General features: G+C 47.0%; 4 protein-coding genes across 4 annotated transcripts in view; all 4 read left to right on the forward strand.

The window, feature by feature from the left end:
• The first annotated feature begins 11,476 nt into the window (after positions 1-11,476).
• LOC142254232 (bestrophin-4-like) lies at positions 11,477-81,153 on the forward strand. Its single transcript, XM_075325233.1, has 10 exons — positions 11,477-11,609; positions 18,051-18,222; positions 29,478-29,572; positions 43,490-43,723; positions 46,826-46,980; positions 66,513-66,590; positions 69,851-70,003; positions 70,113-70,193; positions 71,008-71,159; positions 76,746-81,153. The coding sequence occupies exons 2-10, from the start codon at positions 18,071-18,073 to the stop codon at positions 77,644-77,646; spliced, it is 2,001 nt and encodes a 666-aa protein (XP_075181348.1). The 5' UTR covers positions 11,477-11,609; positions 18,051-18,070; the 3' UTR covers positions 77,647-81,153.
• Positions 23,513-27,615, forward strand: LOC142254233 (uncharacterized). The gene is made up of 2 exons (XM_075325235.1): positions 23,513-24,119; positions 26,348-27,615. Exons 1-2 carry the CDS (start codon positions 23,522-23,524, stop codon positions 26,908-26,910), a joined length of 1,161 nt encoding a protein of 386 aa, XP_075181350.1. The 5' UTR covers positions 23,513-23,521; the 3' UTR covers positions 26,911-27,615.
• A 4,526-nt stretch (positions 81,154-85,679) lies between the features above and the next one.
• On the forward strand, positions 85,680-106,839 carry LOC142254358 (uncharacterized). Its single transcript, XM_075325403.1, has 6 exons — positions 85,680-85,902; positions 87,542-87,591; positions 102,064-102,216; positions 102,326-102,406; positions 103,221-103,372; positions 105,727-106,839. The coding sequence occupies exons 1-6, from the start codon at positions 85,680-85,682 to the stop codon at positions 106,625-106,627; spliced, it is 1,560 nt and encodes a 519-aa protein (XP_075181518.1). The 3' UTR covers positions 106,628-106,839.
• A 21,475-nt stretch (positions 106,840-128,314) lies between these two features.
• The window catches only part of LOC142255002 (protein spinster homolog 1-like), a 22,583-nt gene continuing 6,718 nt past the window's right edge, over positions 128,315-144,179 (forward strand). Inside the window, exons 1-8 of the mRNA XM_075326420.1 lie at positions 128,315-128,411; positions 129,239-129,390; positions 130,513-130,582; positions 131,536-131,678; positions 132,490-132,642; positions 132,765-132,954; positions 133,166-133,231; positions 134,748-134,846. Of these exons, the coding sequence (XP_075182535.1) occupies positions 128,349-128,411; positions 129,239-129,390; positions 130,513-130,582; positions 131,536-131,678; positions 132,490-132,642; positions 132,765-132,954; positions 133,166-133,231; positions 134,748-134,846 (936 nt within the window). The 5' untranslated portion in view covers positions 128,315-128,348. The remainder of the gene's footprint in view (positions 128,412-129,238; positions 129,391-130,512; positions 130,583-131,535; positions 131,679-132,489; positions 132,643-132,764; positions 132,955-133,165; positions 133,232-134,747; positions 134,847-144,179) is intronic.

The following is a 144,179-nucleotide window of genomic DNA, read 5'->3' on the forward strand; positions in this document are numbered from 1 at the left end:
GAAAAAGAGCGCGAAGGGAGCGCGCCATCAGAGCAGAGCGCTGTTAACCCCGCGCGACCCAGAAGGAAATTTGAAAAGTGAACGGAGCCTGGTAAGGTTCACTAAGGGGGAGGAAGATGTCCGACTCAGAGGGAGAGCAGGTGGCTGCCATTGCCCAAGGCGCCGCAGCACCGGCCGAAGCAGTCCCAGTCGCCGTCGCCCCGGCCGCCACTGTAGCGCCGGTAATGCCGATCACCATGCCGTACATACCGGGAGCAGAATGGCTGCCGCAGTACTCCGGGGAGTCCCATACCTTGAGTGACTTCAGAGAAAGCTTGCACAGCTTATTCCGGGTGTATCCGCTGACTGAGAGCCAGAAGGTGGGCATAGTAATGGGACAGCTAGCCGGCGCAGCCCAGCGTGAAGCGAAGTCCTGGCCTGATACAGATAAAGGGACAGCAGCCCAGATACTGGCCAAGCTAAAGAGTACGTTTGACACCCGCACCGCAGCAGAGATAAAGATGAGATTCTTTGGGTGCAAGCAGCGGGCCACAGACAGCATAAGGGACTATGCCTTAAACTTGCAGGAGGCCCTGAAAGCAGTTAAACAGGTGGATCCAGAGAGTGTACGTGAAGAAGACAAACTCCTAACTGAGCAGTTCATAGAGGGGCTCCTGTCAGATGCCCACAGGACCCAGCTGCGTATCCTGGTCCTGCAGAACCCTGCTCTGGACTTTGCCAAGTTTAAGGACCAGGCCATCAGGGTACTGAGAGAATCTACACCGAATGACCCAGTACCCCTCCGGCCTCTTGCTATCACGTACCCCGGGGTGGTGCCTGCAACACGAGCCACTGCAGGGGCTGAGGCGCAGTCCCTGGATAAGGATCCCACTGCAGAGCTCAGACAGCAGTTCCAGGAGCTGACCAAGACTGTGGCTGCCCTTGCCAAGACCGTGCAGTCTCTACAAATGACCCCCTCGCCTGCAAAAATCGAGTTGGCCTCCAGCCCAGAGGACGTCCCATGGATGCGACAGAGGAGGATTCCGCCGACCCGAGGCAGAGACACAGACCGGTATGATTCAACAGGACAACCGATCTGCCGCCACTGCAACCAGGTGGGCCACATTGCACGACGCTGTCCTTTAAATGGGCTGAGCCTGGGGCCAGGAGCCAACCCCCAGGTGTAAGGAAGCCCGGCTCAAACCCCAGCCGCAGCAAGTATGTGGGAGGACGACCGGTCCTTCCCATTGTGCTGGATGGGATCCCTTTGAATGCCCTCCTGGATACGGGGTCCCAGGTAACAACCATCCCCCACAAACTGTACAAAAGATATTGGGCGGATTCAGACATTGACCATGGCCCAGATGATGATTTAACAATTGTGGCCAGTAATGGTCAGCCCTTACCTCAAATTGGGTACAAAGAAGTAACCATTAAAGTGGGGCGGGTGGAATTGCCATGTCAGGGGATGATAATTGTAGATATTGATCGCAAAGAATCTGACCCACTGCTAACCATTGGTACAAATGTGATAGAAAATTGTATTGCCGAAGTGATAATTTTGTTGCAACAGGCATCTGAAACTGCCAGCTCCGGGCAGCAGCGTGTCCTACAGAGGGAGATCAGAGCCCTGATGAGGAGGCAGCAGGTAGAGCTGGCCGGAGGAGAAATTGGCAGTGTGAGGGTAAGTGACCCCCTCCCCATTGTAATACCCCCAAGAAGTGAAATGTTGATATGGTGTCGGGCAGCAATAGGCCTCAAGGGTCAGGATTACCATGCCTTGGTAGAACCGGTGTATTCAGACAGTAGGCCTGGAGTCCTGATAGCCAGAGGGGTAGCGGACGTCCGCAAGGGGAGAGTGCCCGTCCGTGTCTTGAATTGTGGGGAGGAGGAGGCCAAATTGCCCCGGTACGCCACTGTAGCAAAATTGTACACTGTCAGCAACAATACCATTAAAGCAGTGGAACCCTTGATCCCGTCCGACCAGGCGGAAGACAATGGCTCCAAGGGGCAGCCGGAAGACTGGTGCCAAAAATTACATGTAGGCACCGACTCCACCCCCTCGCACCAAAAGCATGGGGTTTACCGGGTGGTACAGGAGTACGAGCGGGTCTTCAGCAAACACCCCCTAGATTTTGGGCAGGTGAAAGGGGTTAAACATCAAATCCCCACGGGTGATCATCATCCCATTAAAGAGAGATACCGCCCTGTACCCCCCGCACAGTATCAGTGTGCCAAGGAAATGTTACGGGAAATGAAGGAGGCTGGGGTTATCAGAGATAGTTGTAGCCCCTGGGCAGCTCCACTAGTGCTCGTAAAGAAAAAAGATGGTACGATGAGAATGTGTGTAGATTACAGGCAAATTAACCGCATTACACATAAAGATGCTTATCCACTGCCCAGAATAGAGGAGTCACTAACAGCCTTAAAGTCAGCTAACTATTTCTCCACCTTGGATCTCACCAGTGGGTATTGGCAGGTTCCCGTGGCAGAGGCGGACAAGGAGAAGACTGCATTCACGACACCAATGGGCCTCTGTGAGTTCAATTGTATGCCATTCGGGCTCTGCAACGCCCCAGGGACATTCCAAAGGTTGATGGAGTGCTGCTTGGGCCACCACAACTTTGAAACCGTGCTGTTGTACCTGGATGACGTCATAGTCTACTCCAAGACTTATGAGGACCACCTGAAGCACTTAGCAGAAGTGTTTGAGTCCTTGTCGAAATATGGCCTGAAGATCAAGCCGTCCAAATGTCACCTCTTGAAGCCAAAGGTACAGTACCTGGGTCATGTGGTCAGCGCAGAAGGTGTGGCACCTGATCCGGAGAAAGTCACTGTAATCAAGGACTGGCCAAGACCCACCACAGTGAAGGAGGTGCGGCAGTTCCTTGGACTGGTGGGCTACTACCGAAGGTTCATTGATGGTTTCACCAAGATAGCAGCGCCCCTTCAAGATCTCCTGGTGGGCCAGCCAAAGCAGGCTAAGAAGCAGAGCCCTCCATTTGAATGGAGCAGCCAACTGGAAACATTCTTTGTCCGGCTGAAAGGGGCTCTCACGGGAGAAGAAATTCTGGCCTACCCTGACTACAGCCAACCGTTTGTACTGTATACAGACGCCAGCAACGTGGGACTGGGAGCAGTTCTGTCCCAGGTACAGGGAGGCAGAGAGAGGGTGATAGCGTACGCCAGTAGGAAGCTTCGGCCCACAGAAAGGAATCCAGAAAACTACAGTTCCTTCAAGCTGGAGTTCCTCGCTATTGTTTGGGCAGTGACTGAACGCTTCAAGCACTATCTGGCATCGGCCAAGTTCACCATCTTCACGGACAACAATCCGTTGACACACCTGGCAACAGCCAAGTTAGGTGCGATGGAACAGCGATGGATGGCCCGGCTGTCTAACTTTGACTTTACCATCAAGTATCGGGCTGGCAAGAAGAATAACAATGCTGATGCGCTGTCCAGAATGCCTCACTTACCCGAGTCTGGAGAAGACCTGGATGAACTCGAAGAGATAGAGTTACCGGCTTTCCATCACCAAGGTGTTTCCCAGTGTGAGCATGCTGTGGGAGTGAAGCGCTCAAGCCAGCACGAGGTCTCGGTCAACCCATTACTCCACCATAATTGGGAAGAAACACAGAATGGTGACCCGGCCGTGCGATTGGTCAAAGAGAAGCTAGCGCAAGCTGAGACCCATCTTGGCCCAGACGCTCCAGAGGAAGCCCAGCAGCTGTGGAAGGAGAGGGGACGACTGTTCACCTACCAAGGCAAGCTCTGCAAGAGATATGTCAACTGGCGAACAAATGAACTTGTCTGGCAGATAGTGGTTCCGCAGAGGGATGCTCCAATGGTCCTAGCAGCGTATCATGATAACGCAGGACACTTCGGGTGGAAGAAGTTGGAGGCCCTACTCCGTGATCGGTTCTATTGGGTGCACATGAGAAAGATGATCGAGAAGTGGTGCCGAGACTGTGGCCCGTGTAACCTGAGGCGGAAGGATGATGCCAGCCAAAGGTCTCCCCTACAGCCAATTGTCACGAAGCAGCCCCTGGAGTTGGTGGCCCTGGACCACGTGAAGCTAACACCAAGCCGGTCAGGCTATGTGTACGCCCTCACCATTGTGGACCATTACTCTCGTTTCCTGGTAGTAGTGCCTGTGAAGGACCAGACAGCCAGGACAGCAGCTAGAGCGTTCCAGGCATCCTTTTGTCGACCTCACGGCTATCCGGAAAGGGTACTGACTGATCAGGGTCCTGCATTCGAGGCTGAAGTGTTCCAAGAGTTCTGTAACATGTACGGTTGTAAGAAAATCCGAACCACACCGTACCACCCACAAACCAATGGACTGTGCGAGAAAATGAACCATGTGGTTATTGATATGCTGAAGACCCTACCGCTGGAGGAAAGGAACCAATGGCCAGAAAAGTTGCCAGATCTGGTAGACCTGTACAACCATATCCCAGTGAATTCGACCAACTGCAGCCCGCTTACCTGATGCGAGCCAGGCCTGGCAAGTTGCCTGTAGACTTTGAGATGGGGACTGTGTCGCCTGAGGCGGTTCAAGAAATAGAGGATTGGGATACAGAACGGCAGCAGCGGTACCGTAAGGTCCAGGAGTGCGTAGAGAGGAGCCTGTCTCAAGCAAGAACGAGACAAGAGCAGCATTACAATCAAACAGCCCCAGCAACTCCCTTAGCACCTGGAGAACAAGTCCTCAAGAAGAAGCGGAGGACGCATAAATTGGATGATCAGTGGGAAAACGAGCCCTACACCATTATCCCCTCCAACTTTGACAATAGTAAGGTATGCCTCATAAGCAAGGATGAAGGCAAGACCTATCAAGCAATTTCCCGAGACCGCCTGAAAGCGTGCCCTGAACGGTGCAGAATCCAAAGAGAAATGGAAGGAGTACAAGGAAGTCCCCAAAGTCAAGAGAAAGAAGGGGAGATGATTCAAACCATCCTTGGAAAGTTCCCCAAAACTTGGACCCGAATAAACAATGCTATAGTGGTACCAGTTTTGACGTTTCCGCAGTTGGTCGAGCCAGAAACAGAAAAGGTTCCGGATCCACCTAAAGAACCGTCCGCGCCAGCACGAGATGACACGCCAGCAGTGGAACAGGAGGATCAACCCCCTGTCAGTGGTGAACCTGTCATACCCTTGGCGACTCTTAGCCCACAAAGGCAACCATCACGCTTACCTATTGGGGTTAGGCCCACCTGTAGTGCTGAGATAGAAGACGCACCACGTAGTCAGGGGCAAACACCAGAGCTACGTAGGTCCCAGCGCAGCACTCGGGGACAACCCCCTCCAAGGTAAATAGAGTCAACTGTATAAGGAAAAAAGAAGGAGTATTTATTAGAATGTACATAGTTATGCAAAATGTCTGTAAGGTTGTGTACAAAATGTTTTTCTTTTCTTTGATTGCGAAAATGGACAATTGGGCCACTGGACTATGGGTGGCCAACACCTAAATTGTTCATAGTTAGCACCAGTGTGCTCGACACCCCTGAAGAAAAACCCGTCCGGCGTGCATAGAGTGGGGTCATCAATGCTCTGACGCACGCCCAGAGCCTACGTTGGGGGTTTGATCGCGGCGGGTCCCCCATGGAGCAGTGTAATGGACACCCGGCAGGGAGCCACACTGGACTCTTATAGTAATGTTTAAGTTTGTAACGTTAAAGTATTTGCGCCTCCCATAATGGGATGAAATGTTCTAACATGTCATGTTTGTTTCTACAGTCCGGGAGTACTGAATTTAACTAAGGGGGAGTGTGGCGCCCCAGGACCTGGTCGCCACAACAGCATTGCCCTCCCAAAGGGTTAATGCTGAGCCTGGAGGTAATTGGGAGATCTATTGGCCAGTAAGTTAACACTCAACACAATTCTCCCTCCGGCCAGCAGAGGGAGCTCTGAACCTGGAACTTCAGGGAGGATTCCTTAAGTCTGGCTGAAGGGAGGAAGTAGTGGTTAGTCTGGAGACAGGAGTGAAAGAGTGCAGACGCAGGGTAGTGCTGCCTTGTGAAACTGGGGCCTAGAGCTTGGATAGCTTGGCCCAGTGAAGCAAGGGGAGCAGAGAGGCACAGCAGAGACTCGGACATCGGAGTCTGTAGTTGCCAGGGCATAAAATCCATCCCTGGTAGCTGAATCCGGAGGGCAGGAGAGCTGCAAGCCCCCTGTCCCAGAAGCAATCTGAAGGTACAACTGCATCCCAAGGGCCTGGTGTGGGCTCCAGCAGAGAAGCACCAGAGAGGGCCTGCGCAGTCTACCACACAGAAAAGGGGACGAACAACAAGTCCCAGCAGCAAGAGGGCAATTGCAAACCTAAAGTGCAGTGTCCTAAAACAGCAGAGAAAGATTAAGGAGTAGGCCTCATACTCAACTGGCCAAAGATCACCCCAGGCAGTTCCAGGCCGGCCGGATCATCTTTACCATCTGTGACGGTCTCCCTGGACTAAGTTTCTGCCGAGTAAAAGAGGAGAAGGTAAAGAGACTACTGTTTGTGCCTGTTTCTTTCATTGCTTGTCGGCCCTGCACCGTGTTAGTCACACAGCACCATAGACTTCCACAAGCACCAACTGTGCCCCGGGCATTGCTCCACCTGTGGGGAGCAGTACCACCATTGCTGCTATAACATCATCCCGGTGGCCTCACACAGCAGCGGCGGCTTAATAGCCGCAGACCACAGGTGGCGTCACGAATACAAACTTAAAGTCATCCGCCACATATTCAACTGACACCCACCAGGGCCACGGAGCCGGGCCCAGCCACCACTGACTACCACCGGACTAGTCCGGCCCGGCACCGGGTGTCCCATAGCCCTGGGGTGGGCAAGTCACCACCGCAGAGTTGTTGAATGGTCTAATAAAGCAGTCAGATATGTGGCTCTTGCCGGTGAACCTTGCATGGTCGTGTGTGATAATGGTAGTTACCTGAAGGCAGCTCTGAGACTTGGCAAGCTGACACACTTTGCATGCCTGGCCCACAGGCTCAACTTAGTGGTTCAGTGCTTTCTGAAAACCTACCTAGATTTGACTGAGCTACTTGTCCAGGTACGCCGCATGTGCGCCTATTTCTGCCGGTATGGCAGTGCTGCAGCACAGCTTGCAAGTGCCAGCTCACAAACTGATTTGTGACCTAATTGCATGCTGGAACTCAACATTACATATATTGACAAGGCTTTGTGAGCAGCAGAGGGTAGTAGTTGAATACAGCTACAACATGCCCGTCAGTATTCCGGTCAGCCTCCGCACACAAGAACCGACGAGTGGCCATGGATGTTTGACATCTGTACTGTTCTCCAAAACTTTGTAGAATCAACCAAGCTTGACACAAGAGGGTGCCTTTGCTTCAAACAATAGGACACATAGCCTTATACAAGAGGGGGTGTAGCCTAATACAGGAGGGCACGTAGCCTGATACAAGATGGCGCACAACCTGACACAAGAGGGTAAGTAACTTGACAAAAGAGGGGGCATAGCCTAATACAAGAGAGCAAATGGCATGATACAAAAGAGGGCATAGCCTGATTCAAGAGGATGTGTAGCCTGATACAAGAGGGGGCATAGCCTGATACAAGAGAGGGCGTAGCTTGATACAAGAGGGAGTATAGTCTGATAAAAGACGGTAAATATCCTGATACAAGAGAGGGTGTAACCTGATACAAGAGGGGGCGTAGTCTGATACAAGAGGGGGTGTAGCTTGATACATTAGGGGGAGTAGCCTGATACAATAGGGGGCTTCTCACTGCAGTGCAGGAGAAGTAAGCTCATGGCCAGGACAATGGGGCAGAGTCTCAACATTGGGACTGTCTCGCTGTATCCAGGACCATTAGAAGCTATGGCTGTACAGCCATCATCTACCTCTAACAGCACCGAGAGGAGCCAATCTCTGCTGTTGCTGTTAACACCTTAAATGCTTCTGTCAATCTCTATTTGCAGTATTTACAGCGCTTGATCGTGGGATGCATATGGGTTGCCATGTCAGCCAAGGGTCTACTGAAGGACTCCTTGTCTGTCATGACAGTAAACCTATGAAGACTAGCCAGTGGCTGATGTTCATAGAAGCCTGAATGTGATTTTTTTACTATATACTAAAGTACTGTGTTATAACGATCACAAGTTCAAGTCCCATTAGGTGACTAACAAAGTAAGATAAAGTAACAAATAATAATGTTAAATCTATATATATATATATATATATATATATATATATATATATATATATATATATATATATATATATATATATGAAAAATCTAAGAAAAAATTAGAAATAAATGGAAAATTACATGTTATCACTGCTTCGGTAAACATCACACCTATCAAAAAATATAATTTTTTAACCCCATTACTAAATGTCATATATATATAAATATATATATATATATATATATATATATATATATATATATATATATATATATATATATATATACATATATATATATATATATATATATAAAAAAAAAAAACATTACAGGTCTCGGAAATTGGTGACAAAAGCCATATTTTTTGTTTAAGAATTTCCTAATCTTTCTTTAACCTTTTCAATAAAAAAAAACCCCCAAACTATGCATGTTTGATATTGCCGTAATCACACTGACTTTGAGGATCATATTGCCAGGTCATTGTTACAACATAATGAACACCGTGAAGAAACCCCACCCTTGAAATGTTTTTAAAAATATATATATATTTATTTTTTTGCGCTTTTTTTTGCAATTTTGCTGCTCTTACATTTTTTTCCAGTTTTCTAGTATATCACATAATAAAATGGGTGGCATCATTCAAAAGTGCAGCTCATCCCACAAAAAAACAAATCCTCATAACAATATATTCAAGAAATATAAATTGGGGTTTTGGATGGAAAGAAATGTACAGAAAAGAAAAATTGCATTGTGTGGAAAGAATTAAAGGGAATTTCCATGTTATCAATCAGGAATGTTCTGCTTTTTTTGATCACTCAGCTTCCTGTTTGCCAGGGAAGTTGTGCGTTCCTGATTGACAGTTCTGACCAATGGCATAGTTGCACCACTGGCTCAAATTGTGCACTTTACGATGCTGCAAGCTGAGGCTTTGCTTCTGCCACATGAGGATCAATATGGCACTGAAGTTGGCTGATCTAGGAATCCAGCAAGCATCAGAGCAGCACTTGCAAGCACTATTGGAAAGAGTTTGTAAATGCTGTGCTCCTTGCCTAGAAGACAGGCCACCTTTGATGCACTGCAAATATGACTGCTACACGAGGTGTAGAAGTGATATGCCAAGGGGTCTGCAAGTGCTCCGGGTGATGCAGAGCACTTCCCACTGTTTTGGCTTTCAGCTCCATTCTAAAGCTTATTCTGCATTAGGTGACTGTCAGTTGGCTAACAATGCTGCATCAGGTTAATGACAGTGGAGGGTGAAATTAGGATGTTAGTTGTGGGGCAAAACTGTGGAAGTGCTCCATCCCACTCAGAGCATTTCCAGACTCATTTGCATATGACATTTATAGAGGGTGTTTCTGCAGCAGAGCAGCTGGAAAAGTAAGTGGTATTAATGAAAATCTGCTGGAGAGTTCATTTTCAAGTAAGTCACATGACTGTGTACAAAAAGAGCATGTAAGAAAGGCAGAGTCTTTGCAAAGATGGTCAGAGGTTCATCAATCTATCAACAACGGTGGCTAAAAATTTTGAAACTATTTCAGAAAAATGTTTCTAAACATAAGATTCAAATATATAACCATCTACAGTAGATAATATCCTCAAACAATTCTGAGATTCTGGAGAAATCCTTGTGCACTAGGGACAAGGCCAATGGTCAATTTAGGATGCTTGTGATTTATGAGTCCTCAGGCAGTGCTGAATTAAATAGGTATGATTGGGTCTTACAAAACACTGCACACAGTTCGCCGTGTTATCCACAAATGCAAGTGAAAGCTCTATCATACAAAGAAGAGGCCATATATCAACACAATCCAGAAACGCTGCTGACTTCTGTGGGTCAAAGCTCATTTAATATGGACTGAGTCAAAATGGAAAACTGTTCTGTGGTTAGACTAATCAAATGTGAAAATCTTTATGGAAATCACAGAATCCGTATCCTGCGGACTCAAGAGGAAAGGGATCATCCAGCTTGTTATCAGTGCACAGTTCCTGCATCTCTGATCGTATGGGGCTGCACTATCACTGCTTAGCATTATATAGAGGTTTAGAACAACATGTGCTCCATCCAGATAACGTCTATGGCAGTAAAGGCCTTGTATATTTCAGCAAGATGATGCTAAACCACATACTGCCGCCATCAAAACAGCATGACTTCACAGAAGAAGAGTTTGGGTGATGAATCGGCCACCTGCAATCCAGACCTTTCACCAATAGAAAACATTGGCGCATTATGAAATGAAAAATCCGGAAAAGAAGACCAAGGACCAGCGTCGGACTGGCTGCCGGAGGAATCTCCAGTAATGCCAGGCCTGGATTCAGGTACCTGCATTGCACTCCGGAGCTCTCACCTGAGCTTCAGCGTGCAGCCTAGACTGTACCGCGAGCACCGAGTGATTGATTCCCCGGCGCTTGCGGTTCAGTTCATGTCAGCTGCAGACAAGCCAAGCTGATCTCCGGTGCTCTCACCTGAACTCTGGAGATCAGCCCGGCCTGTCTGCAGCTGTCATGAACTGAACCGCAAGCGCCGAGGAATCAATCACTCGGCGCTCGCAGTACAGTCTAGGTTGCACGCCGGAGCTCAGGTGAGAGCTCCGGAGTGCAATGCAGGTACCTGATTCCAGGCCTGGCATTACTGGAGATGCCTCTGGTACCCAGTCCGACGCTGCCTAGGACTATTGGGCAGCGGGATTCCTATATCAGACAAGAATGGAACAACATCTCTCTCCCAAAACTCCAGCAATTGGTCGCCTCACTTCCTAGATGTTTAGAGACTGTTGCAAAAAGGGAGGCTACACAATGGCAGAGCCGGCACGAGCCCAACTTTTCTGATTTGTATTGCTGCCATCAATTTCCAGTTAAGTTTAGTTATTCAAATAAAATGGAAAAAATGTCCAATATTCAACTTATGATCTGTGTCCCATGTTCTGTTGTGAATAAAATATGGCTATAAGAGAATTCAAAATCATTATATTCTGGTTTCTTTACATTTTTCACAGCACCACACCTTTTTGTGAAATGGAGTAATACTATACAGGCTGATTGATCCAGCAGAGGTCATGGACTGCCCTGGACATTCTCGTGCCAACCTCTATCCTTTGAATTGAACTTGATCAGTAAAAATGCTTTTATATTTTCAACACCCTGTTATAGCAGTAGGACATCTTAGATCTTAGGCGTACCTTACATATTATGAAGTTTTTAACTCTGTCACCATTAATCTCCAAGAAAATCCAAACAGGAAAAGATTTAAAAAGCAAACTGTTTATATTCGAGCAGAGAATGCAGTGCCAGGAGCTGCGTACAATAAGCCCACAACTGTGCGCGGTAACTGTGGGATGGGGGTGGTTAGTTATAGGGACAACAAAGTGAATACTGTACGAGCGGATTATGGGATCACAGGACCATAAAACAGATTTGGTTATTTTTGCAACAGATCTCAATAAGTGAAGATAGGAACAAGTAGAACATGAAGTCTGAGTGGTGACTGGTAAGTGACATGGACATTACTATTTGATATGAGTATGTACCATACAATCTGAGATGTGCAGAAATCAACAAACATCTTCAGTGTCCTAGCTCTTAAACCATATAAATGATGTAAGGTCACAACAGTGCGATATTGTAGTAGGTTTTCCTGTAGATGGTACATATAGAGTATATGTTGCCAATGGTGGACCCATGATTTTCAATATTCTCTTTTCTTATTTCTATGGATTGGACTGATAATGGTAATTGTCAATAGGAAGATGATTTTGACTGATGAAAAATCTTCTATCTTATATATTTCACATCAGAATCTTTTTCTTTGAATGTATTTATTTATTGACTTATTTATGAGTTCATTAGGTAAAACAATGGCCAGGAGAAAGGATAGGCAAAGTAGTTGGTCGCCTAAGGTGAAGAGGAGGAAGGTTGAACTAGATGGACCTAGGTCTTTTTTCAACCTATGTAGCTATGTAACTAGGTAAGAGGTACAATTTAGGGATGAAAAACTGACTTTGGCATGTAAATATTTTTGTACCACTATCTGGATACTGTGACCACACAAATATAATTTGCAGGATTGGGTGCTGTTATTTTGGCCCAATTTTAGAACCCCTATAAGTTACAGGTTTCTCCAATGTTTGGCTTTTTATAACCATTGCTTCTTTGATATGCCATTATAAATGTGACTGTACTGCATATTTATTATTAAGATTATAAACACAGTCATGGCCGAAAGTCTTGGCACCCTTGAAATTGTTCCAGAAAATTAAGTATTTCTCTCAGAAAAGTTATTATTATGTCTCTGTGTCAGCACTGGGGTCCTCCTTGGTCTCCTGCAATAGCGTTTCATTTCATTTAAATGCGGATGGATAGTTTGTGCTAACACTGATGCTCCCTGAACCTGCAGGACTGCCGAATTTGTTTGGAAATTGATTGGGGCTATTATACACCTTCCAGATTATCTTGTGTTGCAAGCTTTCATCAATTTTTCTCTGCCATCCACGTCCAGGGAGATTGGCTACAGTCCTATGAATTGCACGTCTCTTCATTATGTTGCACGTAGTGGACAAAGGAACATCAAGATCTCTGGACATGGACTTGTAACCTTGAGATTGTAGATATTTTTTAACAATTTGGGGTCTCAAGTCTTCAGACAGTTCACTTCTCCTCTTTCTGTTCTCCATACTTAGTGCGACAGACACACAATGCAAAGATTGAGTAAACTTCACCCCTTTTCATCTGGATGTAGGTGTGATTTTAATATTGACCACACCTAGTACTTGCCACAAGCATCACATGCTTGAAACATAGTTGTTTACACACAATTTTGGAACGGTATCAACAGTGGCGTAACTAGAGTGCGATGGGCCCCGGTGCGAAATTTAGACCTGGGCCCCCCTCCGGACGTTGGTCAGTAGAGTTCTAAGTCATATATATATATATATATATATATATATATATATATATATATACATATACATATATATATATACATCCAGTGCATACACACACACTAGGCTGGGATAAATATATATATATATATATATATATATATATATACTTATCCCAGCCTAGTGTGTGTGTATGCACTGGATGTATATATGTATGTATGCGTGTACATATATATATATATATATATATATATATATTTGTCTGCCAGACTGGGCCTTATTGTGACATATATTTGTCCCCCAGGGTGTTGGCCTATCCTAAAATATATATATATATATATATATATGTATGTATCTCTATACACAGTATATATATTTATCCCAGCCTAGTGTGTATGTGTATGCACTGTATATATGTATATATATATATATATATATATATACATACATACATGCATGCATGCATGCATGCATGCATACATGCATGCATGCATACATATATATGATACTTACATACATACATATATATGATACATACATACATACACACACACTAGGCTGGGATTTTATATATATATATATATATATATATATATATATGTCCCCCAGGCTGGCCCCTACGCTGCTATATATATATATCTATATATGCCCCCCCATACTGCATTGAACAAGTAAAGCCTTCAAACTCACCTGGTTCAGGATTGTCCTGGTGGCCCCAGCGCTGACGGATCAGAGCAGTCTCATCGCGCGTGCAAGATATCAAAGTCCCGGCGCTTTGCGGTGACGTCACCACGCTTGGACTCTGATGTCCTGCGCGTGCGCTCATGCAGCAGTGCAGGGAAATCATATTTCCCAGCACTACCACAGAGGTTAACTACATCGGCGCACTGTATGCACCGATATAGTTAACAGTAGCGCAGCTCCGGTTGGGCGTCCTCTGAGCACGGGCCCCCCCCCCTCCCCCGGAAGCTGTGCTACTGTTTGAAAGTAAAGTAACAGCTGAGAGGAGATGGCTGTTTCTCTGAACGGCGGGCGCCGGCCTCGGGCCCCAAACCTGCCCGGGCCCGGTCGCAGTGGCAACAGCTGCGACCGCGGTCGTTACGCCCCTGGGTATCAACAATTTTGCCCTACTCATTTTGTTCGGTTTTGTGTGAAATTATGTTGCCTCTTTTCTTTGGTTTTTTTTTGTGTTGTTTAAATACACACAAATGATATAAACATGGATATAACAAAACATGTCATTTCAATAATTTGCGGAGAGACATACTTTATTTCTGCAACAATTTCAAGGGTGAGATTAAGTTCAATATCTAAAATTTTCAAGCAAGAAAACCCCAAACATTTTGGGGGGATTTTTATGGTTTTGATCACTTACATAACACTCTGGAATAGTTAGGTGTAGTACAAAAGTAGAAAGTTCCCATGCAACACTCCCTCAAATCCATTCTATCTTAGGAAACTCACCACCACATTGCCAATAGACCCAAGAAGCAATATGTAAAGCACAAGATACATTTTTCAATTAGCTTCCATATTATTAAAAAAAAATATTTATAGTGCAAAAAGTGATGTTTCAGCCACAAACAGAATTTGTGAAGACATATATTGAAAAAGACTGTCATCTTTAGAATAGTTACAATTGATGGCACTGATGGGCTGACAGAGGGAGCCCTTTTTATTGTCAAACACCTTACTTGCTGCTTTCAATTTTGCCCCTTCATCTATGGGGTTAATAGCTGGGATAAAAGTTAATATTGTTCTTTTTTTAACGTTGTAGCTATATACAGATGAAACACCAGAAGTTTACATACACTTTCTAAAAAGACACATCTGCATGTTTTCTCACTATCTGACATGAAATCAGAATAAGGCTATGTGCGCACGTGTGCGCTCTGCACCGCACCTAAAAGGTGCGCTTCAGAGCGCAGCTGAAAAGCTGCGTTCTGAAGCGCATGGTGCCAGCAGAGAGCGTGCGCTCTGCATGCTGCCTCTCCCTATAGACAGCATGCAAACCGCACAAAAGAAGTGACATGTCAATTGTGCAGGGGACGCAGGACGCATGCAGTTACGCTGCGGTGCACAACGCAGCGTAACTGCATGCAATACGCACACGTGCGCACATCCCCTTAACCTTTCCCGTTTTAGGTCAATTAGGAACCAAAATTATTTATATTTGCCAAATGCCACAATAATGAGAAAGAGAATGTTTTAAGGCATTTTTATTACTTTCTGCAAAGTCAAAAGATTACATACACTAAGGAGTACTTTGCCCGTTGCGACATCGCTACTGCGGTATCGTCGGGGTCAAATCGAAAGTGACGCACATCCGGTGCCGGTAACGACGTCGCAACATGTAAAGCCTAGATGCGCCGATAAACGATCGCAAAAGCGTCGTAAATCGGTGATCTGTGTAGCGTCGGTCATTTTCATAATGTCGCACCAATAGGAGATACGATGTTGTTTCTCGTTCCTGCGGCAGCACACATCGCTGTGTATGAAGCTGCAGGAGCAAGGAACATCTCCTACCTGCCTCCACCAGCTATTCGGAAGAAAGGAGGTGGGCGGGATGTTTACGTCCCGCTCATCTCCGCCCCTCCGCTTCTATTAGCCGCCTGACGTGTGACGTCGCTGTGACACCGCACCACCCGCCCCCTTAGGAAGGAGGTGGGTCGCCGGCCAGAGCGACGTCGCAGGGCAGGTAAGTGCGTGTGAAGCTGCCGTAGCGATAATGTTCGCTACGGCAGCTATCACAAGATATCGCATGTGCGACGGGGGTGGGTACTATCGCGCTCGGCATCGCTAGCCGATGCTAGCGATGTCACAACGTGCAAAGTACCCCTTAGAATACTATGCCTTTAAACAATATGGGGCAGCCCATATGACGTCATGTCTTTGGAAGCTTCTGATAGGTTTATTGGCAACATCTGAGTTAATAAGAGACACACCTGTGGATGTATTTTCATGCACATCTGAAATACACTGCTTCTTTGTGTAAAATCATGGAAAAGTGAAAAGAAATCAGTCAAGATCTCGGGAAGAGAATTGTGGACTTGCACAATTCTGGTTCAATCTTGGGTGCAATCTCCAGATACCTGAAGGTTGTGCCTCATGCATCTGGACAAACAATTATACACAAGTACAAACAAGATGGGAATGTCCAGCCATCATACTGCTCAGGAAAGAGACTGGTTCTGTGTACCAGAGATGAATGCGCTTTGGTCAGGCATGAGCATATTAACCCAAGAACAAAAGCAAAAAGACCTTGTGAAGATGCTAGCGGAAACTGGTAAGATTGTGTCATAATCCACAGTAAAATCAGTACTGTATCAACAAGGGCTGAAAGACCCCTCTGCCAGGAAGACAGTATTACCCCAAAAGAAACATGAAAAAGCCAGATTAATGTTTGCAAATGCATACAGGAGCAAAGACGTTAAATTTGGAGACGCCCTGTGGTCTGTAGAAACTAAAATTGAACTGTTTGGCCATAATGACCATCGTTACGTTTGGAGGAAAAATGGGGGAGCTTTGAAGTCTATGAACACTATCCCAACTGTGAAACACAGAGGTAGAAGCATCATGTTGTGGGGTTGTTTTGCTGCAGGATGAACTGGTGCACTTTACAAAATAGATGGCATCATGAGAAAAGAAGATTATGTGGCAATACTGAGGGAACATCTCAAGACATCACCCAGCAACTTAAAGCTTGGGCAGAAATAGGTCTTTAAAATGGACAATGACCAGAAGCATACTGTGAAACATGTTACAAAATGGCTTAAGGATAACAAAGTCAATCTTTTGGAATGGCCATCACAGAGCCCTGATCTCAATCCTATTGAACATTTATGGGCAAAGCTGAAAAGGCCAGTGCGAGCAAGGTGACTTACAAACATGGCTCAGTTACACCAGTTCTGTCAGGAGGAATGGGCGCAAATTCCTGCCAACTATTGTGAGAAGCTTGTGGAAGGAGATCCAAAACATTTCACACAAGTCATACAGTTTAAGGGCATTGGTACCAAATACTAATGAAATGTATGTAAACTTTTGGCTTTGCAGAAAGTAATAAAAATGTCTTAAAACATTCTCTCTTCTCTCATTATTCTGAAAAACCTGCAGATGTGTCTTTTTGGATAGAGCATGTAAACTTTTGGTTTCAACTGTACGTGGTATTTTTAAATCTTTTCCCGGATCAGTCATTGTGGGGAGATATGACTCCTTATATTGTCTCTATGTACTGTATATTGGAGAATGTGTGCTTTATGGCAGCTTAAATCAATGGTCTCTTTGGAAAAATCTTCTTGTATTCCAAAACATGCAAAAAAAACTTTAGGAAGAGATTTCTTCTTCTCCCCTCCCTGGTTCTTCTGGCAGAGATGACAAGAACTGGGGAGGTCAAAGCGGAACCCTGCTCCCTATCACTGTGTTGTTTTAGCAGTGACAGTTAGTGGAAAAACTGCAGCCATGATTAAAAACGTAAATGGAGCCTAGTTATGCTGTTTACTTAAATTTGAAGGATCTTAATTTATTCCGGTTAGGAAAACGTATGTGGAAATAAATACACAGACAGCAGATCACCTTATCTTTTTAGGATATACTGCAAGCGTTATAAGCAAGCATTTTGTGTTCTCTTTTTTTTGTGTGAAGTCTTTTTTTGTTACATCCCTGTGTCTTCCCCTATTGTACAGTTAATATTTTGCAGGTGAGGGGTTTTCCAGGAATCGGTCATCATCTATATCAGAGTAGTGTGCATCCAATTACAGGGACCCAACACCATCTGCTGATTGAAGGGGCCACATTGTGTAAAGACAATGAATGGTACTGCAAGCTCTTTCCCATTGACGTGTATGGGAGAAAACTTTCAGCACCATTTACAGCAACTACACCATGTGCTAATTCTGGTTCACTGTGGCCCCTTCGATCAGATGATTAGTGGTGGTGCCAGACGTTGGTTCCCACCAATCTGAAAATGGCCTATCTTGTCAAGTCCCAGCAAATTAATTAAAAATACCTATATGTATTAAACCATATTATTTATGTTTTCTTATCCACACAAGATGTAGCAGCACCTGAACAAATGACGGTCACATACAGCAATCGTGTGGCAGATGCCAAGCTGGGGACCTTCTCTAGGTTACTTCTCCGATGGCGAGGTAGTATCTACAAATTACTCTACCAAGAGTTCCTTATTTTTGTTGGCTTCTACTTCATAATCAGCGTCACCTACAGGTACTACACTAGATAGTACGTATGACCTACTTTAACTTTATATTACTACTATATATGTTTATGGAGGAGAAAAAATGTATCCAGGGGCCACAGTCAACAGTTAAGCTTGAGAGTTTTTGAGGTTTTTGCTTTGATTATATTATAAGTGCATACATATTTACTGTTAAGAAAAAATCCCAGTAAATTCATATCATTGGCAGATCTTGCTAAATTTAGTGAAATCATTAGAGAATGTGATGTCTGTTGTTGTCACACACAATGAATTAGAAGCAGATGCTACAAAATGCCTCCTTCTTCATTAGACTACTGTCCACCAAACCTGACAGTATCAAAGTCTAATGTGTATCGGGGCCTCGGACAGATAATTATTGGGGTTGATCACGATCCCGCACATCTAGTTTTGGGCTTCCAATCCTTTTGTACTCTAGACATGGTTGAGACAGCTGCCACAAAACAATTGTCCGAAACCATCGTTTAGCCCACAGCCATCTAAAGTATATGGGGTTTATATATCAGCAGAATCTGCCAATGATCTGCAAAATAATATCTTATGTTTATGGTCAGCTTTATTTTTAGATTCAACAAACCATTTACTTAAGATCAGATCATAGTTTTTCATTGTTTGTAAGTTAACCTTTACATCTTCATAAATGAGCAGCTATGTAATAACTAGAAGTAGTAACACGGAAAACAACAAATGACCAATCTATTCTAAACAATCCAGTGTCTAAAGTTCGGTCACTGACTCACCATCAAATCACCGCTACGTAGTTTATATCTGTATGTGGGAATGGAAGATGAATTTCAACATTAGTGTAAGGCCGGTGTCACACGGTACGATCTATTGTGCGATCGCACGAGCGATCGTACCTGCCCCCGTCGTTTGTGCATCTGGGGCAATTAGTTGCCCGTGGCGCACAAAGTCGTTTACCCCCGTCACACGTACTTACCTGCTGAGCAACGTAGCTGTGGCCCGCGAACATCCTCTGCCTAAAGGGGGAGGGACGTTCGACGTCACAGCGACGTCACACAGCGGCCGGCCAATAGAAGCGGAAGGGCGGAGATGAGCGGGACGTAACATCCTGCCCACCTCCTTCCTTCCGCATTGCCGGCAGGACGCAGGTAAGCTGTGTTTGTCGTTCCCGGGGTGTCACACAGAGCGATGTGTGCTGCCTCGGGAACGGTGAATAACTGGCGCACAGAAGGAGGACCGACATTTTGAAAATGAACGACGTGTCAACGAGCAACGATAAGGTGAGTATTTTTGTTCGTTCACAGTCGTTCAGTGGTGTCACACGGTACGATATTTTTTTAGGTTTTTGCACCCAGTTCAGACATAGAATGGAGTTCCAAACGTTATTTCTTATTTGTTAGTGGTTTTTCGTTTGTGAACCCTCCCCATACACACCTATTGCCAATCCACATCGTATATATAGCCTGGGTCTCAGCTTCCCATACACGGTAAGTTTTTTAACTGCATGAGAGGACACACACAAGCTAGGGACACCAACGTAGAGAAATACTTTGGCGTAGTGTTGGGGCTCTATTGCATTGATCAATTCAGTAGCTAAATTTCTCTTTATTCATATATTCATGGCAGTAATGCAGGTTCCATTTTTCACATTTCATTCTTACATATAGCTATTGAATTTTTCATGTCAGTATTCACACAGCAGTTTCTGCTATTACATGTATTCCCCTTACATAGTCACTGGTGTGCATACCTTATCTCCCCATAATAACAACACGGTACGATATGTCTAACGATGCCGGATGTGCGTCACTAATGACGTGACCCTGATGGCATATCACCCGATATATCGTACTGAATTATTATAGCGCCATTAATTCCATGGTGCTTTACATGTGAAAAAGGGGCATACATATTCAAGTACAATAATCGTGAACATTTCAAAGCACAAACTGGTACAGGAGGAGAGAGAAGCCTGCCCATGAGGGCTCACAGTCTACAAGATATGGGTAAGGATACAGTAGGTAAAGGTGGAGACGGTCGTGCAGCGCTGTAGTGGGCTGAGGATTACTGCAAGTTGTAAACTTGTCGGAAGAGGTGGGTCTTCAGGTTCCTCTTGAAGGTTTCCAAGGTAGGCGAGAGTCTCATATGTTGGGGCAGAGAGTTCCAGAGTATGGGGGAGGCGCGGCAGAAATCTTGTATGCGATTGTGGGAAGAGGAGAAAAGAGAGGAGTGGAGAAGGAGATCTTGTGACGATCTTAGGTTGCGTGCAAGTTCCAGGAGACTAGGTCATAGATGTATGGAGGAGACAGGTTGTGGATGGCTTGGTATGTTATGATTAGTGTTTTGAAACGGAGTCTTTGGGCAATGGAAAGCCAGTGAAGAGATTGGCAGAGTGGAGAGGCCGGGGAATAACGGGGGAGAGGTGTATTAAGGAGGCCGCAGAATTTAGGATAGATTGTATAAATACATCAAGTGGACTAAATATACATTATATTCAAGGGCATAATTTCTTATATCTGTGATTTGTGCTGCTCCTGATATTCTTTATTGGGTGTTATGGTCTTCCTTGGGTGGGTGTATCATACACTCTGATACTTTCCAATTGGTGGTGATTGTGCCACACACTTATGGGAAGGGGAATGTTCTTTTTTTTTTTTAACATTTTCAAGAGGAATAACAGAGAAATGGCAATGCAGAGTTTAAAAAAAATGCTTCAGAAAAGATGTGTATTAGAGTCTTTAAATTGTACCTCATCAGATTATGTTGGAGGACATAAGGATAGGAAAATTGAGATTCAATTGCCCATCCTTTTGTTCTCCCTGAAGATAAGAGGATTCTCACATCAGCTCTCAGAGAACACAGGTGGGCTCAGCCTAGTCAGGGAAGATAGATGTCGGCTGAAGTGTGCTATCTAAGGTGTATGGCCAAGTCAAAGACAGTCTGTCACACATAAAAATGTAATTAGATCACTGATACAGGTAAATAGGGGACTTATTAATACAACTAGAAGGTGGCCCGATTCTACGCATCGGGTATTCTAGAATTTACGTATTGTGTAGTTCATGTATGATTTTTGTTATATATATATATATATATATATAGAGAGAGAGATGTTGTTGTGTGTAGTTACCAAGTGTTTGTGTAGGGCGCTGTACATGTTCTGGGTGTTGTCTGGGTGTGACGGGGGGTGAGAGCGGTGTTGTATGTGTGTTGCGTTGTTTGTGGAGCGCTGTGTGTCTGTAGCGTTGTGTGTGTGTTGCGCGGTTTGTGTGTGTGTGGTGTGTTTTGGGGGGAGGTATGTTTTGTGCAATGTGTGTGTTGTGCGGTATGTGCGTATATTTGTGTGTGCCGCGGTGTTTGTGTGTTGGGTGTTGTGTGTGTGCAGCGTTGTCTGTGTGTGTGGGTGTCTGTGTAGGGCAGTTGTTTGTGGTTCCCAGTGTGTGTGTGGTGTGTTGTGCAGTACGCGCGCGTGTGTGTGTGTGTGTGTGTGTGTGTGTGTGTGTGTGTGTGCATCAGCCTCTCTTCTCTCAGCCTACCTCTCCCAGCCTCCCTCCTCCCAGCCTCCCTCAGCATCAGCCTCCCTCTCCCAGCCTCCCCAGCATCAGCCTCCGCCAGCATCAGCCTCTCTCCTTCCAGCCTCCTCCAGCATCAGCCTCCCTCTCCCAGCCTTCCCCAGGATCAGCCTCTCTCCTCCCAGCCTCCGTCCTCCCAGCCTTCCCCAGCATCAGCTTTCCCCTCCCAGCCTCCCTCAGCATCAGCCTTCCCCAGCATCAGCCTCTCTCCTCCCAGCCTCAGCCTCTCTCCTTCCAGCCTCCCCCAGCATCAGCCTCTCTCCTTCCAGCTTCCCTCAGCATCAGCCTCCCCTTCCCAGCCTTCCCCAGGATCAGCCTCTCTCCTCCCAGCCTCCTTCCTCCCAGCCTCCTTCCTCCCAGCCTCCCTCAGCATCAGCCTTCTGCTCCCAGTCTCCCCCAGCATCAGCCTCCCCATGCATAAGCCTCCACCAGCATCAGCCTCTCTCCTTCCAGCCTCTCTCCTTCCAGCCTCCCCCAGCATCAGCCTCCCCTTCCCAGCCTTCCCTAGGATCAGCCTCTCTCCTCCCAGCCTCCTTCCTCCCAGCCTCCCTCTCCCAGCCTCCCTCAGCATCAGCCTTCCGCTCCCAGTCTCCCCCAGCATCAGCCTCCCCAAGCGTCAGCCTCCACCAGCATCAGCCTCTCTCCTTCCAGCCTCCCCCAGCATCAGCCTCTCTCCTTCCAGCCTCCCTCAGCATCAGCCTCCCGTTCCCAGCCTTCCCCAGGATCAGCCTCTCTCCTCCCAGCCTCCTTCCTCCCAGCCTCCCTCAGCATCAGCCTTCCCCTCCCAGTCTCCCCCAGCATCAGCCTCCCCAAGCATCAGCCTCCACCAGCATTAGCCTCTCTCCTTCCAGCCTCCCCCAGCATCAGCCTCCCAAAGCATCAGCCTCCACCAGCATCAGCCTCCCTCGTCCCAGCCTCCCCTCCCAGCCTCCCCCAGCATCAGCCTCTCTCCTCCCAGCCTTCCCCATGATCAGCCTCTCTGCTCCCAGCCTCCTCCAGCACGCCGTGCTCCTCTGCCGACACTCACACACCTGATCGCATCCACTCACACACACCCGATCGCATCCACTCACACACACCCGATCGCATCCACTCACACACACCCGATCGCATCCACTCACACACACCCGATCGCATCCACTCACACACACCCGATCGCATACACTCACACACACAGACACTGACGATATCACACATACGCGCTTATACTCACAACATCCGGGGATATCACATGCTTCTGGCCATGTGATCCTCCGGCAGGTCCTGGAAGATCACAAGAGCACAGTATCGAGGCCGAGAAGCAAGCGATATCCCAGGATGTTGTGAGTATGTGGATGCGATGTGATGTGTGTGTGTGTGAGTGAGTGTGATCTGATTTGTGTGTGTGTATGTGTGTGCTGTTATGTGTGTGCTGTTATGTGTGTGCTGTTATGTGTGTGCTGTTGTGTGTGCTGTTATGTGTCTGTTCAGAGCACGGTATCTTGTATGCCGTAGCGACCGCATGATAACACAGGCCTCACTATTTGGTTGTGAATTTGGTTAACATTATTCAGGTGCAGAAAGGGTTAACAAATTTTTCAGTCAGTGGCTCTGAGGTATTCTGGCTCTGACAGGTTTAGTCTGGTTTTTGCGCGCCTGTTTTGCTGCCAGCTGATTGGATCAGCTGGCAGAAAGTGCGGGTAATTTTAACTATAAAAGTAGCTGCTTCCGTCAGCTGGCTGTCAGAAGAATTGAAGATCAAGAAGAACAGCTGATGGAGAGCCTGCTACAGGAGTTCATGAAGAGGGCGAGCGAGGACGGCGGAGAAGCCTGGCTTAAACAATGCCTGGCGGTGCCCAGGCGGCCAGCAGAAGCTGAGGAAGAAATGGACGGCGACGCTGCGGTGATTCAACTCACCGCTCCTGAGGAGATGGCAGAGCTGACTGAGGAAATCCCTGCAAGGAGGAGGTCCCAGAGACGCAGCAGCTTCCTCCCCCCGACGTCATCGTCCAGAGAAGAGGGGAATGCCGGAGCGGAGTTATCGCCGCCCATCTTGTCTGCCGGGACTTCAGCACGTCATCCTCCTGCACCCGGTCATGTGTCCAGGAAGAGGAAGAGTGGATCATCTAGTCAGCGCCGTCGTAAAAGCGCGGCGCTGACCCAGGGATTTGAAAATCCTAGCAGGAGCAGGGCTGCACCAGCAAGTGTGAGCGTGCCGGAGGCCGGAAGAGCGACGGGGGCCCCCTGGTCTGACTCCCCGTCTGAAGAAGATGATCTGCCAGCTGGAGTCAGAGAACAGGATCATCAGCGTGGCTCAGCTGCAGAAGCTGGAATTCCAGAGGAGGGCCGAGGATCGCAGAGCAGAAGGAGGGGTGAGATGTTCAATGTTCCCCTGTCTGTCTCGTGTGTCGATCCTCTGTCTGTTAGTATGGAATCTGTAGTTAGGAAGGTGTTAGGAGAATTGTTAGCAGGGGGAGGGACGCCTAGGGGGGGTAGTGCAGCCCCTATTGGTAGTCAGGAGTCCATGTCATTGCCTGGTTATTTATTTAAAGAGGCATTGACATGTGACTTGTCTCCCCTGGGTTTTCATCTGCCGCAGCCAGTTAAAGAAAGGATTTATAAGGGGGAATTTATTGATTTATTTTCTTTGCTTCCGTCTAACAGAGATAATGTTAATAAAGAGGATAAGACGGAGTTGGATGATAGGAAGAAAGGTCCCCTTAGATCTTTTCATAACTGGCTGCAGGCATTTTGCATCTTTTCCTCTGTTTTAGGGGAAAGGAACCCTTCTGTTTGTTCGGGGTTATTTCAGCACCTTGACAGCATACTGGAAGCTTATCGCAGCTTCGGCGGTCAGGCATGGCTGACTTATGATGAGAGTTTTCGTCAGAAGTTAGCCATCCATCGCAGTATGCTGTGGGGTCAAAAAGACATCGGTCTTTGGCTGAATCTGATGCTTCCTCAGAGAAGCCAGTTTGGTAGACAAAGTATTAATAATTCTACTGTTAGTAAAGGATTTTGTTTCGCTTACAATGAATCCAATTGTAAGTTTGCATCTAACTGCAGATTTCGGCATGAGTGCTCCTTTTGCGGGGGCAATCATGCCGTCATCAAATGCTTTAAGAAACAGAATCAGAATAACCAGCAACAACACAACAGTAAAGAGCCCATTTTTAAAGGCGGCGACTCTAGTGAGGTTACAAAACATGCTGGGATGGTTAAGGCGCTCCCTAGACAGACAGAAGGCTGATACTAAGGGATTATCATCTTCGGGTTCTTATATTAGTTTGGCACATCAGCTTAAGGAAGATTTGTTTATGTGGCGGTACTTTTTCGGCGGGAGTTTTGAACTTTCCTACGTTTTGTAGTTGTTTTTGGTCAGGGTGAGTACGGTTTTTTGTCAAGGTGAATTCGTATTTGAGTTTTGGCGCAATTATTGGAAGGTTATTGTTGTGACGGTCAGTAGTACGGGAATGTCCTTATTTCCAGTTTTTCGGTTGGTTGAGGTCTGGGGTAAGTTGTGGTCAAATCGAAGGATGCTGTTGGTATCAGATAGCAGGAATCAGACAGGGTTAATAAGTTGGACAATGCTCTGTCTCTGCAGGATCGGGAAGAACTTTTTTGTATGGAACCGATGGCAATTTCTCTCGGGAGCCCGTGCCCAGAAGCTTTATGGATTGTAGTGATGGCTTAGTTGTTTCGGCTATTAAGAGGTCTATTGCTGATTCAACATGGGCCAGGTATTCGGCCGCATGGTTAGAATGGCAGAATTTTTGTGTTTTTCATAAAGTGGATTGTTTTCAGAGTAATGTGGGTTTAGCGCTTGAATTTCTGGATTTTTTGATGAGAAAGAATTTAGCGGTGGGGTCAGTTTCTAATATTTTTTCAGGTGTGTCTTTTTTCTTGAGATTGCATGGTCTGTTGTCATTGAAGAGTTTTTTCCCAGTTCAACAGGCATTGAAAGGTTATAGGAAAAGGACGTGGAAGCCGGATAATCGTAGACCTATTTCTCTTAAGTTATTGCTCTCATTGTGGAATGTGTTGCCATATATTTGCGTTAATGACTTTGAGTCAATGGTGTTTAGGGTGGCATTCGTTTTAGCATATTTTGGAGCTTTTAGGATTAGTGAGTTAGTTTCTGTTAGTAGGAGTCGGTTGTCAGGATGGATGTTTTCAGATGTTTTTGTTACTGATAAGTCGTTGAGGATTTGTATTGGTAGGTCTAAGTCTGATCAGGATGGTTTGGGATCAAACGTTAGGTTATTTCGGATAAAGAATTCAGTTATTTGTCCTGTCTCCAATGTTAACAATTGGCTTCAGATTAGACCTCCATTTGATGGGGCGTTTCTTATCCATCAGGATGGGAGTCCGGTGACAGTGTTTCAGTTTAATTCAGTTTTTAAAAAATCCTTGATTAAACTGAATCTAGAGCATCTTAAACTGTCATCCCATTCTTTTCGTATAGGGGCAGCTACAGAAGCAGCCATAAGGGGGTTACCGGCTAGTAAAATTATGGGGATTGGGAGATGGGAGTCAAAGCGTTACAAAATTTATGTCCGTCCAAGGTTGTTAGTATAAAATTTCTTTTTCTTTTTTGTAGGTCCCATTGTCATTTGGATAGTGGGACACTCTTACATATTTTGGGCCAAGAGAAGAGCATCAGGAAGGTCATATGGAGAGAATTTAGCCATTAATATTGAACATTTTAACATTTTGTGGTACAGCGTTAGAGGTATGAGATGGGACGGACTGATGAAGGAGATGAGCTGTTTAAAAACATTGTGGCCTTCTCCAAATTTAATCATTTTGCACTTGGGTGGGAATGATATTGGAAAAGTGAAAACTCTTGATCTGATTGCTGCCATGCGAAGAGACCTTTCAATCATTAGGTCATGGTTTCCTGATGCGGGTTTGGTCTTTTCCGAAATCGTTCCCCGTTTGCAGTGGCATTGTGACAGGCTGAGGTTTCGGGAGCGGATTCGGAAAAGGGTAAACCGTGCCATGGAAAGGTTTTTACCAGTTATAAATGGGTCAACCTACAGACATCTTGATCTGGAAGGTTTTCTGAGTGGCCTTTACAGGGATGATTTAGTCCATCTGTCAGACGTGGGATTGGACATATTCAATTTAGGGCTCCAAAATTGTATCGAGAAATGGCTGTGATATTTGTTAGTGGGGGTGGGCCAAGGACTGTTAGTCCTTGGCGTTTGGGTAAAGTCGCCAGTTTTACTGGCGGACTGGTTATTTATGGTATATGGTTATGGAAGAATTTTAATAAAATATTGGTTTTAATTATTTATTAATTAATTTATTTATTATGTAACCCTTAATAAATGTCACGGCCATTTTATGCCATTTACTTTATTCAAGTGTGGTGTCTTTAATTTAATGGGTAGGCCTTGTGTTGTCATGTTCAGAGCACGGTATCTTGTATGCCGTAGCGACCGCATGATAACACAGGCCTCACTATTTGGTTGTGAATTTGGTTAACATTATTCAGGTGCAGAAAGGGTTAACAAATTTTTCAGTCAGTGGCTCTGAGGTATTCTGGCTCTGACAGGTTTAGTCTGGTTTTTGCGCGCCTGTTTTGCTGCCAGCTGATTGGATCAGCTGGCAGAAAGTGCGGGTAATTTTAACTATAAAAGTAGCTGCTTCCGTCAGCTGGCTGTCAGAAGAATTGAAGATCAAGAAGAACACCCACCCTCCCCCCCTGGAGAAAGACTACTTCATGAACTGCTCTCGTCGTGACATTTGTTAGTGGGAAAGTCGCCAGTTTTACTGGTGGACTGGTTGGTTATGGACTTCTTTTTGAAAGTATTGGGTAAAGTCGCCAGTTTTACTGGCGGACTGGTTATTTATGGTATATGGTTATGGAAGAATTTTAATAAAATATTGGTTTTAATTATTTATTAATTAATTTATTTATTATGTAACCCTTAATAAATGTCACGGCCATTTTATGCCATTTACTTTATTCAAGTGTGGTGTCTTTAATTTAATGGGTAGGCCTTGTGTTGTCATGTATTTTCCGCAGCTGCAGGACCTTGATGTGTGGATGCGATGTGATGTGTGTGTGAGGTGTGTGTGAGAGTGAGTGTGAGCCGGTGTACACTGGTAACTATGATACACATCGGGTAACTAAGGGACCTTAGTTACCCGATGTGTATAATGGTTACCAGCTTTCACGGCCTCCGTGAAGATCACAGCATCGCAAGGTTATGTGTGGCGCTGCTGGGATCCTGACGGAGCCGGTGTAGAAGCAAGAGATATCCCAGCATGTTGTGATGTGTGAGGTGTGTGTGAGAGTGAGTGTGATGTGTGTGTGTACTCACCTGGGAATCGGGGCTCCGTGTCAGTTGGGCCAGAGCGAGCGTGGATTGCGTGAGGGGGGCGGGGCCTGCAGAGATCCGGGGCGAGAGGCCAATCCGTGGGGGGGGGGCCATGGCGAGCCCAGCGGCCAATCAGCTTTGTGTCACCGTAAGGACACAATTTCGGAGCATGACAGACAGACAGATAGACAGACAGATAGACAGACAGACAGACAGACAGACAGACAGAATAAGGCAATTATATATATAGATACCTGTGGTATAGATTTTAGCGGTTTAGGTGCCAGGAAAAAAATTGTATGAACATGAGGGGGCTTAGGTGCATCCTAAAGATGGTCATACATATAAGATGGGTGTCAGCCCAACAATGCTCTGGCTGATTGTTCGGACGACATCCATCTTGTTTGTCACTCCAGACACAAGACTGCTTGCTCGTCCAAGCCCCTAGGTGTTCTCTTTGAGAAATCCCTTAACTGACACGTCGGCCAATGGGTTATCTCAGGCAGAACAATGCGATTGACAGTCTGAAATTGGACATGTCCGATCAACATCTCTCCTGCGATCATTAAGCCAGCGCACCAGACACACCAGGCCATCGGCCGAAGCCATCTATATCAGAGGGCTGAGCTGACATTAGTCTAATGTGTATGGGGGGGGCTTTATAGTGGCCAAGGGCATAGCTCCCCAATACGCCCCTTCAATTTGTATACCAAGCACTTTGTCATATCTTTATTGATAATTTAACTTAATCTGTGGCTGTGCACTTCCGCATGGACACTGCTGGAGCTGAGCCATGTTCACATAGTGCCATTGAGGTCTCTCATCACTGACTCTTGTCTACAGTAAAGTACCAAGTGGCAGCCGCAGACAGAAGACAATGATGAGAGCCTGCAATGACACTATGAAAGCTGGGCTGAGCACCTGCAGTATCCGTGCAGATCCGCAAATTGAGTTCAGGCAGTGTCCATTTGAGCACTGTCAATCAAGATACGATTAAGTGCTCAATTTAAAAGTAGAGAAGGTGTAACGTACATTGAGCTTTTCATTATGCAAAGGGTGCACAGAAGTCCCCTCATTTGCATACAAAATAAATATTTTTTTCTGATAAGCAGATAAAATCTATATTGCAGATATGATTTTTTTAGGGGCGTAGTCACCTACCTATACGAGTGTTTAATTAGCATTTTAGCATTAATATGGGGGCAATTATGGGGGCAGACACCTCCACTACACTAAGCACAGCGTTTCAGGCTATGCTTTGTGTAGTGAAAGTGTCTGCTCCATGATTGGAATCTTTTAGTTTTTGGTGTTTCTTTGTTATTTCCCTTTGCTGATGAATAATTCATAACTACAATATTGGTCAACACCCAAATACTTGTGTCACTTATATCTGCCCTGCAGGCTCCTTCTTAATGAGCAGCAGAGAATTCACTTTGAGAAGCTGGCCTTGTACTGTAACAACTATGCAGAGCTGATCCCAGTGTCATTCGTTCTAGGTAAGACTAACGTGATTTTAAAACAATATACCATAAGATATAATGCAGATATTGTAAAGATTTCTAATCGCCAGCCCTGAAGTGTGACTGATTAACTGATCTACCAGTGGAATTATTCATTTTGGCCATATTTACCAACTTTCAGGGACGAGCATCCCAGAGACTTGTGATTGCAGTGTGCCAGTGAAAATTTAGTTTCATGATGATGCCCCCCTCTGTTTGACTGTGTCTGTCACGGGTGTGAGACAGTCCTGTGGTGTCTGGTGATAGAAGGTCACAGCGTTTGGCTGCGCAAACTGCCCCCTGACATTCTATAATTCAAGCCTGGTGTATTTGGTATGCTGTGTATCTCCTCTGCTTTGTTTTAATCACTTTCCCTTTAGTACCCTGCAGAGTACCTCACCTTTTTCAGGTGTTTTTCATCAGCACTTCCCTTGGTGTAAGGTCTAATAACCTTGTTAAGGTTAACAAGTTTTCAGTGCAAGCAGTCAGATTGTATCCTTTTGGAGAATCTTTGTGGTTGTTGCAGTTCCTCTTCCTGAGTCATGTGGAGATAAGTTACTCGTTAGGCTGCTTTCACACTACGTTTTTTTAACATGCGTCATGAACGTTTTTTTAACTCAAAAACGGATCCAGTGCAAATGCGTTTTCATTTCAAAGCATTTGCAATGGACTCGCATCAACATGCGTTCACCTGCGTTTGCATGCGTTATAGTAAGGATCCAGTGACTTGCAGTTTTTTAACTTTTTTCAAAAACGCTACTTGTAGCGTTTTTGAGCTGCGTCCAAATACTGCAAATGGCTGGATCCTGACTAAACAGCACGCAAACGTATGTGAACGCTGGCATGTTGATAGACAGGATCCTGCTTGCTCTACTGAGCATGCCCAGAAACCAGCCTAATGTGATCAGTCTCTCTCTCCCCCTGCCTCTCTCTCCTCTCTCCCCCACCTGAAAGCGGAGGACGCTTGTAACCAAGGTAAATATCGGGTAGCCACGGGCTTAGTTACCCGATGTTTATCTTGGTTACGTGTGCAGGGAGCAGGCAGCCCTGCTCCTAGCAGCTGCAGACGCTCGTAACCAATGTAAATATCGGGTATCCAAGCAAGTTACCCAATGTTTATGTGATGCCCTGGATCCCAGGGGTCACAGGTAACAACACCTACCACATTACACACACACCCCCATCCCTTGTGAGCACACACCCGCCACCCGAAAGGGAGACCTGATGCCTCCCTCAGGGCCAGTAGGACACACCAGGTGGGCGGAGTCAAGAGGAAAGGCACGCCTACCGAGAAGACTACTGTCCTGAGGCAGGAAATACAGTTCAGTTTGAGTTGAGATTGAGTTGTAGAGTGACAGTGACAGGAGGTGTAGAGGAGTGAAACTGTCAGGGACCCGGATTGGAGCCTGGGATCCCCGTAACGTCAGGCAGGCAGACGGTGGTGGTCGCCTGCAGGAGTACTGGTACAGCAACCGGCGGAACCGTAGGGACCGGGCCAGGGTTGGAGCCCGCCGGCCCTGAACCGGGGAGTCAACCGTTTACCGGAGCACCAGAAACCGGGTACTCAGACCCCGTCCTAGCTTAGAAGCCACTGAGTTTAGGCAAATTAACTGATTGCAGTCTGGACCTCACGGGTTCATCCTCACCCAAAGTCCCGAAAGAAGGCAAAAGCCCATCGATACCGGGTGAGAGCCACCGCCAAGGGCCAAACATCTGACGGGCCAGCGCCTGCGGGCAACCGAGGGCTCCTCCGGCAGCTAAACGCCGGGGAGCGGGCTACCACTGTCCAGGCTGGGGAGCTGAAAACCACAACAAGAGGTGCAAGGGAAAGGGGCCACCATCAACCTCACTAGGGACTCAAGCAGCCGGCTGCGGGACCCGACCATACCCGAACTTTGGTTTACCAGTGACTCTGAGTGTGAATTAATCGTGAGTACACCAGTGCCATCCGGGCATGACACTGCACTGCAGCACGGCACCCTGCACCCCGACAACAACACCGTTGCCCATCCCACCGGGCCCCGGGACACACCGCCCCTACCCACGGAGGGGCTAACATATAGGCTGCGGCTGCAACACCGTTCCCGGGAGCCCCCTTCACTCCAGCTGCAGCGGTGGTGCATCCCGTCACCACGACCCGTGGGTGGCGTCACGACCCGTACGACGACAACGCGGCCCCCGGCTGCGAACCTCGTCCCACACCACTGCCTCCCCTTAACAGAGCGACGTGGCCCCCGGTCCGGAGGCGCTCGAGCCACCGACAACCCGACTCTGGACCTCAAGCGGCTCGGCCCGGCGAGGGAGCAGCCGAGCCCCTCTCAGGGCGGTACACATCCCTTGGTTACGTGTGCAGGGATCCGGCTCCTAGCAGCTGCAGACGCTTGTAACCAATGTAAATATCGGGTATCCAAGCAAGTTACCTGATGTTTACCTTGGTTACAAGCCTCCGCAGCTGTCAAATGTCGGCTCCCAGTCTTTCACGTTCAGTTCCCCTCACTCCCGATCACATGACTCCAATGCCCGCCCATAATCTTAAAGTGACAGGAGCCTGCAAAATTACACGTGCGTTTGCATGCGTTTTTCTTTGCAAAAACAGGATCCGCTTTTGCAGCAAAAAAACGTTCATGACGGATGCTAAAAAAACGTAGTGTGAAAGCAGCCTTACTTTCTCAATTTGTTTTCCATGTGTCTTCTTTAGAGCTTAGTAGGGTTGACAAAGCACTCACCCCCATCTGCTCCCTACCCATTTCAGGGTCAGCCAGGGTCAGGTATCCGGCTCGGTGCATTGGTGCGGAACCTATCTAGGGTGGTGAGGGAAGCAAGGGCCCAGCGGTAGATTTGGTCAGGGGTCACCATCTCCCCCTTCCCTAGACACAGGGTGTCACTTCCCTTCCCTTTTGCCCTTTGCTTGGTACTTTCCCATACCTAGAGTGACTGTGTCCTTTCCCTAATCTTTGCCCCTACATGCCTTGGTACCTGTCCCTAGTGTAAAACCTGATAGAAACAATGACGAAGCTGCAGTGGTAGCCCCTTAAAAATATGACCTGTACTGATCCTATAGTCAGACCCCCGTTATCTTAATGTTAGCCATCAATTTTTTAAACACTTGCTTATTACCTTCCTTCAATGTAATAAGATAGGAAATTAATTACTTGTCTTAATTGCAATAATCTTATAGTCTGTAAAGCCAAAAACAATTGTTGCGGGCGGAGGAGGGGACGCTACGCTCTCCCACTGCTCGGGTCCGGCTGCTGCTGTTGCTGATGCTCGGTGGTGGCTCGAGCGGTGGGCCGGATCCCGGGGACTCGAGCGGCGTTCCTCGCCCGTGAGTGAAAGGGGGGAATTGATGTGGGGATTTGATATTGTCCGTGACGCCACCCACGGTTGTGGTGAGATTGGTGACACCACCGCTGCTCTGGACGGGGATCCCGGGAGCGATGACAGGGAGCAGCCCGGATGTTAGTTCTCCCCTCCGTGGGTAGGGGGTTGGTTGTCCCGGGGCCCGGTGAGGTGGGTAGGGATGGATGACAGGCGTGTTACGGGGCCTGGTGAGGTGCAGGGTCGCGGGGGCAGCGCTGTGCCGCACGGCACGGTGGTACTCACTCAGCCAGTAACACAGAGTCTCCGGTAAAACAAACGGCTGGATGGATGGGTCCCACAGACGGCTGTGGTGTTTCTCCTCTTGGCAGGTTGATGGTGACTGCCTTTCCCACCGGTAGCCCGCTCCCCAGCTTGAAGGTTGCTGAAGGAGCCCCTTTTGCCCGCAGGCTCTGGCCCTGGGAACGTTAGCCTTGGCGGTGAATGTGTTTCCCTCTAACGGTTGGACTGTTGCCTTCTGTCGGGACTTGGCTGCTGGGAAACCCAGGAGGTTCCCTTCGCTAACGGATTTGACAAATTGCACGGCGACTCCTAGCCTTGTCGGGGTCCGTAAGCCCTTGCCGGATGGTGCTGGCTTCTCTTTGTGTACCGGTCCGGTACCGCCGGGCCACCGCCTGTCCACGGTCCTTACGGTTAGCTCCAATAGGCTTCTCCTGCAGACGGTCACCACCGTCTGCTAACCTTGCTGTTCCGTCCGGGCCACACACCCGGACCACTTTCTGTCTGCTCCTTTACCACCTCACTCTCCTCTCTCTTTCACTTCCAAACTCTATCTCCGCTCTTTTCCCGCCTCCAGGACTGTGAACTCCTCGGTGGGCGGGACCAACCGCCTGGCCGACCCCCTGGTGTGGACATCAGCCCCTGGAGGGAGGCAACAAGGGTTTTTGTCTGACTTAGGTGTGCCTGACCGGGAGTGTAAATGTGTTGGTGTAGTGCTTGTGACGTCCTGGCTTGCCCAGGGCGCCACACAATCAGTGGAGTCATCTTAACTTCTTGAATTGGAAATTTGACAAGTACTTGTAAAATAAGAAATTTTGCAATTTACCTCATTACAAACTCTTCTCTGTTCCTAAAAAAGGAGGGACTTTTAATTTTATAGTTTAGTACTCATTACCGAACACCACTGGAGTCTACCACATGTAGTCGGTTTCCAAGGCAAGGAAAGCATGTTTGCACCTATTTGTGGCTCCAAAGCTGGTCAGGTGCTGCTTTGCTTACATCCTTGGAGAACGCCCTGTTCAGTGGAGCAACTATGCCACACGTCTGAACTGTCCATCTTCAGGACAGCACGCCTCTTACCTCAGCAAGTAGGAAGCCCGTAAGCAGAGGAGTGATGCACTTCAGAAGAAAGAAAATTAGATGATCCCTTTCATGGAAAACTTAACACGTGAAGTTGCTCACAAATTGTTGAATCTTAGAAATGAAAAAATCTTTCCTCTAGAGGTAAACACTTGACAATACTCAAGCTGCCTGTTACATATGCGGACTGTAAACAGTACTCACTTATTTAGTTGTACAAGATTATAAGTAATCCCCAAGATCCGATTATTGCCTTTCCATAGATTTTGATCTTACCCTTACCCCACCACCCCAGTATGCTCATCACACATGTAGTAGTAATTAAAAAGTTGCGTAAGTGAACTATGGCCATCAGTAAACACTGCTGCCTACACATGCATGAGAGGTTTAAGCAAGTTTATAATCAGATTAAAAGTTCTTAGCTATGTTCAACAATGCCGTCCTGCAAGAAAGAATATTTACAAGTCCAGAGTGATAGTTTTGTATATTTACTATCATGATTCTAGTAAAAAATAATGTGCTGTTACGCATCAGGTAGGACAATAAAAGCACTTAAAGGGAACCTGTTACCAGATTTGGTGACTAAAAGCTACCACTATTGAGCCCTTATATACAGCACTCTAGAATACTGTATATAAGAGCCCAGGCCGCTGTGTAGAACGTAAAAAACACTTTTATCATACTCACCTGGGAGGCGGTCCGGTCAAATGAGCGTCGCTGCTCTCCAGTCCGGCGCCTCGTCTCTGCTTTGATCTCCATCCTCCTTCTATCCAGCCCAGGTCGGTATTGCGGTCCTGCGCAGTCGCACTTTGATCTGCCTTGTTGAGGGCAGATCAAAGTACCGTAATACGCAGGCACGAGGAAAAGTTAAAGACCGTCCGCGCATGCGCACTACAATACTTTGATCTGCCCTGAACAGCTCAGATCAAAGTGCACCTGTGCCGGACCTCAATGCCGGATAGTGTGGATGAGGAAGGACGCGTCATGCACACAGGTCTCAGAAGAAGGAAGACAGCGATCGCCACAGAGAGGAGGTGCCGAACCGGAGAGCAGCGACACCCATCGGACTGGACCGCCCTCTAGGTGAGTATAATAAAAGTGTTTTTTATATTCTACACAGTGGCCTGGGGTCTTATTTTCAGCATATTAGAATGCTATTTATACGGGATCACTGGTGGTGGCCACAGCTCATCAGGAAAAAAACCTGGTGACAGAATCCCTTTAACTTAAGTACCAAAAGGTCTATGAAGAGGTATATCAACCAACAGGCCCTTTATAGCATTATCAAAGCTCCCTCATACATATAACAAAATGTCGACCAAAGCTAAGAATTTCATGTTCAGAACACGGGATCTGTCTGGTTGGGATATTTTGGCTGTGGTCAGAGGTAAATAATTGTTTGGTGTAAATAACTGAATTCTGTCCCACCCTGTTCCTCCCCTTTTTTGCTGGTGGGATGGTTTATAAAACCAATCATTATGGTATGTGTCTGGCCAGCTGGTAGGCCCTTAAATATATTAGATATTGTATTTAGAGATGAACAAGCCCAAATACAGACTTTACAAAAAAATCAGTGTTCAAGTTCAGACTTCGTGTGCTTTACATATGCAAACCAATCGAGCGAGCATCGCTGTGCTCGGGTACGCTCAATACTCAGCCCACTGTGAGCCACTTGCAGTGTTTGAATGGCTCACACTGGTGCTAAAATCAGCGTTATTGGAGGAAAAGCTCCGCCCACCCTCTCCCGGAAGTGTTCTGTTTATGGCTGGCGGTATGTGAGCAGAGACCAGGACTGCCAATCAGTGACTTCCAATGAAGTTCAGGTCAAGTTCGGGTCCAGTCAAAACTTTAGATAACTTCCACGAGTTCACTCATCTCTAATTGTGTCACCATTTTCTGGCATCCATAACTTTCTTATTTTTCCGTCAATGGACCAGTTTGCTGGATTGCTTTTTATGTACCAAACTGACATTTTAATTTGTACCATGCTGGAATACATATCACATTTTGACAACTTTTAATTTAATTTTTCGAGGAAAGTGCGGTGACCAAAAAATGGTAATTCTGGCATTTTCAATTTATTTTTTTCTTTTTGGCATTGAATGTAGTTTAAATATTTCTATATTTTTAATTAATTTAATTTTAACCAGCATCTTTTTTTTTCTACATTATTTTTAATTTTTGAACATGACAAAATGGGATTAAACTTTTTAAATTGTTTACAATATATTTTTTACATTTTTACTTTACTTTTTAGTCTCTTTTAAGGACTGTAACCTGTGGTAGTTTGATTGCTCATACCATCTAGTCTAATAATGCAGTATATAGTGTAACTGATAGTCTCCTATGAAGGCCAGCCCAAGGCTGTACTTCACAGGATGACTATGATGGCAGCCATAAGGGCCTTTAATTGGCACCTGGTTACCAAAGTAATCCATTGGCCTCCTGCAATCGCGTCGTGGGGGCACTTATAAGAGCTAGTATATAAAGGTAAGCTATTTAAATGCCATTGTCAGTGATTGGCAGCCTCATTTAAATAGTTAAGCAGTAGCATTTGAAGATAGTTCCAGTCGCTGCTGTTACAGGCAGGTGCTGCCTGTGTGACACAGCCAGCGTCTCCACAGTATGAAATAGGCTCAGCTGCTGAGCCCGCTATACAGACACTGCACAAAATTTGTGGTGAAAATGTGTACGTCATGGTTCGTTAACAGATTACAATATTTGAAAAACAACAATTACATTGGTGAACCAGAATAGTGCTCATTGGCATTGTCACATTTCTTCTCTCACTTAATGATTCATACAAACTGCTCTACTTAACAAGGGGAAAAACTGAGCACAGGAGAAAATTAATTTATTTGTAAAAAAAATGGAAATCTTAGTTCCATCTTGAGATTCGAAGTAAAATAAGATTGAAGCGGATTTCCAGGACTTACTAATTTATCCTTAGTAGAGGCTGTGAATGTTTGATTAGTAGAGTCTGGCCCCTAGTACTCTCATCTATCAGTATAATATAAGGATGGTGGTACTACACTTAGGCACAACAGCACAGCCCCATTTATACGCATACAAGTGCATCTCAATAAATTAGAATATCATCAAAAAGTAAATTTATTTTAGTAATTCAATATAAAAAGGGAAACATATATATTATATAGAGTAATCTATTCCTATATATTCTATCGAGTCATTACACACAGAGGGATCTATTTCAAGTGTTTTTTTCTGTTAATATTGATGATTATGGCTTATAGCCAAAGAAAAACCCAAAAGTCATTATCTCAGAAAATGTAAATATTATATAAGACCAACTGAAAAAATTCAGACTCAGAAATGTTGGCGCCTACTGAAAAGTCTGTACAGTAAATGCCTCAATACTTGGTCTGGGCTCCTTTTTCATGAATTACTGCATCAATGCGTCAGGCATGGTATAACACAAAATCTGAAGAGTCACATATTTATACCAACAGGACATAGTATAGTGCAGTAAAGAAAAAAAAATGAAAAAAAAAACAACAAGTTTGGTGTACTTAATTACATGTACCAAATGTCTATATGTAGGGGAGACCGGACAACAGCTCAGGACAAGGATGAATTCTCACCGCCACACAATTAAGGAAAAAAGAATAGATCTACCTGTGGCCAAACATTTTTGTAACCCAGACCACAGCATCATGGACATGAAATTGCTGGTACTGAAAGGGAATTTCAAGTCCCAGAGAGATAGGAGACTATGGGAGTACAAACCTATGATGACCTTTGACACATTCAGAGCAGGAATGAATGTGTCTCATGGATTCATGTCTTTTTACATCAGTTAAGAGATGTGCTCTTCTGACCATTCGAGCGTGTCACAGCCCGGACCAGACCCTTATCAGAGGACAATAAAACTTTCACACTGAACTGCAGCAATATTTATGGCCACAACAGCTTGCCCCCCTGCCATAGTGATAGTTCTGTTTCATGTAACTTGTTTTGTTTTGTTTTTTTTCTTTTTTTTTCTTTACTGCACTGTTCTATGTCCTGTTGTGTATAAATATGTGACTCTTCAGATTTTGTGTTATACCATGCCTGAAGAAGAGACCTGAGTAGTCTCGAAAGCTTGCAATTATTACCATCTTTTCAGTTAGCCATTAAAAGGTATCAACCACTGAGGACTTCAGTTCTTTTAAACAATTTTTTATCTCTACTGGCTAACACGGTACAAAGATATATTTTACCTGCATCAATGCGGCGTGGCATGGAGGCGATGTGGCACTGCTGAGGTGTTATAGAAGCCCCGGTTGTTTTGATATCAGCCTTCAGCTCGTCTGCATTGCATTGCCTCATGAAAGAGGTTATAGGTATGTGTGCTGCAATATGGTTCTGCTTTTAATTTATCTAGGATGCCGCATGGCACATGAAATATATAATATAGACTAGGACCCCTCTATTGTGATTTGCCGTCAAGTGGCAGAGGTGGCTCAAAGAATTAATCAATTATTTGCTAAAAATCTCATTTTGTATTATAGTACAGTTGGAATAAATCTGTGAAATTGCACTGTTGATATGATACATGCCACTCTCAGATCGTACTGGCTCTCTTTTCTTTGGTTGTAGTTATGCTACATTAGTCTAGTGGCTGACTTTGGTTTGCAATATATTCCTCTTGTAGGTAGCTGTTCACATTCAGCTGCCTTACCCCTTTTCCACAGGCAATGCTAATTAAGCACCATACTTGGATCTGATCCGTCTTGATTTTTATAGTCATATGAAAATGTTTGGGCACCATTATTAATGTTAAACTTTTTTCTTTATAACAATTTCGTTTTTTGCAACAGCTATTTCAGTTTCATATATCTAATAACTGATGGACTGAGTAATATTTCTGTATTGAAATGAGGTTTATTGTACTAACAGAAAATGTGCAATACGCATTTAAACAAAATTTGACCGGTGCAAAAGTATGGGCACCTCAACATAAAAGTGACATTAATATTTTGTAGATCCTCCTTTTGCAAAAATAACAGCCTCTAGTGGCTTCCTGTAGCTTTTAATGAGTTCCTGGATCCTGGATGAAGGTATATTTGACCATTCCTGTTTACAAAACAATTCCAGTTCAGTTAAGTTTGATGGTGGCCGAGCATGGACAGCCGCTTCACATCATCCCACAGATGTTCAATGATATTCAGGTCTGGGGACTGGGATGGTCATTCCAGAACATTGTAATTGTTCCTCTGCATGAATGCCTGAGTAGATTTGGAGCGGTGTTTTGGATCATTGTCTTGCTGAAATATCCATCCCCTGCGTAACTTCAACTTCGTCACTGATTCTTGCACATTATTGTCAAGAATCTGCTGATACTGAGTTGAATCCATTCGATCCTCAACTTTAACAAGATTCCCGATGCCGGCATTGGCCACACAGCCCCAAAGCATGATGGAACCTCCACCAAATTTTACTGTGGGTAGCAAGTGCTTTTCTTGGAATGCCGTGTTTTTTTGCCTCCATGTATAACGCCTTTTTCTATGACCAAACAACTCAATCTTTGTTTCATCAGTCCACAAGACCTTCTTCCAAAATGTAACTGGCTTGTCCAAATTTGCTTTTGCATACCTCAGACGACTCTGTTTGTGACGTGCTTGCAGAAACGGCTTCTTTCGCATCACTCTCCCATACAGCTTCTCCTTGTGCAGCGTGCGCTTTATTGTTGACCGATGCACATTGACACCATCTGCAGCAAGATGATGCTGCAGGTCTTTGGAGGTGGTCTGTGGATTGTCCTTGACTGTTCTCACCATTCTTCTTCTCTGCCTTTCTGATATTTTTCTTGGCCTGCCACTTCTGGGCTTAACAAGAACTGTACCTGTGTTCTTCCATTTCCTTACTATGTTCCTCACAGTGGAAACTGACAGTTTAAATCTCTGAGACAATATTTTGTATCCTTCCCCTGAACAACTATGTTGAATAATTTTTGTTTTCAGATCATTTGAGAGTTGTTTTGAGGAGCCCATGATACCACTCTTCATAGGAGATTCAAATAGGAGAACAACTTGCAAGTGGCCACCTTAAATACCTTTTCTCATGATTGGATACATCTGCCTATGAAGTTCAAAGCTCAATGAGGTTACAAAACCAATTTAGTGCTTTAGTAAGTCAGTAAAAAGTAGTTACAACCGGAGAGGAACAGGGGCAAAGCAGTCATGGGTCACACCAGGGACCACTGAGTCAATAATCAATATATCAACTTTTGCAAAAATATCAAAAATATTTATTTAAATATAGTGCATAGCAAAAGAAGTGACATTGAATACACATTACAAAAGACATTAATCCTGATCAGGCTAAAGCAGTGTCACAGATGAAAAACACGGATCCACAGACCATATGGGGGGTGCGAGTATACTTATATCATCAGAAGGCTCCTCAGAGTTATTTGTACGGAGGCCATAGTTGCCCATTATACACTAGCAAGGATCATATGCAATACAAGAGGCGTTACAGCACATGTCCAGGGTGACGGGCACAAATGAAATTCAGTTCCCATTACTCAGAGGGGCCAAAATCAATACGAGGAAAGCCGGCCAGGGAGTAAGTGAAAATTCACTAGAAGCACTCCCATCCAAGCACTCACCCATAGGTAGCCGTGGAGACCGAGGAAAACGTGCCCCAACGCGCACGTTTCGCTGACTTCTTCGGCCCCCCGAAGAAGTCAGCGAAACGTGCGCGTCGGGGCACGTTTTCCTCGGTCTCCACGGCTACCTATGGGTGAGTGCTTGGATGGGAGTGCTTCTAGTGAATTTTCACTTACTCCCTGGCCGGCTTTCCTCGTATTGATTTTGGCCCCTCTGAGTAATGGGAACTGAATTTCATTTGTGCCCGTCACCCTGGACATGTGCTGTAACGCCTCTTGTATTGCATATGATCCTTGCTAGTGTATAATGGGCAACTATGGCCTCCGTACAAATAACTCTGAGGAGCCTTCTGATGATATAAGTATACTCGCACCCCCCATATGGTCTGTGGATCCGTGTTTTTCATCTGTGACACTGCTTTAGCCTGATTAGGATTTATGTCTTTTGTAATGTGTATTCAATGTCACTTCTTTTGCTATGCACTATATTTAAATAAATATTTTTGATATTTTTGCAAAAGTTGATATATTGATTATTGACTCAGTGGTCCCTGGTGTGACCCATGACTGCTTTGCCCCTGTTTCTCTCCGGTTGTGCTTATGTCTATTGGGTGCAGTCCTAATAATATGGTAAAATTGGTCGTACATCTTGTCCTTTCTTGTTTGAGTAAAAAGTAGTTAGGAGTGTTCAAATCAAGAAATTGATAAGGGTGCCCATACTTTTGCACCTGTCAAATTTTGTTTAAATGCGGATTGCACATTTTCTGTTAGTACAATAAACCTCATTTCAATACAGAAATATTACTCAGTCCATCAGTTCTTAGATATATGAAACAGAAATAGCTGTTGCAAAACCTCAAATTGTTATAAAGAAAAAAGGTTAACATTAATAGGGGTGCCCAAACATTTTCATATGACTGTAGTTGCTGGTTTGGCACTGTGAAGGTCAGTTCTGATATAGTCCTGGTGTGTGGGGCATCTGCTGCGCACGTTGGGACCAGGGCTGCCTTATAAGCGGTTATATATAGGTTACAGGTATGTGTGCTGCATTATGGTTCTGCTTTTAATTTATTTATCTAGGATGCCGCATGGCACATGAAATACATAATATAGAGTAGGACCCCCCTATTGAGATTTACCATGAAGTGGCAGGGGTGGCTCAAAGAATTGATCAATTATTTGCTAAAAAAATCTAATTTTGTATTATAGTACAGTTGGAATAAATCCATGAATTTGCACTTTTTATATGATGCATGCCACTCTCAGATCGTGCTGCCTCTCTTTTCTTTGTCTGCATTGTTGGGTCTGGTGTCTCTTCATCTTCCTCTTGACAATACCCCATAGAGTTTAGGTCAGGCTAGTTTGCTGGTCAATCAAGCACAGTGATACTGTGGTTATTAAACCAGGTATTTGTACTTTTGGCAGTGTGGACAGGTGCCAAGTCCTGCTGGAAAATTAAATTTCCATCTCCAAAAAGCTTGTCGGCAGAGGGAAGCATGAAGTTCTCTAAAATTTCCTGGTAGACGGCTGCGCTGACTTTGGTCTTGATAAAACCCAGTGGACCTACACCAGCAGATGACATGGCTCCCCAAACCATCACTGATTGTGGAAACTTCACACTAGACCTCAAGCAGTTTGGATTATGGCCTTTCCACTCTTCCTCCAGACTCTGGGACCGCGATTTCCAAATGAAATGCAAAATTGACTTTCATCTGAAAACAACACCTTGGACCACTGAGGAAGAGTCCAGTTCTTTTTCTCCCTGGCCCAGGTAAGACGCGTCTGTTGTTGTCTATTGGTCATGAGTGGCTTGACACAAGGAATGCAACAATTGTAGCCCATGTCCTGGATACATGTCTGTGTGTGGTGGCTCTTGAAGCACTGACTCCAGCAGCGTCCACTCCATGTGAATCTACCCCAACTATTTGAATGGCCTTTTAACAATCCTATCAAGGCTACGGTTAATCCGGTTGCTTTTGCACCTTTTTCTACCACACTTTTTCCTTCCACTCAACTTCCCATTAATATGCTTGGATACAGCACTCTGAACAGCCAGCTTCTTTAGCAATGACCTTTTGTAGCTTACCCTCATTGTGCAGTGTGTCATGGACTGCCTTCTGGACACCTGTAAAGTCAGCAATCTTCCCCATGATTGTGTAGCCTACTGAACCAGATTAAGGGACCATTTTAAACACTTAGGAAACCTTTGCAGGTGTTTTATTTTAATCATTCTAATTTTTTGAGATAATGACTTTTGGATTTTCATTGGCTGTAAGCCATAATCATCTTTAAGGGAAATAAACACTTGAAATAGATCCCTCTGTGTGTAATGACTCTATATATTATATGTGTTTACCTTTTTGTATTGAATTACTGAAATAAATTAACTTTTTGATGATATTCTAATTTATGAAGATACACTTGTATAGTGATCTGCCTGTGTAGACAATTAATGGGAAGTGGTGCAAAATCCCTAAAATCCCTTAAAACTATCCATTTCTAAAATGTCATCAGAATGTATAATTTACCATGTATATTTCTATAATTTAGATTTGAGACTGAGCCTCATTCTGGTTTCCACCTAAGTCCAGGTCAGTTCTGCTTTTGTCTTCATTTTCTGTTAGGTTTTTATGTAACTTTGGTGGTCTCTCGTTGGTGGGCCCAGTATGAGAGTGTACCATGGTTAGACCGCCTGATGTGCTTGGTGTCCAGTAATCTCCATGGCACAGATGAACGAGGACGGATGATGCGTCGGACTCTTATGCGCTATGCTAGTCTCTCTGGGGTTCTTATTCTACGCTCAATTAGTACAGCTGTATACAAAAGATTTCCCACTCTGCAGCACGTTGTTAATGCTGGTAAGTGAAAATCAGTGAACTGTAGGTTAACTCTGTCTCATACACAGTTTTATAGTTTATTTCACTTTTCATGAAACCTCTAGAAATGTCATACATGGAATCATGGGTGGCACGGTGGCTTAGTGGTTAGCACTGAGTTTGCAGCGCTGGGGTTCTGGGTTCAAATCCCACTAAAGACAACATCTGCAAGGAGTTTGTATGGTCTGCTTGGGTTTCCTCCCACACTCCAAAGACATACTGATAGGGAATTTAGATAGTGGGCCCCAATGGGGACAGTGGTAATTATGTCCAAATGCTGTGGAATTAATAGCGCTGTGTAATAAAATACAGGAAAGTAAAATAAACACTTCACCAAACTTCACCAAATTGCCATCCAACTGCTCAGAACACATTAAGGATCTACAAAACGACAGCTAGTGTCAATAATAGAAACACACTAGTCAGCAGCTAACGGGGCAAGTCAACATGTTAGTGCTAACTTATAGCTTTTGAAATTCTGGAAGTTCCCATAATAAATAAAGAAAAAAATTGGACTATGAGGATTCTTAGTCATAACCAGCAGTCATCTGTTTCATACTAATTATGAGAACAAGTATGCCATTGGGCAAAAGACACTCAGATAACGATTTTTTTGGGAGCAAAGGTAACTCTAAATCCACTAGCGAACACAGACAAAAAAGGGCCCCTGTGCAAGAACAATATATGGGCCCTTTGCCCTCCAAGAATTCATCAAAATACACAATTTTGCCTGGTTTGGAGGTAGTAATGGGCCTCCTTACTTCTTGGGCCCCTGTAGTTGCACCAATGATATATCCGCCCCTGCCTAAAGCATGAAACACTGAGAAAACCATATAACAGTAGCTATTTTCTGTAGTATCAAGTCAAGTTTCACTTGTGGGTTAAATGTTTCTTCTCATAATAATAAATGAGTAAAATTGCAAAGTGCTTGTGTGATGCCCTGGACTAGCCAGGTAGTCACAGGTAGGCCCCTACACAAACACCAGCCCCTAAAAAGGTACCAGCAGCCAACCTTAAAACCCTGAGTCACCCCTCTCTGGTCCTGACGTTCACACCCGGGGGTGGAGCCAGGCGGTTGGCCACGCGCACCGAGGAATTCGGATGGCCAGAGGCGGGGAAAAACCACACAGATGAGTTGGAGAGGAGCTAGGGAGAGGAAAGGAGAGGAGTAGGGAGAGAAGAAGAAGGAGTAAACGTCTGTCAGGGGTCTGGGTCGTAGCCCGGATACCCTGTGGCCAGGAGGCAGATGGTGGTGGCCGCCTGCAGGAGCTGGGATTACAGCCGGTGGAACCGTAAGGGACCGGGACGGGTAGTGGCCCGCCGGTACCGAACTGGGGAACCGATTGGAAACTGGAGCACCAGGAGGGGTACTCAGACCCAGAATGAGGACCAGAAGCTACTGGACCGAGTCAAATTAACTGATTGGGGTCTGGACCTTAGGTGCTTTCCCACCCAAGTCCCGACTGAAGGCAACAGCCCAACGAGGGGGATAGAAAGCCACCGGCCAGGCATAGCGATCCCACGGGCCAGCGTCTGTGGGCAAACGGGCTCTCCCGACACACACCACGTCGGGGAGCGGACTACTGTTGCTGAGGTATAGGAGTCACAATTCTACTAAAAGTGAGGTGCAGGAGAAAGGCGGGGACCACCAACCTGAAAAAGGGGCAAAACACAGCCGGCTGCGGGCACCGTCTACCATCTTGTTTGGTTTACCAGAGACACCGGTGTATCTGTAATAGTGAGTACAACAGTGCCTTCGGGCCGCGCACCGCACCACATCGCCACGCCCGCACGCACCTCCTTGCCCTCGGGCCCCTCACCCCCTGCCCATGGAGGGGTCAACACCAAGCTGCGCAACACCGCCCCCGGGAGCCTAGTCAATGACAGCGGTGGTGCCTACATTCACCACAACCCGTGGGTGGCGTCACAAACTCATCCTACAAACCACGGCCCCCCCCCACCCCGGCCGTGAACCTCTCCCCACCAAACCCCCCACATAGCGCCAGCATCTCTTCAGAGCGACGTGGCCGCGGGTCCGGAGGCGCTCGAGCCACCCACTGACGAGCCCGGATTTGAGCGCCCCGGGGCGGTACACTTGGAAACAGCAGCAACTTTGCACTTTACTTGCTATGAAAAATCCTTTCTGTTCTCTAGAATGGAAGGATTTTTAATATTATTGTAGAGCGCTCATTGTCTTGGTTACCAAACACTGCTTCAATCTATCTGTGTTAGCTGATCTCCTAGGCAAAGACCACAGCACTTACAAGATCTTTGCTATAAAGCTTGTAAGCGCTGCTGTGCATCTGGCCAGATCACTGGATCCAGCCAACTTCAGGGCTTCAGCACTTCTCCTTTTGTTACAAAGTTAAAGCTCCTCCTGTTTCCATCATCTGAGAGAACAGAGTTCTGACTAACAGTGTCCCTCTCAGTGTCGGACTGGCTACCGGAGGAATCTCCAGTAATGCAAGGCCTGGATTCAGGTACCTGCATTGCACTCTGGAGCTCTCACCTGAGCTCCGGCATGCAGCCGAGACGGTACTGTGAGTGCTGAGTGATTGATTCCACAGCGATTGCGGTTTAGTTCATGACAGCTGCAGACAGGTCGGAGTGATCTCCGGAGTTCAGGTGAGAACACTGGAGATCAGCCCGGTCTGTCTGCAGCTGACATGAACTGAACCACAATCGCCGGGGTATCAATCACTCGGCACTCGCAGTACAGTCTCAGCTGCACTCCGGAGCTCAGGTGACAGCTCCGAAGTGCAATGCAGGTACCTGAATCCAGGCCTGGCATTACTGGAGATTCCTCCGGTAGCCAGTCCGATGCTGGTCCCCCTACTCTGGTTCAAACTCTCAGTCAGGTGTGCACCATTACCTGGGAGGTAGAGGCATGATAAAAAAGGGTCATTGACTTAGTGGGTAGCTATGTCCAAAAGTCCAAAATGTGGCACCATACAGAAAAGATGCATAGAGCTCCAAGCTTTAGGGATGCACTTATTTACTGCCAAGTATGGCTACATCTCGGTTGCATTGAGTCACTGGTGGGTTAATTACAGCTCTTAAAATTTTCCTTTTCAACCACCACAGGCTTCATGACACCAACTGAATATATGAAATTTGATGCGGTTTCTTCTCCTCACAACAAATTCTGGATTCCATGTGTTTGGTTTGCTAACCTAGCAGTAACAGCCCGGACCGAGGGGCGGATACGTGACAGTGTTGTGTTGACTCTCATCCTCAAGGTAAATGCTGAATTTTGTACACCATTACAGAAATGTTTTTATTTTTTTTGTTTTTAGTATTAAGGGAAATATAAGGTTCTTTTGATGAAAATGTATTTCACCTAATGCTAAAGTATTTGATGTACTATAGTATTTTACAAAAGGTTTAGGCAGGTGTGATAAAAAATTGCAGAAAATAAAGTTTTTCTTTAAAAAAAAGTGTAAATAAATTATTTTTATGAATTAACAAAATGCAAAGTAAAGGAACAAAAGAAAAAGTGGCCCTTTGTCTTCAAAACAGCATAAATTCTTGACACTTGTCACTTGCACACAAGTTGGAAGGAACTTGAGGTGGAGGTTGTTCAAAACATCTTGGAGAGCTGACCACAGATCTACTGTATATGAGGTTTGTGCAAATCCTTCTGTCTCTTCATGTAATCCCAGACAGAGTGGATGATGATGAGACCAGGGCACTGTGGGGGAAAAAATAATCCCTTCCAGGACTCCATGATCTTCTTTACGCTGAAGATAGGTCTTAATGCCATTGACTGTATCTTTGAGGGTGTTGACTTGATGTAAAATAAATTTAGAACCAGACACTTCTCTGATAGTATTGCATGATGGCTAAATATCTGCCTGTATTTCTCAGCATTGAAGACATCAAGAAATGGGCCACGTTGAAGACAATACATGCAGTGATAGGCTGAGGTAACAGTGCAGCAGATGAAAGACACATCATGATTACTTTTATTAGAAATCAGATTGTCACTTGTTTCTCCTCCCTGTCCACATGGCTAGGGGGCGGAGCCTTCTCTCGGGCCTCACTTCCGGAGCTTGTGTAAAGACGACTGAAAGGGCTGGAGGTCCTGATCGAGCCTGTGACTCAAGGGGAAGCATCGACCCGACCAATAATACCTCGGGCTCTTGTCACCGTAAAGAATAGATGCACACCTGTACGATGCATTAATGTCCTAGACAGTGAAATAACAATTCCTGGCAATACACTGCTGGCCGAAGTATATGTCCTTGATGGGGAAATCCTTCGGCGGAGGGGTTTAACGCTACAGCCAGATAGGCGGTCAGCCTGGACTTATGCCATAGGTGTCCAACAAAGAGAGACCCCGACAGCTGAATGGAATGGCCAAGTGATCATGTCTCTGATGGGAGTGGACTGCCAAACCCTCACTCCAGGGCAACAAAAGCTTCTCGAAGACACTCTTTGGGAATACCAGGAAGCGTTCTCAAGACATGATGAAGACTTCGGCTGTGAACTTGGAGACCTGAGGAGGTGCTGTATGTGAGCTGAAGGGAAAGCGAAAGATGTGTGTGGCACCCCTAGGGGTATTGGCCACAGCAAAACCATCATTAGTTACTCAATACAAGCACTAGAGCAGACACCGCACTACCACCTCTGGCCAGAAGGGGGAGCTCAAGAGACTCCCCTAGAGATATTCTGATCTGAGGTAAAATTGACAGTTTAGTTTTTCTGTTGGAGCCGGGACGCTCAAAGGAGCAGTCACAGAGAAATTGCTCTGAGGTACTTAGGAGAGACTGACAATTTCCAGGCCCAAGCCATTGGTCTGAGGAAGAGGAGACAGAGAAGAGGAACATTTTAGGAACCGGGTAGCCATTAATCTCTACCCCTGAAAAGGCGCAAATACGGACACCGGATCCGTGGCTGCATTAGTTTCACACAATACAGCAACCAGGAGAAGTGAAGGCGATTCAAGCTTCACCAGGGTCAGACACAGCAACATCCAGTGAGTTCAGCGGTACTCCCAGAGGGGGTAAGCAGGGGAAAAGGACTCGAGTTGCCTGTTGAATTAGGACCCAGGAGGGACAGTTTGGGCCGGCAGCCAGTTCAGAAACAGCAGCAGGGCCACACGCAGACAGGGCAAAGAAGGAGGCCAAGGACCTGGCAGGGCAGAGTAACATAGTCCTCCTTATACAGACTCTGGTGACGGGACTTGTTGTTATGCAGTTTTTTGTTGAAGTAAACCGGTTAAACGTCGCCTGTGCCTCAGTCTCTCATTTGGGCAGTAGCCACCTATCCAGGATTGGGACCATCGAAACTGAAAAAACCTATTGCTGATCAAGTAAGTGTCTGCGCCCCTAAAGTCTCCTCACAATACCATTATCTATAACCACCATTGACTTTTACCTCACCCGCCTGGGACCCACAGCCCTACCCGGAAAGGGCTTTCCACCTCAGCTGCCCCACATCATCATCCCCGGCCAGCTACTGGCAGCGGTGGCCATAAATAGCCACATTTATTCCGGGTGGCGTCACAAAAAACTCATAAACTTTTATTTATCCCCTGTAAATACCCCCCATTACACTGTGCATCGCCTGAGACCACAGCCCGGGTCGAGCCACCCGTGACTTCCCCTCAAGAAATAGACCCCCGATCCGGTGCTGGGTACCCCGGTCTCCTGGGCGACACAAACTGACGTCACGAACAGGATCTACCGTGCCCAGCTAAACTGGGTATTGTGTGCTGTGATTTCCAGTAAAATTCGTCAAAAACTGTGTGAAAAACATCAAATATTGACTTTATTAAAGAAAATTTATTTTCCCCATTGAAAACCAGTGAAATTGACTTTTTTCCATTGAAAGACATGGGGACAAAATGGCCGCCATCCTCTGAGGTAATCACCTTATAACTGCCTGTGTTATTTGAACTGCGCCACAGCCTGAGCTCTGACAAAAAAAAATAAATAAATAAATAAATCCTGCTGCACCACAGAACTATTGTGCGCCATCCCGACGGGAGCAGAGGACCGGAAGGGTCCAGATTAACTAAGGGGGCGCAACATGTCGCACCACGGAGATGCTGATGCACCAGGTGATGCGACCGCAGCAGAAGGACAAAATATGAATAGAGCGTCTGGCAGCCCAGCGGCGCAAGGAGCAGCGCCCATTATGCCATTTCTGATGCCCTATACTCCAGGTGCCCCATGGCTACCACACTATGAAGGTAAGCCAAATACTCTTGATAACTTTAATGAGAAGCTGCAAGCCTACTTCAACATGTACCCTGCCCTGACAGAGATTCAGCGTGTTGGTCATCTTATGGGACAATTAGCTGGCAGTGCCCTGCGGGAAGTCACAGCCTGGCCAGTAGATGCAAAAGACACTGTTAAACATATAATAGCCGGATTGAAAGCAGCTTTTGAAATCACTGCCGGCTGTAAGGCTAAAACAAGATTCTTTAATTGTAAACAGAAACCCAATGAGAGCGTGAGAGACTTTGCATTAAATCTACAGGAGGCGCTGAAAGCACTTACATTAGCAGAACCTGTTTTTACCACAGGAGCAGATAAGCTATTGAAAGATCAATTTATTGAGGGACTCTTAACCCCTTCTCACAGGGGGCATTTAAGCATGCTGGCCTTTAAGGATCCCGAACTGACATTTGCTCAGTTAGGGTATGTGCACACGTTGCTTTTTTTTCCGCGCGGAAAAAAACGCACCCTCTGGCAGAGGGGAGAATTGTAAACAATGCTTTTTGAGAAACAACGCATCGAAAACGCATGCGTTTTTCATGCGTTTTTCATGCGTTTTTCATGCGTTTTTTTAGGTGCGTTTTTTAAGACTTGTCAGTGATAATAAAGTTGGTTGAACACAGACCTTTGGAAAAAAAAACCTGTGATGTCATTTCCTTCTCCACATTCTGTTTGGATAAATGGGAGGGTTTGGAATGGAAGGAGCACCATTTGAATTTTGGAAAAGTTGAAATAAACTTCGCGCACCAAGCCCCTTAGGTACCTATACGTCAGAAAACCCCCACAAGTGACCCCATTTTGGAATCTGCACCCATCAAGGATTTTATTCAGGAGTATATTAAGCATTTTGAATCCACAGCTACTTCACCCAAAATGTTGCTGTAGCAACAATATTCTCACTTTTAGGCCCGCTTCACATGTCAGTGAAAAACACTGACGTTTTTCACTGGCGTGTAAAACACGCACATGTCCCTCCGTGTGCCGTGAATCACGGTACACGTGGGTTGTCTAAGTGCAATCCGGGCTCCGTTCTCCGTGGCCCGTGATTGCACTTAGAGATTAACTCACCTGCACCCGCTCCCGCTCTCCATGGTGCTGATCGCTCCCGCGGTGCAGCATCCGGCCGGCGCTGACCCCCGCAGCAGCTACTTCCGGGTTGGCTGTGTCGTGCATCATGAATATGCGCGACAATAATGAGCCGGCACAGAAGGAACAGGGAGGACGGGCTGCAGAGGACATCGCTGGAGCCGGGTGAGTTAAAATGTTTTTTATTTTAAAAGCACGTTTTTTTCTGGCACGTGTTTCACGGATCACACCACTGCGTGGTCCGTGGGACATCAGTGATGCTAGAAAAAAATGGACATGTCTCCGTGCGGCAATCACGCACACGCGGGTACGCCGCATGGAGACACGTGCAGTGAAAAATCACTGACGTGTGAGCAGACCCATTCATTATAATGGGTCTGCGTATGTCAGTGATCCTGGTACGTTTAAAAAAAAGCACAAACGTCCCAGAATCACTGACGTGTGAAAGGGGCCTAAGGCTATGTGGCCATGATCCAGCGACACGGCGTCTAGTACACAGTGTCAGCCTTCCTGCAGCTGCCCATGCCCACGATTTGGGTTCAGGCTGCTGTGGAGCTCTATGCTACCTGCAGAGAACACTCGTCTCCGCAGCATAAATTGACATGCTGAGGCTCGGGAAGCCACGCTACCGGTCAGTTTATGCTGCGGAGAAAAGAAGCACAGTGGGCATGGGATCTCCAAAAATCCTTCCACTGTGCTTCTACTGCACAACGCAGCGTTATGGACGCAGGGAAAACACTCAGCGCCCATAACGCTGCAAACCCTGATTGTGGACACACAGCCTAAAAAGCGTCAATGGATGAAGGGATGTCAAATATATAGAACGTCCTACCCCCGCCTGCATATTCTAAGCTGGCACCTTTAGTACCTTTCATGTGGCACTAAAGGGTGCCTAGCTTAGTATTTATCCAATAAAAAAAAATGAAAAAAATGGCGTGGGGTCCCCCCTATTTTTGATAGCCAGTCAGGGTAAAGCAGACAGCTGTAGCCTGCAAACCACAGCTGGCAGCTTCATCTTGGCTGGTGATCAATTTGGAGGGCTCCCCATGTTTTTTTTTTTATTTATAAATAAAGAATAAAAAAAAAAATAACGTGGGGTCCCCCCAAATTAGATCACCAGCCAAGGTGAAGCTGACAGCTGGGGTCTGGTATTCTCAGGGTGGGAAGAGCCATGGTTATTGGACTCTTCCCAGCCTAAAAATAGCAGGTCGCAGCCGCCCCAGAAGTGGCGCATCCATTAGATGCGCCAATCCTGGCGCTTCGCCCCAACTCATCCCGCGCCCTGGTGCGTTGGCTAACGGGGTAATAAATGGGGTTGATACCAGATGTGTAATGTCACCTGGCATCAAGCCCAGCAATTAGTGATGTCACGGCGTCTATCAGACACCCGACATAACTAATTGACAGTAAACAAAAGCAAAAAAAGACAACAAAAAATGTTTTATTAGAAAAAACACTCCCCAAATCATTCCCTTGTTCTCCAATTTAATAAAAAAAAATGGGTCCGCAGAAATCCATATGGATGTCCCACGTCGCCTCTGGACCTTCTAGAATATGGGGGCACGTTCAGGAAACGTATCCCCCATTTTCTAGGAGGGCAGACCCTCCATTTGAGGAGAGTGGGTGCAAAAATCTGCACCCACTCTCCCCGGGTCACAGCTGCAGAGTGCGAGCAGCCAGCACAGCTCACACTGAACACTGTGCTGGCTGTCAGCTGCTCTGCTCATGTGACCGGCCAGCGTGCACTGTGAAGGAGGAGGGAGCCGCGGGGGATCAGCGCTGCGACCGGACAGGTATGTATGACACCGGGGGGGGAATAGGGGGTGAACGGGCAGGGCCTGGGGAACAGTTTTCTGTCGCATGTGTTATTGCACATGCGACAGAAATCATAGGAGCAGGGCGGCCGGTGCGCTACTGTGCGCGCGGCCATGTTGGATTTTCGGGAGGGGGGGGGGGGTCGGGGGTCGGGGCGGGCACTTTGGCGACACCGGGGGCTTTGCCAGGAAGTGAGGTCAACAGGAAGCCTCTTGACCTCACTTCCAGGTAAATGCCTGCGTTCTGGCGTGCCGACAAAGGCCGCGGACCGCAACAAAAAAGCAGGTCCATGCGGTGTAGCTGCGTTCTGACCCCACATCATTGATTTCAATGGGGGAGAGAACGCAGCCACAACGCACAAAAGAAGTGACATGCTGCTTTTCTTTCCGCACCGATTTTTGGCATCCAAAACGCTGCGGAAAGAAACGCAGCATGTGCACTGATTTTTCAGCTTTCCCATACACTTTGCTGGGAAAGCTGAACGCATGCAATTTGCCACTGAAACGCTGCGGTTCAAAACGCAGCGTTTCCGCGGTAAAAAACGCATCGTGTGCACACAGCCTTAAAGGAAAGTGCCATTCGTCTCCAGCAGGCAGAGGCGCCCCAGGATCTGGATTTGTCTCAAACTATTGCAGAGGCACCTCAGCAGCAGGGAGTGCCAGTGACCTCAGCCATGTCAGGGGCTATTGCTAAATCTCTTGATCCTAACACCAATGAGGCTCTCCATCAAAAGCTTGCTGCCCTGACAGACACCGTTGCTTCAATGGCTAAAATAATTCAGGAGTTGCGTGGATCCCAGACTACACCCAAGATCGAGTTGGCGACCAGCAAAGAGGATGTTCCATGAATGAGGCCCAGGAGGTACCCAGCGCAGAGAGGACGACCCAGCGACCGCTACCAGCCGGATGGACAGCCCATTTGCCGTCGTTGCAAGGAGCCAGGCCACTTTGCCCGGGAATGTGCTTTAAACAAGGATCCCCTGGGAAGGCGGGCCGCTTCGCAGGAATGAACTTTGAAGGTCCAACACCCTGGCATGACAAGTACGTAGGAGAGCGTCTCGTTATCCCTATCGTGCTGGACGGTATTCCCCTCAACGCCCTGCTGGACACCGGTTCCCAGATATCATCGATTCCGCATATCCTTTATAAGAGGTACTGGGCTGATACAGACATTGATAAAGGACCATCTAACGTTGCATTGAGTATATGGGCTAGTAATGGTGAGATAGTACCGCAAGTAGGTTTTAGGGAAATGACTGTCAAGATTGGTAGGGTAGAATTACAGAAGCAAGGTATTATTGTTGTTGATGTTGACCGGCGAGATCGTGAACCAACTGTATTGATAGGAATGAATGTAATAGAAAATTGTTTTTCCGAGGTCCTTACTGTCTTACAACAACTCGCCAAGACTGCCAGATGTGACCAGCAAAGAATTCTACAGAGAGAGATAAAAGCTTTGGTGTTAAAGCAACAGGTAGAAGTTGCAGGTGGAGAAATTGGCAGTGTGAGGGTAAGTGATCCAACCCCTATTGTAATTCCGCCTAAAACCGAAATGCTGGTATGGTGCAGAGCCGCAATAGGCATAAAAGGGCGAGATTATCAGGCTTTGGTAGAACCCGTATACACTGATAATAGGCCCACTATACTGACAGCCAGGGGAGTAGTCGAGGTACACCGGGGAAGGGTGCCAATACGTCTTTTAAATTGTGGAGAAGAAGAGGTCACTTTACCAAGGTATGCTACTATGGCAAAACTATATACCATTGACAACAATGCCATCACAGCCATTGAGCCCTTGGATCCGTCATGCCAGGCGGACGACAATCGTTCACATGGAGAATTGGAGGATTGGTGTCAATAGTTGTACGTAGGAACAGATTTAACACCTACCCATCAAAAACAAGGGGTGTACAGGCTAGTGAGAGAATATGAACAAGTCTTCAGTAAACACCCGCTAGATTTTGGGCAGATCAAAGGGGTAGAACACACAATTCCCACCGGTAACCACCCGCCAATAAAAGAGAGATATAGACCCGTACCGCCCGCTCACTACCAATGTGCAAAAGATATGCTGAGGGATATGAAACAAGCCGGGGTAATAAGAGACAGCTGTAGCCCCTGGGCGACCCCTCTAGTGATGGTTAAAAAGAAAGACGGAACCATGAGAATGTGCGTAGACTACCGGAAGATTAATCACATTACCCATAAAGACGCGTACCCCCTACCTAGAATAGAGGAATCATTAGCAGCAGTAAGATCTGCTAACTATTTTTCCACCTTAGACTTAACGAGTGGGTATTGGCAGGTCCCTGTGGCGGAGAGAGACAAGGAAAAAACAGCATTCACCACACCGATGGGTCTCTGTGGATTTAATTGTATGCCGTTCGGACTCTGCAATGCACCTGGTACCTTCCAGCGACTGATGGAGTGCTGTCTAGGACACAAGAATTTTGAAACCGTCCTCCTGTACCTAGATGACGTAATAGTCTACTCCAAGACTTATGAGCAACACCTACAAGACTTGGCAGAAGTATTTGAAGCCTTGTCCAAATATGGCATGAAGATCAAGCCATCCAAATGTCACCTTCTTAAGCCAAAGGTACAGTACCTGGGACACATTGTAAGTTCAGAAGGAGTAGCACCGGATCCCGAGAAAGTAACCGTGATAAGGGATTGGCCAAGACCCACCAGCGTGAAAGAGGTGAGGCAATTCCTGGGACTGGTAGGCTACTATCGCAGATTCATAAAAGGGTTCACAAAGTTAGCAGCACCCATACAAGACATCCTGGTAGGGCAGTCAAAGAAGCCCTCAGCCCGGAATCCTCCTTTCCAGTGGAGTGACGAGAGGGAAGAGTCCTTTGAGAAGCTAAAGAAGGCACTGACAGGAGAAGAGGTTCTAGCATACCCAGATTACCATCAACCCTTCATCCTCTACACAGATGCCAGTAATGTGGGACTAGGAGCAGTACTGTCACAAAAGCAGAGAGGCAAGGAGAAAGTCATCGCCTTTGCAAGTAGAAAGCTCCGGCCTACTGAAAGAAATCCGGAGAATTACAGCTCCTTCAAGTTAGAACTATTGGCAGTAGTCTGGGCTGTAACCGAGCGTTTCAAACACTATCTGGCAGCTGCAGAATTCACCATTTATACTGATAACAACCCGTTGACCCACCTGGATACAGCAAAATTAGGTGCGCTGGAACAACGATGGATAGCCAGGCTGTCTAATTACAACTTTGTGATCAAGTATAGAGCAGGCCGCAAGAATGGAAATGCAGATGCCTTATCCTGGATGCCACACTTGGAAAATGTGGAAGAGGAACCGGAGGAGCTTGAAGAAATTGAACTACCGGCCTTCCATAGTCCCAAGATAGGACAGTATCAGTCAGGTGCCTATCAGAAACAACAACAAGCGACTCTTAACCCATTAGCACACCACAGATGGGCTGACACGCAAGACAGCAATCCGGCTGTGAAGTTGGTAAAGGAACTGCTGACGGAACAAGGTGCATTTCCCAACCAGAATGCCCCGGAAGAGACACATCAACTCTGGAAAGAGAGAGGCAGAATGTTCTTGTATCAAGGGAAGCTCTGCAGAAGGTACACTAATCCAAAGACACATGAATTAGTCTGGCAAATAATAGTGCCTAAACAGGATGTAAAGATGGTCCTGGAAGCTTACCACAATGGTGCCGGTCATTTCGGATGGAAGAAACTAGAAATACTCTTGAGAGAAAGATTTTACTGGGTTGGTATGAGAAAATCAATTGAAGAATGGTGCAGAAACTGTGGCCCGTGCAACCTCAGAAGGAAAGATCAACGAAACCAAATAGCACCACTCCAGCCCATAGTCTCGAATCAACCACTTGAGCTTGTTGCCATAGACCATGTGAAATTGACACCAAGCCGGTCTGGCTATGTCTATGCCTTAACCATCGTGGACCATTACTCACGCTTCTTAGTGGTGGTACCCGTGAAAGATCTCACAGCAAAAACAGCAGCTAAGGCGTTCCAAACATACTTTTGCAGACCCCATGGTTACCCTGAGCAAGTACTTGCAGACCAAGGTACAGCCTTTGAATCAGAGATCTTCAGAGAGTTCTGCAATATGTATGGTTGCAAGAAGATCCGGACAACAGCATATCATCCTCAAACAAATGGCTTATGCTAAAAGATGAACCATATTGTAATTGACTTATTGAAGACCTTGCCGGAGTCAGAAAGAAATCAATGGCCAGAGAAATTGCCCGACTTGGTAGACCTATATAACAATGTCCCAGTAAGCTTTACAAATTGCACCCCAGCTTACCTTATGCGTGCAAGACCCGGTAGGCTACCAATTGATCTAGAAATGGGAATTCTGAAACCGGATGCAGAAGTGCAAGATTACAATTGGGATACCCTACGTCAACAGCAGTATCGCTAAGTACAAGAGTGTGTGGAAAAAAGTCTCCAGCAAGCTAGAGAAAGACAAGAACGAACTTATAATCAGCATGCTCTAGCAACCCCGTTAAAACCTGGTGACCAAGTACTAAAGAGAAATCATCGCACCAATAAACTGGATAATCAGTGGGAAACCATCCCGTACACAGTTTTACCAGCAAGAGTGAACAATCCTAAAATGTGCCTTATCAGCAAAAACGGAGGGCTAACATCAGTACTAGTGTCAAGAGACAATCTGAAACTATGTCCTGAAACCTTGAAAGAGCCAGAATTTATCCAACCGGAACCTGAAGTAATCCAACCCGTACAGGTTCAACCAGTTAAGGAAGAGGAAGAAAAAATTCATACAGTCTTAGGAGACTTTCCTAAAACCTGTCCCACGTACCATGGTGCAGTGGTAGTACCAATGATGCCTTTTTACCAAGTACCAGAACTAACACCAAAGTCCATACAACCAGAAGCCCCAAGACAAACAGATTCAGAAGTTGACCCTGTACCACAAGAAGTCCCAAGACAGGAAGAACAGATTCCTAGTTATAGTGATCCCGGTCACGGTGGACTTGCCAACCCCACAAACGTGGAATCATCCTTAGCAGAACCAGAAGCACCCGGTAGGTACACATCCACTCATACCATAACGCTAAGTACGCCTAGTACACTAACCTTACGTAGGTCCCAGCGTAATACTCAAGGTCAACTACCAGCAAAATATGCAGATTATCAAATGTGAATAAGTCGAAATGTGAATTGTGTATATGTTATGTGGTACATTTAACACAATTCAGAAAAATTTAGTTTAGTCATTAGTTATTAGTTTGCAACGTTTAAGCCCAGTACCTACAGAGACTTTCCTGTATGAACTACTTACATATTCTTGAACTTTTCTTCATTATTAACTATGGAGCATGCCACAGGACCGATTGTGGTAAAACTACTTGTAAATAGTTATCAGCCGGAGGCGATAGACTAAAACTCTGGAAAGACTGCTTTTTGATCTTTTCCGACTTTCTTTTAGACTTTCTTTTAGACTCTGTTGGAAAAATGGAACCGAGTTCCAAGACGCTAATTGCAGTGCCTTTTCTAGCGGATAGTTAGTTATTTCAATATCTTCAAGAATAGAACTGTATTAATGGACGCTGTTTGAAGTGACTTTTTCCAGAACTCTATTTTTGCCCTTTTAGTGGTTTTTGTAATTTTTTTTATTTTTACGACTCTGTAAATATTAATTGTTATATCATTTGTTTATTGTATCACAGTCCCGGAGTACTGTTATTCACTAAGGGGGAATGTGGCACCCCTAGGGGTATTAGCCACAGCAAAACCATCATTAGTTACTCAATACAAGCACTAGAGCAGACACCGCACTACCACCTCTGGCCAGAAGGGGGAGCTCAAGAGACTCCCCTAGAGATATTCTGATCTGAGGTAAAATTGACAGTTTAGTTTTTCTGTTGGAGCCGGGACGCTCAAAGGAGCAGTCACAGAGAAATTGCTCTGAGGTACTTAGGAGAGACTGACAATTTCCAGGCCCAAGCCATTGGTCTGAGGAAGAGGAGACAGAGAAGAGGAACATTTTAGGAACCGGGTAGCCATTAATCTCTACCCCTGAAAAGGCGCAAATACGGACACCGGATCCGTGGCTGCATTAGTTTCACACAATACAGCAACCAGGAGAAGTGAAGGCGATTCAAGCTTCACCAGGGTCAGACACAGCAACATCCAGTGAGTTCAGCGGTACTCCCAGAGGGGGTAAGCAGGGGAAAAGGACTCGAGTTGCCTGTTGAATTAGGACCCAGGAGGGACAGTTTGGGCTGGCAGCCAGTTCACAAACAGCAGCAGGGCCACACACAGACAGGGCAAAGAAGGAGGCCAAGGACCTGGCAGGGCAGAGTAACTTAGTCCTCCTTATACAGACTCCGGTGACAGGACTTGTTGTTATGCAGTTTTTTGTTGAAGTAAACCGGTTAAACGTCGCCTGTGCCTCAGTCTCTCATTTGGGCAGTAGCCACCTATCCAGGATTGGGACCATCGAAACTGAAAAAACCTATTGCTGATCAAGTAAGTGTCTGCGCCCCTAAAGTCTCCTCACAATACCATTATCTATAACCACCATTGACTTTTACCTCACCCGCCTGGGACCCACAGCCCTACCCGGAAAGGGCTTTCCACCTCAGCTGCCCCACATCATCATCCCCGGCCAGTTACTGGCAGCGGTGGCCATAAATAGCCACATTTATTCCGGGTGGCGTCACGAAAAACTCATAAACTTTTATTTATCCCCTGTAAATACCCCCCATTGCACTGTGCATCGCCTGAGACCACAGCCCGGGTCGAGCCACCCGTGACATCCCCTCAATAAATAGACCCCCGATCCGGTGCTGGGTACCCCGGTCTCCTGGGCGACACATGTGCATAACAGAAAGGAGCCGCCGCAGAAACACTTAACTGGATTGTGAGAAGACTCGTGTTGGAGTTTGGTGAGGAGGACCGTAATGCATGTGAGCAGCATCCTGTGCCGGAGACCATCATTCTTCAGTTGCTGGCTATACTGATTACCGTGAGAGGATCTTCAAGTCTCCATTTACAGTATAGGAGCTGGACACCACAGTACCCGCGTACGGTAGGCTGGGCCCAGGACTGCGTGCACCCAACACTTTGTTTTGGTACCAAAACACATCTGTTCTGCTTAGGCTGACAATAAAATATAAAGGTTAGGACCCTGCTTCACCTTATAGGTGCTCTGGAGAAAAAAATAATCAAGAAAAAGAGAACTCCGGCCCACTACCCCAAATAATGTGGCAAGGCAAAAAATTCTTTTCAATCAAATTCGTTTTTTATTGTACAATTATGAAAAAGTCCACATAAGAGACGTTTCGACCAATTTGGTCTTCATCAATCAGGACTTATCTTGAGAAAAAAGGAGAAGGTGAGTATGAGGTCAGAGATGCAGCACAGTGAGTTTCAGGAAGGATCTGTATTGAATATATCAGGAAATTCTATAACACCTTGCTAATATAATTCAATGACATCAAGTGTATATCCACAATAGATGAAAGTCACAATGCTTGGTCTGAATTAAATAAAGGAGAACCCTTTATAGGTATTACTGTGTCCCGTAAACCAGGAAATGAACTAATCACTATTAAGGTTGAGGCCTACTGTCGCCAAAATGTTTCCTTACACGTGCAGGACCTGATACATACCCATTGTGGGTTTTCCCTCTATAGTGCCATTGGTAGTCTGAATCAGACAACTATCCAGGTCTCTTAAGCCGTCTGCCATTAACCTCTTAACACCCGGTATCTATTCACCGCTGCAACAGTAGGTGGTTTTTCAATTGTCAATTACCCTGACACAATACAGACCACCTACCTTAATATCACTGATTAGTGACGCCTGTTCATTTTGGCGACAGTAGGCCTCAACTCTAATAGTGATCAGTTCATTTCCTGGTTTACGGGACACAGTAATACCTATAATTGGTTCTCCTTTATTTAATTCGGACCACGTATTGTGACTTTCATCTATTGTGGATATACACTTGATGTCATTGAATTATATAGGTAAGGGGTTATAGAATTTCCTGATATATTGAATACAGACCCTTCCTGAAACTCACTGTGCTGCATCTCTGACCTCATACTCACCATCTCCTTTTTTCTGAAGATAAGTCCTTATTGATGAAGACCAGAAACATCTCTTATGTGGTCTTTTTCATAATTGTACAATAAAGAACGAATTTGATTGAAAAGAATTTTTTGCCTTTCCACATGATTTGGGGTAGTGTGCCGGAGTTCTCTTTTTCTATATACACAATAAGACTTGCTGCAGTTTGTCAGTTACAGTTAAAATCTTAAAGGGACAATGCCACATATTTGCAATGACTGTTGCTTTAGAAGGTTTCCAGGACTATGTTGCTGAGCTGTGTGGTTTGCCTTTCCACTTTTACCATCTTCCTTATCTGTGAGGCTTCAGCAATTAAGGGTATTCAGGGGGGTTAATGGGTTTTGTTTATGTTTAGGTAGATAAGTTGTAAGTTCTTGTGCTGCACCACTGGTAGGGCGTGTTCACACACAGACACACACACACACAGACACACACACACACACAGACACACACACACACACAATTACTCCTGCTACTCAGAGGGAACACAATTACTCCTGCTACTCAGAGGGATTACCAGGTATTAGGCGTCTGTTTAGACAGTCCCTTGGTTAGGCAAAGGTTGGTGAGAAGGCGGTATAAATCACCATTATGGGAGGGGCAGCATAGGGGTGTAGGCTTTTGGCCTTGTGAATATATTGTTCTGTTCTTTTTGGTTTTTGCATGTTTTTTTTTGTTTTGGTAAAGTAAAACAATCATTTATCAACCAACTGCCTAGAGTCCTTTTCCTGGTGTGTGGTTTTGCTGTATACTGGGGAGCCCACCCTGTACACGACTTAAATTCTGATGCTTTAAAAAACTGACATCTCCAGTGAACCAGCTATAAGCTTAGCGCTGCTTTACCTGTGATTGCTGGTCCTGTAAGTGTTATCATGATCCGTCTGCTCCTGTGCCCCCGTGTCCTGTCTGTGTTCCATCCCCTGGTCATCCCTCCATTCCTCTGTCCCCTCTCCTACCTCCCCACTCAGTTGCTTCCTCTGGTACTGACCTCGGCCTGACCTCGACCCCGCTTCTGCTCTTTCCTCCGGTCCTCCTTCTGCCCGTACTGTGCTTGACCTGGCCTGCCTAACCATTCCTCGCACGCCCCGCTGCTCGGCTCCCCAGCTGTGCTGTGAGGCAGTGTATGAGCACACACTGTATCCACTTCCTGGTTCTTGTAGCTCCATGTAGTGTCTTCGGCTGCAGAGCTCTGGCTCCCCCTGGTGGCAGCTTGACACAGATGTCCAGCAGTGTCATCAGCTCAAAACTGCCAACAACTAGTAACACCCATCTACTTTTTGGAGAAATCTTTTGGTCTTCATGGATGAACAGCAGCCAAAAAAAACCTTTTCGAAATGGAAACAAAGCAAAGAAACTTAGCTATGCACAAAACATAGGAAGTGGGGTACAGGAAAATGGCAGCAGGGGCTCTGGACTGATGAGAGTCAAAATGTGAAATATTGGTTGTTGTAATAAAAGCAGTTTGCTCTCTGAAGAGCTGGAGAGTGGCACAATAATGTTTGCATGTAACAAAGAAAAATGATGGAGCGTCCTTGCAAGTTTGTGGCTGTGCTTAAGCAAATAGAGTTGGGTATGTAATGGGGATTAATGGTGTTCCCAATGCTGAGAAATACAGGCAGATACTTATCCAACATGTAATACAATCAGGGAGGCGTATAATTGGCTCCCAAATTAATCTGCAGCCGGACAACGACTCCAAACATACAGTCAATGTTATTAAAAGAATACTGCAAGTGACAATTTTGTTTCTAGAGAGCCCTGATCTCAACATCATTCAGTCTCTCTGCGATTACATGAAGAGACAGAAGGATTTGCACAAGCCTCATACATAGAAGATTTGTGGTTAGTTAGCCAAGATGTTTGTAATGTCTCGGTCAAATTCATTCAAAAACTGTGCAAGTGACAAGTGTACCTAGAGGAAATAATACTGTTTTGCAGGGAAAGGGCGGTCACACCAAATTTTGATACGATTTTGATTTCCCCTTACTTTGCATTTTGTTAATTACGGTAATAAAAAAATAACCAGTAACACATCTATTTTTTAAAGCATTCTTGCTTTTCACATTTTTTTTCCATACCTGCCTAAAACGTTTGCACTGTACTAAATATGTTCAAAGCAGCAGCTCACATAGACAATGAAGACCCCTGTTCAAGAACTGTATATTGGCCCCTCATATCCCATAGCTCATCATAAAACACCTAATAATTTCTTTCTAACAATAAAACAGTAATTGTGAAATATGAAGCTTAGTTTATGTACTTCTGTGGGATTAATTGATGATAGAAAACTACTTTAAAGACGACATTGGACCACATAACACATTGAGCTGCTGTGCCGCAGCACGGGCTACACAGGGGTGGGGAACCTTTTTACTGCCGGGGGCCATTTGGAATTTCCTACTAACCTTTGGGGGCCGCTTAACATTAGCAACTTGAAAAATAACCCTGCTATATTTGGTCAAACTATTAATTAACTCACCACTACTGTGGAGGCAGGAGCTGCTTCACTTTGGTGCGGCTGTGATGTTCAGTGATAGTGATCATCTTGTTTCTCACAGCTGCTTTTCCAGGTTTGTCTCGGTCTGAAGATGCTGGGGGCATATACTGTACATCACAGGAAGGGCTGGGGTGCATAAATTACAGGAGACACTGGGAGTACACATCACAGAAGGGGCTGGGCATATACATCACAGGAGGGGCTGGGGCATATACATCACAGGAGGGGCTGGGGCATATACATCACAGGAGGGGCTGGGGCATATACATCACAGGAGGGGCTTCGGCATATACATCACAGGAGGGGCTTCGGCATATACATCACAGGAGGGGCTTCGGCATATACATCACAGGAGGGGCTGGGGCATATACATCACTAGATGGGACAAGGACAGCACTAGGTGGCAGCACGGACTGCACTAGGTGGCAGCACGGACTGCACTAGGTGGCAGCACGGACTGCACTAGGTGGCAGCACGGACTGCACTAGGTGGCAGCACGGACTGCACTAGGTGGCAGCACGGACTGCACTAGAGGTAGCATGGACTGCACTAGGTGGCAGCACGGACTGCACTAGGTGGCAGCACGGACTGCACTAGGTGGCAGCAAGGACTGCACTAGGTGGCAGCAAGGACTGCACTAGGAGGCAGCACGGACTGCACTAGGAGGCAGCACGGGCTGCACTAGGAGGCAGCACGGACTGCACTAGGAGGCATCACTAGGGATACACAGACAGGACTGGGGAAGCATAGACATCACCAAAAGGGCACGGACTGGGGGGCATAGACAGCAGTGGGAGGTTACAGACAGCAGTGGCGAGTACAGAGCACTGGGGGGTACACAGTACTGAGGGGTGGCATACAACACTGGGGAGCACAGACAGCATAAAGGGGGCACAGACAGCACTGACTGTGGCATGGACAGCACTGGTGGCAGCATGGACAGCATTAGATGGTGCAGACAGCACTGGGGGAGCATAGACATCACCCAGGGGGTGCAGACAGCACTAGGGGGGCATGGAAAGCAGTGGGGGGGGTTATACAGCGCTGAGGGGGTACACAGTGCTGGGGGGTACACACTGTACTAGGGGGTACACACTGTACCAGGGGGTACACACTTTACTAGGGGGTTCACAGCACTGGGGTGTATACAGCATTGGGGGGTACACACTGTACTAGCAGGTACACGGCACTGCGGGGTACACAGCACTGCGGGGTACACTGTACTGGGGGGGTACACAACACTGTACTAGGGTGGAGACACTGTACTAGGGTGGAGACACTGTACTAGGGGGTACACAGCACTGGGGTGTATACAGCATTAGGGGGTACACACAGCATTAGGGGGTACACACTGTACTAGTAGGTACACAGCACTGGGGGATATACACAGCACTGGGGGGTACACACTGTACTAGGGGGTACACACAGCACGAGGGGGTACACAGCACTGAGCAAGGGGGGGCAGCGATGAGTTGAGCACTCACAGTACTGGGGTGGGGGAGGAGTCACAGAGCACAGCACAGGTCCGGAAGGCTGGTAAATCTGCTGCAGCTCTTCTGTGACTTATCGCAGCGTGCTGCTTACCTCGCCCACCAGAGCATACTAGCACAGGCCGGGGTTATGCCTAGAATGTATGGGCTGCAGTTATGTCCTGGAAGTCAGGATCTGGATAGAGCCCGTACATTCTAGCATCTACCCTCAGGGCATCAGGCAGTGGGATTTAAAGGGCCAGCAGCCGGGAAAAGAGCTGCTGCTGCCAGAGCACAGCAGTCACCGGGAATGTGCCCGGGGGCCGCATAAAAAGTTGTCACGGGCCGCATACAGCCCGCGGGCCGGACGTTCCCCACCCCTGGGCTACAACACTTGCCCCCTTTATTTGAAGGTTATGGCTTAATTTGACTTTTTATAATATCTACTATTACAATACAGAAGCAAGGTGACAGGAATCTATTTTTTATTCAATTTTATTTAAATTTATGCAGCTCAATCTAATGTTGAATAAATTAATATTTATATTAATTAGAATATTGATTCACTATTCTGAGTGCTTTGGTGCATCTATAACAGTGGCAGCTCCAGTCAGGCCATGAAAAGACTCAGTTGCACCTCCACCAAACTATGTAGACGGCAGTGGTACTTGCAGTCTGAGTGCGTTTTTCTGCTGTGGATGCTGGCATCTTCTGGCATCACCAGTCATATCTCATCCAAGAGTTTACAAGCTATAACATGCAAAATAAAGAGGCACACGGCACCGAGGACCAGTAGGAATCATTTATGATTAAGGACGATGAGGGTGACTACTCCTGGGATAATGGTACTGTCTGCTAGATTAGAGACATTTGAGGGTACGTATTAGAAATTATTGTTTAGATAAATATTTATTTAACACCAACACATTCCACAGAACAATACAGAGAATTTCATCACTCACATTGGTCCTCACAATCAAAATTACATCAGTATGTCTGTGACTATTATAAAACAACTTGTTTATGTTCTGATATTATAGAAATTTTGGACACAATTTAACTACTTTTATATTTGGATCAGTGAAGCTTATTCTTCACTATTACAATATTAGTTTGGAGGAAGTGCGCATCACCAAAATACACTGCAAAGTAAATAATCATAGCATTATGAAAGAGAAAAAGAAACTATGCTTGGACAAGCTCATCCCAAAAATGTAATATTTATATTCTGTAATGCAAAAAAAACAAAAAAAGCACCAGCTACAGACAAATTAAAGCATGCATAAAACCATTGCGCCACAAAAAGAACCGTCTAAGCTCAAATTATGACTAAAGACTCCATCACAGGAGATATCAGTAAATATATAACTGTTAGGCAAACATGTGAGCAATAGATGCAAAAAATTACAAGAAAAAAAATATATATTTCATTTTTTTCCCTGTGAGGGACAAAGAAATCACACGTTTCGCTGAAATTCAGCTTCCTCAGGGAGTCTCAATTTAACTATTTCTATATTTGGATCAGTGAAGCCTGTAATTATTCTTTCCTACATTACCACTTTTTTCCTATCTTAGGAGCTGAATTCTCTGCGCACACAATGTGGAAGGTTGTTTGGCTACGATTGGATCAGCATTCCTCTTGTCTACACTCAGGTACCTTCACTATTACATTTCTGTTACATCAGTCTTTAAACGGATTGTCCAGTAAAATCAAGTCCTCGCCTATACTATTGACAGGTGATAACTTAAAGATCGGTGGAAGTCCGACTACTGGGACCAGCGCTAAGCAGCTGAATGGATACCTTATAGAGACAATTTGAATATTTCTTAGAGGGGCGTGGCAGCTATAAGTCCCCTTACTTGGCAGCCAGACTGGCTTGCAAAGTCTCATTAAGGAGAATAGTGTTCCCCCGTGGTCCCCACATAGCTTTCTCATGAGCCAGATCAGACACCCCCATACTTTGCACTGACGAGGGGCAAGCAACCCGAAACACCGTGTCTGCAAATTGGGATTCTGATCTGGCTTATATATCCTGAGTCATATTGCAAAGGATTGTTTAAAATCCACTTGTGACTTTTAGGATCGCTACTTCCAATAGGTGGCGCTGTGCTAGAGTTTGTCTCCTTTACTGGAGAGATAATTTGAATATTTCTTATAGCTGCCACGCCCCTATAAGTCCCCTTACTTGGCAGCCAGACTGGCTTGCAAAGTCTCCTTAAGGAGAATAGTGTTCCCCCGTGGTCCCCACATAGCTTTCTCATGAGCCAGATCAGACACCCCCATACTTTGCACTGACGAGGGGCAAGCACCCCGAAACACCGTGTCTGCAAATTGGGATTCTGATCTGGCTTATATATCCTGAGTCATATTGCAAAGGATTGTTAAAAATCCACTTGTGACTTTTAGGATCGCTACTTCCAATAGGTGGCGCTGTGCTAGAGTTTGTTTCCTTTACTGGAGAGACAATTTGAACTGTCCATTTTCAAAATTCAGTGACAGGTTGGATGTCTGATCTTTGCTCCATACATTCTCTATGGGGCTGTTGGAAAAACTCCAGTACAGTGTTCAGTAGCCCTATAAAGAATGAATACAGCAAAGGTCAAGTATGGACAAAAGTTAGGGATGGATAAAAGCCCAGCGGTCAGACCCACTCAAATAAGTTATCACCAACTTAAAGATACATGATACAGTAACTTTTTTCACTGTATGACCTCTTTAATTCTGCAAATTTCATCTATTTTTCCAGTTGTAGTATTGCACTGTTTCTTGATGTATGCAGCCCCCATTTTTAATCCAATAACTACCATTTTAAAGGAAATTTATTTTCTGCTACCCAATGTAAGAGCAGCATGATGTAGAGGCAGAGACCCTGATTCCAGTGATATTTATGACTGAGCTCTATCACTCACGTGGGAATGGACAAACCAGGAGAGAGGTGAACCCTGCAAGCCACAGGTACTTATTTAGACTAGGAGGAGCCCTACATCTGACCCTGATTTGCACCTGCTTGACAGCGGAGGCTGACACCCTAAAATTACACAATGACGCCCCTACTCAATGTCGACTGACCCTAATGTGTCCTCAACTATAAACAAAGTGTAACACAAAACAACAATAACGATAATGATAAAGGAAGTGCACACAAAGAGAAGGCGAGAGACAGCTAAAAATGTGTTCACACAGTCATACAGATAAAATGAAGGAAAAGAGAAGAAACCCAAAAGACTATGGAATACATGGAAACCTCCCCAAATCAAAAGAAATTGAGTAGGGAAAAACCTGAGAAGGGAATCACACAAACAAACAGCAGGGAAAAGCAAAAGCAATAACTCATCAGGAATACTTATTTGAGGAGGTGGGAATCCAGACAACCATCCATTTAGGAATATAGCCAGCAGGGAAGACTGGTGAAAGGTGAGTATAAATAGCCCCAACAAGCATATGAAAATGAGAACACCTGACTAAATGCAAACCAAAGGAGAAAAAAAATAGAGAAAAGAACCATCAGCAGTGGGACAGAAACCGACCAAGTTGTGGCTCAGCAGGAAAGGGAAGTGACCACACAGCAAAAGGTCACCAGATCAAGTCCCGAGGCATGACAGATGTGTCACTTACTGGGTTGTCTGCTGCAGTTTTGATAAACATTATATCTGCTGCAGATCTTCTAGGTCTCTGAATGCTGAACTCTGCGTAACCTGCCCATACCACTGATTGACAGTGTGACGCCCTGACACAACAGGTAGTCACAGAAAGAGGTAATCCTCCTTGGTACCACCTGATCCCAAGTGGTGTAGTGAGGCAGCCGCACCCTCCCCCCAGTGTAGCAACTGAAAAGAACAGGAGGGGAGGAGTTGAGGGTCAGTCGGAGAAGGGAGTGAGAGGAGAGCAGACAGGGGTTGTAGCTCCTGGGCTGCTGGGAAAGTGAAGAAAGGTGAAAGCCGAGTTCTAGGAGCTGAAGTGGAGAGTAGGCTCAGGGGAACCCGTGGTGGACCGGGGCAGGGTAGTGGCCCGCCGATAGAGTGTACGGGAATCCGGACTTGTGCAGAGAAAGGACTTCCTCCGTCCGAAACCAAGGAAGAAAAGGTGACTGTCAGCTGGAGTGCAGGAGAGAGAGGACCCTGCTTCTTGTACCGGGTGTGGGATCCGAACACCCCCGCACCAAAGGCCTACGGACACTGGCAATTTCTGGTTAAGTACTGGTCTCTGAGTATTTTTTCCATCTGTGTTTACTGACCCTCCACATCAATACAGCCTCATCCAGCACCACAACTACCAACTGCAAGTGCTCTACTTCCTGCCTCCTAAAGACTGCTCCCTGCAACCTCTCACATTACCCTGGGCCCCGGGACTACATCTCTCCTACCTGTGGAGGGGATACCACCTTGCTGCCCAGATCCATCAGCCCCGGGTATCCCATATACCGTCAGCGGCGGTGCCATCTATCATCACCGCGTCCAACGGGTGGCGTCACGGACATTCTACAACCAATCCCGTATAAATACGTCCCCCTTTTATTCGGAGTGTCCACGCGACCCCTGGGTCCGGAGAAGCCCTCGAGCCGCACCATAGATACGGATCCGAGCAGCACCGGCTGCTGGCACGGGGGCGGCACAACAGCTTTCCGAGTACACTGTGTATAGGTAGAAATCTTCCAATCAGTGGTTGGGGCAGAGTTATACAGAGCTCATGAATATGGAGGACTTCATGACAGCAGGTTTACTAGTCCTCTAGTGATAATCTCGAGCTGCTAAAAGTGATTTTAGCAGAACTACACCATGCAGCCTAGTAAGAGACACATAACTGGAATCAGGGTCTCTGTGACTACATTATGATGCTCTCAGATTATATGACAGATACCCTTTCATTTTCCTACATATTCATTTAATGTTAATTTTTTCTCTCTTCTCCTCAGGTGGTCACAGTGGCTGTATACAGTTTTTTTCTGGCTTGCCTCATTGGCCGTCAGTTCCTGGATCCACAGAGGGGCTACCCTGGCCATGACCTAGACCTCTATGTCCCAGTGTTTACCCTTTTACAATTCTTTTTCTATGCTGGATGGTTAAAGGTAAGTCTTTTGCACTCTGCACTGTATGCAACAAACAAAAAATTACCTTAATGCATTTCACTTTTATTAATGTATTACATGACTATAATCAGCCTTGTATATCCTCCAGGTGGCTGAGCAGTTAATAAATCCTTTTGGACAAGATGATGATGACTTTGAGACCAACTGGTTAATTGATAGAAATTTCCAGGTAAAAATGGAACAATAGCTAAGATGAGTCTATTGTAAAAAATCAATGGACCGAAAACATAAAATGTACTCTGAGCACTCACACATATTTACATACAATGCATAGGAACACTGCGTTAAAGGTAAATGTCAGTAGGATCAACCCTCCAAAGCTGTCTATGAAGGCATGTAGGTCATAGAAAGCTGAATAAAAATATACCTTGATGGATATCTGTGATCTGTTATTTTATTCCAGAGAAATCCCCCTTTTTCTTAATATGTAAATTAGTCGTTAAGATCTATTGGCCGCACAGAGAATCTGCCTCCAGAGATTAATTTACCTGAAAAGGGGAGCTACCAGTGTGAGACATGTAGATCAAGAGAGAAGACTGTCAGTCACTACATGTCTCACACTAGTAATGTTACAATAAGCTCTGGAGGCAGATTCTCAGGGAGATCTACAGTATGTCCGACCCATAGATCGTAACAATTAATTAACATATTAAGAAGAACGTGGATTTCTCTGTAATAAGACATCAGATTGCAGATCACAAGGTATTAGTTTTTCAGCTTCCTATGACCTACATGCCCATATAAACGGCTTAAGAGGGTTGATCCTCCTGACAGATTCCCTTTAAAGTTTTATACAAAATAGTATTCAATAAGTAGATGAGGCAAACGTGTTGTACCCTATGGCAAAGGAAGGATATCTTTTCAATTTTTGTTAGAAATGCAAAGAGTATATACCCTGTAACCTATCAGATTTTATAGTAGACCCATAATTTACTAATCCAGTCATGACAATATCTTGATAATACAATGCTCTCCCCAATCAGGTGTCTCTTCTAGCAGTTGATGAAATGCACCAAAATGTTCCTCCACTGGAAAAAGATATATATTGGAATGATTCAGATGCTCAGCCTCCGTACACTGCGTCTACAGTGGAAACTCGAAGGCCATCATTCATGGGTTCTGCTTTCGATATAAGGTATATAGCTCCACAAGATATAGGATATAGCTCCACAAGAATTAAAAACGTAAATTTAGTTAACTCCTTTGCCCTGAAACCTGTTTTCACCTTCCTGACCAGGCCAATTTGTTTCAATTGTGATCAGTGTCACTTTATTACCTAATAACTAATGATCCCGGAATTGATCGAGGATATCTGGCCGGATGCTGGTCCCCATATAAGTCTATGGGGACCAGAATTCGACACTTTAAAATGGTGGTAGAAAGGATAGGGAAATTAGAGCAGGCGTGTTATACTTACCGAGTCTCCATGTGGCTCTAACGCTACTTCTGGAGCTGCTCATTATCTTCCATACAAATTCACTGCTTTTCCCAATTTCTTACGTGCGGTCTTCCCAATTTTGATACCCAGCCATGATAATACCCGACAGCTGGGACCTGGTATACTCAGGTTTGGAAGGCCCATGATTATTGGACCCCCCAGCCTAAAAATAGCAGCCTGCAGCCGTCCAGTATTGTTGCATCTGTCGCGGGCGGAGGAGGGAACGCCACGCTCTCCCACTGCTCGGGTCCGGCCGCCGCTGCTGCTGCGGCTTGCTGCTGCTCGGTGGCTCGAGCGATGGGCCGGATCCCGGGGACTTGAGCGGCGCTCCTCGCCCGTGAGTGAAAGGTGATTGGTTTTTGGGATTGTTTATTGTCCGTGACGCCACCCACGGTTGTGGTGATTTTTGATAGCACCACCGCTGCTCTGTATGGGGATCCCGGGAGCGGTGACAGGGAGCAGCAAAGTTGTTAGTTCTTCCCTCTGTGGGTAGGGGATGGTTGTCCCGGGGCCCTGGGATGAGGTGGAGGATTTTGGGATGGCAGGGCCGGTGCAGGGCTTGGGGAGGTGCAGGGTCGTAGGGGGGGCAGCGCTGTGCCTCACGGCACGGTGGTACTCACTCAGCCTGAGACGATGACACAGTTCTCGGTAAAACACACGGCTGGAAAGACGGTTCCCACGGACGGCTGCTGTTGCTTTTCCCCGGTAGTTAACGGTGACTGTCTCTTTTCCTGCACCTAAGTTCACTGTTGGTAGCGATGGATTCCCACCGGTAACCCGCTCCCCGACTTGGATATGGGTCGGAGGAGCCCCTCTTTGCCCGCAGGCGCTGGCCCTGAGAAACTGGTGCCTTGGCGGTGGCGGTGTCTCTCTCATATGGTTGGACTGTTGCCTTCAATCGGGACTTAGTTGTTTGGAGACCCAGGAGGTCCCCTTCACTGACGGATTTGGCAAATTCACGGCGACTCCTAGCCTTGCCGGGATCCGAAAGGCCCCTGCCAATGGTGCTGGCTTCTCCTTGTGTACCGGTCCGGTACCGCCGGGCCACCACCCGTCCGCGGTCCTTACGGCAACTCCGATCAGCCTCCACTGCAGACGGTCACCGCCGTCTGCTAACCTTGCTGTCTCGGTCCGGGGCACACACCCGGACCAACATCAGGCTTTTAGCTGTCACTTTTCCTTCTTTTTCCACTTTCACCTCACAACTACTCTCTCTCCTCTCCAAAACTAAACTGCCTGGTTTTTCCGCCTCCAGGACTGTGAACTCCTTGGTAGGTGGAGACCAACCGCCTGGCTCCACCCTCTGGTGTGGACATCAGCCCCTGGAGGAAGGCAACAAGGATTTCAGGTCTAGCTCTACCTAACCGGGGTGTAGGGTGTGGTGATGTCATTACCTGTGACCCCTGGCTTGCCCAGGGCGTCACATTCCCCCTTAGCAAAATGCCGACCGTCCGCGGGCTGCCCGTCCAACACCGGTTTTATTTTTCTGAAAAAGATAAAACATAATACAAATAAAATAACATCATCCCACAACGGGAGGCACTTTGTTTCAACGTTTCGGTAACGGTTTTAACGGTTACGGCTTCCGCTCTCTCCCACCCAAGCAACCTGGCCTTGATGCTGCCCCTAAGAAACAAGCAGCACCCCTTGACCCCAGTCCAGCACCAAGTTACCCGAGCGGGATCTGTCCTTCCCCTCCAGAGGGTAGCCACCTGCTCCACTGCGGGCCCTCCCTCCAACCTGCCTCTCCGGAGGCGGTAACGGAAGCTGCAACAAAACATTTTTATTTACAACCCACTAACGTTTGTGGTTGCCCTGCAAGTTCTCGGGCCTGTTCATAGAAGTTTCTATGTAAAACTGTGGATGGTCCCTACGGGGACAACAATGCCGGCAACGGCCGGTTCCAAATCACGGTTGTAGACAATCAGATGAGACTTCGGTGATCATTTTCATTTTTCTCATAACTTTCAGAACTTTCAAAACTTTAACTTGTACACACAGGTGGTCCCAACGGGGATGGTGCAACGGTGTTCCGCTGCCCTTATTCAGAGTCCTCGACATCACCTGAGGGAGGGGGCGCGGCGCTCACACGGGCTTCCTGGCTGCCCCTTAACTTTGCATCCAGCGCAAACCACCCCCTCTCCCTACAGTGCCGGGTGTACTGAACCAAGTCACCCGGCATCAGGTTACGACCGGGGTGCTCTTCTGGCAGGTGAGCATTCACATCCCGCCGGGCTATAAACACTTCGGCCTCCAGGACCGGTTCATAGATGAATCCATAGCCCCGGCGGACATCAAACCGCCTCACCTGCCCCTCATACAGCGGGCTCCGGACACGGAAGGTCGCTTGTCTCAGGCTCTCCTTCTCCCGGATCGTACGGGCCACCATCTCCACCTTCCTTCTTTCCCTCTCCTCGATTTCCAGGCCCAACGGTACCTGCTCCCTGTCCCAGTATGGCGCTGCTGCGAGCTCCGGTGCACGGGTCGGGCCCCGCGAGACCTCTCGGACACTGAGCACTACTGTTGATCTGGGCGGCAGGTCCCGCGGTGATTTGGCCTTGGACGCCGCCTTACAGCGGCAACCCGGCGCAACCTCAGCCGAGGTGTGGGGGATGGGCACAGGGGCTTTCCTCTGCTGGGCCTTCGGCACAGAGCGGGCTGTCGGCTCCGGCTCGGGGAACTTCTCGGAGGACGCCTCCGGTGCGGGCTTCGGGACTTTCCACGGCAACACCTCCGGTCGGCTACAGGCTCCGGCTACAGGTCGGTCCACCTGGGCGGGCATGCTGGGTATCGCTACCGGTTGCGGTGGTAGCGGGCCTAGTAGCGGGGTCACGGCTTCCGGGACGGGTGGCGAGGGAGGCAGCAGGGTAAGAGGGTTTAGACCGGGTCCCGCAGCCGCGATGACCGGCCCTTCCAGGGCATCGGGGCGTGGGTCACTCACCCTCCCTTCCTCAGCTTCCTCCTCGCATCTCCGCACGGCCGCTATAACCTCGGCCATGTCGGTCTCCCACTCCTCCATGAGGAGCTGCATCTTGACCTGCAGCCTCTGGTAGAGCTGCGCGGTCCGGATCTCCACCCACGCCGCGGTTCCAGGCGCGGGGGCTACGGTGCTTCGGGACGGCATCCACATGTTGCTGGCGGCCTCTCCCAGGAACAAGATAGCTGCAGAGTCCTGGCGTCCCTGCTTTTATAGCCGCGGCTACATGCGACCAGTCGCCATTTCGTCCCCCTTAGCCTCTTTCCGGCCCCTCCTCTATCGGGGCGGGGTTTTGGCCTTCGCGCCTCCACTACTCGAGAAGACGCTCGAGCGGATACTTTTCGCTTCAAAGATGGCGGCTTCTGAAATTTTCTGGCCGGACACCTCCGGCGGTAACAAGGCGCACCTCTACCCAACGGCAGAGCGGTAAGATCCTGTTCGTGACGCCAAGTTGTCGCGGGCGGAGGAGGGGACGCTGCGCTCTCCCACTGCTCGGGTCCGGCCGCCGCTGCTGCTGCGGCTTGCTGCTGCTCGGTGGCTCGAGCGATGGGCCGGATCCCGGGGACTCGAGCGGCGCTCCTCGCCCGTGAGTGAAAGGGGATTGGTTTTTGGGATTGTTTATTGTCCGTGACGCCACCCACGGTTGTGGTGATTTTTTAATAGCACCACCGCTGCTCTGTATGGGGATCCCGGGAGCGGTGACAGGGAGCAGCAAAGTTGTTAGTTCTTCCCTCCGTGGGTAGGGGATGGTTGTCTCGGGGCCCTGGGATGAGGTGGAGGATTTTGGGATGGCAGGGCCGGTGCAGGGCTTGGGGAGGTGCAGGGTCGCGGGGGGGGCAGCGCTGTGCCTCACGGCACGGTGGTACTCACTCAGCCTGAGACGATGACACAGTTCTCGGTAAAACACACGGCTGGAACGACGGTTCCCACGGACGGCTGCTGTTGCTTTTCCCCGGTAGCTAACGGTGACTGTCTCTTTTCCTGCACCTAAGTTCACTGTTGGTAGCGATGGATTCCCACCGGTAACCCGCTCCCCGACTTGGATATGGGCCGGAGGAGCCCCTCTTTGCCCGCAGGTGCTGGCCCTGAGAAATTGGTGCCTTGGCGGTGGTGGTGTCTCTCTCATACGGTTGGACTGTTGCCTTCAATCAGGACTTAGTTGTTTGGAGACCCAGGAGGTCCCCTTCACTGACGGATTTGGCAAATTCACGGCGACTCCTAGCCTTGCCGGGATCCGAAAGGCCCCTGCCACTGGTGCTGGCTTCTCCTTATATACCGGTCCGGTACCGCCGGGCCACCACCCATCCGCGGTCCTTACGGCAACTCCGATCAGCCTCCACTGCAGACGGTCACCGCCGTCTGCTAACCTTGCTGTCTCGGTCCGGGGCACACACCCGGACCAACATCAGGCTTTTAGCTGTCACTTTTCCTTCATTTTCCACTTTCACCTCACAACTACTCTCTCTCCTCTCCAAAACTAAACTGCCTGGTTTTTCCGCCTCCAGGACTGTGAACTCCTTGGTGGGTGGAGACCAACCGCCTGGCTCCACCCCCTGGTGTGGACATCAGCCCCTGGAGGAAGGCAACAAGGATTTCAAGTCTAGCTCAGATGTACCTAACCGGGTTGTAGGGTGTGGTGATGTCATTACCTGTGACCCCTGGCTTGCCCAGGGCGTCACACATCCATTAGGTGTGAAAATCCCGGAACTTTACTTGGCTCTTTCCGATTCCCTTGTTGCGGTGGCAATCGGGGTAATAAAGGGTTAATGGCAGCCTACAGCTGTCACTAACCCCTAGATTAGTAGTTGGAAGCGTCTATGAAACCCTCCCAATTATTAATCTGTAAGTGGAAAAAAAATAAACCCAAACACCAAAAAAATCTTTTATGTGAAATAAAAAAAAATAAAAAAACACCCTCTTTCACCCCTCTATTAACCCCCAAAACACCCATGTCCGACGTAATCCACACGAGGTCTCAGGATGATTCCAGCTCTGCTACATCTGAAATGACAGAGCGTGGTCATAGAACATGACTGCCGACTGTGAGCTTCAGGCAGAGATTGAGCCACGCGATGAGCGGTGATGTCACTCCTGTTATTTATGGTCACAGCTAGAGGGTTCACACAGTCCTCCACCTGTGATCGCAAGTAACCTCACCTGAGGTCACTCAGTTCAATGAGTTCACCTGAGGTCAGGTTACCTGCAGTGATAGGTAGCATTGCAGAATGCAACCATACAATTATCAAGCCATATGATGAATTTCAGTATTTTACAGGTCAAGTTATTGTTTTATTTTTACCTTCCAGTTTGCAAAAGGAAGATTTGGAGTTTCCTCCTCTTGAACAGATAAATGAGAATGAAGAGGCCAATCACTCTACCCCATTGATTGGACCACTTGGGCGTCTACTGGGAGTCCATTCTCCAAGTCCACCTCGTTCTAACTCACGACTGAGCTTGTTAATGAGAAGGAGCGGGATACCACCAGCACTCCCACATTTTACACACCGAGACATGGGAAACAGGGGTGGAGAGGCCCTCCGTGATCTAAATGTATTCATGTCTACCCCTTTTTATGAAAGACCAGGATTTTATAGTGCTCCTCAGACACCACTTAATGGAGGTCCAGCATACTGTCCACGATTTCCCGCTCATGGAACTCCTAACCTTTGTCAAACACAAAGAAGCAAGAAGATAGGGACATCTAATGAAACTTCAGATGAGACAACCAGCGTATCTCCTGGATCTAAGGAGTGCTTTGTGTGGCCACCGGGAAGTATGGAGGAACAGGAGGAGGCCATTATCAATAGTCTGGAAAGAAGTCCCTCATTGAGAACAACTGACCAACCTGTGCAGAGTCCTATACAGATACCTAGAAGATTACTCCGAGCCCACCGCTTATCTGCATTACTGCAAGAAACCCAGTCTCTGGCTTCACCTGATGCTTTGCATACCCCAGGGCACAAGGCGTCACATCCTATTTTTTCATTCTCTCCTATGAACTCCCCAAATTTGCAAAGGGCAACTTCCAAAATCTCTCATGGGCAGCCAGATGTAAACTATGAAGGAGGAACTAAAGAACAGAATGCATCTCAGTTTCCTTCTCCAAAAGATTCTGGCATAAGTCTAACCGAGGGAGACTTTACACAACTTATGGAAGTAATCATGGAGGCTGGGGAGCCGTGTCAGCAAGAGGACAAGAGTGGTTAATAAAAAAAATGAATATTGACTGAATAATAAAGACAAAAAAGTAGTAGATGCATAAAATGTAGATTCAGGCTGTGATTCCATTAGGCAGAAAACGTTCTCCTGCCAGTCATATGCCATGTAATCATTTCATCAGTATTGACTTCCTATGAAAGCCTTTAAAGGGTTATTCCCATCTCGAAGATCCTGTCCAAATATGTAGTAAGTGTAATAATAAGATTAGCAAATACCTCCAAATAGAAACATAGTATAGTTCTCCTGATATACAAATGTCTCTTACCTCATGTGTAGGGCATTGCTGCTTGAGTATCCATGGTTATGACCATGAGCAACTAACTGTCAACATATAAGTCGTCATAACCATGGATACCTAATCTGCAATGCCCTGCACATGAGGTAAGAAACATGGCTAATCAGGAGAATTATACTGCACTTCTAATTTGAGGTATTTGCTAATTTTATTATGCCTACTACATATTGGGTCAGTATCTGGGAATAACCCTTTAAGGGTGCAAGGAACATCATTGTAAAAAATCTGTTACATTTATAGTCTTTATTTATTTTTTTACTAAAGAAACAATTATAGCTTCACTGTCATCAGAAATTACCTAATAATAACATAGCAGATTGATGTGAGCAAACAAATGATGTTGGTTATATACCAAGATGTTGGCTGTTTCCATATTCTCAGAACCTGGACAGAGTTATTCCCATCTCAGCCATGAAAGAGTAAGATTGGAAAAGCACTTAAAAGGAATCTATGTGCAGGTTTTTGCTATCTAATCTGAGAACAGCATAACGTACCGTATTTTTCGGACTATAAGACGCACCGGACCATAAGACGCCACCTGGTTTTAGAGAAGGAAAATAAAATTTTAAGCAAAAAATGTGATCATGACACACTGTTATGGGGGCAAGGATCTGCTGCTAACACTGTTGTGGGGGTAATGTAAAAAAAAAAAACCAACCCAAAACAAAACAGCGTGCGGTTCCTTCAATTTTGATAACCAGCCAGGATAAAGTCTCACAGTTGGGGGCTGGTATTCTCAGGCTGGGGAGACTCACATTATTGGGAGCCCAATAAGCCTAAAAATATCAGCCAGCAGCTGCCTAGAGTTGCCGCATCCATTAGATACAACAGTCCTGGGACTTTTCCAGCTCATCCTGATTGCCCTTATGTGGTGGCAATCGGGGTAATAAGGAGTTAATGGCAGCAACCCATAGCTCCCACTAAGTGCTTAGTGATGTCAGCGTCTATGAGACACTCCCTCATCACTAAGCTGTAAGTGAAAGTAAATAAACACAAACACCCAAAAAATCCTTTATTTGAAATAAAAATACAAAAAAAGCCCCCTCTTTCACCACTTTATAAATCCCTAAAACACCCCTCCATGTCCGAAGTAATCCACACGAGGTCCCACGACGCATCTAGCTCTGCTACATCTGACAATCACAGAGAGCGGCTATAGAGCACGACCACTCTCTGTGAGTGTCAGGCCGCAAGTGAAGTGAGCTGCGCGGAATCAGTGGTGACTCCAGCTGTCACTGCACATCACCTGACTGAAGCCACTGCGGATCTCGCGGTCACTTCAGCCGCGGCCGGATTTGCGGTAACAGGTGGAGGACTCCCGCTGTATACTCACCTCTCCTCACTCCTTGCAGCATCGCTCGTCTTCCTGTCTGTGTCAGCAGCAGCGCCGCTGACCTGTGTGGAACCGCGCTGACATCATCGCTGTGCTCACCACTCTCCACACACATCAGCGAGCCGGCAGACAGGAGGAAAGCGTGATGCTGCAGGGAATGGTGAATGGTGGTGAGTATCCCGTACTTATTCACTGTCCCCCGCGCTAATGATGCACGGGGGGCAGTAAATACAGCCACACATGATCACTCCAGGCTGTAGTTGCCAGGGGAGATCACGCAGGCCGGCTCTTTAGTATGGGCACCCCCCGCCCATCATCCCGCCCACCTTTCAGCGCCGGCTTCAGGGCTGAGAGATGATGGGCGGGATGATGGGTGTGCATATGAAATGAGCGGGCCCACGTGGTCAGTGTACCCCTGCTACAGCCTGCTCGTGCCGCCGATGACCCGTTCCACTATTACCGCACCCGCCTTCACCCGCTACACCACCACTGCACCGCAGCCATCGGACTATAAGACACCCCCCCACTTCCCCCAAAATTTTGGGGAAAAAGTGAATCTTATAGTTCGAAAAATACGGTAGGTGCAGAGAGTCTTATTCCAGGGATGTGTCACTTGCTCAGAAGCTTGCTGTACTTTAAATACAATCTGTGTTTTATCAGCAAGTGATTATCACTGTAGGACTAGGAGTCTTGTGGCAGCCAGTCCAGTTAAAATGTGTAACCTTACCCCCACCACTGATTGGCAGCTTGCTGACAAATGTACAGTGTACGCAGGAACATGCCAATCAGAGGTGTGGGTGTAGTTATACACAGCTCATCATTCATAGCACTGCTACATCTGGGGCAGAGAAAACTGGGATTCTATCAAAACTGTGAAGTGATGGCCCAGGGGCGCCTCTGGCTGTGTAGTCGTGGCACCCGAGGATTCAAGGCTCACCCCTGACTCCACCACTCCTTTAATGTTGGAGACTGACTTAGTGGGACAATGTGTGTCAGTGTCTTCGTCGGAAGGTGCACAAACAGTCCTCAGGCAAAAGTTGATGCTAACAAAAGATGACATTTATTTTGCACAGATACAATCCGGTCAGCAGAATTCGGCAATTTCTGTGGAGCTGGGGACAACCTGCCCAAACGCGCCCTCTGGTGGGGATATGCCCTGGGTACTCCACTTCTCCGGGCTCCCACTCCTAAGTCAAGCACACACTGGACCCACACCAGCGGAATCAGACCTTGAGGTTGCGTACTCCTCCGTTGCTCCGGCGTCCCCTGATGTTCCGCTCATACACACTGCCACCGATGGTCACACACTGCTGTCCCGGATCCGACTACCCTTCCACACACACCACAGACCTTCCCTAGACATCCAGCCGACTCCTCCTTCCCCGGTGGCAACAGCCGTCCCACCCGGCCACTAGGGGGTGCCCTAACACTAGCATACAATACAGTATTAAAAATACAACACTTTTATTAACAACATTTTCCGGTCCTTTAGTAGGGGTTATGAGCACCCACTACAACTGCATTCAGAAGTCTCATAAGTGACTCATCCCTATAATCAGGTTCTCTGCCCCTACATCATGCTGCTCTCAGATTACATAGCAAAAACGTGATGACAGATTCCCTTTATTAGCAACTTTAATAAATAGATATCCAATTTTGTTTAAACATTGACAATTAAAGTATTGACTTACATTTGCGTATTATTTCTTATGGGCTCTTGGATTTTATAGACTTTTCAGATTGACATATTAAATGTCTGGGTACAACTACTGAGTAGTTCAAAGACTCCCAAAATGGTCCTACAATATCTTAGTATACTTCAGATTTCATAGAAGTTAAACACAACGTTGTGCCATGTGCTTTCGGACATTGTACCATGAAGATATTCTCCTTATTACCATTGTTTATAGGAGAGAATAAGTATAAAATATTCCGACATTCGTGTTTACGTATTTGTTCAATTCATGTTTTTCATGGAATCAACATGGATCCATTATCGTTTATGGAGCTGCTCACGTGTCCGTTTTTATACTTGCACTGAACAACAAAAATCGATTACAGGTCTGCTCTTGATCTGACTTGTGGATCGAATGTGACCACTCAATTGTAGGAGGTCCATGAAAAAGACAGCTAGCATTTGGATACCACCAAGATATAGGCAACACTGATGGCAAAAATGGCCAAACAATACAAAAATGGATGAAAATTGGATCGAGCACACTGACAAAAAATACTCCTTATTTCCCGTATACTAAAAAAAACATGTCTGAATGAGCCCTAACTCTGCGGTACACGTCCTTCATACGGTCGTTAAAGGAGCCAAAAACACGCTTTACACGCTGCGATATCGGTACCGATATCGCTAGTGTGCGTACCCGTCCCATCGGTTGTGCGACACAGGCAAATCGCTGCCCGTGGCGCACAACATCGCTCAGTCCCGTCACACTACTTACCTGCCTACCGACGTCGCTGTAACCGGCGAACCGCCTCCTTTCTAAGGGGCGGTTCGTTCGGCGTCACAGCGACGTTACTGAGCGGCCGGCCAATAGAAGCGGAGGGGCAGAGATGAGCGGGACATAACATCCCGCCCACCTCCTTCCTTCCTTATTGCGGGTGGACGCAGGTAAGGTGAGGTTCCTCATTCCTCCAGTGTCACACATAGCGATGTGTGCTGCCCCAGGAGCAGCGATAATCGAGAATAGGGGGGCATGTCACCGATGAGCGATTTTGAACGTTTTTGCGACGATTCAAAATCGCTCATAGGTGTCACACGCAACAACATCGCTAAAGCGGCCGGATGTGCATCACAAATTCCGTGACCCCAACGAGATCGCTTGAGCGATGATGCAGCGTGTAAAGCGGCTTAAGATAATAGTGAAAGAGTTCCGGCTCAATTTATGTAAGAAAACTGGTGTACACGTCTTATTTCTCACAAGTTTTAGACATTTTTTAAACTTTACTAGACGGTTTAGAAAAGTGCCTAGAAAACGGCTCAGATTATTCAAGATCGGGATTTTGTACACCCGTCCTTTAACAGCGCACTAGAATGGATGCACCAAATTTAAGTGCAAACAGGACGCTCGCTCACCCGGTTCCCACATCTGCATTGATGGCTCGAAAGAGGATCTTTGACCTTTCTTATATATATATATATATATATATATATATATATATATATATATATATATATATATATACACACATATACAGTCATATGAAAAAGTTTGGGAACCCCTATTAATGTTAACCTTTTTTCTTTATAACAATTTGGGTATTTGCAACAGCTATTTCAGTTTCATATATTCATATATCTAATAACTGATGGACTGAGTAATATTTCTGGATTGAAATGAGGTTTATTGTACTAACAGAAAATGTGCAATCCGCATTTAAACAAAATTTTGACCGGTGCAAAAGTATGGGCACCCTCATCAATTTTTTTATTTAAACACTCTTAACTACTTTTTACTGACTTACTAAAGCAATAAATTGATTTTGTAACCTCATTGAGCTTTGAACTTCATAGGCAGGTGTATCCAATCATGAGAAAAGGTATTTAAGGTGGCCACTTGCAAGTAGTTCTTCTATTTGAATCTCCTATGAAGAGTGGCATCATGGGCTCCTCAAAACAACTCTCAAATGATCTGAAAACAAAGATTATTCAATATAGTTGTTCAGGGGAAGAATACAAAAAGTTGTCTCAGAGATTTAAACTGTCAGTTTCCACTGTGAGGGACATAGTAAGGAAATGGAAGAACACAGGTACAGTTCTTGTTAAGCCCAGAAGTAGCAGGCCAAGAAAAATATCAGAAAGGCAGAGAAGAAGAATGGTGAGAACAGTTAAGGACAATCCACAGACCACCTCCAAAGACCTGCAGCTTCATCTTGCTGCTGATGGTGTCAATGTGCATCGGTCAACAATACAGCACACGTTGCACAAGGAGAAGCTGTATGGGAGAGTGATGCGAAAGAAGCCGTTTCTGCAAGCACGCCACAAACAGAGTCGCCTGAGGTATGCAGAAGCACATTTGGACAAGCCAGTTACATTTTGGAAGAAGGTCTTGTGGACTGATGAAACAAAGATTGAGTTGTTTGGTCATAAAAAAAGGCGTTATGCATGGAGGCAAAAAAACATGGCATTCCAAGAAAAGCACTTGCAACCCACAGTAAAATTTGGTGGAGGTTCCATCATGCTTTGGGGCTGTGTGGCCAATGCCGGCACCGGGAATCTTGTTAAAGTTGAGGGTCGCATGGATTCAATTCAGTATCAGCAGATTCTTGACAATAATGTGCAAGAATCAGTGACGAAGTTGAAGTTACGCAGGGGATGGATATTTCAGCAAGACAATGATCCAAAACACTGCTCCAAATCTACTCAGGCATTCATGCAGAGGAACAATTACAATGTTCTGGAATGGCCATCCCAGTCCCCAGACCTGAATATCATTGAAAATCTGTGGGATGATTTGAAGCGTGCTGTCCATGCTCGGCGACCATCAAACTTAACTGAACTGGAATTGTTTTGTAAACAGGAATGGTCAAATATACCTTCATCCAGGATCCAGGAACTCATTAAAAGCTACAGGAAGTGAATGGAGGCTGTTATTTTTGCAAAAGGAGGATCTACAAAATATTAATGTCACTTTTATGTTGAGGTGCCCATACTTTTGCACTGGTCAAATTTTGTTTAAATGCGGATTGCACATTTTCTGTTAGTACAATAAACCTCATTTCAATCCAGAAATATTACTCAGTCTATCAGTTATTAGATATATGAAACTGAAACAGCTGTTGCAAAAACCCAAAGTGTTATAAAGAAAAAAGGTTAACATTAATAGGGGTGCCCAAACTTTTTGATATGACTGCATATATATATTATATATATATATATATATATATATATATATATAGCGCCCCTGACCTGGTCAGGCACCACTGAGTACTGCACCCAGTGCTTCCAGGTAATTCCAAAGGCCAGAATGGGGTGTGTACGCACAGACACATAGCAACCAGGCCTCCCACTCTATTAGATGGGACCCTTGGGCAGTCCCTAGGTGGGGCTGGCCTACAATTCTTGTCAAGGGGTGGAGGGGAGGGGCCGGAAGCTAAGTTGCAGTGGCTGTACGGAAAGTAGGAGGAGCGAGCCAGTCTGGGAGCAGTGAGCAGCAGTGGCTAAGAAAAGCAGACGTGCACACACGGTAGTCAGACCCTGCACGTGTGGTAGCTGTTAGTGGGGGAGAACAGTGACCAGAAAGTCAGTCAGAAAGACACCTGAAGAGAGGCAATCGAGTATGGGGACTGCTGGTGACTAAGCACGCACAGGGAACACGTCCCTAGAGCAGACGTCCATTTAGTGATCTGCTGAACCTGTCGGTGAGGGGACTGGAGGTCCCTCGCCAACCATCTAGAGTCCGAACCTCAGCAGCAACAGGGGGACCCATAAGGAGACGAAGTGAGAAGCCATCTCACCTGGTCCACTCTGCCGGCAAATGGTCTAAAAAGGGGAGAAAAGGCAGTAGCGACTTCCCAGGATAGATCCCACGGTACTTCAAGTCAGGGGTTATCCGAAACAAGAAGTACAAGGAAGGTGAGTTAATAGTTACCCTTAGAACGGCCTGAAGGAGTTCCTGGTTCCACCTAGTTGAATCTCAGCATTGCCCGAGCTCCTCACAACAAAACATCCAAAAGTGAGTAAACAAGGTGAAAGACCCTCTGGACTGCAACTGAGTTATTCTGCGACCTGTTGTTCTACACACCCGAACCCTTGGGGCCAGCCTCACTCACATGAGGCCATACCACCCGACTGCAGACCCCATCAGCCCCAGACGCTCGTTAAATCTGCAATGGAGGCCACCCATAACCCTGACCGCAAACCGTGAGTGGCGTCACGACTCCCATGTAAATAAACCTGACATACCTGTTGCCAGTGGTAATCAAGTGGAGCTCCTGTGGCGTCCCAGAAGGTGTAGTGACGTCCCTGAGGCGACCGCTACAGGTGGGCGACAAATTTTCTGGCGTCATGAACAGGATAAGGACTAGACCTGTTCAGACAGGTGACAGTGCGCCTCAGCGATCCGATCGAAAAATTTGAACCGCCGCCATTTTGCTGCTGTTAAAAGCATGCGAAGTTGAAAGCTGCAGCCCGCGCAAAAGAAAAGTAACCGCCCACTAAGAGGAGTGACTGCCCCAGCATGGGAAGAACGCTCTGACAGAGTGACCAGAAAAGATGGGGGCGGATCTGTCCTCGGACTGCGGGGACGTCCCAGTTCAAAGGGAGGAGAACAACCAGAAACTAAACTTAGACTGAGGTGTGACCAGAACCTGGTGAGCAGCGACAGAGAGAAGATGGTGCCTGCAAGAGGTGACCAGGGAGAACCGGGTTGGACCAGGCCCATGACCGCAGAGGAGTTAGAGGAAGAAGTAGGAAGAATTGACGTCGGTATGGTAGAGCGGAGCAGGCAAGAGATAGCCGCTTGGAAGGAGGAGATGATCGTGGCAATCAGAAACCTGCGGTTGTTGGTGCAGCGAGGCCCACCTGGAGGTGACGCCCAGGCTCGACTGGAGTCGTCATCAGCGATGGCGACCCTGATGCAGGAGATCTCCGGCTCAACCCTTGGTGAGTCCCATACTGCCCCTGTTACACCTGGTATGCCAGTAGTTGCGATGCCTGAGGCGATGTCCTGTGTGATGCCTGAAGTGACGTCTGGTGCGATGCCTGATGCGACGTCCCGTGCGACGTCCGGTGCGACGTCCGGTGCGACGCCCGCGGCCAGACCAGACCAGGCCGCAGCGCCTCCTGTCCCAGCCAGACCAGACCAGACCGCAACGCCTCTTGTCCTGGCCAGACTAGACCAGGCCGCAACGCCTCCTGTCACAGTTGCCCGACCAGAGGTAGTCACAGCGCCCCAGTCGCTGACTGAGAAACCGGGTCCCGCGCCCCAATCTGAAGCAGACCCAGTGCTCTTGCAGTTAAAGGGAGACCTGAGTGCATGGTTCCCAGCACACACATGGTGGAGAGATATCTGATCCCTAAGCCACCGTCCAGACGAGAAGTGGTCACAGCACCCTCTCCGCTGGAGAGGGACTCACCATCCTGCCAGGCTGATGAAAGCTCGTCCCCAGAGCTGCTCCTTGCCCCACCAGAGGAGGTTGCAGCACCTTTTGGGTGAAAGGGAGGCCAAGAGGTCTCGCTGCTCATTCCCCAAAGACCGGAATAGGTCATAGCACCCTCCGCCAGGGAGGGAGAAGCGGTCCAGCCGTCATCACAGCTGTTCCCTGACCGAACGGAGGAGGTCGCAGCACCCTCTGCGAGAGAGGGAGGCCATGAGGTCGCGCTGCTGTCCCCCCAACGACCGAAGGAGGCTACAGCACCCCCTGCCAGGGAGGAAGACCTGGTTGCATACAATCCAAGCATGTATGTGACCTGGTTGAGAGAAAAAAAAAAAGGGGTTTTCAGCTCACCAGTTTGTTGTAAATTCAGCTAGATGAAAGCTCCTGGACAGTGCTCAGTAGAACAAGGGAGGCTGCAGACAATCAAAGTAAGGAGGTGCTCCGGCACAAAACGTCCATACAGACAGAAATTGTTAGAGATTAAAAAAACATCTTTAATTCCTAATAGATAAAAAACATGGTGAGGATAAAATTTCCTATGATTGATGCGTTTCAGACGCTGGGTCTTTAGTCATAATCAAAAGGAATTAAAGATGTTTTCTCTAACAATTTCTGTCTGCATGGACGTTTTGTGCCGGAACACCTCCTTGACTTCCGGTATCGGGCGGTAAGTAAATGTTTACCGCGATCGCGCTTATAATGGCGCTGTCACATATTGACAGCGCCATATAAGGGGTTAAACGGCACGAGCAGATAACGATTCTGCTCGTGCCTAGCAGGCACACATCTCAGCTGTAAAAATCAGCTGAGATGTGTGCCGATCGCAGCATGATGCTGCCGGCAGACCGCGGGCAATAACATTATGACCGCAAGGACGTAATTTTACGGCCCGTGGTCGTTAAGGGGTTAAGGTGCAGAAACCTGTCCACAAAAGCTGCTGTACCCATGTCTTGTCAATTTCTGGAACCTGTAACATTTTTTATTTTATATCGATGGAGCTGTATGAGGGGTTTTTTTTGTGTGGCACACTGTAATTTACTAGTTTGTGAATCACTTTTTATTGCATTTTTAGGGTGCTTATGGTCACCAATAAAGCACATACTTTTGTCATTTGATATTTTTTTCTCTTTATGGCTTTTATTAAGATTCTCTTTTGATACATCAGAGTTTTACAGACTTACAGTCATATGAAAAAGTTTGCGCACCCCTATTAATGTTAACCTTTTTTCTTTATAACAATTTGGGTTTTTGCAACAGCTATTTCAGTTTCATATATCTAATAACTGATGGACAGTAATATTTCTGGATTGAAATGAGGTTTATTGTACTAACAGAAAATGTGCAATCTGCATTTAAACAAAAATTGACAGGTGCAAAAGTATGGGCACCCTTATCAATTTCTTGATTTGAACACTCCTAACTATTTTTTACTGACTTACTAAAGCACTAAATTGATTTTCTAACCTCATTGAGCTTTGAACTTCATAGGCAGTTGTATGCAATCATGGGAAAAGGTATTTAACCCCTTCACCCCCGGCCACTAAAACACCCTAATGACCGGGCCATTTTTTGCAATTCTGACCAGTGTGACTTTGACAGGTTATAACTCTGGAACGCTTCAACGGATCCTGGCGATTCTGACATTGTTTTTTCGTGAGATATTGTACTTCATGTCAGTGGTAAAGTTAGGCCGATATTTTTTGCGTTTATTTGTGAACATTTTGGAAATTTTGCGAAAATTTTGAAAATTTCGCAATTTTCAAACTTTGCAAATTTATGCCCATAAATCTGAGTGATATGTCACACAAAATAGTTACTAAATAACATTACCCACGTGTCTACTTTACATCAGCGCAATTTTCTAACCAAAATTTTTTCGTTAGGAAGTTAGAAGGGGTCAAAGTTCATCAGCAATTTCTCATTTTTCCAACAAAATTTACAAAATAATTTTTTTAGGGACCACGTCACATTTGAAGTGACTTTGAGAGGCCTAGGTGACAGAAAATACCCAAAAGTGACCCCATTCTAAAAACTGCACCCCTCACTCTGCTCAAAACCACATCCAAGAAGTTTATTAACCCTTTAGGTGCTTCACAGGAACTAAAGCAATGTGGAAGGAAAAAATGAAAATTTTACTTTTTAACAAAAATGTTACTTTACCCATAACATTTTCATTTTCACAAGGGAGAAAAGAGAAAGTGCACCAAACAATGTATTGTGCATTTTCTCCTGAGTACGCTGATACCCCATATGTGGTAAAAATCAATTGTTTGGGTGCATGGCAGAGGTCGCACACACACACAATTACTCCTGCTACTCAGAGGGATTACCAGGTATTAGGCATCTGTTTAGACAGTCCCTTGGTTAGGCAAAGGTTGGTGAGAAGGCGGTATAAATCACCATTATGGGAGGGGCAGGATAGGGGTGTAGGCTTTTGGCCTTGTGAATATATTGTTCTGTTCTTTTTGTTTTTTGCATATTTTTTTTGTTTTGGTACAGTAAAACAATCATTTATCAACCAACTGCCTAGAGTCCTTTTCCTGGTGTGTGGTTTTGCTGTATACTGGGGAGCCCACCCTGTACACGACTTAAATTCTGATGCTTTAAAAAACTGACATCTCCAGTGAACCAGCTATAAGCTTAGCGCTGCTTTACCTGCGCTGCTTTACCTGTGATTGCTGGTCCTGTAAGTGTTATCATGATCCGTCTGCTCCTGTGCCCCCGTGTCCTGTCTGTGTTCCATCCCCTGGTCATCCCTCCATTCCTCTGTCCCCTCTCCTACCTCCCCACTCAGTTGCTTCCTCTGGTACTGACCTCGGCCTGACCTCGACCCCGCTTCTGCTCTTTCCTCCGGTCCTCCTTCTGCCCGTACTGTGCTTGACCTGGCCTGCCTAACCATTCCTAGCACGCCCCGCTGCTCGGCTCCCCAGCTGTGCTGTGAGGCAGTGTATGAGCACACACTGTATCCACTTCCTGGTTCTTGTTGCTCCGTGTAGTGTCTTCTGCTGCAGAGCTCTGGCTCCCTCTGGTGGCAGCTTGACACAGATGTCCAGCAGTGTCATCAGCTCAAAACTGCCAACAACTAGTAACACCCATCTACTTTTTGGAGAAATCGTTTGGTCTTCATGGATGAACAGCAGCCAAAAAAAACCTTTTCGAAATGGAAACAAAGCAAAGAAACTTAGCTATGCACAAAACATAGGAAGTGGGGTACAGGAAAATGGCAGCAGGGGCTCTGGACTGATGAGAGTCAAAATGTGACATATTGGTTGTTGTAATAAAAGCAGTTTGCTCTCTGAAGAGCTGGAGAGTGGCACAATAATGTTTGCATGTAACAAAGAAAAATGATGGCGCGTCCTTGCAAGTTTGTGGCTGTGCTTAAGCAAATAGAGTTGGGTATGTAATGGGGATTAATGGTGTTCCCAATGCTGAGAAATACAGGCAGATACTTATCCAACATGTAATACAATCAGGGAGGCGTATAATTGGCTCCCAAATTAATCTGCAGCCGGACAACGACTCCAAACATACAGTCAATGTTATTAAAAGAATACTGCAAGTGACAATTTTGTTTCTAGAGAGCTCTGATCTCAACATCATTCAGTCTCTCTGCGATTACATGAAAAGACAGAAGGATTTCAACAAGCCTCATACATAGAAGATTTGTGGTTAGTTAGCCAAGATGTTTGTAATGTCTCGGCCAAATTCCTTCAAAAACTGTGCAAGTGACAAGTGTACCTAGAGGAAATAATACTGTTTTGGAGGCAAAGGGCGGTCACACCAAATTTTGATACGATTTTGATTTCCCCTTACTTTGCATTTTGTTAATTACGGTAATAAAAAAATAACCAGTAACACATCTATTTTTTAAAGCATTCTTGCTTTTCACATTTTTTTTCCATACCTGCCTAAATTGTTTGCACTGTACTAAATATGTTCAAAGCAGTGGCTCACATAGACAATGAAGACCCCTGTTCAAGAACTGTATATTGGCCCCTCATATCCCATAGCTCATCATAAAACACCTAATAATTTCTTTCTAACAATAAAACAGTAATTGTGAAATATGAAGCTTAGTTTATGTACTTCTGTGGGATTAATTGATGATAGAAAACTACTTTAAAGACGACATTGGACCACATAACACATTGAGCTGCTGTGCCGCAGCACGGGCTACACAGGGGTGGGGAACCTTTTTACTGCCGGGGGCCATTTGGAATTTCCTACTAACCTTTGGGGGCCGCTTAACATTAGCAACTTGAAAAATAACCCTGCTATATTTGGTCAAACTATTAATTAACTCACCACTACTGTGGAGGCAGGAGCTGCTTCACTTTGGTGCGGCTGTGATGTTCAGTGATAGTGATCATTTTGTTTCTCACAGCTGCTTTTCCAGGTTTGTCTCGGTCTGAAGATGCTGGGGGCATATACTGTACATCACAGGAGGGGCTGGGGTGCATAAATTACAGGAGACACTGGGAGTACACATCACAGAAGGGGCTGGGCATATACATCACAGGAGGGGCTGGGGCATATACATCACAGGAGGGGCTGGGGCATATACATCACAGGAGGGGCTGGGGCATATACATCACAGGAGGGGCTGGGGCATATACATCACAGGAGGGGCTTCGGCATATACATCACAGGAGGGGCTTCGGCATATACATCACAGGAGGGGCTGGGGCATATACATCACTAGATGGGACAAGGACAGCACTAGGTGGCAGCACGGACTGCACTAGGTGGCAGCACGGACTGCACTAGGTGGCAGCACGGACTGCACTAGGTGGCAGCACGGACTGCACTAGGTGGCAGCACGGACTGCACTAGGTGGCAGCACGGACTGCACTAGGTGGCAGCACGGACTGCACTAGGAGGTAGCACGGACTGCACTAGGTGGCAGCACGGACTGCACTAGGTGGCAGCACGGACTGCACTAGGTGGCAGCACGGACTGCACTAGGTGGCAGCACGGACTGCACTAGGTGGCAGCACGGACTGCACTAGGTGGCAGCAAGGACTGCACTAGGTGGCAAGGACTGCACTAGGAGGCAGCACGGACTGCACTAGGAGGCAGCACGGATTGCACTAGGAGGCATCACTAGGGAGACACAGACAGGACTGGGGAAGCATAGACATCACCAAAAGGGCACGGACTGGGGGGCATAGACAGCAGTGGGAGGGTACAGAGCACTGGGGAGTACACAGTACTGAGGGGTGGCATACAACACTGGGGAGCACAGACAGCATAAAGGGGGCACAGACAGCACTGACTGTGGCATGGACAGCACTGGTGGCAGCATGGACAGCATTAGATGGTGCAGACAGCACTGGGGGAGCATAGACATCACCCAGGGGGTGCAGACAGCACTAGGGGGGCATGGAAAGCAGTGGGGGGGTTATACAGCTCTGAGGGGGTACACAGTGCTGGGGGGTACACACTGTACTAGGGGGTACACACTTTACTAGGGGGTTCACAGCACTGTGGTGTATACAGCATTAGGGGGTACACACTGTACTAGCAGGTACATGGCACTGCGGGGTACACAGCACTGCAGGGTACACTGTACTGGGGGGGTACACAACACTGTACTAGGGTGGAGACACTGTACTAGGGGGTACACAGCACTGGGGTGTATATAGCATTAGGGGGTACACACAGCATTAGGGGGTACACACTGTACTAGTAGGTACACAGCACTGGGGGATATACACAGCACTGGGGGTACACACTGTACTGGGGGGTACACACAGCACGAGGGGGTACACAGCACTGAGCAAGGGGGGGCAGCGATGAGTTGAGCACTCACAGTACTGGGGTGGGGGAGGAGTCACAGAGCACAGCACAGGTCCAGAAGGCTGGTAAATCTGCTGCAGCTCTTCTGTGACTTATCGCAGCGTGCTGCTTACCTCGCCCACCAGAGCATACTAGCACAGGCCGGGGTTAAGCCTAGAATGTATGGGCTGCAGTTATGTCCTGAAAGTCAGGATCTGGATAGAGCCCGTACATTCTAGCATCTACCCTCAGGGCATCAGGCAGTGGGATTTAAAGGGCCAGCAGCCGGGAAAAGAGCTGCTGCTGCCAGAGCACAGCAGTCACCGGGAATGTGCCTGGGGGCCGCATAAAAAGTTGTCATGGGCCGCATACAGCCCACGGGCCGGAGGTTCCCCACCCCTGGGCTACAACAATTGCCCCTTTTTTTGAAGGTTATGGCTTAATTTGACTTTTTATAATATCTACTATTACAATACAGAAGCAAGGTGACAGGAATCTATTTTTTATTCAATTTTATTTTAATTTATGCAGCTCAATCTAATGTTGAATAAATTAATATTTATATTAATTAGAATATTGATTCACTATTCTGAGTGCTTTGGTGCATCTATAACAGTGGCAGCTCCAGTCAGGCCATGAAAAGACTCAGTTGCACCTCCACCAAACTATGTAGACGGCAGTGGTACTTGCAGTCTGAGTGCGTTTTTCTGCTGTGGATGCTGGCATCTTCTGGCATCACCAGTCATATCTCATCCAAGAGTTTACAAGCTATAACATGCAAAATAAAGAGGCACACGGCACCGAGGACCAGTAGGAATCATTTATGATTAAGGACGATGAGGGTGACTACTCCAGGGATAATGGTACTGTCTGCTAGATTAGAGACATTTGAGGGTACGTATTAGAAATTAGTGTTTAGGGGGTGTGGCCTGCATGCTGAAGGCAATGGCTGCTTAAGAGGGAAGCTCTGTGCTGTGGCTGTACAAACTGGCTCAAAGCTGCTTCAAATCGCTGAGAACTCTCCTCTGAAACAGTGAGTAATCCCCCCTGCACAGTATGCCAAAGGGTAGACCCCGGAAATCTGGCCCCCGGCCAAGCTTACTGACTTTTATCCCAGGGATAGGGGATCCCCCTCTCCTCAGAAGATGTCTGCTGCTGCAGTGTCTCCCTTACACCAGGAAGAGACAGGGGGGGAAGCAGTGTCACAGGCACTCCTCTCACAGAGGAAAGGCTGCAAGCCATGCTCAGTTCTCTGAAGTCATCACTGCAGGAGGATTTCAGGGATCTTAAGAACATGATTAAAGAAGTTAAGGAGGAAATCAAATCACTGGGGGACCGTACAGACCATGTGGAGTCTAAAATGGCCGAACTTGCTCAGTCACACAATGATCTGATTGATGCTAACACAGCGTTGGAGGAGGAGGTGGGAATACTGAAAAACAAGCTTGGGGATCTGGAAGACAGATCCAGAAGGAACAATCTTAAAATTAGGGGCATTCCTGTGTCAGTAGCTGATAAAGAGCTGCCAGATTTCTTTCACAAGTTTCTCCAACTTCTGCTCCTAGAACACACAGAAAGAGATCTCATAGTGGATAGAATTCATAGAATCCCTAAACCTAAAGGTATCGACCCCACTCTGCCCAGGGACACGCTGGCACGACTGCATTTTTATAAAACAAAGGAAGCAATGCTCCAGATACTGAGGGATAACCCTATCCTCCCAGATGAATGTAATGATTTAAAGGTGTTCCCGGACCTGTCTGCTGCAACTCTGGCAAAAAGAAGAGAATTTTCCCAGTTCTCCAGAATCCTGAGGGAGCATGACATACACTATAAATGGGGATTCCCGGTGAAATTTATTATCTTCAGGGATTCTAAAACACATGTATGCCAGTCCCCTCCTCAACTGAGCAAACTACTTGAGTCCTGGGGATTACCCCTTACAATGCACTCAGACTCACGCCAGGATCAGGGGGATGCTCAGAAGAAAAAGATCAATCCTGAGTGGGAACCAGCTTGAGGGAGTCTCGCCAGCCGCAGGCGCGTGTAGCTCTCATGTGACTTGTGATGTCACTTAAGCCCTCTGTTGTTCTCGCCTATGGCGAGCAAGTACTTCCCAGCTGTCCGGTAAGGATGAAGCTGAAGTATTCAAGTTTTTTTGTTTTTGTTGTTTTTTCCCTCCACCCGTGCACCGTCCCTAACTGGTCCTTCTTGCCTGCCTCTGCCTGCCCTATGCCTCTCAGTCGGCCTGCCTGGAAACATCGTCCTTTCTGGGATCCACCATGAGTATTAAGTTTCTGTCTCTCAATGTGAAGGGTCTCAATTCTCAAAAAGATCCATGCTGTGGAGAGAAGTTATAGCATCCAAATGTGATATAGCATGTATTCAAGAAACTCACCTTCTTACTGATGACAATAAAAGGCTACTACATCCAAGATTTCCACATATGTTCTTTGCAAATGACTCTAAAAAAAAAAGGAGGAGTGGCTATCCTGATTAAAAACTCTGTGGCTTTCAAAATGATTGATGTAACCTATGGTGCAGACGGGAGATATATTATTCTAAAGTGCCTCCTGAATGGGCTTTTGTATACCTTGGCATCGATTTACGCTCCAAACTCATCTCAACTAACTTTTGCCCGGACATTTTTCCAGATGTTTAGGAGCACTGCACAGGGGTCAGAGATAATCTGCGGTGACTTTAACACTCCAGTTTTCCGATCTATGGACTGCTCGGCGGGGTCCGCTAAGTCAGGAAAGGAACTGAAACAGTTGGTCGCGGAGTTTCATCTACATGACATATGGAGATACCTTCATGCATCGGAAAGGGACTATACTTTCTTTTCCCCAAGGCATCGGTCGTACAGCAGGATCGACTTCTTCTTGACGGATAGTAAGACTGTTCACAAGTGTACGGGTGCTGAAGTGGGTCTGATAACATGGTCGGATCATGCTCCGATAACTTTGGTTGTACAGGACTCTACTAGTGGATTTATGGTGCCTCAGTGGAGACTTAATACTAGTTTACTGAACCAAAAGAACGTTCAGGAGGAGGTTGTGGCAGGCCTGTTGGAATACTTTGGACATAATGACAATGGGGAGGTCTCTGACGAGACCTTATGGGCTGCACACAAATCAGTTATTAGAGGGCAGTTTTTAAAAACTGCATCATTCTTGAAAAAGCAAAGAGAAGCAGAAATTAAAGAAATTATAGCCCATATTCAACACTTAGAAACTATTAACAAGGCCTCCCCGTCGTCTACACTGTCCAAGGAAATTCTTACTTGCAGGTTTCAACTGCGATCCCTCCTGTTGTATAGATATGAACATAATCTTAAAAAGAGTAAATCAACTTTTTATGCGATGGGGGATAGAACCAGCACCTTACTAGCTAGAAGAACAAAAACACGGGAAATTAAATCTAAAATTGAATTTTTGAAGGGCCCCGACGGATCACTTATAAGGCACCCTAATGGGATAGCAGACGCCTTTGCCAAGTATTATACTGCCCTGTACAATTTAAGGGATGACCCGCAAACCCCTCAGCCAACACCGGAAAAAATTCAGGAGTTTTTGGACGGTCTGGAATTGCCTCGGGTCTCAGACCGGCAATTAGAATCTTTAAATCTTCCCTTTACTATACAGGAAATTTTGGACACCATTAGAGCTTCTAAACGAAACTCAGCCCCAGGCCCGGATGGGCTTCCCTATGAATATTATCAGCAATTTGCCTCTATTCTAGCCCCTTTTTTACTAAAAACCTTTAATTTGTGGCAAATGGCCGGGACTATTTCCTCAGAGAACCTAGAAGCAGTTATCACTACACTACCCAAACCGGGGAAAACGGCAGATACCCCTGGGAATTTCAGACCAATTTCATTGCTCAACTGTGATTTAAAAATGTACTCAAAAATGGTAGCCACCAGACTCCATAAAATAATCCCCTCCTTGGTAGCCCCGGATCAGGTGGGTTTTGTGGTGGGCAGGCAATCCAAAGATGGCACCAGGCGGATGCTGGATTTAATTGGGGTGATGGAGAAGTCGGGTGTCCCTGGTGTATTCTTGTCACTCGATTCCGAAAAGGCCTTTGATAGGGTGCACTGGGAATATCTGGAAAGAGTGCTTATGAAATTTGGTTTTGAAGGAAGAATTAAGTCATCTGTTTTGGCCTTGTACTCTCACCCAAATGCTTCAGTTCTAGCCTCGGGTTTTCGCTCATTAAAATTTTCTATAACCAATGGCACCCGCCAGGGGTGCCCGCTGTCCCCTATTGTTTTTGCTCTGGTGGTGGAACCTCTGGCGGAGGAAATTAGGGTGAACCCGAACATAACTGGTATAAGGGTAGGGGAGCATGAACATAAATTGGGTCTATATGCGGATGATGTAATAATATCATGTACTAACCTTGAATATTCCTTTCCAGCAGTGATGTCCACCCTGTCGACCTTTTCTGAGGTGTCTTATTACAAATTGAATGCCACTAAGTCCTTAGTACTACCATTTAATGTACCCGCAAGGTCCAGAAGGATTTTGGAGGCAGCTTTTCCTTTCCAGTGGTGCGAAGACAGTATCCCTTATCTAGGTATCCGTTTGACACCAACCCATTCCCTCATCAGATCCAATCTCGATCACCTACTCAAAAACTTGGGTCAGGCTCTAGGCAGGTATGAGAAGTTGTCGCTATCTTGGATGGCGAGAATTCAATCCTTTAAGATGACGTTCCTTCCTAAGCTGCTGTATATGTTTAGGTGTCTCCCTCTTGAAATTCCATATAGATATTTGATAAAACTGCAGTCGATGACCAATAAGTTTATTTGGGGTAATAAAAGAGCTAGAGTTGCTAGTAAGATTATGCATCTGCCATATGGAATGGGAGGTCTGGGTACGCCTAATGTGATGGCCTATTATAAAGCTTCTCTTCTAGAATCACTCAAAGAATGGTGGAACACGGAGAGCTCCCATAGGTGGGTTCAACTTGAGAACTCTCTTACAGACCAGGGTTCGACGAGGAAACTGATGGAGGTGGAATATCTAAAACGTACTAGGTCCACCCTGTGTCTCCCTACTATGACAGCATCGATAGCCATATGGCGCAGTGAGATGATCCCTAAGATCCAGGTCTCGCTGTCAGAAATTTCGCTCAGAGCAATAGAATCCCACATTCCGTATACAAATTTGAGTAGATGGGAAGCAGCGGGTTTTGGAGTTTTGGCAGACTTTTACGATGGTGCAGAGATTAGGCCCTTCAACGATACACTTCGGGAGCACCCCTCCCTAAAGGGGTGTTTTTATCAACACCTGCAGATTCGCCATTTTCTAAGCACAAAATTCCCCCCGGGATCAAACCCGACCTTACCCACTGTTAAGGCACTATTGTTTAAAAAACTAATGAGGCAACCGGGAATCTCTTTAACCTACAAATGGTTGAACAACCCCTCTGACGAGCAAAAGCTCCCATACATGACTAAATGGGAATCAGATTTAGGCATTAACACCTCCCCCTCGGCGTGGCATACTGCGACGCAGTGGGTGCAAAGATCCTCAAAATGCATTAACCATTTGGAACAGCTGAAAAAGGTGCATCTACGTTGGTACCGTACGCCGGCAAAATTGGTGCATTACATTCCCAACTACTCACCGCTCTGTTGGAAGGGCTGCCTCCAGAGGGGATCACTGGGACACTGTTGGTGGCACTGTCCGAGGGTCCAACCTTTTTGGATAGCAGTTTTCAGACTCATTAGTGAAATAACAGGTGTGCACACCAACCCCAACCCAGGGCTGGCAGTTTTGAATTTGGGCATAGACTCGTACCCGCAGAATTTTAGGGGACTGATTGTGCAAATTCTAATAGCTGCCAGACAGTGTCTGAGCCATTCGTGGAAGGCCACTGAAGCTCCCTCTGGAGCCGAGTTATATAGTAGGATCGACCAACAATGCCAATATGAATACTGCCTTGCCCACTCCCTAAAACAAAAAACTAGAATTCTTACAATATGGGAACCCTGGCTGTCATCCAGCCATGCAACACCTATTACACGACTATTCCCCGGGCAAAGAGCACCTAGTTGAGATAGAGCCGATGGAATTATAGCCCTGGCTCGGCTAGCCAGGGGGCTAAAGAATTGAGACCCTGACTGAGGCAGCAGTTTATGAGAGAAATCTAGGAGGAGTTGATGGCCCCGGCTGGTGGACTGGGGTTGGTAATGCAGGCAGGCATCTAACCCTGTACCCCTACTACCCGCCCCCCCACTTACCCCCCAACCCTACCTTCTTCCCCTCCCCCTTTGTTCTTGTTCCCCCTTACTTGAATGAAGTCCCCATCTTTCCTCCCCTCTCCTCCCTCCCCATGTTGTTCTGTGGTTAAAGTGTAAGGCAGAGGAATTGTAACTGGATTGTCTCGGAGTATATTAATGTATGGAGCCCTCATGTGCGGGCAGTTGACAATTGTTCTCTTAAATTACCAAGTATAATTTTGTATCTGCCGTGTTTTCAATAAAAACTAATTGGATTAAAAAAAAAAAAAAGAAATTAGTGTTTAGATAAATATTTATTTAACACCAACACATTCCACAGAACAATACAGAGATTTTCATCACTCACATTGGTCCTCACAATCAAAATTACATCAGTATGTCTGGGACTATTATAAAACAACTTGTTTATGTTCTGATATTAGAGAAATTTTGGACACAATTTAACTACTTTTATATTTGGATCAGTGAAGCTTATTCTTCACTATTACAATATTAGTGTGGAGGAAGTGGGCATCACCAAAATACACTGCAAAGTAAAGAATCATAGCAATACGAAAGAGAAAAAGAAACTATGCTTGAACAAGCTCATCCCAAAAATGTAATATTTATATTCTGTAATGCAAAAAAACACCAGCTACAGACAAATTAAAACATGCATAAAACCATTGCGCCACAAAAAGAACCGTCTAAGCTCAAATTATGACTAGAGACTCCATCACAGGAGATATCAGTAAATATATAACTGTTAGGCAAACATGTGACCAATAAATGCAAAAAATGACAAGAAAAAAATATATATTTCATTTTTTTCCCTGTGAGGGACAAATAAATCTCCACACGTTTCGCTGAAATTCAGGTTCCTCAGGGAGTCTCAATTTAACTATTTCTATGTTTGGATCAGTGAAGCCTGTAATTATTCTTTCCTACATTACCACTTGTTCCTATCTTAGGAGCTGAATTCTCTGCGCACACAATGTGGAAGGTTGTTTGGCTACGATTGGATCAGCATTCCTCTGGTCTACACTCAGGTACCTTCACTATTACATTTCTGTTACATCAGTCTTTAAACGGATTGTCCAGTAAAATCAAGTCCTCGCCTATACTATTGACAGGTGATAACTTAAAGATCGGTGGAAGTCCGACTACTGGGACCAGCGCTAATCAGCCGAATAGATACCTTATACTGTCCGTTTTTAAAATTCAGTGACAGGTTGGATGTCTGATCTTTGCTCCATACATTCTCTATGGGGCTGTTGGAAAAACTCCAGCACAGTGCTCTGTAGCCTTATAAAGAATGAATACAGAAAAGGTCAAGTATGGACAAAAGTTATGGATGGATAAAAGTCCAGCGGTCAGACCCCCTCAAATAAGTTATCACCAACTTTTAGATACATGATACAGTAACTTTTTTCCCTGTATGACCTCTTTAATTCTGCAAATTTCATCTATTTTTCCAGTTGTAGTATTGCACTGTTTCTTGATGTATGCAGCCCCCATTTTTAATCCAATAACTACCATTTTAAAGGAAATCTATTTTCTGCTACCCAATGTGAGAGCAGCATGATGTAGAGGCAGAGACCCTGATTCCAGTGATATTTATGACTGAGCTCTATCACTCACGTGGGAATGGACAAACCAGGAGAGAGGTGAACCCTGCAAGCCACAGGTACTTATTTAGACTAGGAGGAGCCCTACATCTGACCCTGATTTGCACCTGCTTGACAGCGGAGGCTGACACCCTAAAATTACACAATGAAGCCGCCACTCAATGTCGACTGACCCTAAGTGTCCTTAATGTGTCTTCACCTATAAACAAAGTGTAACACAAAACAACAATAACGATAATGATAAAGGAAGTGCACACAAACAGAAGGTGAGAGACAGCTAAAAATGTGTTCACACAGTCATACAGATAAAATGAAGGAAAAGAGAAGAAACCCAAAAGACTATGGAATACATGGAAACCTCCCCAAATCAAAAGAAATTGAGTAGGGAAAAACATCTGAGAAGGGAATCCCACAAACAAACAGCAGGGAAAAGCAAAAGCAATAACTCATCAGGAATCCTTATTTGAGGAGGTGGGAATCCAGACAACCATCCATTTAGGAATATAGCCAGCAGGGAAGACTGGTGAAAGGTGAGTATAAATAGCCCCAACAAGCATATGAAAATGAGAACACCTGACTAAATGCAAACCAAAGGAGAAAAAAAATAGAGAAAAGAACCATCAGCAGTGGGACAGAAACCGACCAAGTTGTGGCTCAGCAGGAAAGGGAAGTGACCACACAGCAAAAGGTCACCAGATCAAGTCCCGAGGCATGACAGATGTGTCACTTACTGGGTTGTCTGCTGCAGTTTTGATAAACATTATATCTGCTGCAGATCTTCTAGGTCTCTGAATGCTGAACTCTGCGTAACCTGCCCATACCACTGATTGACAGTGTGACGCCCTGACACAACAGGTAGTCACAGAAAGAGTTAATCCTCCTTGGTACCACCTGATCCCACATCGGTGCAGTGAGGCAGCCGCACCCTCCCCCCAGTGTAGCAACTGAAAAGAACAGGAGGGGAGGAGTTGAGGGTCAGTCGGAGAAGGGAGTGAGAGGAGAGCAGACAGGGGTTGTAGCTCCTGGGCTGCTGGGAAAGTGAAGAAAGGTGAAAGCCGAGTTCTAGGAGCTGAAGTGGAGAGTAGGCTCAGGGGAACCCGTGGTGGACCGGGGCAGGGTAGTGGCCCGCCGATAGAGTGTACGGGAATCCGGACTTGTGCAGAGAAAGGACTTCCTCCGTCCGAAACCAAGGAAGAAAAGGTGACTGTCAGCTGGAGTGCAGGAGAGAGAGGACCCTGCTTCTTGTACCGGGTGTGGGATCCGAACACCCCCGCACCAAAGGCCTACGGACACTGGCAATTTCTGGTTAAGTACTGGTCTCTGAGTATTTTTTCCATCTGTGTTTACTGACCCTCCACATCAATACAGCCTCATCCAGCACCACGACTACCAACTGCAAGTGCTCTACTTCCTGCCTCCTAAAGACTGCTCCCTGCAACCTCTCACATTACCCTGGGCCCCGGGACTACATCTCTCCTACCTGTGGAGGGGATACTACCTTGCTGCCCCGATCCATCAGCCCCGGGTACCCCATATACCGTCAGCGGCGGTGCCATCTATCATCACCGCGTCCAACGGGTGGCGTCACGGACATTCTACAACCAATCCCGTATAAATACGTCCCCCTTTTATTCGGAGTGTCCACGCGACCCCTGGGTCCGGAGAAGCCCTCGAGCCGCACCATAGATACGGATCCGAGCAGCACCGGCTGCTGGCACGGGGGCGGCACAACAGCTTTCCGAGTACACTGTGTATAGGTAGAAATCTTCCAATCAGTGGTTGGGGCAGAGTTATACAGAGCTCATGAATATGGAGGACTTCATGACAGCAGGTTTACTAGTCCTCTAGTGATAATCTCGAGCTGCTAAAAGTGATTTTAGCAGAACTACACCATGCAGCCTAGTAAGAGACACATAACTGGAATCAGGGTCTCTGTGACTACATTATGATGCTCTCAGATTATATGACAGATACCCTTTCATTTTCCTACATATTCATTTAATGTTAATTTTTTCTCTCTTCTCCTCAGGTGGTCACAGTGGCTGTATACAGTTTTTTTCTGGCTTGCCTCATTGGCCGTCAGTTCCTGGATCCACAGAGGGGCTACCCTGGCCATGACCTAGACCTCTATGTCCCAGTGTTTACCCTTTTACAATTCTTTTTCTATGCTGGATGGTTAAAGGTAAGTCTTTTGCACTCTGCACTGTATGCAACAAACAAAAAATTACCTTAATGCATTTCACTTTTATTAATGTATTAAATGACTATAATCAGCCTTGTATATCCTCCAGGTGGCTGAGCAGTTAATAAATCCTTTTGGACAAGATGATGATGACTTTGAGACCAACTGGTTAATTGATAGAAATTTCCAGGTAAAAATGGAACAATAGCTAAGATGAGTCTATTGTAAAAAATCAGTGGACCGAAAACATAAAATGTACTCTGAGCACTCACACATATTTACATACAATGCATAGGAACACTGCGTTAAAGGTAAATGTCAGTAGGATCAACCCTCCAAAGCTGTCTATGAAGGCATGTAGGTCATAGAAAGCTGAATAAAAATATACCTTGATGGAAATCTGTGATCTGTTATTTTATTCCAGAGAAATCCCCCTTTTTCTTAATATGTAAATTAGTCGTTAAGATCTATTGGCCGCACAGAGAATCTGCCTCCAGAGATTAATTTACCTGAAAAGGGGAGCTACCAGTGTGAGACATGTAGATCAAGAGAGAAGACTGTCAGTCACTACATGTCTCACACTAGTAATGTTACAATAAGCTCTGGAGGCAGATTCTCAGGGAGATCTACAGTATGTCCGACCCATAGATCGTAACAATTAATTAACATATTAAGAAGAACGTGGATTTCTCTGTAATAAGACATCAGATTGCAGATCACAAGGTATTAGTTTTTCAGCTTCCTATGACCTACATGCCCATATAAACGGCTTAAGAGGGTTGATCCTCCTGACAGATTCCCTTTAAAGTTTTATACAAAATAGTATTCAATAAGTAGATGAGGCAAACGTGTTGTACCCTATGGCAAAGGAAGGATATCTTTTCAATTTTTGGTAGAAATGCAAAGAGTATATACCCTGTAACCTATCAGATTTTATAGTAGACCCATAATTTACTAATCCAGTCATGACAATATCTTGATAATACAATGCTCTCCCCAATCAGGTGTCTCTTCTAGCAGTTGATGAAATGCACCAAAATGTTCCTCCACTGGAAAAAGATATATATTGGAATGATTCAGATGCTCAGCCTCCGTACACTGCGTCTACAGTGGAAACTCGAAGGCCATCATTCATGGGTTCTGCTTTCGATATAAGGTATATAGCTCCACAAGATATAGGATATAGCTCCACAAGAATTAAAAACCTAAATTTAGTTAACTCCTTTGCCCTGAAACCTGTTTTCACCTTCCTGACCAGGCCAATTTGTTTCAATTGTGATCAGTGTCACTTTATTACCTAATAACTAATGATCCCGGAATTGATCGTGGATATCTGGCCGGACGCTGGTCCCCATATAAGTCTATGGGGACCAGAATTCGACAATTTAAAATGGTGGTAGAAAGGATAGGGAAATTAGAGCAGGCGTGTTATACTTACCGAGTCTCCATGTGGCTCTAATGCTACTTCTGGAGCTGCTCATTATCTTCCATACAAATTCACTGCTTTTCCCAATTTCTTACGTGCGGTCTTCCCAATTTTGATACCCAGCCATGATAATACCCGACAGCTGGGACCTGGTATACTCAGGTTTGGAAGGCCCATGATTATTGGACCCCCCAGCCTAAAAATAGCAGCCAGCAGCCGTCCAGTATTGTTGCATCTGTCGCGGGCAGAGGAGGGGACGCCGCGCTCTCCCACTGCTCGGGTCCGGCCGCCGCTGCTGCGGCTTGCTGCTGCTCGGTGGCTCTAACGATGGGCCGGATCCCGGGGACTCGAGCGGCGCTCCTCGCCCGTGAGTGAAAGGGGATTGGTTTTTGGGATTGTTTATTGTCCGTGACGCCACCCACAGTTGTGGTGATTTTTGATAGCACCACCGCTGCTCTGTATGGGGATCCCGGGAGCGGTGACAGGGAGCAGCAAAGTTGTTAGTTCTTCCCTCCGTGGGTAGGGGATGGTTGTCTCGGGGCCCTGGGATGAGGTGGAGGATTTTGGGATGGCAGGGCCGGTGCAGGGCTTGGGGAGGTGCAGGGTCGCGGGGGGGCAGCGCTGTGCCTCACGGCACGGTGGTACTCACTCAGCCTGAGACGATGACACAGTTCTCGGTAAAACACACGGCTGGAAAGACGGTTCCCACGGACGGCTGCTGTTGCTTTTCCCCGGTAGTTAACGGTGACTGTCTCTTTTCCTGCACCTAAGTTCACTGTTGGTAGCGATGGATTCCCACCGGTAACCCGCTCCCTGACTTGGATATGGACCGGAGGAGCCCCTCTTTGCCCGCAGGCGCTGGCCCTGAGAAACTGGTGCCTTGGCGGTGGCGGTGTCTCTCTCATACGGTTGGACTGTTGCCTTTAATCGGGACTTAGTTGTTTGGAGACCCAGGAGGTCCCCTTCACTGATGGATTTGGCAAATTCACGGCGACTCCTAGCCTTGCCGGGATCCGAAAGGCCCCTGCCACTGGTGCTGGCTTCTCCTTGTGTACCGGTCCGGTACCGCCGGGCCACCACCCGTCCGCGGTCCTTACGGCAACTCCGATCAGCCTCCACTGCAGATGGTCACCGCCGTCTGCTAACCTTGCTGTCTCGATCCGGGGCACACACCCGGACCAACTTCAGGCTTTTAGCTGTCATTTTTCCTTCTTTTTCCACTTTCACCTCACAACTACTCTCTCTCCTCTCCAAAACTAAACTGCCTGTTTTTTCCGCCTCCAGGACTGTGAACTCCTTGGTGGGTGGAGACCAACCGCCTGGCTCCACCCCTGGTGTGGACATCAGCCCCTGGAGGAAGGCAACAAGGATTTCAGGTCTAGCTCAGATGTACCTAACCGGGGTGTAGGGTGTGGTGATGTCATTACCTGTGACCCCTGGCTTGCCCAGGGCGTCACACATCCATTAGGTGTGAAAGTCCCGGAACTTTACTTGGCTCTTTCCAATTCCCTTGGTGCGGTGGCAATCGGGGTAATAAAGGGTTAATGGCAGCCTACAGCTGTCACTAACCCCTAGATTAGTAGTTGGAAGCGTCTATGAAACCCTCCCAATTATTAATCTGTAAGTGGAAAAAAAATAAACCCAAACACCAAAAAAATCTTTTATGTGAAATAAAAAAAAATAAAAAAACACCCTCTTTCACCCCTCTATTAACCCCCAAAACACCCATGTCCGACGTAATCCACACGAGGTCTCAGGACGATTCCAGCTCTGCTACATCTGAAATGACAGAGCGTGGTCATAGAACATGACTGCCGACTGTGAGCTTCAGGCAGAGATTGAGCCACGCGATGAGCGGTGATGTCACTCCTGTTATTTGTGGTCACAGCTAGAGGGTTTACACAGTCCTCCACCTGTGATCGCAAGTAACCTCACCTGAGGTCACTCAGTTCAATGAGTTCACCTGAGGTCAGGTTACCTGCAGTGATAGGTAGCATTGCAGAATGCAACCATACAATTATCAAGCTATATGATGAATTCCAGTATTTTACAGGTCAAGTTATTGTTTTATTTTTATCTTCCAGTTTGCAAAAGGAAGATTTGGAGTTTCCTCCTCTTGAACAGATAAATGAGAATGAAGAGGCCAATCACTCTACCCCATTGATTGGACCACTTGGGCGTCTACTGGGAGTCCATTCTCCAAGTCCACCTCGTTCTAACTCACGACTGAGCTTGTTAATGAGAAGGAGCGGGATACCACCAGCACTCCCACATTTTACACACCGAGACATGGGAAACAGGGGTGGAGAGGCCCTCCGTGATCTAAATGTATTCATGTCTACCCCTTTTTATGAAAGACCAGGATTTTATAGTGCTCCTCAGACACCACTTAATGGAGGTCCAGCATACTGTCCACGATTTCCCGCTCATGGAACTCCTAACCTTTGTCAAACACAAAGAAGCAAGAAGATAGGGACATCTAATGAAACTTCAGATGAGACAACCAGCGTATCTCCTGGATCTAAGGAGTGCTTTGTGTGGCCACCGGGAAGTATGGAGGAACAGGAGGAGGCCATTATCAATAGTCTGGAAAGAAGTCCCTCATTGAGAACAACTGACCAACCTGTGCAGAGTCCTATACAGATGCCTAGAAGATTACTCCGAGCCCACCGCTTATCTGCATTACTGCAAGAAACCCAGTCTCTGGCTTCACCTGATGCTTTGCATACCCCAGGGCACAAGGCGTCACATCCTATTTTTTCATTCTCTCCTATGAACTCCCCAAATTTGCAAAGGGCAACTTCCAAAATCTCTCATGGGCAGCCAGATGTAAACTATGAAGGAGGAACTAAAGAACAGAATGCATCTCAGTTTCCTTCTCCAAAAGATTCTGGCATAAGTCTAACCGAGGGAGACTTTACACAACTTATGGAAGTAATCATGGAGGCTGGGGAGCCGTGTCAGCAAGAGGACAAGAGTGGTTAATAAAAAAAATGAATATTGACTGAATAATAAAGACAAAAAAGTAGTAGATGCATAAAATGTAGATTCAGGCTGTGATTCCATTAGGCAGAAAACGTTCTCCTGCCAGTCATATGCCATGTAATCATTTCATCAGTATTGACTTCCTATGAAAGCCTTTAAAGGGTTATTCCCATCTCGAAGATGCTGTCCAAATATGTAGTAGGTGTAATAATAAGATTAGCAAATACCTCCAAATAGAAACATAGTATAGTTCTCCTGATATACAAATGTCTCTTACCTCATGTGTAGGGCATTGCTGCTTGAGTATCCATGGTTATGACCATGAGCAACTAACTGTCAACATATGAGTCGTCATAACCATGGATACCTAATCTGCAATGCCCTGCACATGAGGTAAGAAACACGACTAATCAGGAGAATTATACTGCACTTCTAATTGGAGGTATTTGCTAATTTTATTATGCCTACTACATATTGGGTCAGTATCTGGGAATAACCCTTTAAGCCTTTAACATTCAAAAGGTGCAAGGAACATCATTGTAAAAAATCTGTTACATTTATAGTTTTTATTTTTTTTTTACTAAAGAAACAATTATAGCTTCACTGTCATCAGAAATTACCTAATAATAACATAGCAGATTGATGTGAGCAAACAAATGATGTTGGTTATAGACCAAGATGTTGTCTGTTTCCATATCCTCAGAGCCTGGACAGAGTTATTCCCATCTCAGCCATGAAAGAGTAAGATTGGAAGAGCACTTAAAAGGAATCTATCTGCAGGTTTTTGCTATCTAATCTGAGAACAGCATAACGTACCGTATTTTTCGGACTATAAGACGCACCGGACCATAAGACGCCCCCTGGTTTTAGAGAAGGAAAATAGGAAAATAAAATTTTAAGCAAAAAATGTGATCATGACACACTGTTATGGGGGCAAAGATCTGCTGCTGACATTGTTGTGGGGGTACCACACCACTCTCCACACACATCAGCGAGCCGGCAGACAGGAGGACATCGTGATGCTGCAGGGAATGGTGAATGGTGGTGAGTATCCCGTACTTATTCACTGCCCCCTGCGCTGATGATGGTGCACGGGGGCAGTAAATACAGCCACACATGATCACTCCAGGCTGTAGTTGCCAGGGGTGATCACGCGGGCCGGCTCTTTAGTATGTGCACCCCCCGCCCATCATCCCGCCCATCTTTCAGCGCCGGCTTCAGGGCTGAGAGATGATGGGCGGGATGATGGGTGTGCATATGAAATGAGTGGGCCCACGTGGTCAGTGTAGCCCTGCTACAGCCTGGTCGTGCCGCCGATGACCCGTTCCACTATCACTGCACCCGCCTTCACCCGCTACACCACCACTGCACCGCAGCCATCGGACTATAAGACACCCCACAAAATTTTGGGGAAAAAAGTGCATCTTATAGTTCGAAAAATACGGTAGGTGCAGAGAGTTTTATTCCAGGGATGTGTCACTTGCTCAGAAGCTTGCTGTACTTTAAATACAATCCGTGTTTTTATCAGCAAGCGATTATTACTGTAGGACTAGGTGTCTTGTGGCAGCCAGTCCAGTTAAAATGTGTAACCTTACCCCCACCACTGATTGGCAGCTTGCTAACAAATGTACAGTGTACGCAGGAACATGCCAATCAGAGGTGTGGGTGTAGTTATACACAGCTCATCATTCATAGCACTGCTACAACTGGGGCAGAGAAAACTGGGATTCTATCAAAACTGCATTCAGAAGTCTCATAAGTGACTCATCCCTATAATCAGGTTCTCTGCCCCTACATCATGCTGCTCTCAGATTACATAGCAAAAACGTGATGACAGATTCCCTTTATTAGCAACTTTAATAAATAGATATCCAATTTTGTTTAAACATTGACAATTAAAATATTGACTTACATTTGCGTATTATTTCTTATGGGCTCTTGGATTTTATAGACTTTTCAGATTGACATATTAAATGTCTGGGTACAACCACTGAGTAGTTCAAAGACTCCCAAAATGGTCCTACAATATCTTAGTATACTTCAGATTTCATAGAAGTTAAACACAACGTTGTGCCATGTTCTTTCGGACATTGTACCATGAAGATATTCTCCTTATTACCATTGTTTAAAGGAGAGAATAAGTATAAAATATTCCGACATTCGTGTTTACGTATTTGTTCAATTCATGTTTTTCATGGAATCAACATGGATCCATTATCGTTTATGGACCTGCTCACGTGTCCGTTTTTATACTTGCACTGAACAACAAAAATCGATTACAGGTCTGCTCTTGATCTGACTTGTGGATCGAATGTGACCACTCAATTGTAGGAGGTCCATAAAAAAGACAGCTAGCATTTGGATACCACCAAGATATAGGCAACACTGACGGCAAAAATGGCCATACAATACAAAAATGGATGAAAATTGGATCGAGCACACTGACAAAAAATACTCTTTATTTCCCGTATATTAAAAAAAACATGTCTGAATGAGCCCTAACTCTGCGGTACACGTCCTTCATACGGTCGTTAAAGGAGCCAAAAACACGCTTTACACGCTGCGATATCGGTACCGATATCGCTAGCGTGCGTACCCGCCCCCATCGGTTGTGCGACACGGGCAAATCGCTGCCCGTGGCGCACAACATCGCTCAGTCCCGTCACACTACTTACCTCCCTACTGACGTCGCTGTGACCGGCGAACCGCCTCCTTTCTAAGGGGCGGTTCGTTCGGTGTCACAGCGACGTCACTAAGCGGCCGGCCAATAGAAGCGGAGGGGCGGAGATGAGCGGGACATAACATCCCGCCCACCTCCTTCCTTCCTTATTGCGGGTGGACGCAGGTAAGGTGAGGTTCCTCATTCCTGCAGTGTCACACATAGCGATGCGTGCTGCCGCAGGAGCAGCGATAATCGAGAATAGGGGGGCATGTCACCGATGAGCGATTTTGAACGTTTTTGCGACGATTCAAAATCGCTCATAGGTGTCACACGCAACAACATCGCTAAAGCGGCTGGATGTGTGTCAAAAATTCCGTGACCCCAACGAGATCGCTTGAGCGATGTCGCAGCGTGTAAAGCGGCTTAAGATAATAGTGAAAGAGTTCCGGCTCAACTTATGTAAGAAAACTGGTGTACACGTCTTATTTCTCACAAGTTTTAGACATTTTTTTAAACTTTACTAGACGGTTTAGAAAAGTGCCTAGAAAACGGCTCAGATTATTCAAGATCGGGATTTTGTACACCCGTCCTTTAACAGCGCACTAGAATGGATGCACCAAATTTAAGTGCAAACAGAACGCTCGCTCACCCGGCTATATCGCCCGGAATTCCCACATCTGCATTGATGGCTCGAAAGAGGATCTTTGACCTTTCTTTTATATATATATATATATATATATATATATATATATTGTGAGGTAGCGTGGTCGGCTGCGCAGCAGAAGACACGGGATCCAGGCATCAAGGTTCACAGCATCCTGTTTAATAGTCAAACAACAGTCCACAACAGTACACATGGGCCTCTCCGGCAGAAAACTCAGGGAGTTGTGTTCACTCCCTCACACACTAAGCTCCCACGCCCATCTTCCTGTTTCCCTTTAACCCTGTAGGGAAACAGCCTTAACCCCGGAGTGGAGTTACTTTCTATCATGGAGTGAGCACAACCGGGGCGAGACGTACCGGCCGTCATAGATAATCCCGGTCACAGTCTCACATACCCCCCCCCCTCAGTTCAAGCGAGCGGGGTTGAACTCCTGCCAGCAAACACGGGCCGCGGGACAAGGCATCGGCGTTGCCCTGCAACCTACCGGCCCGGTGTTCAACCGTAAACCGGAAGTTCTGCAGAGAAAGGAACCACCGGGTAACCCGGGCATTCCGTTCCTTGGCGGACCTCATCCAGACCAGTGGAGAGTGATCCGTCACCAAGCGAAACTGCCGTCCCAGCAGGTAATAGCGTAGGGACTCCAAGGCCCACTTGATCGCCAGGCACTCCTTCTCCACTACGCTATAATTCCGCTCGGGAGGGGTGAGCTTCCTACTTAGGAAGGTGACGGGGTGTTCCTCCCCCTGAACCACCTGAGACAGCACTGCCCCCAGGCCGACCTCCGAGGCGTCAGTCTGTACTATGAACTCCTTCCGGAAATCAGGGTTTACAAGAACGGGCTGTCCGCACAGGACCCCTTTTAGGGCCCGGAAGGAGTCCTCGGCCTGCGAAGTCCAGCGCACCGTGACAGACTTCTTGCCTTTGAGAAGGTCCGTCAAGGGGGCCGATAGACCCGCAAAATCTTTTACAAACCTCCTGTAGTACCCCACGATACCCAGGAAGGCCCTAACCTGCTTCGTGGTCAGGGGTCTAGGCCACTTTTGGATCGCCTCAACCTTGTTAATTTGGGGCTTAATCACTCCTTGGCCTATCACGTAACCCAAGTAGCGGGCTTCCGTGAGTCCCAACGCACATTTCTTGGGATTGGCTGTCAATCCGGCTGTTCGAAGCGCGTCGACCACCGCTTGTACCTGTTCCAAGTGGGTCTGCCACTCGGAGCTGTAAATGATGATGTCATCAAGGTACGCTGATGCAGACGCCTGGTGGGGTTCCAGCACCAAGTCCATCAACCTCTGGAACGTGGCCGGAGCGCCATGTAACCCAAAAGGCAAGACAACATAGTGGAAGAGACCCTCCGGCGTAACAAAGGCGGTTTTCTCCTTGGCGGACTCCGTCAATGGCACCTGCCAGTACCCCTTGGTCAGGTCGAGCGTGGTGAAATATCGCGCCTGTCCCAGCCTATCAATCAGCTCATCCACCCGGGGCATGGGGTAGAGATCGAACTTGGATATTTCGTTCAATCTCCTAAAGTCATTGCAGAATCTTAAGGAGCCATCGGGTTTTGGTATTAGGACAATGGAACTAGCCCATTCACTCCGGGATTTTTCGATGACCCCCAGGCGTAGCATTGTCTTCACTTCCTCTGATATGGCTTGTCTTCGAGCCTCCGGCACGCGGTATGACTTCAGGCGTACCTTCAGGTGGGGCTCGGTGACAATGTCATGTCGTATCAGACTGGTCCTACCCGGCAACTCGGAGAAGACATCGGGGTTCTGCTGAACCAGCCGTCTGGCCTCTCGCCTCTGTTGCTTGGTGAGGGCTTCTCCAATCCTTACTTCCGGTTCGTCCTCTCCGGAGGTTGCTGGAGCCGGGTTTGAACGACCCGAAGAGGAGGGAGATGGGGAAAAATCAACCATCAGGCTTTCTCGTTCCTGCCACGGTTTTAATAGGTTGACATGGTATATTTGTTCAGGTTTCCGCCTACCGGGCTGCAATACTTTATAGTTGACCACCCCGACTCTTTCCTTTATCTCGTAGGGGCCTTGCCACTGAGCCAGGAATTTACTCTCCGCCGTGGGGATCAATACCAACACCCGATCCCCGGGTTTAAAGGTCCGCACGGTGGCTCGTCTATTGTAGCGGCCGCTTTGCGCGGCCTGAGCCTCCTGTAAATGCTCCTTCACAATTGGCATGACCGCGCTTATGCGGTTCTGCATTCCTAAAATGTGTTCAATCACACTTTTATGGGGGGTGGGCTCTTGCTCCCATGTTTCCTTTGCCAGGTCCAACAATCCCCGGGGATGTCGCCCGTATAACAATTCAAAAGGCGAAAACCCCGTGGATGCCTGTGGCACCTCTCGGATGGCAAACATCAAATAGGGAAGCATCATATCCCAGTCTTTCCCGTCTTTGGAGATCACCCTTTTTAGCATGGTTTTCAGGGTTTTATTGAATCGTTCTACTAACCCATCCGTCTGAGGATGATACACAGACGTACGCAACTGCTTGATCTGGAGTAGCCGGCATAGTTCTTTGGTCACTTTAGACATGAATGGGGTCCCCTGATCCGTAAGGATCTCCTTGGGCAACCCCACCCGGCAGAACACAGCAAACAACTCCCCAGCTATAAGCTTCGCCGCAGTATGTCTGAGGGGTATCGCCTCTGGATACTGGGTGGCATAGTCAATGATCACTAGGATGTGTTGGTGCCCTCGAGCAGACTTTACGAGGGGCCCCACCAGATCCATCCCTATCCGTTCAAAAGGGACTTCTATAATGGGTAACGGTACCAACGGACTGCGAAAGTGGGTCAGGGGTGCGGTAAGCTGACACTCCGGGCAGGTTTCGCAGAACCGTTTTACCTCCCCAAAGACCCCGGGCCAATAGAACCTTTGCAATATTCGCTCCTGCGTTTTCTTGACCCCTAGGTGGCCACTCATCAGGTGTTTATGAGCCAAGTCGAGGACCCGCCGGCGATACGGCTGGGGCACCACCAACTGCTCTACCCCCACGCCCCGTATTTCATCTACCCGGTAGAGTAAATCCTGCTTAAGAGCAAAATGGGGGTACCTTATCTGGGCACCGGGCAGCTGTGCCACCCCGTCAATTACTATCACCCGATTCCGGGCATGTATTAATGTAGGGTCCTGGAGTTGGGCTGTCCCAAACGTATCCGGGGATGCCTCCAACTCCGGGATGGGCTCGACCGTCTCAGCCTCTCCTGCCAATACCTCTAGGGGCGACCTATCGGGTTCACACTCTGTCCCTATCATGGGGACCCCTACGGCAGGCGTCCCGGATTCAGGATTGTAGGGCTCAGGTCCCGGACTGACCAACATCTGAGGGGACTTAGGAGGTCCCTTCCATAAAGTCCAAAAATAGGGCAGATCCCTTCCTAGGATCACGTCATAGGGAAGAGAGTTAATAAGTCCCACCTCATGTTGCACCTGACCGCAAGGTGCTGTGATGGTGACAATCCCCGTGGGATAGTCTCGGCGGTCCCCATGTATGCAAACCACCCCCACGGTACGTCCTGTGGCCTTTACTTTAGCCCTTAGGGTAGATCGCACAAGGGTCACTAAGCTTCCGGAATCCAACAAGCCGGTAACCGGACATCCATTCACCTGTATTTGGCACAAGTGGGGCTCAGTCTCTGGGGAGACCAGGTCAGCGGTACACACCACCTGAGCATACATTGAACCCCGCCGGGTAACCCCACAATCCATGGGCTCCGTGGTGAGTGGACACTGGGCTTCCATATGTCCCACCCGCTGGCACCGCCAACATCTAGTAGGGAAGGAAACCCCCTTGACGAGTTGTCGTTTGGGGTACATAACCTTCCGGACCTCAGGGACGGAGGGTACGGCCTCAGACGGGACGGTAGCGGACTCCCGCACCGGTGTCAGCGGTGGGTCCTTGACCCTATGCTTGGAGGGGCCGGACCGACGGGCGGTACGCAAAGTCTCAGTGTCCCGTATCAAGTCCTGCGTAGCCACATGCCGCTCTACCAGGCCCACTAATTGATCCAGGGTACTTGGGTCGCCCTGTCCTACCCACCGTTGAATAGTGACGGGTAAGGTGCGCACAAAACGATCAACAACTACCCTTTCCACCATTTGCGCCGGGCTCAGAGTGTCAGGCTGCAACCACTTTTTTACGAGATGCAACAAGTCATAGGCCTGTGAGCGTACGGGTTTGGCTTCCTCATAGAACCACTGATTTACCCGCTGAGCCCGTACATAGGTATTCACCCCCAATCGAGCAAGTATTTCGGCTTTCAGGGTTGCATAGTCTATGGCGTCGGATCGACTTGGCCAGGAGGACCATCTGTTCTTGGTGCCTTTGCTCCTGACGTGCATTGGCCTGAATCAGCTGCTTTAGTATGTCCTCCATAACGTCGCCGGGTTTGGGCTGTGGTATAGCCGCTTGAATCCAGGACATGTGCTACCGGGTCACCAGAAATGGAAGCTACACCTCACCGGGCTGGCATGCCCGCATTCTCCACCATATGTGAGGTAGCGTGGTCGGCTGCGCAGCAGAAGACACGGGATCCAGGCATCAAGGTTCACAGCATCCGGTTTAATAGTCAAACAACAGTCCACAACAGTACACATGGGCCTCTCCGGCAGAAAACTCAGGGAGTTGTGTTCACTCCCTCACACACTAAGCTCCCACGCCCATCTTCCTGTTTCCTTTTAACCCTGTAGGGAAACAGCCTTAACCCCGGAGTGGAGTTACTTTCTATCATGGAGTGAGCACAACCGGGGCGAGACGTACCGGCCGTCATAGATAATCCCGGTCACAGTCTCACAATATATATATATATATATACATATATATATATATATATATATATATACATATATATATATATATATGCACATATACAGTCATATGAAAAAGTTTGGGCACCCCTATTAATGTTAACCTTTTTTCTTTATAACAATTTGGGTTTTTGCAACAGCTGTTTCAGTTTCATATATCTAATAACTGATGGACTGAGTAATATTTCTGGATTGAAATGAGGTTTATTGTACTAACAGAAAATGTGCAATCCGCATTTAAACAAAATTTTGACCGGTGCAAAAGTATGGGCACCCTCATCAATTTCTTGATTTGAACACTCCTAACTACTTTTTACTGACTTACTAAAGCACTAAATCGGTTTTGTAACCTCATTGAGCTTTGAACTTCATAGGCAGGTGTATCCAATCATGAGAAAAGGTATTTAAGGTGGCCACTTGCAAGTAGTTCTCCTATTTGAATCTCCTATGAAGAGTAGCATCATGGGCTCCTCAAAACAACTCTCAAATGATCTGAAAACAAAGATTATTCAACATAGTTGTACAGGGGAAGGATACAAAAAGTTGTCTCAGAGATTTAAACTGTCAGTTTCCACTGTGAGGAACATAGTAACGAAATGGAAGAACACAGGTACAGTTCTTGTTAAGCCCAGAAGTGGCAGGCCAAGAAAAATATCAGAAAGGCAGAGAAGAAGAATGATGAGAACAGTCAAGGACAATCCACAGACCACCTCCAAAGACCTGCAGCTTCATCTTGCTGCAGATGGTGTCAATGTGCATCGGTCAACAATACAGCACACGTTGCACAAGGAGAAGCTGTATGGGAGAGTGATGCAAAAGAAGCAGTTTCTGCAAGCACGCCACAAACAGAGTCGCCTGAGGTATGCAAAAGCACATTTGGACAAGCCAGTTACATTTTGGAAGAAGGTCCTGTGGACTGATGAAACAAAGATTGAGTTGTTTGGTCATACAAAAAGGCATTATGTATGGAGGCAAAAAACACAGCATTCCAAGAAAAGCACTTGCTATCCACAGTAAAATTTGGTAAGCATTATGCTTTGGGGCTGTGTGGCCAATGCCGGCAGCGGGAATCTTGTTAAAGTTGAGGGTCGCATGGATTCAATTCAGTATCAGCAGATTCTTGACAATAATGTGCAAGAATCAGTGACGAAGTTGAGGTTACGCAGGGGATGGATATTTCAGCAAAGACAATTATCCAAAACACCGCTCCAAATCTACTCAGGCATTCATACAGAGGAACAATTACAATGTTCTGGAATGGCCATCCCAGTTCCCAGACCTCAATATCATTGAAAATCTGTGGGATGATTTGAAGCGTGCTGTCCATGCTCGGCGACCATCAAACTTAACTGAACTGGAATTGTTTTGTAAACAGGAATGGTCAAATATACCTTCATCCAGGATCCAGGAACTCATTAAAAGCTACAGGAAGTGACTAGAGGCTGTTATTTTCGCAAAAGGAGGATCTACAAAATATTAATGTCACTTTTATGTTGAGGTGCCCATACTTTTGCACTGGTCAAATTTTGTTTAAATGCGGATTGCACATTTTCTGTTAGTACAATAAACCTCATTTCAATCCAGAAATATTACTCAGTCCATCAGTTATTAGATATATGACACTGAAATAGCTGTTGCAAAAACCCAAATTGTTATAAAGAAAAAAGGTTAACATTAATAGGGGTGCCCAAACTTTTTGATATGACTGTATGTATGTATATATATATATATATATATATATATATATGGCGCCCCTGACCTGGTCAGACACCACTGAGTACTGCACCCAGTGCTTCCAGGTAATTCCAAAGGCCAGAAAGGGGTGTGTACGCACAGACACATAGCAACCAGGTCTCCCATACTATTAGATGGGACCCTTGGGCAGTCCCTGGGTGGGGCTGGCCTACAATTCTTGTCAAGGGGTTGAGGGGAGGGGCCGGAAGCTAAGTTGCAGTGGCTGTATGGAAAGTAGGAGGAGCGAGCCAGTCTGGGAGCAGTGAGCAGCAGTGGCTAAGAAAAGCAGACGTGCACACACGCTAGGCAGACCCTGCACGTGTGGTAGCTGTTAGTGGGGGAGAACAGTGACCAGAAAGTCAGTCAGAAAGACACCTGAAGAGAGGCAGTCGAGTACGGGGACTGCTGGTGACTAAGCACGCACAGGGAACAGGTCCCTAGAGCAGACGTCCATTTAGTGATCTGCTGAACCTGTCGGTGAGGGGACTGGAGGTCCCTCGCCAACCATCTAGAGTCCAAACCTCAGCAGCAACAGGGGGACCCATAAGGAGACGAAGCGAGAAGCCATCTCACCTGGTCCACTCTGCCGGCAAATGGTCTAAAAAGGGGAGAAAAGGCAGTAGCGACTTCCCTGGATAGATCCCACGGTACTTCAAGTCAGGGGTTATCCGAAACAAGAAGTACAAGGAAGGCGAGTTAATAGTTACCCTCAGAACGGCCTGAAGGAGTTCCTGGTTCCACCTGGTTGAATCTCAGCATCGCCCGGGCTTCTCACAACAAAACATCCAAAAGTGAGTAAACAAGTTGAAAGACCCTCTGGACTGCAACCGAGTTATTCTGCGACCTGTTGTTCTACATACCCGAACCCCTGGGGCCAGCCTCACTCACGGGAGGCCATACCACCCGACTGCAGACCCCATCAGCCCCAGACGCTCGTTAAATCTGCAATGGAGGCCACCCATAACCCTGACCGCAAACCGTGAGTGGCGTCACGACTCCCATGTAAATAAACCTGACATACCTGTTGCCAGTGGTAATCAAGTGGAGCCCCTGTGGCGTCCCAGAAGGTGGAGTGACGTCCCTGAGGCGACCGCTACAGGTGGGCGACAAATTTTCTGGCGTCACGAACAGGATAAGGACTAGACCTGTTCAGACAGGTGACAGTGCACCTCAGCGATCCGATCGAAAAATTTGAACCGCCGCCATTTTGCTGCTGTTAAAAGCACGCAAAGTTGAAAGCTGCAGCCCGCGCAAAAGAAAAGTAACCGCCCACTAAGAGGAGTGACTGCCCCAGCATGGGAAGAACGCTCTGACAGAGTGACCAGAAAAGATGGGGGTGGATCTGTCCTCGGACTGCGGGGACGTCCCAGTTCAAAGGGAGGAGAACAACCAGAAACTAAACTTAGACTGAGGTGTGACCAGAACCTGGTGAGCAGCGACAGAGAGAAGATGGTGCCTGCAAGAGATGACCAGGGAGAACCGGGTTGGACCAGGCCCATGACCGCAGAGGAGTTAGAGGAAGAAGTAGGAAGAATTGACGACGGTATGGTAGAGCGGAGCAGGCAAGAGATAGCCGCTTGGAAGGAGATGATCGTGGCAATCAGAAACCTGCGGTTGTTGGTGCAGCGAGGCCCACCTGGAGGTGACGCCCAGGCTCGACTGGAGTCGTCATCAGCGATGGCGACCCTGATGCAGGAGATCTCCGGCTCAACCCTTGGGGTGAGTCCCATACTGCCCCTGTTACACCTGGTATGCCAGTTGCGATGCCTGAGGCGATGTCCTGTGCGTTGCCCGAAGCGACGTCTGGTGCGATGCCTGATGCGACGTCCTGTGCGACGTCCGGTGCGACGCCCCCGGCCAGACCAGACCAAACCAGGCCGCAGCGCCTCCTGTCCCAGCCAGACCAGACCATACCGCAATGCCTCCTGTCCCAGCCAGACCAGACCAGGCCGCAACGCCTCCTGTCCCGGCCAGACTAGACCAGGCCGCAACGCCTCCTGTCCCAGTTGCCCGACCAGAGGTGGTCACAGCGCCCCAGTCGCTGACTGAGAAACCGGGTCCCGCGCCCCAATCTGAAGCGGACCTAGTGCTCTTGCAGTTAAAGGGAGACCTAAGTGCACGGTTCCCAGCACACATGGTGGAGAGATATCTGATCCCTAAGCCACCGTCCAGACGAGAAGTGGTTATACCACCCTCTCCGCTGGAGAGGGACTCACCGTCCTGCCAGGCTGATGAAAGCTTGTCCCCAGAGCTGCTCCTTGCCCCACCGGAGGAGGTTGCAGCACCTTTTGGGAGAAAGGGAGGCAAAGAGGTCTCGCTGCTCATTCCCCAAAGACCGGAATAGGTCATAGCACCCTCCGCCAGGGAGGGAGAAGTGGTCCAGCCGTCATCAAAGCTGTTCCCTTACCGAACGGAGGAGGTCGCAGCACCCTCTGCGAGAGAGGGACGCCATGAGGTCGCGCTGCTGTCCCCCACGACCGGAGGAGGCTACAGCACCCCCTGCCAGGGAGGAAGAAGTGGTTGCATACAATCCAAGCATGTATGTGACCTGGTTGGGAGAAAAAAAAAGGGTTTTCAGCTCACCAGTTTGTTGTAATTTCAGCTGGATGAAAGCTCCTGGACAGTGCTCAGTAGAACAAGGGAGGCTGTAGACAATCAAAGTAAGGAGGTGCTCCGGCACAAAACGTCCATGCAGACAGAAATTGTTAGAGATTAAAAAAACATCTTTAATTCCTAATAGATAAAAAACATGGTGAGGATAAAATTTCCTATGATTGATGCGTTTCAGACGCTGGGTCTTTAGTCATAATCATGACTAAAGACCCAGCGTCTGAAACACGTCAATCATAGGAAATTAAAGGAATTAAAGATTTTTTCTCTAACAATTTCTGTCTGCATGGACGTTTTGTGCCGGAGCACCTCCTTACTTTGATGTGACCTGGTTACCTGCTGATGACCAGGTGATGGTGATGCGGAGTCCAGCCCACAGAGGACAGCGGCGTGTGAGGCCTAGGCACCCTCTTGTAAAGCCCACCCTAGAGAAAGAGCAGGCAGAAGCCATGGACCTGCAGGAGAAGCAGTCCCTGCGGCGGGCCAGACACCAGGCCAGAGGTCCCCTCCACCGTGGGGTAGTGGAAGAATTTAACTGCCACACGGCAGAGGCAGGAGTAAAAGAAGGGATCTTTGTCTCCAGAAGGGACGTCCAGTCCCACCTAGAGAGTGGTCATCCTGGGCGTGATCTCTATGTGGGGGATGTGGTGGAATACACCAGACATAAGGGAGAAAAAGGCTGGTTTGCCTTGGACGTGGTGCAACGTCCAAGGGCAACCTTGGTGAGCCCAGGTTCCACCCCTACTGCTTCCACCAGGTCCCCAGAGTCACTAGGTGCAGCAGCATAAATAAAATGGATGTATTAGAATTCAAAAATCCTAATTGCTATAAATGCAGTATACATGCAGGTAGTGCTGGTGCCAATACAATGAACTAGGGCAGAAAAATATCACTACTTACAATATATTGTGGTACAAAGACCCTCACAGTTAACAATGGCTGACACATCTGAAAGTCAAATTGTAATGCAGCAACACACAGGTGCACCCAAAAAAACTACATAGACAATCAATTTATTAGCACAGTATGTTGAGATGCAATAGTTCTACAGGCTGCGACCATGAAAATGCAATAATATAATATATGTGTATCACAGTGAGTGACGGAATGATCCCGGTCACTTTCTATTGTGTGTTGCAGTCACGAGTTGTGTTTTGCAAGATTTGTTATAGAAAGCGATAGATATTTATTATTATTATTATTATTATTATTATTATTATTATTATCATCAGCGTCCTCCGGTGGACAGAGGGAAAGGTACGTGACGCTTAGTGTAATGAGTAATGAGGGTCTTCCCAGGGGTGAGACACGACCTGCAGAGGATTATAGAGGGACATGTAGAGATTCCTGGAAATTGCCATTAACCCTTTCAGAACACGGCCAATATTTCCTCCTGTATATCTCTATTTTTCTGTCCACACAGCCATGTGAAGCTTGATCTTTTGTGAGATGAATTGTTGTTTTAAAAAACACCGTTCATTTTACCTTATATTATATAGAAAAATGGGAAAAAATACAACTGAGTCAATTGTCAGTTTTTCTGATTTTTCTCTTTATAGGTATATTTTTGAGTAAAATGTAAATTGTTCTTTTATTCTATAAATTGCTGACAACATCTCCGAATTTCCAAGCAATACATTTTGTATGTATTTTCTGAAAATGAGAAATGGTCAAACTAACCAAAAAATGCACAGTGCTTTCATACCTCAAATAATGCAAAGAAAACAAGTTCATAATCATTTAGAAACAACAAAACTAATAATGTTTTATCTCAGGAAGAGTTCAGAAATCATTATTTTGTGGAATAACCATGATTTTTAATCACAGCGTTCACGCGTCTTGGCTGCTTTCAACCAGTATTTTGCACTGCTTTTGGGGTGACCTTATGCCACTCCTGGTGCAAAAATGTAAACAGTTCTTCTTTGTTTGATGGCTTGTGACTATCCTTCTTCCTCTTGATTACATTCCAGAGGTTTTCAATAGGATTCAGGTCTAGAGACTGGGTTGGCCATGCCAGGGTTTTGATGTGGTGGTCCTTCATCCACACATTGATTGACCTAGCTGTGTGGCATGGTGCATTGTCCTGCAGGGCAAACCAGTCCTCAGAGTTGGGGAACATTGCCTGAGCAAAAGGAAGCAACTGTTTTTTTCATGATAACTTTGTATGCGGCTTGATTCATATGTCGTTCGCAAAGTTTAATCTGCCCAATTCCAGCCTTGCTGAAGCTTTCCCAGATCATCACCGATCCTCCATCAAATTTCACAGTGAGTGCAAGACACTGTAGCTTGCACGCCTCTCCAGGTCTCCATCTAACCATTTCTACAACCAGCTGTTGGGCAAAGCTGAAAAGGACAATGGGCCATGTCATAAAGCTAGGTCAATCAATGTGTGGATGAAGGACCACCATATAAAAGCCCTGTCATGGCCAGCCCAATCTCCAGACCTGAACCCCATTGAAATTGTCTGGAAAGTAATCAAGAAAAAGATTGATAGTCAAAAGCCAACATACAAAGAAGAACTGCTTAAATTTTTGCACCAGGAGTGGCATAAGGTCACCCAAAAGCAATAGGAAAGACTTGTGGAAAGCAGCCAAGACGCATGAAAGCTGTAATTAAAAATCATGATTATTCCACATAATATTGATTTCTGAACTCTTCCTGAGGTAAAACATTATTAGTTTTGTTGTATCTAAATGATTATGAACTTGTTTTATTTGCATTATTTTAGGTGTGAAGCATTGTGCATTGGTTTTGTTATTTTGACCATTTCTCATTTTCAGAAAATAAATACAAAATGTATTGCTTGGAAATTCGGAGACGTTGTCAGTAGTTTATAGAATAAAGCAACAATTTACATTTTACTGAAAAATATAAAGAGAATAATCAGAAAAACTGACAATTTTGCAGTGGTCTCTTAATTTTTGCCAGAGCTTTATAAATATACTAGAAGGTGGCCCGATTCTACTGCATCGGGTATTCTAGAATTTATTGTGTAGTTAATGTATGATTTCTGTTACATATATAGATGTTGTTGTGTGTAGTTGCCAAGTGTTTGTGTAGGGCGCTGTAAATGTTCTGGGTGTTGTCTGGGTGTGGGGGAGGGGGGGTGAGAGCAGTGTTGTTTGCGTGTTGCGTTGTGTGTGTTGCGTTGTTTGTGGAGCGCTGTGTGTCTGCAGCATTGTGTGTGTGTGGTGCTGTGTGTGTTGCGCAGTTTATGTGCGTGTGGGTGTGGGGTGCATGTGTGTGTGTTTTGGGGGGTAGGTATGCTTTGTGCAATGTGTGTGTGTTGCGCGGTATGTGCGTATATTTGTGTAAGCCGCGGTGTTTGTGTGTTGGGTGTTGTGTGTGTGTGTGCGGCGTTGTCTGTGTGTGTGTGGGTGTCTGTGTAGGGCAGTGTTTGTGGTTCCCAGTGTGTGTGTGGTGTGTTGTGCGGTGCGCGTGTGGTGGTGTGTGTGTGTTTTGGGGGGAGGTGTGCACCCCCCATCGTGTTCCATCCCCCATGCTGCAACCCCCCATCGTGCTCCATCCCCCATGCTGCGCACCCCTATCGTGCTTCATCCCCCATGCTGCGCACCTCCCATCGTGTTCCATCCCCCATGCTGCGCACCCCCCATCGTGCTCCATCCCCCATGCTGCGCACCCCCCATCGTGTTTCATCCCCCATGCTGCGCACCCCCATCGTGCTCCATCCGACATGCTGCGCAACACACACAGCACCACACACACAGAACGCTGCAGACACACAGCGCTCCACAAACAACGCAACACACACAACGCAACACACATACAACACCGCTCTCACACACCCCCACACCCAGACCCAGACAACACCCAGAACATTTACAGCGCCCTACACAAACACTTGGTAACTACACACAACACATATATATATATATATATATATATATATAACAAAAATCATACATTAACTACACAATACGTAAATTCTAGAATACCCGATGCGTTAGAATCGGGCCACCTTCTAGTATATATATATATCACACATACACCACACGCTGACATCACAATGGCTTAGAACCCTCAGTGACAGAATGATGATGTCACAATCAGCCCTTGTGTATCACAGTGAGTGACGGAATGATCCCGGTCACTTTCTATTGTGTGTTGCAGTCACGAGTTGTGTTTTGCAAGATTTGTTATAGAAAGCGAGAGATATTGTTTATTATTATTATTATCATCAGCGTCCTCCGGTGGACAGAGGGAAAGGTGCGTGACACTTAGTGTAATGAGTAATGGGGGTCTTCCCAGGGGTGAGACACGACCTGCAGAGGATTATAGAGGGACATGTAGAGATTCCTGGAAATTGCCATTAACCCTTTCAGAACACGGCCAATATTTCCTCCTGTATATCTCTATTTTTCTGTCCACACGGCCATGTGAAGCTTGATCTTTTGTGAGATGAATTGTTGTTTTGAAAAACACTGTTCATTTTACCTTATATTATATAGAAAAATGGGAAAAAAATACAACTGAGGTGAAATGGTGAAAAAAAAAAAGAAATTTAGCAGCTTTTTTTGTGCTTTTTTTTTTACCATGTTCATTTTGTGGTAAGATTGATCTGGAAATGTGATTCAGTGTGATTACAGCAACACCAAATATATTATTATTATTATTATTATTATTATTATTATTATTATTACTACTCAAGTGGCTACAACAATTTCAGAACTGTGTAAAAAAAATTATTTGTTTCACTATTTTATGAGCGCGGGGCTTGTTTTTTCCATGGCGAGTTGACAATTTTATAGACACCATTTTGGGACATACAAAGTTTTGGGGAAAATGACAGTAAAAAATCAAGAAACCTCCCCCATACAATTCTGTCATTTTCTTTCTCTTGGTTTTATGGATAAATCGTTGACAGATATAACAAACTGCCAGAATTGCATTTTTTTAATATATACAGCTCTGGCAAAAACTACCGTATTTTTCGGATCATAAGACACACTTTTTTTCCCCTAAATGTTGAGGGGAAAGTGGGGGGTGCGTCTTATGGTCTGACTATAGGGCTGCGGCCGGGAATGTGGGTGCTGCGGTGTAGCGGGCCATCGGGGGCACGAGCAGGCTGCAGCAGCGCCTGCCGTGACCACGTGGGCCCGCTCATTACATATGCACGCCCATCCTCCCGCCCATCATCTCTCAGCGAAACCGGCACTGACAGGTGGGCGGGGTGATGGGCGGGTAACGCGCGCATAATTAACAGCTGGACATGATCACCCCTGGCAACTACAGCCTGGAGTGATCATGTGCGGCTGTATTCACTGCCCCCCGTGCATCATTATCAGCGCGGGGAGCAGTGAATCAGTGTACTCACCCGTCACCGTGTGTGGAGCCGTCCCCCTGCAGCATCACGCAATGTCTTCCTGTCTGTGCCGGTCAGCTGATCTGGACACTAGCGGCGCGCACAGCAATGACGTCATCGCTGTGAGCGCCGCTAGTGTCCACCAGCTCACCTGACCGGCACAGACAGGAAGACATCAATTCGCGATGCTGCAGACAACGGTGACGGCTCCACACACGGTGACGGCTCCACACAGCGGCGCTGCAGCTGAGACAGAGATCTGTGCTTCAGGGAGTGAGGAAAGGTGAGTATAAATGTTTATTTTTTTTTCTGTGCCACAGGCCATATACCAGGATGGGGGTATATCATGAGCAGGATGGATGGGGGTATATCATGAGCAGGATGGATGGGGGTATATCATGAGCAGGATGGATGGGGGTATATCATGAGCAGGATGGATGGGGGTATATCATGAGCAGGATGGATGGGGGTATATCATGAGCAGGATGGATGGGGTATATCATGAGCAGGATGGATGGAGGTATATCATGAGCAGGATGGATGGGGGTATATCATGAGCAGGATGGATGGGGGTATATCATGAGCAGGATGGATGGAGGTATATCATGAGCAGGATGGATGGGGGGTATATCATGAGCAGGATGGATGGAGGGTATATCATGAGCAGGATGGATGGGGGGTATATCATGAGCAGGATGGATGGGGAGTATATTATGAGCAGGATGGATGGGGGGTATTTTATGAGCAGGATGGATGGGAGGTATATTATGAGCAGGATGGATGGGGGGTATATTATGAGCAGGATGGACGGGGGGTATATCATGAGCAGGATGGATGGGGGGTATATCATGAGCAGGATGGATGGGGGGTATATTATGAGCAGGATGGATGGGGGGTATATTATGAGCAGGATGGATGGGGGGCATATCATGAGCAGGATGGATGGGGGGTATATTATGAGCAGGATGGATGGGGGGTATATTATGAGCAGGATGGAGGGGGGGTATATTATGAGCAGGATGGACGGGGGGTATATTATGTGCAGGATGGACGGGGTGTATATTATGAGCAGGATGGACGGGGGGTATATTATGAGCAGGATGGATGGGGGGTATATTATGAGCAGGATGGATGGGGGGTATATTATGAGCAGGATGGACGGGGGGTATATTATGAACAGGATGGACGGGGAGTATATTATGAGCAGGATGGACGGGGGGTATATTATGAGCAGGATGGATGGGGGGTATATTATGAGCAGGATGGATGGGGGGGATATTATGAGCAGGATGGGGGTATATGAGCAGGATCATATACAAGGCAGCAGGATCCTTACCAGAATGGGGTACCTTAGTAGAGAATTTGGGGACATTACCCCCATAACAGTGTCAGCAGCAGATCCTCGCCCCATAACAGTGTGTCATGACCATATTTTTTGGTTAAAATTTTATTTTCCTATTTTCCTCCTCTAAACCCAGGGTGCGTCTTATGGTCAGGTGCGTCTTATAGTCCGAAAAATACGGTAAAAGACCACTGTTAAATTGTCAGTTTTTCTGATTTTTCTCTTTATAGGTATATTTTTGAGTAAAATGTAAATTGTTCTTTTATTCTATAAATTACTGACAACATCTCCAAATTTTCAAGCAATACATTTTGTATTTATTTTCTGAAAATGAGAAATGGTCAAAATAACCAAAAAATGCACAGTGCTTTCATACCTGAAATAATGCAAAGAAAACAAGTTCATAATTATGTAGAAACAACAATTCTAATAATGTTTTATCTCAGGAAGAGTTCAGAAATCAATATTTTGTGGAATAACCATGATTTTTAATCACAGCTTTCATGCCTTTTTGCATGCTTTCTACCAGTCTTTCGCACTGCTTTTGGGGTGAGCTTATGCCACTCTTGGTGTGAAAATGTAAGCAGTTCTTTTTTGATGGCTTGTGACTATCCATCTTCATCTTGATTACATTCCAGAGGTTTTCCACGGGGTTCAGGTCTGGAAATTGGGGTGGCCATGACAGGGTTTTGATGTGGTGGTCTTTCATCCACACATTGATTGACCTAGCTGTGTGGCATGGCGCATTGTCCTGCTGGACAAACCAGTCCTCAGAGTTGGGGAACATTGCCTGAGCAAAAGGAAGCAACTGTTTTTTCATGATAACCTTGTATGCGGCTTGATTCATATGTCGTTCGCAAAGTTTAGTCTTCCCATTTTCTAGAGTAAAGTAATCTTCACTGATCAGTCTAATTTTCAGCTTTGGCCAACAGCTGATCGTCTAATGGTTAGACGGAGACCTGGAGAGGCGTACAAGCCACAGTGTCTTGCACCCACTGGGAAATTTGGTGGAGGATCAGTGATGATCTGGGGATGCTTCAGCAAGGCTGGAATTGGGCAGATTAAACTTTGTGAAGGATGTATGAATCAAGCCGCATACAAGGTTATCCTGGAAAAACAGTTGCTTCCGTCTGCTCAGGCAATGTTCCCCAACTCTGAAGATTGTTTTTTCCAGCAGGACAATGCACCACGCCACACAGCTAGGTCAATCAATGTGTGTAGAAAAATATAGGACTACAAGTGTCATCATTTCCTGTTATATGAGTTTCTCATCATTCTATAGGACTACAACACTCAGCATGTACATCTGGAAAAGTATAGAAGTAGCATGCTCCATCCTCAAGTTTTTCATTGTGATGGGGTCTATAATGAAACTGATGTTCCCCCTTATGAAACCCATCCCATAGTAGGACCAAGATGGAAGATGGCCTCCATGGAGGCACATGCATCATGGTGGGGCGGGGAGGCTATGAGTGTCAGTGAACAACCATTTACAGTAATTGATGCTGTTATTGACAGTGGCATCTATATGGTTAAACAGTAGTGATCGGCGCTCTGGTTGCTGCTGTTGGGGCAGGTGATGGCACATACCCTGTATGGAGCGCATTGACTGTGATGTATATCTACACCAGGGTGTGTGGAGGGGTTGATACAGTACGGACAGAGGTAAAGTCATCAAATATTAAGACCTCTGAGATGTCGGCTCAGTATAAGGTTAGAGTTCTTTTCTGGATTTAGATCAATGCTATATTTTTACCATCTTGTGTTTTTCTCCATTGTTTGCAGGGCTCTGAGAACATGGCCCTTCTCGAGAATTCCACTAAAGAAACTCCAGTTCTATCACATGATGTGGAAAAAGGAGTGGACCCGCAAGAGCAAGACCTGCCCCCGCGGACTGGAATTTCATTCACCTGTTCATTCATCAGTCTACTGGTTCTATCCTATATGCATTTAGTTACCTTCATTGCTACTTACATTGAGGCAGGTAGGTAGCCGTATACCGTGTTTTGTCAGGCGGCAAAGGTCATCTGGCCCATAGTTATACAGTAAAAAGGGAATAAATCTTCCTTCCCAATGAGGAGGCTCATTAGTGGCTGTGACCTCTATTCCTTCTCTGATTACAATAACCTTCATTCTCTGCTCTTTCTTCTGCCAGCGATTCTTCCTAATCTGCAGGCCTCCTTCAAGACTGATGACAGTGGAATCGGATTGATCAACATAGGTAAAATATCAATATACAATCCTATCCTATAGGTCACTTGTGAGGTCGACAATTACTCCAGACTGGAATCTCCTGACATCATAAGGTTCCTTTTTGGTAGAGTTCACACAATGGCCACCTGCAAGTCTTTATAGTTACCAATAATGCAAAAAGTGATGAGGACAGGAGAAGTTTTTAAGTGCAAAGGTTTAAATAATCCTCAAATATAAAAAGAGTAAACATAATTTCTATTGACTGCAACCTCTTGTTTTTTTTCTTCCTTTTTTAGCATTCATGAGCTGCTACGTGCTGAGTGCTCTGCTCTATGGATATCTGGGTGACCGCTGCAACAGGACATGTATCATGTGTGTAGGGATGGCCATCTGGTCCGTCACAGAGTTTTATGGATCCTTCACTCCCGATGAGGTAAACTGAATATAAACTCAATTGGTAGAATCTTAAAGCCTTAAGGCTCATGCCGACGTCTGTGGATCGCGGTCCTATCATGGACTGTGTGTCTCCAGAACCAAGCATGGCAGCCTCATAGATATGTGCGAAGCTGTGTGGGGGTTTCCAGATGTTTTTTTAAAAAGCTAACAATTTTTTTGTCAAATGTATCTCAGTCTCCCTCTCCAGAGGGATAATATGTATGGCTGAATTTTTATTAAATGTTGTGTCATTTTAGAGTATTTTTGTGCTAAAAAAGTCGCAAAAAAAAAGTTAACGACAGTAATAATAACTGATTTGCTAAAAAATTCATGAACTGTGTGCACAATTTTGAAGAATTTGGCCCAAAAAATTAACTGAGACAAAAACACCTTAACTAAAATAATACAAATGGTAAATCTGATCAAGCTTTTATAGCGCCAAATAATATGGCCGTTATTATGGCGCTTACAAGAGTGGACACACGGCTCACTCACAATACAAACTAGGAAATCAGCTTTAAGCCTCATGCAGACATCTGTGGATCGCGGTCCGATCATCATTAGGCCGCAGGTCTGAGTGTCGCTATCACGCTGGGGTCAGCTGGCCCGCGGACTGTCCGTGCATTACGGTCTGTGATCCATGTTTATCTACATGAGCCCTAAAGCCTCACACTTTAGATCTGTATTTTTCATTGGTATTTGAAAACCAAAAGCCGGAGTGGGTCCAAAATTTGGGGAAGTTGGAAATCTTTCTTTTATGATATTTCTTCAGGAATCTAAAAAAACTTTCTTAAATAATCACTGAGTTTTTTTGTATTTTCACAGAATTTTACACAATTTCTAGTGCTTAAAGCACTGTTAGGAGCTGCAGGGGCAAGCTTCCCAACAATTGCCCCCTCAATCATTGCCGACCTCTTTGTGGGAGACCAGCGCAGCCACATGCTGTACATCTATAACTTGGCAGCACCTTTTGGCAGGTGAGTGTAGACCTATTTATATTGTTTTAAGATAGGAATCATAGCTGAACTGTCTTAAGGCCCCGTCACACTAAGCAACATCGCTGCTGATGGACAACTTTTGTGATGTAGCAGCGATGTTGCTGTGTGTGACACCAGCAACAACCCGGCCCCTGCTGTGAGGTCGTTGGTTGTTGCTGAATGTCCTGGGCCATTTTTTAGTTGTTGCTGTCCCGCTGTGAAGCACAGATCGCTGTGTGTGACAGCAACAACTGAATGTGCAGGCAGCAGGAGCCGGCTTCTGCGGACACTGGTAACCACAGTAAACATCGGGTAACCAAGAAGCCCTGTCCTTGGTTACCCGATATTTACCTTCGTTACCAGCCTCCGCCGCTCTCACTGTCAGTGCCGGCTCCTGCTCCTGGCACGTGTAGCAGAGTACACATTGGGTAATTAACCCGATGTGTACTGTAGCTAGGAGAGCAGGGAGCCAGCGCTAAGCAGTGTGCGCGGCTCCCTGCTCTCTGCACGTTTAGCTGCGTGCGCTGGTAACCAAGGTAAATATCGCGTTGGTTACCTGATATTTACCTTAGTTACCAAGCGCAGCATCGCTTCAGTGCGTCGCTGGGGGCTGGTCACTGGTTGCTGGTGACAGCTCACCAGCAACCCGTGTAGCGGCGCTCCAGCGATCCCTGCCAGGTCAGGTTGCTGGTGGGATCGCTGGAGCGTCTGACTGTGTGACCTCTCACCAGCGACCTCCTAGCAACTTACTAGCGATCCCTATCAGGTTGTATCATTGTTGGGATCGCTGGTAAGTTGTTTAGTGTGACGGTACCTTTAGAGTAATTCAGACAAGGTGGATTTGCTATGGACTTATTTTCGGGTGGGATTGTGCTCTGCAGATGCATCAGGGAATATGCTTATTTTTCCTCCTTAATTTACTGATAAGATCTATCTTCAATGACAAAACAAGTTTGTATCTCTATGGGGGATCAGGGAACATTTGCTGCTCATAGAAGTCTATGGAGGGGGCAGAGTTGAAGGAGCAGCCAGAGAAAGAAACTCACATATTTGTATGTTTATCTAAAAAACACGTTTATATGTGTGCACAAATGATGACAACTTTATTTTTCCCTATTACAGTGGCCTTGGTTACGTCATTGGATCTACAGTGACAAATGCACTCGGTGGTAACTGGCATTGGGCCTTACGGGTAAGTAATAGGTCTGAGGGATCTTGTGAAAAATTTGTGAATCTTAATTATAATTCCTATAGGGTATTAAAGTGAACCTGTGAGGTGTAATATGCACCCAGAACCATGGGCAGCTCTGGGTGCATATTAGTGATTCCTGCCTAATAGTCCCTGTATACACTAGCATAGATAAAGAGAGCTTTAGAAAAAGTATTTCTAAAGATAGTTTCTTATATGTTAATGAGGCTAGGGACTAGTCCCAAGGATGTTACTTCCCTTGGCTAGTCAGCCCACATAGCATGGTAGCACGCCCCTGTGGGCATACTAACATGCTAATGAATGCGTAGCTTCGCTGCACATACTAGTTATACAGGGACTGCTAGGAAGGAATCACTAATATGCACCCAGAGTTGCTCGTTGTTCTGGGTGCATACTGCACCGGGCAGGTTCCTTTTAAAGGGAATCTGCCATCAGGGGTTTGCTTATTTAATCTGTAGGGTCAGAGGACCTGATTCCAGTGATGTGTCACTTACTGCTCATTGTAGTTGTTTTTACCAGCAGGAGATTATAAGGAGAGGATTAGTCGTCTTATGCCATGTAGTCCTCCTGTGCTGTCCCCATCACTGATTGGCAGCTTTCTGGCTAATTACAGTGTACACAAAGAAAGCTGCCAATCACTGATGTAGGTGGGGTTATACCGAGCTCAACATTCAGAGATCTGCTAAACCTGCAGCAGAGAAAACAGCAATTTTATCAAAAGTACAGCAAACAGACCAGTAAGTGACAAATCACTGGAATCGTGGTCTCTGTCCCCACATTATGCTTCTCTCAGATGTGCAGGGAAAGACCTGCTGGTGGATTCTCATTAATGTATCCACTTCTACAACAGTTTATTAAACCGGGCTGTGGTCACATCCTTTTTGTGATGACACCGCTGTGTATGTAATGTCTGATGTCTCTCTTTGTCTACACAGATTTCCTCTGCTCTGGGCATTTTAGGAGTCCTGCTAATGATCTTCTTAGTAAAGGAACCTCCCAGAGGAGCTGCAGAGGGAAATAGCAGCAAATCCTTCAGCCTCAGAAGATGGATTTCAGATGTGAAACAAATATCAAAGAAGTAAGTGTGTTGAGACAGCCATGGATCCCCTGGGGAGGAGGGGCGACATGACCAAGGGGGAGTTAGGGAGTGATGGGGTTAATAGGGACAGTTTGCTTGGCAGGCCTAATATGGCATTAAGGGGTGGTTTAGCTTGGGAGGAAGAGGAGGAGTAGGGAAAGGGTTAGTCTGGGAGAGGAGGGGGTTACCTCCTCTTCTTCTTCCGGACGCCAAGAGATCCCCGCCCACCCTCCCTTTTTGTGTTGTCATCTGGGGGACGTGGTTTGGGTAGTTGGGATGCTATTTGTCACAGCGGCGGGGGGGGTAGGTCTGGTCCAGAGGTTGGAAGTGACTGGTAACTGGACCGGGAGTCATTGTCTCGGTATGGTGGCTCTCGGTTCCGGGATGTGGCAGGCACGGGGTTCTGCCAAAGTGGGGGGGTGTCAATCCGTGGGTGATTGGCACCTCGTCTCTGGGTCGGTGTGTTGCGGCCAGGGGCAGGGGGAGTAGTAGTTATGGACTGGGCCTGCCCCCGGGAGGGTCATGTAATTGGCATTGTCTATTGTTATATGTGTGTTGTTTTGGGTCGCCCGTTGGACGGCGTCCCTAAGGTGCTTAGTTTGTGAACAATAGGCAATAAAAGGCTGCTGTGGCCATTTGAACCAAGTCGCATGCAGTCCGTGTGTTTATTTATAGTATAAGGGGTTTGGTAACACAGACATCACGACCGGAGAATACTCCCTCAGCTGGTCATGTGCATTGATTGATGTCAGGGATCTACCCCGTGACTCCTGCGTTATTGACATGTTTTTTTCTTTTTCATTTTCTGCAGCCGAAGTTTTATGTTTTGCACACTTGGGACAACAACTGTAAATTTTTCAGTCGGTGCCATCGGCTTCTGGGCTCCTGAGTTCCTGCTGCGGGCCCGGAATATCTTACAAGAGAACGCGCCGTGTCAGACCGACGTCTGCAACTACAATGACAGGTACAAGTTTCATAGACTTTAACTTGACGATTACTGGAGGGAATTTAATTTTCCCCTACACCAATGTTATTTTTATATTTCATTCTTCGTTCTATTTTACTCATCTCTTTACTTCTTTGCAGTACGATTTTCGGCATTGTTACAGTCGTCGCTGGCATCATTGGAGTTGTAGCAGGGGTGGAGATAGCCAAAAGAGTCAAGAAATACAACCCTCGGGCCGACCCGTTAGTTTGCGGGTTTGGCATGCTGGGCTCGGTCATTTTCCTGTTTGTGGCTGCTTATTTGACAAATATTAGTCTTGTGGCCACTTATGTAAGTACCTGATGATTGCTTTGATCCCCTTACTGGGTCTGGGATATAGGAGCGATGTATTGAGCTGTAGATATCATAGACCATAGCGGGGGCGGTCTATAAATGAATGGAAAATGGGGGGATGAATGGATTAAAAGGGCAAAATATATAAAGGATAGAAAAGTGTGCAAGAAACTAAAGTGTATATTATATTGTTCTTTACTCTCTGCAGGTCTTGATATTCATCGGAGATATATTACTTATGATGAACTTTTCCATTTCGGCTGATGTTCGTCTGGTGAGTGGAGAAAACCGCTAAACTTATCATAGCTAAAATTACATTTATGTAGTCAGTCTGTATGTTCTGTTTCATCCATCTAATGCCCCATAATCCTGACTGCATCTGTCGCGGGCGGAGGAGGGGATGCTGCGCTCTCCCACTGCTCGGGTCCGGCCGCGGCTGCTGCGGCTGCTCGGTGGTGGCTCGAGCGGTGGGCCGGATCCCGGGGACTCGAGCGGCGCTCCTCGCCCGTCAGTGAAAAGGGTGGGGATTGGATTGTGGGGATTTGGTTATTGTCTGTGACACCACCCACGGTTGTGGTGATATTGGTGACACCACCTGCTCTGGACGGGGGATCCCGGGAGCGATGACAGGGAGCAGCCTAGATGTTAGTTCTCCCCTCCGTGGGTAGGGGGTTGGTTGTCCCGGGGCCTGGTGATGGGGGTAGGGATGGATGGCAGGCGGGTTACGGGGCCTGGCGAGGTGCAGGGTCGCGGGGGCAGCGCTGTGCCGCACGGCACGGTGGTACTCACTCAGCCAATGATGAGGACACAGTTCTCGGTAAAACACACGGCTGGATGGACGGGTCCCACAGACGGCTGTGGTGTTGTTTCTCCCGGCAGGTTGATGGTGACTGCCTTTCCCTGCACCTGTGTACTGTAAACGGTTCCAATGGGTTCCCACCGGTAACCCGCTCCCCAGCTTGGATAGGTGCTGAAGGAGCCCCTTTTGCCCGCAGGCTCTGGCCCTGGGAACTTTAGTCTTGGCGGTGACTGTGTTTCCCTCTCTCGGTTGGACGGTTGCCTTCTGTCGGGACTTGGCTGCTGGGAAACCTAGGAGGTTCCCTTCGCTAACGGATTTGGCAAATTCACGGCGACTCCTAGCCTTGCCGGGGTCCGCAAGCCCCTGCCAGATGGTGCTGACTTCTCTTTGTGTACCGGTCCGGTACCGCCAGGCCACCGCCCGTCCACGGTCCTTACGGTAAACTCCGATAGGCCACTCCTGCAGACGGTCACCACCGTCTGCCAACCTTGCTGATCCGTCCAGGCCACACACCCGGACCAACTTCAGGCTGCTCTTTTACCACTCTCCTCTTCTCACTCCTCAACTGATCTGCCTGCTTTTCCTGCCTCCAGGACTGTGAACTCCTCGGTGGGCGGGACCAACCGCCTGGCCCACCCCCTGGTGTGGACATCAGCCCCTGGAGGAAGGCAACAAGGGTTTTTGTCTGACTTAGGTGTGCCTGACCGGGAGTGTGGGGTGTGCTGGTGTTGTTATCTGTGGCCCCTGGCTTGTCCAGGGCGCCACACATTCAAGTGTTTGTTCCCAACTAAAATCCAAAATAGACCTGATGCCAGGTGATTAAAAACGTCTTTATTAAAGTCTCAGTACACAACGCGTTTCGGGCCCCTTTCTCAGTCCAGGATGACTGCACTGTATTTCCGTGTTATGTATGTTCACTTTGTCCGCGTTCTCTTGTCTCGTTGGGTTCAGTGTCTTCCTTTTACTCACCCAGAATATTCTCTTCTTTCAGTATGTGGTGTCTCCCGCAAGACGAACAACAGCACAGGCCATGTCCATGGTGATATCCAACCTGCTGGGGGAAGCCATAAGCCCCCTTATCATCGGGGAGGTAAGTAGTTGTTACATATATTCATATCACTTTATGGCTACATTCACACATTTGTTCCTTTCTTACATCCTTGCAAAACGGACCATTTTTCTCTCGTGTCATCCATGTTGCATCCATTTTTTCACACCCGTTTTTTAAAAAAATTAAGAAGATAAAGTATATGTGAGTGTTTATTTATTCATTCATAGACTCTAAATAATAGATCAGTAGAAAATGGATGAAACACAGACGGAAAACTGAAGTCCAAAGTATGTCTTCCTTCCTCCATCTATTTTTACCAGATTCCTATAGACATTATAAAGTGATGGCAGTTTTTATTTTTATTTCAGAAATCAATAGTACACATGAAAATATGAAGTATTGGAATATATATTTTCAGATAAATTTACTTTTTCCTCTTCCCGAACTGATCATTTATTCTCAAAATTCTCAATTCCACAGTAAAATCTGTATTCAGTGAAGAGAGATTCTAACATTACTGAAACAGGAGATGACAGTTGGTGCTTATAACATTCTATGCAGAGGGGGATGAGCTAGAAGAGGAAGAATTCCTCCCATCTACATAGAATCTAATAGGCAGCAAGGGCCATCTTCTATCTTAGGAATGTCAAAATATGGTTTCACCAAATAAACATTTTATGTGTGAACTAAGAATTTTAGAAATGTACTGTATGGAGGAGAACTCGTGTGTGCGTGTTCTATTCTGTGTATATAGATTGACATTATATATATATATATATATAAACAGTGTAGACCAGCTCACTTCTGTGAACCACCTGGAACTCAGCTACCCTGGTTAACTCCGTTATGCCCGGATCAGGATGTAGGAGTCCATCCATACAAATGTGAACAACGGCAGAGCAGAGTCCAGCAATAACGTGAGCAATCTAGGATGCTGTTAAAAAATGTCTTTCATTTTATTCATATAAATCCTTTAAAAGGCAATGGTCCAAGCAGTTCAAAACAGCACTAACGCAGGAAAGTAGTGCAGATGGGACTATGCGTTTCAGCGGTAAAACCCGCCTTCTTCACGGTCCAGAATCTCTGAACCGCGTAGTCCCATCTTGCACTACTTTCCTGCGTTAATGCTGTTTGAACCGCTTGGACCATTGCCTTTTAATGGATGTATGAATAAAATGAAAGAAATTTTTTAACAGCATCCTGGATTGCTCACGTTATTGCTGGACTCTGCTCTGCTGTTGTTCATATATACATATATATATATATATATATATACCGTATTTTTCGGACTATAAGACTATAAGACGCACCGGACTATAAGACGCACCCTGGTTTTAGAGGAGGAAAATGGGAAAATAAAACTTTAAGCAAAAAATGTGGTCATGACACACTGTTATGGGGCGAGGATCTGCTGCTGACACTGTTATGGGGGTAATGTCCCCAAATTCTCTACTAAGGTACCCCATCCTGGTAATGATCCTCCTGCCTTGTATATGATCCTGCTATAAACCCCCATCCAGCCTGTTCACATGCCCCCCCCATTCCAGCCTGTTCACATGCCCCCCCCATTCCAGCCTGTTCACATGCCCCCCCCATCCAGCCTGTTCACATGCCCCCCCCATCCAGCCTGTTCACATGCCCCCCCCATTCCAGCCTGTTCACATGCCCCCCCCATCCAGCCTGTTCACATGCCCCCCCCATCCAGCCTGTTCACATGCCCCCCCCCATCCAGCCTGTTCACATGCCCCCCCCCATCCAGCCTGTTCACATGCCCCCCCCCATCCAGCCTGTTCACATGCCCCCCCCCATCCAGCCTGTTCACATGCCCCCCCCCATCCAGCCTGTTCACATGCCCCCCCCCATCCAGCCTGTTCACATGCCCCCCCCCATCCAGCCTGTTCACATGCCCCCCCCCATCCAGCCTGTTCACATGCCCCCCCCCATCCAGCCTGTTCACATGCCCCCCCCCATCCAGCCTGTTCACATGCCCCCCCCCATCCAGCCTGTTCACATGCCCCCCCCCATCCAGCCTGTTCACATGCCCCCCCCCATCCAGCCTGTTCACATGCCCCCCCCCATCCAGCCTGTTCACATGCCCCCCCCCATCCAGCCTGTTCACATGCCCCCCCCCCATCCAGCCTGTTCACATGCCCCCCCCCATCCAGCCTGTTCACATGCCCCCCCCATCCAGCCTGTTCACATGCCCCCCCCCATCCAGCCTGTTCACATGCCCCCCCCCATCCAGCCTGTTCACATGCCCCCCCCCATCCAGCCTGTTCACATGCCCCCCCCCATCCAGCCTGTTCACATGCCCCCCCCCATCCAGCCTGTTCACATGCCCCCCCCATCCAGCCTGTTCACATGCCCCCCCCCCATCCAGCCTGTTCACATGCCCCCCCCCATCCAGCCTGTTCACATGCCCCCCCCATCCAGCCTGTTCACATACCCCCCCCATCCAGCCTGTTCACATACCCCCCCCATCCAGCCTGTTCACATACCCCCCCCATCCAGCCTGTTCACATACCCCCCCCATCCAGCCTGTTCACATACCCCCCCCATCCAGCCTGTTCACATACCCCCCCCATCCAGCCTGTTCACATACCCCCCCCATCCAGCCTGTTCACATACCCCCCCCATCCAGCCTGTTCACATACCCCCCCCATCCAGCCTGTTCACATACCCCCCCCATCCAGCCTGTTCACATACCCCCCCATCCAGCCTGTTCACATACCCCCCCCATCCAGCCTGTTCACATACCCCCCCCATCCAGCCTGTTCACATACCCCCCCCATCCAGCCTGTTCACATACCCCCCCCATCCAGCCTGTTCACATACCCCCCCCATCCAGCCTGTTCACATACCCCCCCCATCCAGCCTGTTCACATACCCCCCCCATCCAGCCTGTTCACATACCCCCCCCATCCAGCCTGTTCACATACCCCCCCCATCCAGCCTGTTCACATACCCCCCCCATCCAGCCTGTTCACATACCCCCCCCATCCAGCCTGTTCACATACCCCCCCCATCCAGCCTGTTCACATACCCCCCCCATCCAGCCTGTTCACATACCCCCCCCATCCAGCCTGTTCACATACCCCCCCCATCCAGCCTGTTCACATACCCCCCCCATCCAGCCTGTTCACATGCCCCCCCATCCAGCCTGTTCACATGCCCCCCCATCCAGCCTGTTCACATGCCCCCCCATCCAGCCTGTTCACATACCCCCCCCATCCAGCCTGTTCACATACCCCCCCCATCCAGCCTGTTCACATACCCCCCCCATCCAGCCTGTTCACATACCCCCCCCATCCAGCCTGTTCACATACCCCCCCCATCCAGCCTGTTCACATACCCCCCCCATCCAGCCTGTTCACATACCCCCCCCATCCAGCCTGTTCACATACCCCCCCCATCCAGCCTGTTCACATACCCCCCCCATCCAGCCTGTTCACATACCCCCCCCATCCAGCCTGTTCACATACCCCCCCCATCCAGCCTGTTCACATACCCCCCCCATCCAGCCTGTTCACATACCCCCCCCATCCAGCCTGTTCACATACCCCCCCAGCCAGCCTGTTCACATACCCCCCCCATCCAGCCTGTTCACATACCCCCCCCATCCAGCCTGTTCACATACCCCCCCATCCAGCCTGTTCACATACCCCCCCCATCCAGCCTGTTCACATACCCCCCCCATCCAGCCTGTTCACATACCCCCATCCTGCTATATGCCCCCATCCTGCTATATGCCCCCATCCTGCTATATGCCCCCATCGTGCTCATATACCATCCTGGTATATGGCCTGTATCCTATAGCACAGAGAAAAAAATAAACGTTTATACTCACCTTTTCCTCACTCCCTGCAGCACCGATCACATCTTCCTCTCTGCGCCGCTGATCTGTGTGTGTGGAGCCGTTCCCCTGCAACATCGCGATGTCTTCCTGTCTGTGCCGATCAGCTGACCAGCTCAGCACAGATCAGCTGACCGGCACAGACAGGAAGTCATCGCGTGCAGCAGGGGGGCGGCTCCACACACGGGGACGGGTGAGTGTACTGATTCACTGCACCCCGCGCTGGTAATGACGCGCGGAGAGCAGTGAATACAGCCGCACATGATCACTCCAGGCTGTAATTGCCAGGGGTGATCATGCCGGCTCTTTACTATGCGCGCGTCCCCGCTCATCCTTCCGCCCACCTGTCAGTGCCGGCTTCAGCGCTGAGAGATGGGCGGGAGGATGGGCGTGCATATGTAATGAGCGGGCCCACGTGGTCACGAGCAGGCGCTGCTGTTGCCTGCTCGTGCCCCCGATGACCCGCAGCACCCTCATTCCCAGCCGCAGCCCTATAGTCAGACCATAAGACGCACCCCCAACTTTCCCCCAACATTTGGGGGGAAAAAAGTGCGTCTTATGGTCCGAAAAATACGGTATATATATATATATATATATAATATCTATATGTATATTATTATGATGATGGTTAATCTTTAATGGCTGAGTCTGAGAATACGACACAATCTGAGTCTCACAGACCAGAGACACAGATGAGTTTTTAAGACCGATGTTTGTATGGATCAAGAAAAAGACAGACGCCACTCGAACATATATAGCGGATGTGACTGCAGCCATGCAATGAGGTCTGATTGGTACAGTACTTTATGTACGGCTGTGGTGGCCTCCATGTCTACATAAAGCACCTTAACAGTATATACAGATGTAGCTGATATTGAATAAACTTGGCCTTATCATACCTTACTTAAAAGGGTTATCAAGCACTATTTTTTTTTTACTATGGGCTTAAGAATTAACTAAAGCCAGCTTTACACCTTACAATTAGGTGTGCGATCTCGTATGCGATGTCACACGCCCAGGTCGCATATGCGATTGAATGAGATTGCACGTAGGTCGGTCATTTGCTGTCACACGTGCGTTAGTAGTCTATGTTAAATTGATCAATTTTGTGTGCGATCCTTTAGATCATGTGTTCTGTGACGTATGCATTGGGCACCCTTTTTTTTTTTTTTTTTTATTTATTGACTTGCCAAGCGTGTGTAATGTGTAGGGATGCGTTTTTACTATGTCATCTGCCATTCAGCTCTGCTGCATGGCCGCTGACAGCAGCCACAGACAGCCATGTAGCAGCGCTGAATGGCAGATGACAGCAGACACAGAGAGAGCCGCACTGTCAGAATGAACTCGGGTGAACCTCACCCGACTTCACGGTCATGCTGCGGCTCTGTCTGTGTCGCGTCCTGATTAGCGGTCACCTGTGAAGGACTCACCGGTGACCGCTAAACTCCTGAGTAAGTGAATTGAGCAGCCCTCTCTCATATACTCACCGATCCCCGGCGCGGCGCTGCACGGCATTCACACTGCTCCGGCGGCTTTTACTGTTTTGAAAAAGCCGGCCGCCCATTAAACAATCTCGTATTCCCTGCTTTCCCCGCCCACCGGCGCCTATGATTGGTTACAGTGAGACACGCCCCCACGCTGAGTGACAGGTGTCACACTGCACCCAATCACAGCAGCCGGTGGGCGTGTCTATACTGTGCAGTGAAATAAATAATTAAATAATTAAAACAAACGGCGTGCGGTCCCCCCCAATTTTAAAACCAGCCAGATAAAGCCATACGGCTGAAGGCTGGTATTCTCAGGATGGGGAGCTCCACGTTATGGGGAGCCCCCCAGCCTAACAATATCAGTCAGCAGCCGCCCAGAATTGCCGCATACATTAGATGCGACAGTTCTGGGACTTTACCCGGCTCTTCCCGATTTGCCCTGGTGCGTTGGCAAATCGGGGTAATAAGGAGTTATTGGCAGCCCATAGCTGCCAATAAGTCCTAGATTAATCATGTCAGGCATCTATGAGACACCCTCCATGATTAATCTGTAAATTACAGTAAATAAACACACACGCCCGAAAAAATCCTTTATTAGAAATAAAAAACACAGACATATACCCTGGTTAACCACTTTAATCAGCCCCAAAAAGCCCTCCATGTCCAGCGTACTCCAGGATGATGCAGCGGCGCTTCCAGCACTGCTGCATGGAGGTGACTGGAGCTGCAGCAGACACAGCCGCTCCTGTCACCTCCACACAGCTAATGAAGACAGCCGCGCGATCAGCTGAGCTGTCACTAAGGTTACCCGCTGTCACTGGATCCAGCGGTGGATGCAGCGGTGGCCGCGGGTAACCTCAGTGACAGCTCAGCTGATCGCGCTACTCACCGCTGCTCCTCTCACCTCCACGCAGCAACTGAGGTGAGTAGCGCGATCAACTGAGCTGTCACTGAGGTTACCCGCGGCCACCGCTGCATCCACCGCTGGATCCAGTGACAGTGGGTAACCTCAGTGACAGCTCAGCTGATCGCGCGGCTGTCTTCATTAGCTGTGTGGAGGTGACAGGAGCGGCGGTGTCTTCTGCAGCTCCGGTCACCTCCATGCAGCAGCGCTGGATGCGACCCTGGAGCATCCTGGAGTACGCCGGACATGGAGGGCTTTTTGGGGCTGATTAAAGTGGTGAACCAGGGTATATGTTTGTGTTTTTTATTTCTAATAAAGGATTTTTTCGGGTGTGTTTATTTACTGTAATTTACAGATTAATCATGGAAGGTGTCTCATAGACGCCTGACATGATTAATCTAGGACTTACTGGCAGCTATGGGCTGCCAATAACTCCTTATTACCCCGATTTGCCAACGCACCAGGGCAAATCGGGAAGAGACGGGTACAGTCCCAGAACTGTCGCATCTAATGTATGCGGCAATTCTGGGCGGCTGTTGGATGATATTGTTAGGCTGGGGGGCTCCCCATAACGTGGAGCTCCCCATCCTGAGAATACCAGCCTTCAGCCGTATGGCTTTATCTGGCTGGTTTTAAAATTGGGGGGGACCGCACGCCGTTTTTTTTTAATTATTTAATTATTTATTTCACTGCACAGTATAGACACGCCCACCGGCTGCTGTGATTGGGTGCAGTGTGACACCTGTCACTCAGCGTGGGGGCGTGTCTCACTGTAACCAATCATAGGCGCCGGTGGGCGGGGAAAGCAGGGAATACGAGATTGTTTAATGGGCGGCCGGCTTTTTCAAAACAGTAAAAGCCGCCGGAGCAGTGTGAATGCCGTGCAGAGCCGGGCCGGGGATCGGAGATCGGTGAGTATGAGAGAGGGGGTAAGAGGGATAGACTGAGATGGACAGAGAGAGAGGGACAGAGATAGTGACGGACTGACAGAGATTAGTGAATGACAGACATTGTGAGGCGCTTCAGAACGCAGCTTTTCAGCTGCGCTCTGAAGCAGACCTTTTTTAAGCTGCGGTGCAGAGCGCACACCTGCGCACATAGCCTCATACATCAAAATCGTACGAGGGATGTCACACGTTTCAATTGACTAGGTTCATACAACAAAACGTCCAATGTATGAGGAATAAACGACGTGTATGCGATTACCGTATTTTCGTTCAATCTTGATTGCACATAGGTGTCACATGCAAATACGTCACGAACGATGCAGGATGTGCGTCACTTACAACTTGACCCCGACGACGGATTGAAAGATTTATTGAAGCGTGTAAAGCAGGCATAAGACTTTAAGAGTTGGATGCTACCTGCCTATAATGACCGGCACAGAGTGCTCTTATCCATGATTCAGTGGCTTCCGCTGATGTCATGTCAATAGAGCAGCATCTTCTCTTCCTCTCTGCTCTGTCGACAATGTGTGACTGCTGATTTCATATTGATTGACAGCCGGCTCCACACTACCTAACTGCGGGGAGCCGTCCGTCAACTGGCATGAGCTCAGCAGTCATGCCCCATCAAAAGTCGCCCGGAAGAAAAGGAGCTACTCTGTTGACGTGGAGCAGCACAATCTCCGGCAGGAGCGGTCAGTGAATCCTCAGAGCCGACGTCGGGTAGAACAGCCAGGCAGTTACTTGGTTTTTTTTTTTACTATGGGCCTAAAAAGTAACAAAAAAACATAAAATAGTCCTGGACAACCACTTTAAGCAATTGGCTAATTTATTTTGCAATCGGGTCTTGATATTTAGCAATATGAACGAATGCTCCTAGGAACGTTGTGTCCTGCAAATGAATGTTCATGGTGTAATGATCATTTATTTGGCAAATCTTATTACAGTAGACAATTCAGGACACACTAGCAGTATCCACACACATGTAGTACCCAGAGAGACTATGTATGGAAGCTATGCACAAGCAACCTATTCATCCCTTGTGTGAACAGCGCCACAACTCCAAAGACAAGATGTCCCGGAGTCATGTCATACAGTATGTGCTAGAGGAGGATGTCACATGAGCCCTGCCTCCAGACAATGTGTAGTACTGGGGCTGAGGACACTTGGACCAGTCCTGTTCATAGTTGGGAGGTTAGAAGCTCCTCCGCCATCTGCAGTGAGGCACCTGCTCTTTTTATGACCACCAGATTTCCTTAGTATCCATTGACTGCTATCACAGTAAACGTGTCCAGCCAATTATGTTTTTTTCACTTTCATTAATGTCGCGGGCAGGAAAGGGATGCTGCGCTCGCCACGCTCGGGTCCGGCACTGCTGCTGCTTCGCTTGCTGCTCGGTCGGTGGCTCGAGCGGTGGGCCGGATCCCGGGGACTCGAGCGGCGCTCCTCGCCCGTGAGTGAAAAGGGGAATGGTTTTGGGGATTTATTGTCCGTGACGCCACCCACGGTTGTGGTGAGGTTGTGACACCACCGCTGCTCTGGACGGGGATCCCGGGAGCGATGACAGGGAGCAGCTTAGATGTTGTTCTTCCCCTCCGTGGGTAGGGGGTGGTTGTACCGGGGCCCGGTGAGGGAGGAATGGCAGACGGGTTACGGGGCCTGTTGAGGTGCCGGGTCGCGGGGGCAGCGCGGTGCCGCACGGCACGGTGGTACTCACTCAGTCAATGATGAATGCAAAGTCTCCAGTAAAACAAACGGCTGGATGGACGGGTCCCAAAGACGGCTGCGGTGGCTCTTCTCCCAGTAGGTTGGCAGTGACTGCCTTTCCCTGCACCTGTGTTATGTTCTCGGTTCTGGTGGCTTCCCACCGGTAACCCGCTCCCCAGCATGGATAGAGGCTGAGGGAGCCCCTTTTGCCCGCAGGCCCTGGCCCTGGGAACTGTAGCCTTGGCGGTGACTGTATTTCCCTTCACGGTTTGAGCGGTTGCCTTCAATCGGGTCTTGATTGCTGTGAAACCCTGGAGGTTCCCTTCGCTAACGGATTTGACTGGTTTTATGGCGACTCCAAGCCTGGTCGGGCCCTGCCGAATGGTGCTGGCTTCTCTTCGCTCCCCGATCCGGTACCGGCAGGCCACCGCCCGTCCCCGGTCCTTACGGTTCACTTCAATCAGACCCTCCTGCAGA

This window comes from Anomaloglossus baeobatrachus, chromosome 10, assembly GCF_048569485.1.
Source record: "Anomaloglossus baeobatrachus isolate aAnoBae1 chromosome 10, aAnoBae1.hap1, whole genome shotgun sequence".
Taxonomy (NCBI): domain Eukaryota; kingdom Metazoa; phylum Chordata; class Amphibia; order Anura; family Aromobatidae; genus Anomaloglossus; species Anomaloglossus baeobatrachus.

Excerpts from the sequence above, each read along its gene's own strand:
- LOC142254232 (XM_075325233.1), top strand. The coding sequence starts at position 18,071 with ATGACGGTCACATACAGCAATCGTGTGGCAGATGCCAAGCTGGGGACC. Across the intron at positions 70,194-71,007 it reads TAATTGATAGAAATTTCCAG|GTGTCTCTTCTAGCAGTTGA; the intron begins GTAAAAATGGAA and ends CTCCCCAATCAG. Across the intron at positions 71,160-76,745 it reads GGTTCTGCTTTCGATATAAG|TTTGCAAAAGGAAGATTTGG; the intron begins GTATATAGCTCC and ends TTTACCTTCCAG.
- LOC142254233 (XM_075325235.1), top strand. The coding sequence starts at position 23,522 with ATGGAGAGCCTGCTACAGGAGTTCATGAAGAGGGCGAGCGAGGACGGC. Across the intron at positions 24,120-26,347 it reads ATCGCAGAGCAGAAGGAGGG|GTCCCATTGTCATTTGGATA; the intron begins GTGAGATGTTCA and ends TCTTTTTTGTAG.
- LOC142254358 (XM_075325403.1), top strand. The coding sequence starts at position 85,680 with ATGACCGCAGAGGAGTTAGAGGAAGAAGTAGGAAGAATTGACGTCGGT. Across the intron at positions 102,407-103,220 it reads TAATTGATAGAAATTTCCAG|GTGTCTCTTCTAGCAGTTGA; the intron begins GTAAAAATGGAA and ends CTCCCCAATCAG. Across the intron at positions 103,373-105,726 it reads GGTTCTGCTTTCGATATAAG|TTTGCAAAAGGAAGATTTGG; the intron begins GTATATAGCTCC and ends TTTATCTTCCAG.